Source organism: Eurosta solidaginis, unplaced genomic scaffold (assembly GCF_040869045.1).
Source record: "Eurosta solidaginis isolate ZX-2024a unplaced genomic scaffold, ASM4086904v1 ctg00001061.1, whole genome shotgun sequence".
Taxonomy (NCBI): Eukaryota; Metazoa; Arthropoda; class Insecta; order Diptera; family Tephritidae; genus Eurosta; species Eurosta solidaginis.
In genome coordinates, this window is record NW_027136907.1 from 9,116 (window position 1) to 153,294 (window position 144,179).

The window sequence follows — 144,179 nt, forward strand, 5'->3', positions numbered from 1 at the left end:
AGAATTAAAGGATATACAACGAGAAACATCGTTTGACAACCTTTAAACAGTTTTAATAACTATCTCAAAAATTGTCGCTCTGATGCAAACAACTGATGAGTTATCTACTTAAATTTGTTGAACAAAACGACTTACGTATTTTAAGCATGCTAACCTTTAGCCCGGTAAGCAAATTAAAAAAAAAAAGCAATATGTAGGCTACACGAGAACGGAGACGTCGAGTAACCAAAACAAATGCGTTAAACAAATTCGTACACGTTATTTATCAATTGAACTCTAGAATTAAAGGATATACAACGAGAAACAACGTTTTACAACCTTTAAACAGTTTTAATAACTATCTCAAAAATTGTCACTGTGATGCAAACAACTGATGAGTTATCTACATAAATTTGTTGAACAAAACGACTTACGTATTTTAAGCATGCTAACCTTTAGCCCGGTAAGCAAATTAAAAAAAAAAGCAATATGTAGGCTACACGAGAACGGAGACGTCGAGTAACCAAAACAAATGCGTTAAACAAATTCGTACACGTTATTTATCAATATAACTCTAGAATTAAAGGATATACAACGAGAAACAACGTTTGACAACCTTTAAACAGTTTTAATAACTATCTCAAAAATTGTCGCTCTGATGCAAACAACTGATGAGTTATCTACTTAAATTTGTTGAACAAAACGACTTACGTATTTTAAGCATGCTAACCTTTAGCTCGGTAAGCAAATTAAAAAAAAAAGCAATATGTAGGCGACACGAGAACGGAGACGTCGAGTAACCAAAACAAATGCGTTAAACAAATTCGTACAGGTTATTTATCAATTTAACTCTAGAATTAAAGGATATACAACGAGAAACAACGTTTTACAACCTTTAAACAGTTTTAATAACTATCTCAAAAATTGTCGCTCTGATGCAAACAACTGCTGAGTTATCTACTCAAATTTGTTGAACAAAACAACTTACGTATTTTAAGCATGCTAACCTTTAGCCCGGTAAGCAAATTAAAAAAAAAAACGCAATATGTAGGCTACACGAGAACGGAGACGTCGAGTAACCAAAACAAATGCGTTAAACAAATTCGTACACGTTATTTATCAATTTAACTCTAGAATTAAAGGAGGATGAGTTATCTACTTAAATTTGTTGAACAAAACGACTTACGTATTTTAAGCATGCTAACCTTTAGCTCGGTAAGCAAATTAAAAAAAAAAACGCAATATGTAGGCTACACGAGAACGGAGGCGTCGAGTAACCAAAACAAATGCGTTAAACAAATTCGTAAACGTTATTTATCAATTTAACTCTAGAATTAAAGGATATACAACGAGAAACAACGTTTGACAACCTTTAAACAGTTTTAATAACTATCTCAAAAATTGTCGCTCTGATGCAAACAACTGATGAGTTATCTACTTAAATTTGTTGAACAAAACTTTAGCCCAGTAAGCAAATTAAAAAAAAAACGCAATATGTAGGCTACACGAGAACGGAGGCGTCGAGTAACCAAAACAAATGCGTTAAACAAATTCGTACACGTTATTTATCAATTTAACTCTAGAATTAAAGGATATACAGCGAGAAACAATGTTTTACAACCTTTAAACAGTTTTAATAACTATCTCAAAAAGTGTCGCTCTGATGCAAACAACTGATGAGTTATCTACTCATATTTGTTGAACGAAACGACTTACGTATTTTAAGCATGCTAACCTTTAGCCCGGTAAGCAAATTAAAAAAAAAAACGCAATATGTAGGCTACACGAGAACGAAGACGTCGAGTAACCAAAAGAAATGCGTTAAACAAATTCGTACACGTTATTTATCAATTTAACTCTAGAATTAAAGGATATACAGCGAGAAACAATGTTTTACAACCTTTAAACAGTTTTAATAACTATCTCAAAAAGTGTCGCTCTGATGCAAACAACTGATGAGTTATCTACTCATATTTGTTGAACGAAACGACTTACGTATTTTAAGCATGCTAACCTTTAGCCCTGTAAGCAAATTAAAAAAAAAAAACGCAATATGTAGGCTACACGAGAACGGAGACGTCGAGTAACCAAAAAAAATGCGTTAGACAAATTCGTACACGTTATTTATCAATATAACTCTAGAATTAAAGGATATACAACGAGAAACAACGTTTGACAACCTTTAAACAGTTTTAATAACTATCTCAAAAATTGTCGCTCTGATGCAAACAACTGATGAGTTATCTACTTAAATTTGTTGAACAAAACTTTAGCCCAGTAAGCAAATTAAAAAAAAAACGCAATATGTAGGCTACACGAGAACGGAGGCGTCGAGTAACCAAAACAAATGCGTTAAACAAATTCGTACACGTTATTTATCAATTTAACTCTAGAATTAAAGGATATACAACGAGAAACAACGTTTTACAACCTTTAAACAGTTTTAATAACTATCTCAAAAATTGTCGCTGTGATGCAAACAACTGATGAGTTATCTACTTAAATTTGTTGAACAAAACGACTTACGTATTTTAAGCATGCTAACCTTTAGCTCGGTAAGCAAATTAAAAAAAAAAGCAATATGTAGGCTACACGAGAACGGAGACGTCGAGTAACCAAAAGAAATGCGTTAAACAAATTCGTAAACGTTATTTATCAATTTAACTCTAGAATTAAAGGATATACAACGAGAAACAACGTTTGACAACCTTTAAACAGTTTTAATAACTATCTCAAAAATTGTCGCTGTGATGCAAACAACTGATGAGTTATCTACTTAAATTTGTTGAACAAAACGACTTACGTATTTTAAGCATGCTAACCTTTAGCCCGGTAAGCAAATTAAAAAAAAACGCAATATGTAGGCTACACGAGAACGGAGACGTCGAGTAACCAAAATAAATGCGTTAAACAAATTCGTACACGTTATTTATCAATTTAACTCTAGAATTAAAGGATATACAACGAGAAACAACGTTTTACAACCTTTAAACAGTTTTAATAACTATCTCAAAAATTGTCGCTGTGATGCAAACAACTGATGAGTTATCTACTTAAATTTGTTGAACAAAACGACTTACGTATTTTAAGCATGCTAACCTTTAGCTCGGTAAGCAAATTAAAAAAAAAAGCAATATGTAGGCTACACGAGAACGGAGACGTCGAGTAACCAAAAGAAATGCGTTAAACAAATTCGTAAACGTTATTTATCAATTTAACTCTAGAATTAAAGGATATACAACGAGAAACAACGTTTGACAACCTTTAAACAGTTTTAATAACTATCTCAAAAATTGTCGCTCTGATGCAAACAACTGATGAGTTATCTACTTAAATTTGTTGAACAAAACGACTTACGTATTTTAAGCATGCTAACCTTTAGCTCGGTAAGCAAATTAAAAAAAAGAAGCAATATGTAGGCTACACGAGAACGGAGACGTCGAGTAACCAAAAGAAATGCGTTAAACAAATTCGTACACGTTATTTATCAATTTAACTCTAGAATTAAAGGATGTACAACGAGAAACAACGTTTTACAACCTTTAAACAGTTTTAATAACTATCTCAAAAATTGTCGCTCTGATGCAAACAACTGATGAGTTATCTACTTAAATTTGTTGAACAAAACGACTTACGTATTTTAAGCATGCTAACCTTTAGCCCGGTAAGCAAATTAAAAAAAAACGCAATATGTAGGCTACACGAGAACGGAGACGTCGAGTAACCAAAACAAATGCGTTAAACAAATTCGTAAACGTTATTTATCAATTTAACTCTAGAATTAAAGGATATACAACGAGAAACAACGTTTTACAACCTTTAAACAGTTTTAATAACTATCTCAAAAATTGTCGCTCTGATGCAAACAACTGATGAGTTATCTACTTAAATTTGTTGAACAAAACGACTTACGTATTTTAAGCATGCTAACCTTTAGCCCGGTAAGCAAATTAAAAAAAAAACGCAATATGTAGGCTACACGAGAACGGAGACGTCGAGTAACCAAAAGAAATGCGTTAAACAAATTCGTACACGTTATTTATCAATTTAACTATAGAATTAAAGGATATACAACGAGAAACAACGTTTTACAACCTTTAAACAGTTTTAATAACTATCTCAAAAATTGTCGCTCTGATGCAAACAACTGATGAGTTATCTACTTAAATTTGTTGAACAAAACTTTAGCCCAGTAAGCAAATTAAAAAAAAAACGCAATATGTAGGCTACACGAGAACGGAGGCGTCGAGTAACCAAAACAAATGCGTTAAACAAATTCGTAAACGTTATTTATCAATTTAACTCTAGAATTAAAGGATATACAACGAGAAACAACGTTTGACAACCTTTAAACAGTTTTAATAACTATCTCAAAAATTGTCATTTGTTGAACAAAACGACTTACGTATTTTAAGCATGCTAACCTTTAGCTCGGTAAGCAAATTAAAAAAAAAAAGCAATATGTAGGCTACACGAGAACGGAGACGTCGAGTAACCAAAAGAAATGCGTTAAACAAATTCGTACACGTTATTTATCAATTTAACTCTATAATTAAAGGATATACAACGAGAAACAACGTTTTACAACCTTTAAACAGTTTTAATAACTATCTCAAAAATTGTCGCTCTGATGCAAACAACTGATGAGTTATCTACTCAAATTTGTTGAACGAAACGACTTACGTATTTTAAGCATGCTAACCTTTAGCCCGGTAAGCAAATTAAAAAAAACGCAATATGTAGGCTACACGAGAACGGAGACGTCGAGTAACCAAAACAAATGCGTTAAACAAATTCGTACACGTTATTTATCAATATAACTCTAGAATTAAAGGATATACAACGAGAAACAACGTTTGACAACCTTTAAACAGTTTTAATAACTATCTCAAAAATTGTCGCTCTGATGCAAACAACTGATGAGTTATCTACTCAAATTTGTTGAACGAAACGACTTACGTATTTTAAGCATGCTAACCTTTAGCCCGGTAAGCAAATTAAAAAAAAACGCAATATGTAGGCTACACGAGAACGGAGACGTCGAGTAACCAAAACAAATGCGTTAAACAAATTCGTACACGTTATTTATCAATTTAACTCTAGAATTAAAGGATATACAACGAGAAACAACGTTTGACAACCTTTAAACAGTTTTAATAACTATCTCAAAAATTGTCGCTCTGATGCAAACAACTGATGAGTTATCTACTTAAATTTGTTGAACAAAACGACTTACGTATTTTAAGCATGCTAACCTTTAGCCCGGTAAGCAAATTAAAAAAAAAAAAAGCAATATGTAGGCTACACGAGAACGGAGACGTCGAGTAACCAAAAGAAATGCGTTAAACAAATTCGTAAACGTTATTTATCAATTTAACTCTAGAATTGAAGGATATACAACGAGAAACAACGTTTTACAACCTTTAAACAGTTTTAATAACTATCTCAAAAATTGTCGCTCTGATGCAAACAACTGATGAGTTATCTACTTAAATTTGTTGAACAAAACGACTTACGTATTTTAAGCATGCTAACCTTTAGCTCGGTAAGCAAATTAAAAAAAAAAACGCAATATGTGGCTACACGAGAACGGAGGCGTCGAGTAACCAAAACAAATGCGTTAAACAAATTCGTAAACGTTATTTATCAATTTAACTCTAGAATTAAAGGATATACAACGAGAAACAACGTTTGACAACCTTTAAACAGTTTTAATAACTATCTCAAAAATTGTCGCTCTGATGCAAACAACTGATGAGTTATCTACTTAAATTTGTTGAACAAAACGACTTACGTATTTTAAGCATGCTAACCTTTATCCCGGTAAGCAAATTAAAAAAAAAACGCAATATGTAGGCTACACGAGAACGGAGACGTCGAGTAACCAAAAGAAATGCGTTAAACAAATTCGTACACGTTATTTATCAATTTAACTCTAGAATTAAAGGATATACAACGAGAAACAATGTTTTACAACCTTTAAACAGTTTTAATAACTATCTCAAAAATTGTCGCTCTGATGCAAACAACTGATGAGTTATCTACTCAAATTTGTTGAACGAAACGACTTACGTATTTTAAACATGCTAACCTTTAGCCCTGTAAGCAAATTAAAAAAAAAAACGCAATATGTAGGCTACACGAGAACGGAGACGTCGAGTAACCAAAACAAATGCGTTAGACAAATTCGTACACGTTATTTATCAATATAACTCTAGAATTAAAGGATATACAACGAGAAACAACGTTTGACAACCTTTAAACAGTTTTAATAACTATCTCAAAAATTGTCGCTCTGATGCAAACAACTGCTGAGTTATCTACTCAAATTTGTTGAACAAAACGACTTACGTATTTTAAGCATGCTAACCTTTAGCCCGGTAAGCAAATTAAAAAAAAAACGCAATATGTAGGCTACACGAGAACGGAGACGTCGAGTAACCAAAACAAATGCGTTAAACAAATTCGTACACGTTATTTATCAATTTAACTCTAGAATTAAAGGATATACAACGAGAAACAACGTTTTACAACCTTTAAACAGTTTTAATAACTATCTCAAAAATTGTCGCTCTGATGCAAACAACTGATGAGTTATCTACTTAAATTTGTTGAACAAAACGACTTACGTATTTTAAGCATGCTAACCTTTAGCCCGGTAAGCAAATTAAAAAAAAAAAAGCAATATGTAGGCTACACGAGAACGGAGACGTCGAGTAACCAAAACAAATGCGTTAAACAAATTCGTACACGTTATTTATCAATATAACTCTAGAATTAAAGGATATACAACGAGAAACAACGTTTGACAACCTTTAAACAGTTTTAATAACTATCACAAAAATTGTCGCTCTGATGCAAACAACTGATGAGTTATCTACTTAAATTTGTTGAACAAAACGACTTACGTATTTTAAGCATGCTAACCTTTAGCTCGGTAAGCAAATTAAAAAAAAAAAGCAATATGTAGGCTACACGAGAACGGAGACGTCGAGTAACCAAAAGAAATGCGTTAAACAAATTCGTAAACGTTATTTATCAATTTAACTCTAGAATTAAAGGATATACAGCGAGAAACAACGTTTTACAACCTTTAAACAGTTTTAATAACTATCTCAAAAATTGTCGCTCTGATGCAAACAACTGATGAGTTATCTACTTAAATTTGTTGAACAAAACGACTTACATATTTTAAGCATGCTAACCTTTAGCTCGGTAAGCAAATTAAAAGAAAAACGCAATATGTAGGCTACACGAGAACGGAGGCGTCGAGTAACCAAAACAAATGCGTTAAACAAATTCGTAAACGTTATTTATCAATTTAACTCTAGAATTAAAGGATATACAACGAGAAACAACGTTTGACAACCTTTAAACAGTTTTAATAACTATCTCAAAAATTGTCGCTCTGATGCAAACAACTGATGAGTTATCTACTTAAATTTGTTGAACAAAACGACTTACGTATTTTAAGCATGCTAACCTTTAGCCCGGTAAGCAAATTAAAAAAAAAAACGCAATATGTAGGCTACACGAGAACGGAGACGTCGAGTAACCAAAACAAATGCGTTAAACAAATTCGTACACGTTATTTATCAATTTAACTCTAGAATTAAAGGATATACAACGAGAAACAACGTTTGACAACCTTTAAACAGTTTTAATAACTATCTCAAAAATTGTCGCTCTGATGCAAACAACTGATGAGTTATCTACTTAAATTTGTTGAACAAAACGACTTACGTATTTTAAGCATGCTAACCTTTATCCCGGTAAGCAAATTAAAAAAAAAACGCAATATGTAGGCTACACGAGAACGGAGACGTCGAGTAACCAAAAGAAATGCGTTAAACAAATTCGTACACGTTATTTATCAATTTAACTCTAGAATTAAAGGATATACAACGAGAAACAACGTTTTACAACCTTTAAACAGTTTTAATAACTATCTCAAAAATTGTCGCTCTGATGCAAACAACTGATGAGTTATCTACTCAAATTTGTTGAACGAAACGACTTACGTATTTTAAGCATGCTAACCTTTAGCCCTGTAAGCAAATTAAAAAAAAAACGCAATATGTAGGCTACACGAGAACGGAGACGTCGAGTAACCAAAACAAATGCGTTAGACAAATTCGTACACGTTATTTATCAATATAACTCTAGAATTAAAGGATATACAACGAGAAACAACGTTTGACAACCTTTAAACAGTTTTAATAACTATCTCAAAAATTGTCGCTCTGATGCAAACAACTGCTGAGTTATCTACTCAAATTTGTTGAACAAAACGACTTACGTATTTCAAGCATGCTAACCTTTAGCCCGGTAAGCAAATTAAAAAAAAACGCAATATGTAGGCTACACGAGAACGGAGACGTCGAGTAACCAAAACAAATGCGTTAAACAAATTCGTACACGTTATTTATCAATTTAACTCTAGAATTAAAGGATATACAACGAGAAACAACGTTTTACAACCTTTAAACAGTTTTAATAACTATCTCAAAAATTGTCGCTCTGATGCAAACAACTGCTGAGTTATCTACTCAAATTTGTTGAACAAAACGACTTACGTATTTTAAGCATGCTAACCTTTAGCCCGGTAAGCAAATTAAAAAAAAAAAAACGCAATATGTAGGCTACACGAGAACGGAGACGTCGAGTAACCAAAACAAATGCGTTAAACAAATTCGTACACGTTATTTATCAATTTAACTCTAGAATTAAAGGATATACAACGAGAAACATCGTTTGACAACCTTTAAATAGTTTTAATAACTATCTCAAAAATTGTCGCTCTGATGCAAACAACTGATGAGTTATCTACTTAAATTTGTTGAACAAAACGACTTACGTATTTTAAGCATGCTAACCTTTAGCCCGGTAAGCAAATTAAAAAAAAAAAGCAATATGTTGGCTACACGAGAACGGAGACGTCGAGTAACCAAAAGAAATGCGTTAAACAAATTCGTACACGTTATTTATCAATTTAACTCTAGAATTAAAGGATATACAACGAGAAACAACTTTTGACAACCTTTAAACAGTTTTAATAACTATCTCAAAAATTGTCGCTCTGATGCAAACAACTGATGAGTTATCTACTTAAATTTGTTGAACAAAACGACTTACGTATTTTAAGCATGCTAACCTTTATCCCGGTAAGCAAATTAAAAAAAAAAAGCAATATGTAAGCTACACGAGAACGGAGACGTCGAGTAACCAAAAGAAATGCGTTAAACAAATTCGTACACGTTATTTATCAATTTAACTCTAGAATTAAAGGATATACAACGAGAAACAACGTTTTACAACCTTTAAACAGTTTTAATAACTATCTCAAAAATTGCCGCTCTGATGCAAACAACTGATGAGTTATCTACTTAAATTTGTAGAACAAAACGACTTACGTATTTTAAGCATGCTAACCTTTATCCCGGTAAGCAAATTAAAAAAAAAACGCAATATGTAGGCTACACGAGAACGGAGGCGTCGAGTAACCAACACAAATGCGTTAAACAAATTCGTAAACGTTATTTATCAATTTAACTCTAGAATTAAAGGATATACAACGAGAAACAACGTTTGACAACCTTTAAACAGTTTTAATAACTATCTCAAAAATTGTCGCTCTGATGCAAACAACTGCTGAGTTATCTACTCAAATTTGTTGAACAAAACGACTTACGTATTTTAAGCATGCTAACCTTTAGCCCGGTAAGCAAATTAAAAAAAAAAACGCAATATGTAGGCTACACGAGAACGGAGACGTCGAGTAACCAAAACAAATGCGTTAAACAAATTCGTACACGTTATTTATCAATTTAACTCTAGAATTAAAGGATATACAACGAGAAACATCGTTTGACAACCTTTAAATAGTTTTAATAACTATCTCAAAAATTGTCGCTCTGATGCAAACAACTGATGAGTTATCTACTTAAATTTGTTGAACAAAACGACTTACGTATTTTAAGCATGCTAACCTTTAGCCCGGTAAGCAAATTAAAAAAAAAAGCAATATGTTGGCTACACGAGAACGGAGACGTCGAGTAACCAAAAGAAATGCGTTAAACAAATTCGTACACGTTATTTATCAATTTAACTCTAGAATTAAAGGATATACAACGAGAAACATCGTTTGACAACCTTTAAATAGTTTTAATAACTATCTCAAAAATTGTCGCTCTGATGCAAACAACTGATGAGTTATCTACTTAAATTTGTTGAACAAAACGACTTACGTATTTTAAGCATGCTAACCTTTAGCCCGGTAAGCAAATTAAAAAAAAAACGCAATATGTAGGCTACACGAGAACGGAGACGTCGAGTAACCAAAACAAATGCGTTAGACAAATTCGTACACGTTATTTATCAATATAACTCTAGAATTAAAGGATATACAACGAGAAACAACGTTTGACAACCTTTAAACAGTTTTAATAACTATCTCAAAAATTGTCGCTCTGATGCAAACAACTGCTGAGTTATCTACTCAAATTTGTTGAACAAAACGACTTACGTATTTTAAGCATGCTAACCTTTAGCCCGGTAAGCAAATTAAAAAAAAACGCAATATGTAGGCTACACGAGAACGGAGACGTCGAGTAACCAAAACAAATGCGTTAAACAAATTCGTACACGTTATTTATCAATTTAACTCTAGAATTAAAGGATATACAACGAGAAACAACGTTTTACAACCTTTAAACAGTTTTAATAACTATCTCAAAAATTGTCGCTCTGATGCAAACAACTGCTGAGTTATCTACTCAAATTTGTTGAACAAAACGACTTACGTATTTTAAGCATGCTAACCTTTAGCCCGGTAAGCAAATTAAAAAAAAAAAAGCAATATGTAGGCTACACGAGAACGGAGACGTCGAGTAACCAAAACCAAATGCGTTAAACAAATTCGTACACGTTATTTATCAATATAACTCTAGAATTAAAGGATATACAACGAGAAACAACGTTTGAAAACCTTTAAACAGTTTTAATAACTATCTCAAAAATTGTCGCTCTGATGCAAACAACTGATGAGTTATCTACTTAAATTTGTTGAACAAAACGACTTACGTATTTTAAGCATGCTAACCTTTAGCCCGGTAAGCAAATTAAAAAAAAAAAGCAATATGTTGGCTACACGAGAACGGAGACGTCGAGTAACCAAAAGAAATGCGTTAAACAAATTCGTACACGTTATTTATCAATTTAACTCTAGAATTAAAGGATATACAACGAGAAACATCGTTTGACAACCTTTAAATAGTTTTAATAACTATCTCAAAAATTGTCGCTCTGATGCAAACAACTGATGAGTTATCTACTTAAATTTGTTGAACAAAACGACTTACGTATTTTAAGCATGCTAACCTTTAGCCCGGTAAGCAAATTAAAAAAAAAACGCAATATGTAGGCTACACGAGAACGGAGACGTCGAGTAACCAAAACAAATGCGTTAGACAAATTCGTACACGTTATTTATCAATATAACTCTAGAATTAAAGGATATACAACGAGAAACAACGTTTGACAACCTTTAAACAGTTTTAATAACTATCTCAAAAATTGTCGCTCTGATGCAAACAACTGCTGAGTTATCTACTCAAATTTGTTGAACAAAACGACTTACGTATTTTAAGCATGCTAACCTTTAGCCCGGTAAGCAAATTAAAAAAAAACGCAATATGTAGGCTACACGAGAACGGAGACGTCGAGTAACCAAAACAAATGCGTTAAACAAATTCGTACACGTTATTTATCAATTTAACTCTAGAATTAAAGGATATACAACGAGAAACAACGTTTTACAACCTTTAAACAGTTTTAATAACTATCTCAAAAATTGTCGCTCTGATGCAAACAACTGCTGAGTTATCTACTCAAATTTGTTGAACAAAACGACTTACGTATTTTAAGCATGCTAACCTTTAGCCCGGTAAGCAAATTAAAAAAAAAAAAGCAATATGTAGGCTACACGAGAACGGAGACGTCGAGTAACCAAAACCAAATGCGTTAAACAAATTCGTACACGTTATTTATCAATATAACTCTAGAATTAAAGGATATACAACGAGAAACAACGTTTGAAAACCTTTAAACAGTTTTAATAACTATCTCAAAAATTGTCGCTCTGATGCAAACAACTGATGAGTTATCTACTTAAATTTGTTGAACAAAACGACTTACGTATTTTAAGCATGCTAACCTTTAGCTCGGTAAGCAAATTAAAAAAAAAAGCAATATGTAGGCTACACGAGAACGGAGACGTCGAGTAACCAAAACAAATGCGTTAAACAAATTCGTACACGTTATTTATCAATTTAACTCTAGAATTAAAGGATATACAACGACAAATATCGTTTGACAACCTTTAAATAGTTTTAATAACTATCTCAAAAATTGTCGCTCTGATGCAAACAACTGATGAGTTATCTACTTAAATTTGTTGAACAAAACGACTTACGTATTTTAAGCATGCTAACCTTTAGCCCGGTAAGCAAATTAAAAAAAAAAAAGCAATATGTTGGCTACACGAGAACGGAGACGTCGAGTAACCAAAAGAAATGCGTTAAACAAATTCGTACACGTTATTTATCAATTTAACTCTAGAATTAAAGGATATACAACGAGAAACAACGTTTGACAACCTTTAAACAGTTTTAATAACTATCTCAAAAATTGTCGCTCTGATGCAAACAACTGATGAGTTATCTACTTAAATTTGTTGAACAAAACGACTTACGTATTTTAAGCATGCTAACCTTTATCCCGGTAAGCAAATTAAAAAAAAAAAAAGCAATATGTAAGCTACACGAGAACGGAGACGTCGAGTAACCAAAAGAAATGCGTTAAACAAATTCGTACACGTTATTTATCAATTTAACTCTAGAATTAAAGGATATACAACGAGAAACAACGTTTTACAACCTTTAAACAGTTTTAATAACTATCTCAAAAATTGCCGCTCTGATGCAAACAACTGATGAGTTATCTACTTAAATTTGTAGAACAAAACGACTTACGTATTTTAAGCATGCTAACCTTTATCCCGGTAAGCAAATTAAAAAAAAAACGCAATATGTAGGCTACACGAGAACGGAGGCGTCGAGTAACCAACACAAATGCGTTAAACAAATTCGTAAACGTTATTTATCAATTTAACTCTAGAATTAAAGGATATACAACGAGAAACAACGTTTGACAACCTTTAAACAATTTTAATAACTATCTCAAAAATTGTCGCTCTGATGCAAACAACTGATGAGTTATCTACTTAAATTTGTTGAACAAAACGACTTACGTATTTTAAGCATGCTAACCTTTATCCCGGTAAGCAAATTAAAAAAAAAAAGCAATATGTAAGCTACACGAGAACGGAGACGTCGAGTAACCAAAAGAAATGCGTTAAACAAATTCGTACACGTTATTTATCAATTTAACTCTAGAATTAAAGGATATACAACGAGAAACAACGTTTTACAACCTTTAAACAGTTTTAATAACTATCTCAAAAATTGCCGCTCTGATGCAAACAACTGATGAGTTATCTACTTAAATTTGTAGAACAAAACGACTTACGTATTTTAAGCATGCTAACCTTTATCCCGGTAAGCAAATTAAAAAAAAAACGCAATATGTAGGCTACACGAGAACGGAGGCGTCGAGTAACCAACACAAATGCGTTAAACAAATTCGTAAACGTTATTTATCAATTTAACTCTAGAATTAAAGGATATACAACGAGAAACAACGTTTGACAACCTTTAAACAGTTTTAATAACTATCTCAAAAATTGTCCCTCTGATGCAAACAACTGATGAGTTATCTACTTAAATTTGTTGAACAAAACGACTTACGTATTTTAAGCATGCTAACCTTTAGCCCGGTTAGCAAATTAAAAAAAAAACGCAATATGTAGGCTACACGAGAACGGAGACGTCGAGTAACCAAAACAAATGCGTTAAACAAATTCGTACACGTTATTTATCAATTTAACTCTAGAATTAAAGGATATACAACGAGAAACAACGTTTGACAACCTTTAAACAGTTTTAATAACTATCTCAAAAATTGTCGCTCTGATGCAAACAACTGATGAGTTATCTACTTAAATTTGTTGAACAAAACGACTTACGTATTTTAAGCATGCTAACCTTTATCCCGGTAAGCAAATTAAAAAAAAACGCAATATGTAGGCTACACGAGAACGGAGACGTCGAGTAACCAAAAGAAATGCGTTAAACAAATTCGTACACGTTATTTATCAATTTAACTCTTGAATTAAAGGATATACAACGAGAAACAATGTTTTACAACCTTTAAACAGTTTTAATAACTATCTCAAAAATTGTCGCTCTGATGCAAACAACTGATGAGTTATCTACTCAAATTTGTTGAACGAAACGACTTACGTATTTTAAGCATGCTAACCTTTAGCCCTGTAAGCAAATTAAAAAAAAAACGCAATATGTAGGCTACACGAGAACGGAGACGTCGAGTAACCAAAACAAATGCGTTAGACAAATTCGTACACGTTATTTATCAATTTAGCTCTAGAATTAAAGGATATACAACGAGAAACAACGTTTTACAACCTTTAAACAGTTTTAATAACTATCTCAAAAATTGTCGCTCTGATGCAAACAACTGCTGAGTTATCTACTCAAATTTGTTGAACAAAACGACTTACGTATTTTAAGCATGCTAACCTTTAGCCCGGTAAGCAAATTAAAAAAAAAACGCAATATGTAGGCTACACGAGAACGGAGACGTCGAGTAACCAAAACAAATGCGTTAAACAAATTCGTACACGTTATTTATCAATTTAACTCTAGAATTAAAGGATATACAACGAGAAACATCGTTTGACAACCTTTAAATAGTTTTAATAACTATCTCAAAAATTGTCGCTCTGATGCAAACAACTGATGAGTTATCTACTTAAATTTGTTGAACAAAACGACTTACGTATTTTAAGCATGCTAACCTTTAGCCCGGTAAGCAAATTAAAAAAAAAAACAATATGTAGGCTACACGAGAACGGAGACGTCAAGTAACCAAAAGAAATGCGTTAAACAAATTCGTACACGTTATTTATCAATTTAACTCTAGAATTAAAGGATATACAACGAGAAACAACGTTTGACAACCTTTAAACAGTTTTAATAACTATCTCAAAAATTGGCGCTCTGATGCAAACAACTGATGAGTTATCTACTTAAATTTGTTGAACAAAACGACTTACGTATTTTAAGCATGCTAACCTTTATCCCGGTAAGCAAATTAAAAAAAAAACGCAATATGTAGGCTACACGAGAACGGAGGCGTCGAGTAACCAAAACAAATGCGTTAAACAAATTCGTAAACGTTATTTATCAATTTAACTCTAGAATTAAAGGATATACAACGAGAAACAACGTTTGACAACCTTTAAACAGTTTTAATAACTATCTCAAAAATTTTCGCTCTGATGCAAACAACTGATGAGTTAGCTACTTAAATTTGTTGAACAAAACGACTTACGTATTTTAAGCATGCTAACCTTTAGCCCGGTAAGCAAATTAAAAAAAAAACGCAATATGTAGGCTACACGAGAACGGAGACGTCGAGTAACCAAAACAAATGCGTTAAACAAATTCGTAAACGTTATTTATCAATTTAACTCTAGAATTAAAGGATATACAACGAGAAACAACGTTTTACAACCTTTAAACAGTTTTAATAACTATCTCAAAAATTGTCGCTCTGATGCAAACAACTGATGAGTTATCTACTTAAATTTGTAGAACAAAACGACTTACGTATTTTAAGCATGCTAACCTTTATCCCGATAAGCAAATTAAAAAAAAAACGCAATATGTAGGCTACACGAGAACGGAGGCGTCGAGTAACCAAATCAAATGCGTTAAACAAATTCGTACAGGATATTTATCAATTTAACTCTAGCATTAAAGGATATACAACGAGAAACAACGTTTTACAACCTTTAAACAGTTTTAATAACTATCTCAAAAATTGTCGCTCTGATGCAAACAACTGCTGAGTTATCTACTCAAATTTGTTGAACAAAACGACTTACGTATTTTAAGCATGCTAACCTTTAGCCCGGTAAGCAAATTAAAAAAAAAACGCTATATGTAGGCTACACGAGAACGGAGGCGTCGAGTAACCAAAACAAATGCGTTAAACAAATTCGTACAGGATATTTATCAATTTAACTCTAGCATTAAAGGATATACAACGAGAAACAACGTTTTACAACCTTTAAACAGTTTTAATAACTATCTCAAAAATTGTCGCTCTGATGCAAACAACTGATGAGTTATCTACTTAAATTTGTAGAACAAAACGACTTACGTATTTTAAGCATGCTAACCTTTATCCCGGTAAGCAAATTAAAAAAAAAACGCAATATGTAGGCTACACGAGAACGGAGGCGTCGAGTAACCAAAACAAATGCGTTAAACAAATTCGTACAGGATATTTATCAATTTAACTCTAGAATTAAAGGATATACAACGAGAAACAACGTTTTACAACCTTTAAACAGTTTTAATAACTATCTCAAAAATTGTCGCTCTGATGCAAACAACTGCTGAGTTATCTACTCAAATTTGTTGAACAAAACGACTTACGTATTTTAAGCATGCTAACCTTTAGCCCGGTAAGCAAATTAAAAAAAAAAACGCAATATGTAGGCTACACGAGAACGGAGACGTCGACTAACCAAAACAAATGCGTTAAACAAATTCTTAAACGTTATTTATCAATTTGACTCTAGAATTAAAGGATATACAACGAGAAACAACGTTTTACAATCTTTAAACAGTTTTAATAACTATCTCAAAAATTGTCGCTCTGATGCAAACAACTGATGAGTTATCTACTTAAATTTGTTGAACAAAACGACTTACGTATTTTAAGCATGCTAACCTTTAGCTCGGTAAGCAAATTAAAAAAAAAAGCAATATGTAGGCTACACGAGAACGGAGACGTCGAGTAACCAAAAGAAATGCGTTAAACAAATTCGTAAACGTTATTTATCAATTTAACTCTAGAATAAAAGGATATACAACGAGAAACAACGTTTGACAACCTTTAAACAGTTTTAATAACTATCTCAAAAATTGTCGCTCTGATGCAAACAACTGATGAGTTATCTACTTAAATTTGTTGAACAAAACGACTTACGTATTTTAAGCATGCTAACCTTTAGCCCGGTAAGCAAATTAAAAAAAAAAGCAATATGTAGGCTACACGAAAACGGAGACGTCGAGTAACTAAAACAAATGCGTTAAACAAATTCGTACACGTTATTTATCAATTTAACTCTAGAATTAAAGGATATACAACGAGAAACAACGTTTTACAACCTTTAAACAGTTTTAATAACTATCTCAAAAATTGTCGCTCTGATGCAAACAACTGATGAGTTATCTACTTAAATTTGTAGAACAAAATGACTTACGTATTTTAAGCATGCTAACCTTTATCCCGGTAAGCAAATTAAAAAAAAAACGCAATATGTAGGCTACACGAGAACGGAGGCGTCGAGTAACCAACACAAATGCGTTAAACAAATTCGTAAACGTTATTTATCAATTTAACTCTAGAATTAAAGGATATACAACGAGAAACAACGTTTGACAACCTTTAAACAGTTTTAATAACTATCTCAAAAATTGTCGCTCTGATGCAAACAACTGCTGAGTTATCTACTCAAATTTGTTGAACAAAACGACTTACGTATTTTAAGCATGCTAACCTTTATCCCGGTAAGCAAATTAAAAAAAAAACGCAATATGTAGGCTACACGAGAACGGAGGCGTCGAGTAACCAAAACAAATGCGTTAAACAAATTCGTACAGGATATTTATCAATTTAACTCTAGAATTAAAGGATATACAACGAGAAACAACGTTTTACAACCTTTAAACAGTTTTAATAACTATCTCAAAAATTGTCGCTCTGATGCAAACAACTGCTGAGTTATCTACTCAAATTTGTTGAACAAAACGACTTACGTATTTTAAGCATGCTAACCTTTAGCCCGGTAAGCAAATTAAAAAAAAAAGCAATATGTAGGCTACACGAGAACGGAGGCGTCGAGTAACCAACACAAATGCGTTAAACAAATTCGTAAACGTTATTTATCAATTTAACTCTAGAATTAAAGGATATACAACGAGAAACATCGTTTGACAACCTTTAAATAGTTTTAATAACTATCTCAAAAATTGTCGCTCTGATGCAAACAACTGATGAGTTATCTACTTAAATTTGTTGAACAAAACGACTTACGTATTTTAAGCATGCTAACCTTTAGCCCGGTAAGCAAATTAAAAAAAAAAGCAATATGTAGGCTACACGAGAACGGAGACGTCGAGTAACCAAAAGAAATGCGTTAAACAAATTCGTACACGTTATTTATCAATTTAACTCTAGAATTAAAGGATATACAACGAGAAACAACGTTTGATAACCTTTAAACAGTTTTAATAACTATCTCAAAAATTGTCGCTCTGATGCAAACAACTGATGAGTTATCTATTTAAATTTGTTGAACAAAACGACTTACGTATTTTAAGCATGCTAACCTTTAGCTCGGTAAGCAAATTAAAAAAAAAGCAATATGTAGGCTACACGAGAACGGAGACGTCGAGTAACCAAAAGAAATGCGTTAAACAAATTCGTACACGTTATTTATCAATTTAACTCTAGAATTAAAGGATATACAACGAGAAACAACGTTTTACAACCTTTAAACAGTTATAATAACTATCTCAAAAATTGTCGCTCTGATGCAAACAACTGCTGAGTTATCTACTCAAATTTGTTGAACAAAACGACTTACGTATTTTAAGCATGCTAACCTTTAGCCCGGTAAGCAAATTAAAAAAAAACGCAATATGTAGGCTACACGAGAACGGAGACGTCGAGTAACCAAAACAAATGCGTTAAACAAATTCGTACACGTTATTTATCAATTTAGCTCTAGAATTAAAGGACATACAACGAGAAACAACGTTTTACAACCTTTAAACAGTTTTAATAACTATCTCAAAAATTGTCGCTCTGATGCAAACAACTGATGAGTTATCTACTTAAATTTGTTGAACAAAACGACTTACGTATTTTAAGCATGCTAACCTTTAGCCCGGTAAGCAAATTAAAAAAAAAAAGCAATATGTAGGCTACACGAGAACGGAGACGTCGAGTAACCAAAAGAAATGCGTTAAACAAATTCGTAAACGTTATTTATCAATTTAACTCTAGAATTAAAGGATATACAGCGAGAAACAACGTTTTACAACCTTTAAACAGTTTTAATAACTATCTCAAAAATTGTCGCTCTGATGCAAACAACTGATGAGTTATCTACTTAAATTTGTTGAACAAAACGACTTACGTATTTTAAGCATGCTAACCTTTAGCTCGGTAAGCAAATTAAAAGAAAAACGCAATATGTAGGCTACACGAGAACGGAGGCGTCGAGTAACCAAAACAAATGCGTTAAACAAATTCGTAAACGTTATTTATCAATTTAACTCTAGAATTAAAGGATATACAACGAGAAACAACGTTTGACAACCTTTAAACAGTTTTAATAACTATCTCAAAAATTGTCGCTCTGATGCAAACAACTGATGAGTTATCTACTTAAATTTGTTGAACAAAACGACTTACGTATTTTAAGCATGCTAACCTTTAGCCCGGTAAGCAAATTAAAAAAAAAAACGCAATATGTAGGCTACACGAGAACGGAGACGTCGAGTAACCAAAACAAATGCGTTAAACAAATTCGTACACGTTATTTATCAATTTAACTCTAGAATTAAAGGATATACAACGAGAAACAACGTTTGACAACCTTTAAACAGTTTTAATAACTATCTCAAAAATTGTCGCTCTGATGCAAACAACTGATGAGTTATCTACTTAAATTTGTTGAACAAAACGACTTACGTATTTTAAGCATGCTAACCTTTATCCCGGTAAGCAAATTAAAAAAAAAACGCAATATGTAGGCTACACGAGAACGGAGACGTCGAGTAACCAAAAGAAATGCGTTAAACAAATTCGTACACGTTATTTATCAATTTAACTCTAGAATTAAAGGATATACAACGAGAAACAACGTTTTACAACCTTTAAACAGTTTTAATAACTATCTCAAAAATTGTCGCTCTGATGCAAACAACTGATGAGTTATCTACTCAAATTTGTTGAACGAAACGACTTACGTATTTTAAGCATGCTAACCTTTAGCCCTGTAAGCAAATTAAAAAAAAAAAACGCAATATGTAGGCTACACGAGAACGGAGACGTCGAGTAACCAAAACAAATGCGTTAGACAAATTCGTACACGTTATTTATCAATATAACTCTAGAATTAAAGGATATACAACGAGAAACAACGTTTGACAACCTTTAAACAGTTTTAATAACTATCTCAAAAATTGTCGCTCTGATGCAAACAACTGCTGAGTTATCTACTCAAATTTGTTGAACAAAACGACTTACGTATTTTAAGCATGCTAACCTTTAGCCCGGTAAGCAAATTAAAAAAAACGCAATATGTAGGCTACACGAGAACGGAGACGTCGAGTAACCAAAACAAATGCGTTAAACAAATTCGTACACGTTATTTATCAATTTAACTCTAGAATTAAAGGATATACAACGAGAAACAACGTTTTACAACCTTTAAACAGTTTTAATAACTATCTCAAAAATTGTCGCTCTGATGCAAACAACTGCTGAGTTATCTACTCAAATTTGTTGAACAAATCGACTTACGTATTTTAAGCATGCTAACCTTTAGCCCGGTAAGCAAACTAAAAAAAAAACGCAATATGTAGGCTACACGAGAACGGAGACGTCGAGTAACCAAAAGAAATGCGTTAAACAAATTCGTACACGTTATTTATCAATTTAACTCTAGAATTAAAGGATATACAACGAGAAACAACGTTTTACAACCTTTAAACAGTTTTAATAACTATCTCAAAAATTGTCGCTCTGATGCAAACAACTGATGAGTTATCTACTCAAATTTGTTGAACGAAACGACTTACGTATTTTAAGCATGCTAACCTTTAGCCCTGTAAGCAAATTAAAAAAAAAACGCAATATGTAGGCTACACGAGAACGGAGACGTCGAGTAACCAAAACAAATGCGTTAGACAAATTCGTACACGTTATTTATCAATATAACTCTAGAATTAAAGGATATACAACGAGAAACAACGTTTGAAAACCTTTAAACAGTTTTAATAACTATCTCAAAAATTGTCGCTCTGATGCAAACAACTGATGAGTTATCTACTTAAATTTGTTGAACAAAACGACTTACGTATTTTAAGCATGCTAACCTTTAGCTCGGTAAGCAAATTAAAAAAAAAAGCAATATGTAGGCTACACGAGAACGGAGACGTCGAGTAACCAAAACAAATGCGTTAAACAAATTCGTACAGGTTATTTATCAATTTAACTCTAGAATTAAAGGATATACAACGAGAAACAACGTTTTACAACCTTTAAACAGTTTTAATAACTATCTCAAAAATTGTCGCTCTGATGCAAACAACTGCTGAGTTATCTACTCAAATTTGTTGAACAAAACGACTTACGTATTTTAAGCATGCTAACCTTTAGCCCGGTAAGCAAATTAAAAAAAAAAAACGCAATATGTAGGCTACACGAGAACGGAGACGTCGAGTAACCAAAACAAATGCGTTAAACAAATTCGTACACGTTATTTATCAATTTAACTCTAGAATTAAAGGATATACAACGAGAAACATCGTTTGACAACCTTTAAATAGTTTTAATAACTATCTCAAAAATTGTCGCTCTGATGCAAACAACTGATGAGTTATCTACTTAAATTTGTTGAACAAAACGACTTACGTATTTTAAGCATGCTAACCTTTAGCCCGGTAAGCAAATTAAAAAAAAAAAGCAATATGTTGGCTACACGTGAACGGAGACGTCGAGTAACCAAAAGAAATGCGTTAAACAAATTCGTACACGTTATTTATCAATTTAACTCTAGAATTAAAGGATATACAACGAGAAACAACGTTTGACAACCTTTAAACAGTTTTAATAACTATCTCAAAAATTGTCGCTCTGATGCAAACAACTGATGAGTTATCTACTTAAATTTGTTGAACAAAACGACTTACGTATTTTAAGCATGCTAACCTTTATCCCGGTAAGCAAATAAAAAAAAAAAAAGCAATATGTAAGCTACACGAGAACGGAGACGTCGAGTAACCAAAAGAAATGCGTTAAACAAATTCGTACACGTTATTTATCAATTTAACTCTAGAATTAAAGGATATACAACGAGAAACAACGTTTTACAACCTTTAAACAGTTTTAATAACTATCTCAAAAATTGCCGCTCTGATGCAAACAACTGATGAGTTATCTACTTAAATTTGTAGAACAAAACGACTTACGTATTTTAAGCATGCTAACCTTTATCCCGGTAAGCAAATTAAAAAAAAAACGCAATATGTAGGCTACACGAGAACGGAGGCGTCGAGTAACCAACACAAATGCGTTAAACAAATTCGTAAACGTTATTTATCAATTTAACTCTAGAATTAAAGGATATACAACGAGAAACAACGTTTGACAACCTTTAAACAGTTTTAATAACTATCTCAAAAATTGTCGCTCTGATGCAAACAACTGCTGAGTTATCTACTCAAATTTGTTGAACAAAACGACTTACGTATTTTAAGCATGCTAACCTTAGCCCGGTAAGCAAATTAAAAAAAAAAAACGCAATATGTAGGCTACACGAGAACGGAGACGTCGAGTAACCAAAACAAATGCGTTAAACAAATTCGTACACGTTATTTATCAATTTAACTCTAGAATTAAAGGATATACAACGAGAAACATCGTTTGACAACCTTTAAATAGTTTTAATAACTATCTCAAAAATTGTCGCTCTGATGCAAACAACTGATGAGTTATCTACTTAAATTTGTTGAACAAAACGACTTACGTATTTTAAGCATGCTAACCTTTAGCCCGGTAAGCAAATTAAAAAAAAAAAGCAATATGTTGGCTACACGAGAACGGAGACGTCGAGTAACCAAAAGAAATGCGTTAAACAAATTCGTACACGTTATTTATCAATTTAACTCTAGAATTAAAGGATATACAACGAGAAACATCGTTTGACAACCTTTAAATAGTTTTAATAACTATCTCAAAAATTGTCGCTCTGATGCAAACAACTGATGAGTTATCTACTTAAATTTGTTGAACAAAACGACTTACGTATTTTAAGCATGCTAACCTTTAGCCCGGTCAGCAAATTAAAAAAAAAACGCAATATGTAGGCTACACGAGAACGGAGACGTCGAGTAACCAAAACAAATGCGTTAGACAAATTCGTACACGTTATTTATCAATATAACTCTAGAATTAAAGGATATACAACGAGAAACAACGTTTGACAACCTTTAAACAGTTTTAATAACTATCTCAAAAATTGTCGCTCTGATGCAAACAACTGCTGAGTTATCTACTCAAATTTGTTGAACAAAACGACTTACGTATTTTAAGCATGCTAACCTTTAGCCCGGTAAGCAAATTAAAAAAAAACGCAATATGTAGGCTACACGAGAACGGAGACGTCGAGTAACCAAAACAAATGCGTTAAACAAATTCGTACACGTTATTTATCAATTTAACTCTAGAATTAAAGGATATACAACGAGAAACAACGTTTTACAACCTTTAAACAGTTTTAATAACTATCTCAAAAATTGTCGCTCTGATGCAAACAACTGCTGAGTTATCTACTCAAATTTGTTGAACAAAACGACTTACGTATTTTAAGCATGCTAACCTTTAGCCCGGTAAGCAAATTAAAAAAAAAAAGCAATATGTAGGCTACACGAGAACGGAGACGTCGAGTAACCAAAACCAAATGCGTTAAACAAATTCGTACACGTTATTTATCAATATAACTCTAGAATTAAAGGATATACAACGAGAAACAACGTTTGAAAACCTTTAAACAGTTTTAATAACTATCTCAAAAATTGTCGCTCTGATGCAAACAACTGATGAGTTATCTACTTAAATTTGTTGAACAAAACGACTTACGTATTTTAAGCATGCTAACCTTTAGCTCGGTAAGCAAATTAAAAAAAAAAGCAATATGTAGGCTACACGAGAACGGAGACGTCGAGTAACCAAAACAAATGCGTTAAACAAATTCGTACAGGTTATTTATCAATTTAACTCTAGAATTAAAGGATATACAACGAGAAACAACGTTTTACAACCTTTAAACAGTTTTAATAACTATCTCAAAAATTGTCGCTCTGATGCAAACAACTGCTGAGTTATCTACTCAAATTTGTTGAACAAAACGACTTACGTATTTTAAGCATGCTAACCTTTAGCCCGGTAAGCAAATTAAAAAAAAAAAACGCAATATGTAGGCTACACGAGAACGGAGACGTCGAGTAACCAAAACAAATGCGTTAAACAAATTCGTACACGTTATTTATCAATTTAACTCTAGAATTAAAGGATATACAACGAGAAATATCGTTTGACAACCTTTAAATAGTTTTAATAACTATCTCAAAAATTGTCGCTCTGATGCAAACAACTGATGAGTTATCTACTTAAATTTGTTGAACAAAACGACTTACGTATTTTAAGCATGCTAACCTTTAGCCCGGTAAGCAAATTAAAAAAAAAAAGCAATATGTTGGCTACACGAGAACGGAGACGTCGAGTAACCAAAAGAAATGCGTTAAACAAATTCGTACACGTTATTTATCAATTTAACTCTAGAATTAAAGGATATACAACGAGAAACAACGTTTGACAACCTTTAAACAGTTTTAATAACTATCTCAAAAATTGTCGCTCTGATGCAAACAGCTGATGAGTTATCTACTTAAATTTGTTGAACAAAACGACTTACGTATTTTAAGCATGCTAACCTTTATCCCGGTAAGCAAATTAAAAAAAAAAAGCTATATGTAAGCTACACGAGAACGGAGACGTCGAGTAACCAAAAGAAATGCGTTAAACAAATTCGTACACGTTATTTATCAATTTAACTCTAGAATTAAAGGATATACAACGAGAAACAACGTTTTACAACCTTTAAACAGTTTTAATAACTATCTCAAAAATTGCCGCTCTGATGCAAACAACTGATGAGTTATCTACTTAAATTTGTAGAACAAAACGACTTACGTATTTTAAGCATGCTAACCTTTATCGCGGTAAGCAAATTAAAAAAAAAACGCAATATGTAGGCTACACGAGAACGGAGGCGTCGAGTAACCAACACAAATGCGTTAAACAAATTCGTAAACGTTATTTATCAATTTAACTCTAGAATTAAAGGATATACAACGAGAAACAACGTTTGACAACCTTTAAACAGTTTTAATAACTATCTCAAAAATTGTCGCTCTGATGCAAACAACTGCTGAGTTATCTACTCAAATTTGTTGAGCAAAACGACTTACGTATTTTAAGCATGCTAACCTTTAGCCCGGTAAGCAAATTAAAAAAAAAAACGCAATATGTAGGCTACACGAGAACGGAGACGTCGAGTAACCAAAACAAATGCGTTAAACAAATTCGTACACGTTATTTATCAATTTAACTCTAGAATTAAAGGATATACAACGAGAAACATCGTTTGACAACCTTTAAATAGTTTTAATAACTATCTCAAAAATTGTCGCTCTGATGCAAACAACTGATGAGTTATCTACTTAAATTTGTTGAACAAAACGACTTACGTATTTTAAGCATGCTAACCTTTAGCCCGGTAAGCAAATTAAAAAAAAAAGCAATATGTAGGCTACACGAGAACGGAGACGTCGAGTAACCAAAAGAAATGCGTTAAACAAATTCGTACACGTTATTTATCAATTTAACTCTAGAATTAAAGGATATACAACGAGAAACAACGTTTGACAACCTTTAAACAGTTTTAATAACTATCTCAAAAATTGTCGCTCTGATGCAAACAACTGATGAGTTATCTATTTAAATTTGTTGAACAAAACGACTTACGTATTTTAAGCATGCTAACCTTTAGCTCGGTAAGCAAATTAAAAAAAAAAAAGCAATATGTAGGCTACACGAGAACGGAGACGTCGAGTGACCAAAAGAAATGCGTTAAACAAATTCGTACACGTTATTTATCAATTTAACTCTAGAATTAAAGGATATACAACGAGAAACAACGTTTTACAACCTTTAAACAGTTTTAATAACTATCTCAAAAATTGTCGCTCTGATGCAAACAACTGCTGAGTTATCTACTCAAATTTGTTGAACAAAACGACTTACGTATTTTAAGCATGCTAACCTTTAGCCCGGTAAGCAAATTAAAAAAAAAAGCAATATGTAGGCTACACGAGAACGGAGACGTCGAGTAACCAAAAGAAATGCGTTAAACAAATCCGTAAACGTTATTTAACAATTTAACTCTAGAATTAAAGGATATACAACGAGAAACAACGTTTTACAACCTTTAAACAGTTTTAATAACTATCTCAAAAATTGTCGCTCTGATGCAAACAACTGATGAGTTATCTACTTAAATTTGTTGAACAAAACGACTTACGTATTTTAAGCATGCTAACCTTTAGCTCGGTAGGCAAATTAAAAAAAAAACCCAATATGTAGGCTACACGAGAACGGAGACGTCGAGTAACCAAAACAAATGCGTTAAACAAATTCGTACACGTTATTTATCAATTTAACTCTAGAATTAAAGGATATACAACGAGAAACAACGTTTTACAACCTTTAAACAGTTTTAATAACTATCTCAAAAATTGTCGCTCTGATGCAAACAACTGCTGAGTTATCTACTCAAATTTGTTGAACAAAACGACTTACGTATTTTAAGCATGCTAACCTTTAGCCCGGTAAGCAAATTAAAAAAAAACGCAATATGTAGGCTACACGAGAACGGAGACGTCGAGTAACCAAAACAAATGCGTTAAACAAATTCGTAAACGTTATTTAACAATTTAACTCTAGAATTAAAGGATATACAACGAGAAACAACGTTTTACAACCTTTAAACAGTTTTAATAACTATCTCAAAAATTGTCGCTCTGATGCAAACAACTGATGAGTTATCTACTTAAATTTGTTGAACAAAACGACTTACGTATTTTAAGCATGCTAACCTTTAGCCCGGTAAGCAAATTAAAAAAAAACGCAATATGTAGGCTACACGAGAACGGAGACGTCGAGTAACCAAAACAAATGCGTTAAACAAATTCGTACACGTTATTTATCAATTTAACTCTAGAATTAAAGGATATACAACGAGAAACAACGTTTTACAACCTTTAAACAGTTTTAATAACTATCTCAAAAATTGTCGCTCTGATGCAAACAACTGCTGAGTTATCTACTCAAATTTGTTGAACAAAACGACTTACGTATTTTAAGCATGCTAACCTTTAGCCCGGTAAGCAAATTTAAAAAAAACGCAATATGTAGGCTACACGAGAACGGAGACGTCGAGTAACCAAAACAAATGCGTTAAACAAATTCGTAAACGTTATTTATCAATTTAACTCTAGAATTAAAGGATATACAACGAGAAACAACGTTTTACAACCTTTAAACAGTTTTAATAACTATCTCAAAAATTGTCGCTCTGATGCAAACAACTGCTGAGTTATCTACTCAAATTTGTTGAACAAAACGACTTACGTATTTTAAGCATGCTAACCTTTAGCCCGGTAAGCAAATTAAAAAAAAACGCAATATGTAGGCTACACGAGAACGGAGACGTCGAGTAACCAAAAGAAATGCGTTAAACAAATTCGTAAACGTTATTTATCAATTTAACTCTAGAATTAAAGGATATACAACGAGAAACAACGTTTGACAACCTTTAAACAGTTTTAATAACTATCTCAAAAATTGTCGCTCTGATGCAAACAACTGATGAGTTATCTACTTAAATTTGTTGAACAAAACGACTTACGTATTTTAAGCTTGCTAACCTTTAGCCCGGTAAGCAAATTAAAAAAAAAAAGCAATATGTAGGCTACACGAGAACGGAGACGTCGAGTAACCAAAACAAATGCGTTAAACAAATTCGTACACGTTATTTATCAATTTAACTCTAGAATTAAAGGATATACAACGAGAAACAACGTTTTACAACCTTTAAACAGTTTTAATAACTATCTCAAAAATTGTCGCTCTGATGCAAACAACTGATGAGTTATCTACTTAAATTTGTTGAACAAAACGACTTACGTATTTTAAGCATGCTAACCTTTAGCCCGGTAAGCAAATTAAAAAAAAAAGCAATATGTAGGCTACACGAGAACGGAGACGTCGAGTAACCAAAACAAATGCGTTAAACAAATTCGTACACGTTATTTATCAATATAACTCTAGAATTAAAGGATATACAACGAGAAACAACGTTTGATAACCTTTAAACAGTTTTAATAAATATCTCAAAAATTGTCGCTCTGATGCAAACAACTGAGGAGTTATCTACTTAAATTTGTTGAACAAAACGACTTACGTATTTTAAGCATGCTAACCTTTAGCTCGGTAAGCAAATTAAAAAAAAAAGCAATATGTAGGCTACACGAGAACGGAGACGTCGAGTAACCAAAACAAATGCGTTAAACAAATTCGTACAGGTTATTTATCAATTTAACTCTAGAATTAAAGGATATACAACGAGAAACAACGTTTTACAACCTTTAAACAGTTTTAATAACTATCTCAAAAATTGTCGCTCTGATGCAAACAACTGCTGAGTTATCTACTCAAATTTTTTGAACAAAACGACTTACGTATTTTAAGCATGCTAACCTTTAGCCCGGTAAGCAAATTAAAAAAAACGCAATATGTAGGCTACACGAGAACGGAGACGTCGAGTAACCAAACCAAATGCGTTAAACAAATTCGTACACGTTATTTATCAATTTAACTCTAGAATTAAAGGATATACAACGAGAAACATCGTTTGACAACCTTTAAATAGTTTTAATAACTATCTCAAAAATTGTCGCTCTGATGCAAACAACTGATGAGTTATCTACTTAAATTTGTTGAACAAAACGACTTACGTATTTTAAGCATGCTAACCTTTAGCCCGGTAAGCAAATTAAAAAAAAAAAGCAATATGTAGGCTACACGAGAACGGAGACGTCGAGTAACCAAAAGAAATGCGTTGAACAAATTCGTACATGTTATTTATCAATTTAACTCTAGAATTAAAGGATATACAACGAGAAACAACGTTTGACAACCTTTAAACAGTTTTAATAACTATCTCAAAAATTGTCGCTCTGATGCAAACAACTGATGAGTTATCTACTTAAATTTGTTGAACAAAACGACTTACGTATTTTAAGCATGCTAACCTTTATCCCGGGAAGCAAATTAAAAAAAAACGCAATATGTAGGCTACACGAGAACGGAGACGTCGAGTAACCAAAAGAAATGCGTTAAACAAATTCGTACATGTTATTTATCAATTTAACTCTAGAATTAAAGGATATACAACGAGAAACAACGTTTGACAACCTTTAAACAGTTTTAATAACTATCTCAAAAATTGTCGCTCTGATGCAAACAACTGATGAGTTATCTACTTAAATTTGTTGAACAAAACGACTTACGTATTTTAAGCATGCTAACCTTTAGCTCGGTAAGCAAATTAAAAAAAAAAGCAATATGTAGGCTACACGAGAACGGAGACGTCGAGTAACCAAAAGAAATGCGTTAAACAAATTCGTAAACGTTATTTATCAATTTAACTCTAGAATTAAAGGATATACAACGAGAAACAACGTTTGACAACCTTTAAACAGTTTTAATAACTATCTCAAAAATTGTCGCTCTGATGCAAACAACTGATGAGTTAACTACTTAAATTTGTTGAACAAAACGACTTACGTATTTTAAGCATGCTAACCTTTAGCTCGGTAAGCAAATTAAAAAAAAGAAGCAATATGTAGGCTACACGAGAACGGAGACGTCGAGTAACCAAAAGAAATGCGTTAAACAAATTCGTACACGTTATTTATCAATTTAACTCTAGAATTAAAGGATATACAACGAGAAACAACGTTTTACAACCTTTAAACAGTTTTAATAACTATCTCAAAAATTGTCGCTCTGATGCAAACAACTGATGAGTTATCTACTTAAATTTGTTGAACAAAACGACTTACGTATTTTAAGCATGCTAACCTTTAGCCCGGTAAGCAAATAAAAAAAAAAACGCAATATGTAGGCTACACGAGAACGGAGACGTCGAGTAACCAAAACAAATGCGTTAAACAAATTCGTAAACGTTATTTATCAATTTAACTCTAGAATTAAAGGATATACAACGAGAAACAACGTTTTACAACCTTTAAACAGTTTTAATAGCTATCTCAAAAATTGTCGCTCTGATGCAAACAACTGATGAGTTATCTACTTAAATTTGTTGAACAAAACGACTTACGTATTTTAAGCATACTAACCTTTAGCCCGGTAAGCAAATTAAAAAAAAAACGCAATATGTAGGCTACACGAGAACGGAGACGTCGAGTAACCAAAAGAAATGCGTTAAACAAATTCGTACACGTTATTTATCAATTTAACTCTAGAATTAAAGGATATACAACGAGAAACAACGTTTTACAACCTTTAAACAGTTTTAATAACTATCTCAAAAATTGTCGCTCTGATGCAAACAACTGATGAGTTATCTACTTAAATTTGTTGAACAAAACGACTTACGTATTTTAAGCATGCTAACCTTTATCCCGGTAAGCAAATTAAAAAAAAAACGCAATATGTAGGCTACACGAGAACGGAGACGTCGAGTAACCAAAACAAATGCGTTAAACAAATTCGTAAACGTTATTTATCAATTTAACTCTAGAATTAAAGGATATACAACGAGAAACAACGTTTTACAACCTTTAAACAGTTTTAATAACTATCTCAAAAATTGTCGCTCTGATGCAAACAACTGATGAGTTATCTACTTAAATTTGTTGAACAAAACGACTTACGTATTTTAAGCATGCTAACCTTTAGCCCGGTAAGCAAATTAAAAAAAAAACGCAATATGTAGGCTACACGAGAACGGAGACGTCGAGTAATCAAAAGAAATGCGTTAAACAAATTCGTACACGTTATTTATCAATTTAACTCTAGAATTAAAGGATATACAACGAGAAACAACGTTTTACAACCTTTAAACAGTTTTAATAACTATCTCAAAAATTGTCGCACTGATGCAAACAACTGATGAGTTATCTACTTAAATTTGTAGAACAAAACGACTTACGTATTTTAAGCATGCTAACCTTTATCCCGGTAAGCAAATTAAAAAAAAACGCAATATGTAGGCTACACGAGAACGGAGGCGTCGAGTAACCAAAACAAGTGCGTTAAACAAATTCGTACACGTTATTTATCAATATAACTCTAGAATTAAAGGATATACAACGAGAAAAAACGTTTGGCAACCTTTAAACAGTTTTAATAACTATCTCAAAAATTGTCGCTCTGATGCAAACAACTGATGAGTTATCTACTTAAATTTGTTGAACAAAACGACTTACGTATTTTAAGCATGCTAACCTTTAGCCCGGTAAGCAAATTAAAAAAAAAAACGCAATATGTAGGCTACACGAGAACGGAGGCGTCGAGTAACCAAAACAAATGCGTTAAACAAATTCGTAAACGTTATTTATCAATTTAACTCTAGAATTAAAGGATATACAACGAGAAACAACGTTTGACAACCTTTAAACAGTTTTAATAACTATCTCAAAAATTGTCGCTCTGATGCAAACAACTGATGAGTTGTCTACTTAAATTTGTTGAACAAAACGACTTACGTATTTTAAGCATGCTAACCTTTGGCTCGGTAAGCAAATTAAAAAAAAAAAAGCAATATGTAGGCTACACGAGAACGCAGACGTCGAGTAACCAAAAGAAATGCGTTAAACAAATTCGTACACGTTATTTATCAATTTAACTCTAGAATTAAAGGATATACAACGAGAAACAACGTTTTACAACCTTTAAACAGTTTTAATAACTATCTCAAAAAAAAATCGCTCTGATGCAAACAACTGATGAGTTATCTACTCAAATTTGTTGAACGAAACGACTTACGTATTTTAAGCATGCTAACCTTTAGCCCGGTAAGCAAATTAAAAAAAAACGCAATATGTAGGCTACACGAGAACGGAGACGTCGAGTAACCAAAACAAATGCGTTAAACAAATTCGTAAACGTTATTTATCAATTTAACTCTAGATTTAAAGGATATACAACGAGAAACAACGTTTTACAACCTTTAAACAGTTTTAATAACTATCTCAAAAATTGTCGCTCTGATGCAAACAACTGATGAGTTATCTACTTAAATTTGTTGAACAAAACGACTTACGTATTTTAAGCATGCTAACCTTTAGCTCGGTAAGCAAATTAAAAAAAAAAAGCAATATGTAGGCTACACGAGAACGGAGACGTCGAGTAACCAAAAGAAATGCGTTAAACAAATTCGTACACGTTATTTATCAATTTAACTCTAGAATTAAAGGATATACAACGAGAAACAACGTTTTACAACCTTTAAACAGTTTTAATAACTATCTCAAAAATTGTCGCTCTGATGCAAACAACTGATGAGTTATCTACTTAAATTTGTTGAACAAAACGACTTACGTATTTTAAGCATGCTAACCTTTAGCTCGGTAAGCAAATTAAAAAAAAAAACCGCAATATGTAGGCTACACGAGAACGGAGACGTCGAGTAATCAAAACAAATGCGTTAAACAAATTCGTAAACGTTATTTATCAATTTAACTCTAGAATTAAAGGATATACAACGAGAAACAACGTTTGACAACCTTTAAACAGTTTTAATAACTATCTCAAAAATTGTCGCTCTGATGCAAACAACTGATGAGTTATCTACTTAAATTTGTTGAAAAAAACGACTTACGTATTTTAAGCATGCTAACCTTTAGCTCGGTAAGGAAATTAAAAAAAAAACGCAATATGTAGGCTACACGAGAAGGGAGACGTCGAGTAACCAAAACAAATGCGTTAAACAAATTCGTAAACGTTATTTATCAATTTAACTCTAGAATTAAAGGATATACAACGAGAAACAACGTTTGACAACCTTTAAACAGTTTTAATAACTATCTCAAAAATTGTCGCTCTGATGCAAACAACTGATGAGTTATCTACTTAAATTTGTTGAACAAAACGACTTACGTATTTTAAGCATGCTAACCTTTAGCCCGGTAAGCAAATTAAAAAAAAAATGCAATATGTAGGCTACACGAGAACGGAGACGTCGAGTAACCAAAAGAAATGCGTTAAACAAATTCGTACACGTTATTTATCAATTTAACTCTAGAATTAAAGGATATACAACGAGAAACAACGTTTGACAACCTTTAAACAGTTTTAATAACTATCTCAAAAATTGTCGCTCTGATGCAAATAACTGATGAGTTATCTATTTAAATTTGTTGAACAAAACGACTTACGTATTTTAAGCATGCTAACCTTTAGCCCGGTAAGCAAATTAAAAAAAAAACGCAATATGTAGGCTACACGAGAACGGAGACGTCGAGTAACCAAAACAAATGCGTTAAACAAATTCGTACACGTTATTTATCAATTTAACTCTAGAATTAAAGGATATACAACGAGAAACAACGTTTGACAACCTTTAAACAGTTTTAATAACTATCTCAAAAATTGTCGCTCTGATGCAAACAACTGATGAGTTATCTACTTAAATTTGTTGAACAAAACGACTTACGTATTTTAGGCATGCTAACCTTTAGCCCGGTAAGCAAATTAAAAAAAAAACGCAATATGTAGGCTACACGAGAACGGAGGCGTCGAGTAACCAAAACAAATGCGTTAAACAAATTCGTAAACGTTATTTATCAATTTAACTCTAGAATTAAAGGATATACAACGAGAAACAACGTTTGACAACCTTTAAACAGTTTTAATAACTATCTCAAAAATTTTCGCTCTGATGCAAACAACTGATGAGTTATCTACTCAAATTTGTTGAACGAAACGACTTACGTATTTTAAGCATGCTAACCTTTAGCCCGGTAAGCAAATTAAAAAAAAAACGCAATATGTAGGCTACACGAGAACGGAGACGTCGAGTAACCAAAACAAATGCGTTAAACAAATTCGTACACGTTATTTATCAATTTAACTCTAGAATTAAAGGATATACAACGAGAAACATCGTTTGACAACCTTTAAATAGTTTTAATAACTATCTCAAAAATTGTCGCTCTGATGCAAACAACTGATGAGTTATCTACTTAAATTTGTTGAACAAAACGACATACGTATTTTAAGCATGCCAACCTTTAGCTCGGTAAGCAAATTAAAAAAAAAAAGCAATATGTAGGCTACACGAGAACGGAGACGTCGAGTAACCAAAACAAATGCGTTAAACAAATTCGTACACGTTATTTATCAATTTAACTCTAGAATTAAAGGATATACAACGAGAAACATCGTTTGACAACCTTTAAATAGTTTTAATAACTATCTCAAAAATTGTCGCTCTGATGCAAACAACTGATGAGTTATCTACTTAAATTTGTTGAACAAAACGACATACGTATTTTAAGCATGCCAACCTTTAGCTCGGTAAGCAAATTAAAAAAAAAAAGCAATATGTAGGCTACACGAGAACGGAGGCGTCGAGTAACCAAAACAAATGCGTTAAACAAATTCGTACACGTTATTTATCAATTTAACTCTAGAATTAAAGGATATACAACGAGAAACAACGTTTGACAACCTTTAAACAGTTTTAATAACTATCTCAAAAATTGTCGCTCTGATGCAAACAACTGATGAGTTATCTACTTAAATTTGTTGAACAAAACGACATACGTATTTTAAGCATGCCAACCTTTAGCTCGGTAAGCAAATTAAAAAAAAAAAAGCAATATGTAGGCTACACGAGAACGGAGACGTCGAGTAACCAAAACAAATGCGTTAAACAAATTCGTACACGTTATTTATCAATTTAACTCTAGAATTAAAGGATATACAACGAGAAACAACGTTTTACAACCTTTAAACAGTTTTAATAACTATCTCAAAAATTGTCGCTCTGATGCAAACAACTGATGAGTTATCTACTTAAATTTGTTGAACGAAACGACTTACGTATTTTAAGCATGCTAACATTTAGCTCGGTAAGCAAATTAAAAAAAAAAAGCAATATGTAGGCTACACGAGAACGGAGACGTCGAGAAACCAAAAGAAATGCGTTAAACAAATTCGTACACGTTATTTATCAATTTAACTCTAGAATTAAAGGATATACAACGGGAAACAACGTTTTACAACCTTTAAACAGTTTTAATAACTATCTCAAAAATTGTCGCTCTGATGCAAACAACTGATGAGTTATCTACTTAAATTTGTTGAACAAAACGACTTACGTATTTTAAGCATGCTAACCTTTAGCTCGGTAAGCAAATTAAAAAAAAAACCGCAATATGTAGGCTACACGAGAACGGAGACGTCGAGTAACCAAAACAAATGCGTTAAACAAATTCGTAAACGTTATTTATCAATTTAACTCTAGAATTAAAGGATATACAACGAGAAACAACGTTTGACAACCTTTAAACAGTTTTAATAACTATCTCAAAAATTGTCGCTCTGATGCAAACAACTGATGAGTTATCTACTTAAATTTGTTGAACAAAACGACATACGTATTTTAAGCATGCCAACCTTTAGCTCGGTAAGCAAATTAAAAAAAAAGAAGCAATATGTAGGCTACACGAGAACGGAGACGTCGAGTAACCAAAACAAATGCGTTAAACAAATTCGTACACGTTATTTATCAATTTAACTCTAGAATTAAAGGATATACAACGAGAAACAACGTTTTACAACCTTTAAACAGTTTTAATAACTATCTCAAAAATTGTCGCTCTGATGCAAACAACTGATGAGTTATCTACTTAAATTTGTTGAACGAAACGACTTACGTATTTTAAGCATGCTAACATTTAGCTCGGTAAGCAAATTAAAAAAAAAAAGCAATATGTAGGCTACACGAGAACGGAGACGTCGAGAAACCAAAAGAAATGCGTTAAACAAATTCGTACACGTTATTTATCAATTTAACTCTAGAATTAAAGGATATACAACGAGAAACAACGTTTTACAACCTTTAAACAGTTTTAATAACTATCTCAAAAATTGTCGCTCTGATGCAAACAACTGATGAGTTATCTACTTAAATTTGTTGAACAAAACGACTTACGTATTTTAAGCATGCTAACCTTTAGCTCGGTAAGCAAATTAAAAAAAAAACCGCAATATGTAGGCTACACGAGAACGGAGACGTCGAGTAACCAAAACAAATGCGTTAAACAAATTCGTAAACGTTATTTATCAATTTAACTCTAGAATTAAAGGATATACAACGAGAAACAACGTTTGACAACCTTTAAACAGTTTTAATAACTATCTCAAAAATTGTCGCTCTGATGCAAACAACTGATGAGTTATCTACTTAAATTTGTTGAAAAAAACGACTTACGTATTTTAAGCATGCTAACCTTTAGCTCGGTAAGGAAATTAAAAAAAAAACGCAATATGTAGGCTACACGAGAAGGGAGACGTCGAGTAACCAAAACAAATGCGTTAAACAAATTCGTAAACGTTATTTATCAATTTAACTCTAGAATTAAAGGATATACAACGAGAAACAACGTTTGACAACCTTTAAACAGTTTTAATAACTATCTCAAAAATTGTCGCTCTGATGCAAACAACTGATGAGTTATCTACTTAAATTTGTTGAACAAAACGACTTACGTATTTTAAGCATGCTAACCTTTAGCCCGGTAAGCAAATTAAAAAAAAAACGCAATATGTAGGCTACACGAGAACGGAGACATCGAGTAACCAAAAGAAATGCGTTAAACAAATTCGTACACGTTATTTATCAATTTAACTCTAGAATTAAAGGATATACAACGAGAAACAACGTTTGACAACCTTTAAACAGTTTTAATAACTATCTCAAAAATTGTCGCTCTGATGCAAATAACTGATGAGTTATCTATTTAAATTTGTTGAACAAAACGACTTACGTATTTTAAGCATGTTAACCTTTAGCCCGGTAAGCAAATTAAAAAAAAACGCAATATGTAGGCTACACGAGAACGGAGACGTCGAGTAACCAAAACAAATGCGTTAAACAAATTCGTACACGTTATTTATCAATTTAACTCTAGAATTAAAGGATATACAACGAGAAACAACGTTTGACAACCTTTAAACAGTTTTAATAACTATCTCAAAAATTGTCGCTCTGATGCAAACAACTGATGAGTTATCTACTTAAATTTGTTGAACAAAACGACTTACGTATTTTAGGCATGCTAACCTTTAGCCCGGTAAGCAAATTAAAAAAAAAAACGCAATATGTAGGCTACACGAGAACGGAGGCGTCGAGTAACCAAAACAAATGCGTTAAACAAATTCGTACACGTTATTTATCAATTTAACTCTAGAATTAAAGGATATACAACGAGAAACATCGTTTGACAACCTTTAAATAGTTTTAATAACTATCTCAAAAATTGTCGCTCTGATGCAAACAACTGATGAGTTATCTACTTAAATTTGTTGAACAAAACGACATACGTATTTTAAGCATGCCAACCTTTAGCTCGGTAAGCAAATTAAAAAAAAAAGCAATATGTAGGCTACACGAGAACGGAGACGTCGAGTAACCAAAACAAATGCGTTAAACAAATTCGTACACGTTATTTATCAATTTAACTCTAGAATTAAAGGATATACAACGAGAAACATCGTTTGACAACCTTTAAATAGTTTTAATAACTATCTCAAAAATTGTCGCTCTGATGCAAACAACTGATGAGTTATCTACTTAAATTTGTTGAACAAAACGACATACGTATTTTAAGCATGCCAACCTTTAGCTCGGTAAGCAAATTAAAAAAAAAAGCAATATGTAGGCTACACGAGAACGGAGGCGTCGGGTAACCAAAACAAATGCGTTAAACAAATTCGTACACGTTATTTATCAATTTAACTCTAGAATTAAAGGATATACAACGAGAAACAACGTTTGACAACCTTTAAACAGTTTTAATAACTATCTCAAAAATTGTCGCTCTGATGCAAACAACTGATGAGTTATCTACTTAAATTTGTTGAACAAAACGACATACGTATTTTAAGCATGCCAACCTTTAGCTCGGTAAGCAAATTAACAAAAAAAAAGCAATATGTAGGCTACACGAGAACGGAGACGTCGAGTAACCAAAACAAATGCGTTAAACAAATTCGTACACGTTATTTATCAATTTAACTCTAGAATTAAAGGATATACAACGAGAAACAACGTTTTACAACCTTTAAACAGTTTTAATAACTATCTCAAAAATTGTCGCTCTGATGCAAACAACTGATGAGTTATCTACTTAAATTTGTTGAACGAAACGACTTACGTATTTTAAGCATGCTAACCTTTAGCTCGGTAAGCAAATTAAAAAAAAAAAAGCAATATGTAGGCTACACGAGAACGGAGACGTCGAGTAACCAAAAGAAATGCGTTAAACAAATTCGTACACGTTATTTATCAATTTAACTCTAGAATTAAAGGATATACAACGAGAAACAACGTTTTACAACCTTTAAACAGTTTTAATAACTATCTCAAAAATTGTCGCTCTGATGCAAACAACTGATGAGTTATCTACTTAAATTTGTTGAACAAAACGACTTACGTATTTTAAGCATGCTAACCTTTAGCTCGGTAAGCAAATTAAAAAAAAAACCGCAATATGTAGGCTACACGAGAACGGAGACGTCGAGTAACCAAAACAAATGCGTTAAACAAATTCGTAAACGTTATTTATCAATTTAACTCTAGAATTAAAGGATATACAACGAGAAACAACGTTTGACAACCTTTAAACAGTTTTAATAACTATCTCAAAAATTGTCGCTCTGATGCAAACAACTGATGAGTTATCTACTTAAATTTGTTGAAAAAAACGACTTACGTATTTTAAGCATGCTAACCTTTAGCTCGGTAAGGAAATTAAAAAAAAAACGCAATATGTAGGCTACACGAGAAGGGAGACGTCGAGTAACCAAAACAAATGCGTTAAACAAATTCGTAAACGTTATTTATCAATTTAACTCTAGAATTAAAGGATATACAACGAGAAACAACGTTTGACAACCTTTAAACAGTTTTAATAACTATCTCAAAAATTGTCGCTCTGATGCAAACAACTGATGAGTTATCTACTTAAATTTGTTGAACAAAACGACTTACGTATTTTAAGCATGCTAACCTTTAGCCCGGTAAGCAAATTAAAAAAAAAACGCAATATGTAGGCTACACGAGAACGGAGACATCGAGTAACCAAAAGAAATGCGTTAAACAAATTCGTACACGTTATTTATCAATTTAACTCTAGAATTAAAGGATATACAACGAGAAACAACGTTTGACAACCTTTAAACAGTTTTAATAACTATCTCAAAAATTGTCGCTCTGATGCAAATAACTGATGAGTTATCTATTTAAATTTGTTGAACAAAACGACTTACGTATTTTAAGCATGTTAACCTTTAGCCCGGTAAGCAAATTAAAAAAAAAACGCAATATGTAGGCTACACGAGAACGGAGACGTCGAGTAACCAAAACAAATGCGTTAAACAAATTCGTACACGTTATTTATCAATTTAACTCTAGAATTAAAGGATATACAACGAGAAACAACGTTTGACAACCTTTAAACAGTTTTAATAACTATCTCAAAAATTGTCGCTCTGATGCAAACAACTGATGAGTTATCTACTTAAATTTGTTGAACAAAACGACTTACGTATTTTAAGCATGCTAACCTTTATCCCGGTAAGCAAATTAAAAAAAAAAACGCAATATGTAGGCTACACGAGAACGGAGGCCTCGAGTAACCAAAACAAATGCGTTAAACAAATTCGTAAACGTTATTTATCAATTTAACTCTGGAATTAAAGGATATACAACGAGAAACAACGTTTGACAACCTTTAAACAGTTTTAATAACAATCTCAAAAATTGTCGCTCTGATGCAAACAACTGATGAGTTATCTACTTAAATTTGTTGAACAAAACGACTTACGTATTTTAAGCATGCTAACCTTTAGCCCGGTAAGCAAATTAAAAAAAAAAACGCAATATGTCGGCTACACGAGAACGGAGACATCGAGTAACCAAAAGAAATGCGTTAAACAAATTCGTACACGTTATTTATCAATTTAACTCTAGAATTAAAGGATATACAACGAGAAACAACGTTTGACAACCTTTAAACAGTTTTAATAACTATCTCAAAAATTGTCGCTCTGATGCAAACAACTGATGAGTTATCTACTTAAATTTGTTGAACAAAACGACTTACGTATTTTAAGCATGCTAACCTTTAGCCCGGTAAGCAAATTAAAAAAAAAACGCAATATGTAGGCTACACGAGAACGGAGACATCGAGTAACCAAAAGAAATGCGTTAAACAAATTCGTACACGTTATTTATCAATTTAACTCTAGAATTAAAGGATATACAACGAGAAACAACGTTTGACAACCTTTAAACAGTTTTAATAACTATCTCAAAAATTGTCGCTCTGATGCAAATAACTGATGAGTTATCTATTTAAATTTGTTGAACAAAACGACTTACGTATTTTAAGCATGTTAACCTTTAGCCCGGTAAGCAAATTAAAAAAAAAACGCAATATGTAGGCTACACGAGAACGGAGACGTCGAGTAACCAAAACAAATGCGTTAAACAAATTCGTACACGTTATTTATCAATTTAACTCTAGAATTAAAGGATATACAACGAGAAACAACGTTTGACAACCTTTAAACAGTTTTAATAACTATCTCAAAAATTGTCGCTCTGATGCAAACAACTGATGAGTTATCTACTTAAATTTGTTGAACAAAACGACTTACGTATTTTAGGCATGCTAACCTTTAGCCCGGTAAGCAAATTAAAAAAAAAAACGCAATATGTAGGCTACACGAGAACGGAGGCGTCGAGTAACCAAAACAAATGCGTTAAACAAATTCGTAAACGTTATTTATCAATTTAACTCTAGAATTAAAGGATATACAACGAGAAACAACGTTTGACAACCTTTAAACAGTTTTAATAACTATCTCAAAAATTTTCGCTCTGATGCAAACAACTGATGAGTTATCTACTCAAATTTGTTGAACGAAACGACTTACGTATTTTAAGCATGCTAACCTTTAGCCCGGTAAGCAAATTAAAAAAAAAACGCAATATGTAGGCTACACGAGAACGGAGACGTCGAGTAACCAAAACAAATGCGTTAAACAAATTCGTACACGTTATTTATCAATTTAACTCTAGAATTAAAGGATATACAACGAGAAACATCGTTTGACAACTTTTAAATAGTTTTAATAACTATCTCAAAAATTGTCGCTCTGATGCAAACAACTGATGAGTTATCTACTTAAATTTGTAGAACAAAACGACTTACGTATTTTAAGCATGCTAACCTTTATCCCGGTAAGCAAATTAAAAAAAAAAACGCAATATGTAGGCTACACGAGAACGGAGGCCTCGAGTAACCAAAACAAATGCGTTAAACAAATTCGTAAACGTTATTTATCAATTTAACTCTGGAATTAAAGGATATACAACGAGAAACAACGTTTGACAACCTTTAAACAGTTTTAATAACAATCTCAAAAATTGTCGCTCTGATGCAAACAACTGATGAGTTATCTACTTAAATTTGTTGAACAAAACGACTTACGTATTTTAAGCATGCTAACCTTTAGCCCGGTAAGCAAATTAAAAAAAAAAACGCAATATGTCGGCTACACGAGAACGGAGGCGTCGAGTAACCAAAAGAAAAGCGTTAAACAAATCCGTAAACGTTATTTATCAATTTAACTCTAGAATTAAAGGATATACAACGAGAAACAACGTTTGACAACCTTTAAACAGTTTTAATAACTATCTCAAAAATTTTCGCTCTGATGCAAACAACTGATGAGTTATCTACTTAAATTAATTGAACAAAACGACTTACGTATTTTAAGCATGCTAACCTTTAGCCCGGTAAGAAAATTAAAAAAAAAAACGCAATATGTCGGCTACACGAGTACGGAGGCGTCGAGTAACCAAAAGAAATGCGTTAAACAAATTCGTAAACGTTATTTATCAATTTAACTCTAGAATTAAAGGATATACAACGAGAAACAACGTTTGACAACCTTTAAACAGTTTTAATAACTATCTCAAAAATTGTCGCTCTGATGCAAATAACTGATGAGTTATCTATTTAAATTTGTTGAACAAAACGACTTGCGTATTTTAAGCATGCTAACCTTTAGCCCGGTAAGCAAATTAAAAAAAAAAACGCAATATGTAGGCTACACGAGAACGGAGACGTCGAGTAACCAAAACAAATGCGTTAAACAAATTCGTACACGTTATTTATCAATTTAACTCTAGAATTAAAGGATATACAACGAGAAACAACGTTTGACAACCTTTAAACAGTTTTAATAACTATCTCAAAAATTGTCGCTCTGATGCAAACAACTGATGAGTTATATACTTAAATTTGTTGAACAAAACGACTTACGTATTTTAAGCATGCTAACCTTTAGCCCGGTAAGCAAATTAAAAAAAAAACGCAATATGTAGGCTTCACGAGAACGGAGGCGTCGAGTAACCAAAACAAATGCGTTAAACAAATTCGTAAACGTTATTTATCAATTTAACTTTAGAATTAAAGCATATACAACGAGAAACAACGTTTGACAACCTTTAAACAGTTTTAATAACTATCTCAAAAATTGTCGCTCTGATGCAAACAACTGATGAGTTATCTACTTAAATTTGTTGAACAAAACGACTTACGTATTTTAAGCATGCTAACCTTTAGCCCGGTAAGCAAATTAATAAAAAAAACGCAATATGTAGGCTACACGAGAACGGAGGCGTCGAGTAACCAAAACAAATGCGTTAAACAAATTCGTAAACGTTATTTATCAATTTAACTCTAGAATTAAAGGATATACAACGAGAAACAATGTTTGACAACCTTTAAACAGTTTTAATAACTATCTCAAAAATTGTCGCTCTGATGCAAAAAACTGATGAGTTATCTACTTAAATTTGTTGAACAAAACGACTTACGTATTTTAAGCATGCTAACCTTTAGCCCGGTAAGCAAATTAAAAAAAAAAACGCAATATGTAGGCTACACGAGAACGGAGACGTCGAGTAACCAAAAGAAATGCGTTAAACAAATTCGTACACGTTATTTATCAATTTAACTCTAGAATTAAAGGATATACAACGAGAAACAACGTTTTACAACCTTTAAACAGTTTTAATAACTATCTCAAAAATTGTCGCTCTGATGCAAACAACTGATGAGTTATCTACTTAAATTTGTAGAACAAAACGATTTACGTATTTTAAGCATGCTAACCTTTATCCCGGTAAGCAAATTAAAAAAAAAAGCAATATGTAGGCTACACGAGATCGGAGGCGTCGAGTAACCAAAACAAATGCGTTAAACAAATTCGTAAACGTTATTTATCAATTTAACTCTAGAATTAAAGGATATACAACGAGAAACAACGTTTGACAACCTTTAAACAGTTTTAATAACTATCTCAAAAATTGTCGCTCTGATGCAAACAACTGATGAGTTATCTACTTAAATTTGTTGAACAAAACGACTTACGTATTTTAAGCATGCTAACCTTTATCCCGGTAAGCAAATTAAAAAAAAAACGCAATATGTAGGCTACACGAGAACGGAGACGTCGAGTAACCAAAACAAATGCGTTAAACAAATTCGTACACGTTATTTATCAATATAAATCTAGAATTAAAGGATATACAACGAGAAACAACGTTTGACAACCTTTAAACAGTTTTAATAACTATCTCAAAAATTGTCGCTCTGATGCAAACAACTGATGAGTTATCTACTTAAATTTGTTGAACAAAACGACTTACGTATTTTAAGTATGCTAACCTTTATCCCGGTAAGCAAATTAAAAAAAAAAAACGCAATATGTAGGCTACACGAGAACGGAGGCGTCGAGTAACCAAAACAAATGCGTTAAACAAATTCGTAAACGTTATTTATCAATTTAACTCTAGAATTAAAGGATATACAACGAGAAACAACGTTTGACAACATTTAAATAGTTTTAATAACTATCTCAAAAATTGTCGCTCTGATGCAAACAACTGATGAGTTATCTACTTAAATTTGTTGAACAAAACGACTTACGTATTTTAAGCATGCTAACCTTTATCCCGGTAAGCAAATTAAAAAAAAAACGCAATATGTAGGGTACACGAGAACGGAGGCGTCGAGTAACCAAAACAAATGCGTTAAACAAATTCGTAAACGTTATTTATCAATTTAACTCTAGAATTAAAGGATATACAACGAGAAACAACGTTTGACAACATTTAAATAGTTTTTATAACTATCTCAAAAATTGTCGCTCTGATGCAAACAACTGATGAGTTATCTACTTAAATTTGTTGAACAAAACGACTTACGTATTTTAAGCATGCTAAACTTTATCCCGGTAAGCAAATTAAAAAAAAACGCAATATGTAGGCTACACGAGAACGGAGACGTCGAGTAACCAAAAGAAATGCGTTAAACAAATTCGTACACGTTATTTATCAATTTAACTCTAGAATTAAAGGATATACAACGAGAAACAACGTTTTACAACCTTTAAACAGTTTTAATAACTATCTCAAAAATTGTCGCTCTGATGCAAACAACTGATGAGTTATCTACTTAAATTTGTAGAACAAAACGATTTACGTATTTTAAGCATGCTAACCTTTATCCCGGTAAGCAAATTAAAAAAAAAACGCAATATGTAGGCTACACGAGAACGGAGGCGTCGAGTAACCAAAACAAATGCGTTAAACAAATTCGTAAAAGTTATTTATCAATTTAACTCTAGAATTAAAGGATATACAACGAGAAACAACGTTTGACAACCTTTAAACAGTTTTAATAACTATCTCAAAAATTGTCGCTCTGATGCAAACAACTGATGAGTTATCTACTTAAATTTCTTGAACAAAACGACTTACGTATTTTAAGCATGCTAACCTTTATCCCGGTAAGCAAATTAAAAAAAAACGCAATATGTAGGCTACACGAGAACGGAGACGTCGAGTAACCAAAACAAATGCGTTAAACAAATTCGTACACGTTATTTATCAATATAACTCTAGAATTAAAGGATATACAACGAGAAACAACGTTTGACAACCTTTAAACAGTTTTAATAACTATCTCAAAAATTGTCGCTCTGATGCCAACAACTGATGAGTTATCTACTTAAATTTGTTGAACAAAACGACTTACGTATTTTAAGTATGCTAACCTTTATCCCGGTAAGCAAATTAAAAAAAAAAAAGCAATATGTAGGCTACACGAGAACGGAGGCATCGAGTAACCAAAACAAATGCGTTAAACAAATTCGTAAACGTTATTTATCAATTTAACTCTAGAATTAAAGGATATACAACGAGAAACAACGTTTGACAACATTTAAATAGTTTTAATAACTATCTCAAAAATTGTCGCTCTGATGCAAACAACTGATGAGTTATCTACTTAAATTTGTTGAACAAAACGACTTACGTATTTTAAGCATGCTAACCTTTATCCCGGTAAGCAAATTAAAAAAAAACGCAATATGTAGGCTACACGAGAACGGAGACGTCGAGTAACCAAAAGAAATGCGTTAAACAAATTCGTACACGTTATTTATCAATTTAACTCTAGAATTAAAGAATATACAACGAGAAACAACGTTTTACAACCTTTAAACAGTTTTAATAACTATCTCAAAAATTGTCGCTCTGATGCAAACAACTGCTGAGTTATCTACTTAAATTTGTTGAACAAAACGACTTACGTATTTTAAGCATGCTAACCTTTAGCCCGGTAAGCAAATTAAAAAAAAACGCAATATGTAGGCTACACGAGAACGGAGGCGTCGAGTAACCAAAAGAAATGCGTTAAACAAATTCGTAAACGTTATTTATCAATTTAACTCTAGAATTAAAGGATATACAACGAGAAACAACGTTTGACAACCTTTAAACAGTTTTAATAACTATCTCAAAAATTGTCGTTCTGATGCAAACAACTGATGAGTTATCTACTTAAATTTGTTGAACAAAACGACTTACGTATTTTAAGCATGCTAACCTTTAGCCCGGTAAGCAAATTAAAAAAAAAACGCAATATGTAGGCTACACGAGAACGGAGACGTCGAGTAATCAAAAGAAATGCGTTAAACAAATTCGTACACGTTATTTATCAATTTAACTCTAGAATTAAAGGATATACAACGAGAAACAACGTTTTACAACCTTTAAACAGTTTTAATAACTATCTCAAAAATTGTCGCTCTGATGCAAACAACTGATGAGTTATCTACTTAAATTTGTAGAACAAAACGACTTACGTATTTTAAGCATGCTAACCTTTATCCCGGTAAGCAAATTAAAAAAAACGCAATATGTAGGCTACACGAGAACGGAGGCGTCGAGTAACCAAAACAAGTGCGTTAAACAAATTCGTACACGTTATTTATCAATATAACTCTAGAATTAAAGGATATACAACGAGAAACAACGTTTGGCAACCTTTAAACAGTTTTAATAACTATCTCAAAAATTGTCGCTCTGATGCAAACAACTGATGAGTTATCTACTTAAATTTGTTGAACAAAACGACTTACGTATTTTAAGCATGCTAACCTTTAGCCCGGTAAGCAAATTAAAAAAAAAACGCAATATGTAGGCTACACGAGAACGGAGGCGTCGAGTAACCAAAACAAATGCGTTAAACAAATTCGTAAACGTTATTTATCAATTTAACTCTAGAATTAAAGGATATACAACGAGAAACAACGTTTGACAACCTTTAAACAGTTTTAATAACTATCTCAAAAATTGTCGCTCTGATGCAAACAACTGATGAGTTATCTACTTAAATTTGTTGAACAAAACGACTTACGTATTTTAAGCATGCTAACCTTTGGCTCGGTAAGCAAATTAAAAAAAAAAAAGCAATATGTAGGCTACACGAGAACGCAGACGTCGAGTAACCAAAAGAAATGCGTTAAACAAATTCGTACACGTTATTTATCAATTTAACTCTAGAATTAAAGGATATACAACGAGAAACAACGTTTTACAACCTTTAAACAGTTTTAATAACTATCTCAAAAAAAAATCGCTCTGATGCAAACAACTGATGAGTTATCTACTCAAATTTGTTGAACGAAACGACTTACGTATTTTAAGCATGCTAACCTTTAGCCCGGTAAGCAAATTAAAAAAAAACGCAATATGTAGGCTACACGAGAACGGAGACATCGAGTAACCAAAACAAATGCGTTAAACAAATTCGTAAACGTTATTTATCAATTTAACTCTAGAATTAAAGGATATACAACGAGAAAAAACGTTTTACAACCTTTAAACAGTTTTAATAACTATCTCAAAAATTGTCGCTCTGATGCAAACAACTGATGAGTTATCTACTTAAATTTGTTGAACAAAACGACTTACGTATTTTAAGCATGCTAACCTTTAGCTCGGTAAGCAAATTAAAAAAAAAAAGCAATATGTAGGCTACACGAGAACGGAGACGTCGAGTAACCAAAAGAAATGCGTTAAACAAATTCGTACACGTTATTTATCAATTTAACTCTAGAATTAAAGGATATACAACGAGAAACAACGTTTTACAACCTTTAAACAGTTTTAATAACTATCTCAAAAATTGTCGCTCTGATGCAAACAACTGATGAGTTATCTACTTAAATTTGTTGAACAAAACGACTTACGTATTTTAAGCATGCTAACCTATAGCTCGGTAAGCAAATTAAAAAAAAAACCGCAATATGTAGGCTACACGAGAACGGAGACGTCGAGTAACCAAAACAAATGCGTTAAACAAATTCGTAAACGTTATTTATCAATTTAACTCTAGAATTAAAGGATATACAACGAGAAACAACGTTTGGCAACCTTTAAACAGTTTTAATAACTATCTCAAAAATTGTCGCTCTGATGCAAACAACTGATGAGTTATCTACTTAAATTTGTTGAAAAAAACGACTTACGTATTTTAAGCATGCTAACCTTTAGCTCGGTAAGGAAATTAAAAAAAAAACGCAATATGTAGGCTACACGAGAAGGGAGACGTCGAGTAACCAAAACAAATGCGTTAAACAAATTCGTAAACGTTATTTATCAATTTAACTCTAGAATTAAAGGATATACAACGAGAAACAACGTTTGACAACCTTTAAACAGTTTTAATAACTATCTCAAAAATTGTCGCTCTGATGCAAACAACTGATGAGTTATCTACTTAAATTTGTTGAACAAAACGACTTACGTATTTTAAGCATGCTAACCTTTAGCCCGGTAAGCAAATTAAAAAAAAAACGCAATATGTAGGCTACACGAGAACGGAGACGTCGAGTAACCAAAAGAAATGCGTTAAACAAATTCGTACACGTTATTTATCAATTTAACTCTAGAATTAAAGGATATACAACGAGAAACAACGTTTGACAACCTTTAAACAGTTTTAATAACTATATCAAAAATTGTCGCTCTGATGCAAATAACTGATGAGTTATCTATTTAAATTTGTTGAACAAAACGACTTACGTATTTTAAGCATGCTAACCTTTAGCCCGGTAAGCAAATTAAAAAAAAAAACGCAATATGTAGGCTACACGAGAACGGAGACGTCGAGTAACCAAAACAAATGCGTTAAACAAATTCGTACACGTTATTTATCAATTTAACTCTAGAATTAAAGGATATACAACGAGAAACAACGTTTGACAACCTTTAAACAGTTTTAATAACTATCTCAAAAATTGTCGCTCTGATGCAAACAACTGATGAGTTATCTACTTAAATTTGTTGAACAAAACGACTTACGTATTTTAGGCATGCTAACCTTTAGCCCGGTAAGCAAATTAAAAAAAAAAACGCAATAAGTAGGCTACACGAGAACGGTGGCGTCGAGTAACCAAAACAAATGCGTTAAACAAATTCGTAAACGTTATTTATCAATTTAACTCTAGAATTAAAGGATATACAACGAGAAACAACGTTTGACAACCTTTAAACAGTTTTAATAACTATCTCAAAAATTTTCGCTCTGATGCAAACAACTGATGAGTTATCTACTCAAATTTGTTGAACGAAACGACTTACGTATTTTAAGCATGCTAACCTTTAGCCCGGTAAGCAAATTAAAAAAAAAAACGCAATATGTAGGCTACACGAGAACGGAGACGTCGAGTAACCAAAACAAATGCGTTAAACAAATTCGTACACGTTATTTATCAATTTAACTCTAGAATTAAAGGATATACAACGAGAAACATCGTTTGACAACCTTTAAATAGTTTTAATAACTATCTCAAAAATTGTCGCTCTGATGCAAACAACTGATGAGTTATCTACTTAAATTTGTTGAACAAAACGACATACGTATTTTAAGCATGCCAACCTTTAGCTCGGTAAGCAAATTAAAAAAAAAAGCAATATGTAGGCTACACGAGAACGGAGACGTCGAGTAACCAAAACAAATGCGTTAAACAAATTCGTACACGTTATTTATCAATTTAACTCTAGAATTAAAGGATATACAACGAGAAACATCGTTTGACAACCTTTAAATAGTTTTAATAACTATCTCAAAAATTGTCGCTCTGATGCAAACAACTGATGAGTTATCTACTTAAATTTGTTGAACAAAACGACATACGTATTTTAAGCATGCCAACCTTTAGCTCGGTAAGCAAATTAAAAAAAAAAAGCAATATGTAGGCTACACGAGAACGGAGACGTCGAGTAACCAAAACAAATGCGTTAAACAAATTCGTACACGTTATTTATCAATTTAACTCTAGAATTAAAGGATATACAACGAGAAACATCGTTTGACAACCTTTAAATAGTTTTAATAACTATCTCAAAAATTGTCGCTCTGATGCAAACAACTGATGAGTTATCTACTTAAATTTGTTGAACAAAACGACATACGTATTTTAAGCATGCCAACCTTTAGCTCGGTAAGCAAATTAAAAAAAAAAAAGCAATATGTAGGCTACACGAGAACGGAGGCGTCGAGTAACCAAAACAAATGCGTTAAACAAATTCGTACACGTTATTTATCAATTTAACTCTAGAATTAAAGGATATACAACGAGAAACAACGTTTGACAACCTTTAAACAGTTTTAATAACTATCTCAAAAATTGTCGCTCTGATGCAAACAACTGATGAGTTATCTACTTAAATTTGTTGAACAAAACGACATACGTATTTTAAGCATGCCAACCTTTAGCTCGGTAAGCAAATTAAAAAAAAAAAAGCAATATGTAGGCTACACGAGAACGGAGACGTCGAGTAACCAAAACAAATGCGTTAAACAAATTCGTACACGTTATTTATCAATTTAACTCTAGAATTAAAGGATATACAACGAGAAACAACGTTTTACAACCTTTAAACAGTTTTAATAACTATCTCAAAAATTGTCGCTCTGATGCAAACAACTGATGAGTTATCTACTTAAATTTGTTGAACGAAACGACTTACGTATTTTAAGCATGCTAACCTTTAGCTCGGTAAGCAAATTAAAAAAAAAAAGCAATATGTAGGCTACACGAGAACGGAGACGTCGAGTAACCAAAAGAAATGCGTTAAACAAATTCGTACACGTTATTTATCAATTTAACTCTAGAATTAAAGGATATACAACGAGAAACAACGTTTTACAACCTTTAAACAGTTTTAATAACTATCTCAAAAATTGTCGCTCTGATGCAAACAACTGATGAGTTATCTACTTAAATTTGTTGAACGAAACGACTTACGTATTTTAAGCATGCTAACCTTTAGCTCGGTAAGCAAATTAAAAAAAAAAAGCAATATGTAGGCTACACGAGAACGGAGACGTCGAGTAACCAAAAGAAATGCGTTAAACAAATTCGTACACGTTATTTATCAATTTAACTCTAGAATTAAAGGATATACAACGAGAAACAACGTTTTACAACCTTTAAACAGTTTTAATAACTATCTCAAAAATTGTCGCTCTGATGCAAACAACTGATGAGTTATCTACTTAAATTTGTTGAACAAAACGACTTACGTATTTTAAGCATGCTAACCTTTAGCTCGGTAAGCAAATTAAAAAAAAAAACCGCAATATGTAGGCTACACGAGAACGGAGACGTCGAGTAACCAAAACAAATGCGTTAAACAAATTCGTAAACGTTATTTATCAATTTAACTCTAGAATTAAAGGATATACAACGAGAAACAACGTTTGACAACCTTTAAACAGTTTTAATAACTATCTCAAAAATTGTCGCTCTGATGCAAACAACTGATGAGTTATCTACTTAAATTTGTTGAAAAAAACGACTTACGTATTTTAAGCATGCTAACCTTTAGCTCGGTAAGGAAATTAAAAAAAAAACCCAATATGTAGGCTACACGAGAAGGGAGACGTCGAGTAACCAAAACAAATGCGTTAAACAAATTCGTAAACGTTATTTATCAATTTAACTCTAGAATTAAAGGATATACAACGAGAAACAACGTTTGACAACCTTTAAACAGTTTTAATAACTATCTCAAAAATTGTCGCTCTGATGCAAACAACTGATGAGTTATCTACTTAAATTTGTTGAACAAAACGACTTACGTATTTTAAGCATGCTAACCTTTGGCTCGGTAAGCAAATTAAAAAAAAAAAAGCAATATGTAGGCTACACGAGAACGCAGACGTCGAGTAACCAAAAGAAATGCGTTAAACAAATTCGTACACGTTATTTATCAATTTAACTCTAGAATTAAAGGATATACAACGAGAAACAACGTTTTACAACCTTTAAACAGTTTTAATAACTATCTCAAAAAAAAATCGCTCTGATGCAAACAACTGATGAGTTATCTACTCAAATTTGTTGAACGAAACGACTTACGTATTTTAAGCATGCTAACCTTTAGCCCGGTAAGCAAATTAAAAAAAAACGCAATATGTAGGCTACACGAGAACGGAGACATCGAGTAACCAAAACAAATGCGTTAAACAAATTCGTAAACGTTATTTATCAATTTAACTCTAGAATTAAAGGATATACAACGAGAAACAACGTTTTACAACCTTTAAACAGTTTTAATAACTATCTCAAAAATTGTCGCTCTGATGCAAACAACTGATGAGTTATCTACTTAAATTTGTTGAACAAAACGACTTACGTATTTTAAGCATGCTAACCTTTAGCTCGGTAAGCAAATTAAAAAAAAAAAGCAATATGTAGGCTACACGAGAACGGAGACGTCGAGTAACCAAAAGAAATGCGTTAAACAAATTCGTACACGTTATTTATCAATTTAACTCTAGAATTAAAGGATATACAACGAGAAACAACGTTTTACAACCTTTAAACAGTTTTAATAACTATCTCAAAAATTGTCGCTCTGATGCAAACAACTGATGAGTTATCTACTTAAATTTGTTGAACAAAACGACTTACGTATTTTAAGCATGCTAACCTATAGCTCGGTAAGCAAATTAAAAAAAAAACCGCAATATGTAGGCTACACGAGAACGGAGACGTCGAGTAACCAAAACAAATGCGTTAAACAAATTCGTAAACGTTATTTATCAATTTAACTCTAGAATTAAAGGATATACAACGAGAAACAACGTTTGACAACCTTTAAACAGTTTTAATAACTATCTCAAAAATTCTCGCTCTGATGCAAACAACTGATGAGTTATCTACTTAAATTTGTTGAAAAAAACGACTTACGTATTTTAAGCATGCTAACCTTTAGCTCGGTAAGGAAATTAAAAAAAAAAACGCAATATGTAGGCTACACGAGAAGGGAGACGTCGAGTAACCAAAACAAATGCGTTAAACAAATTCGTAAACGTTATTTATCAATTTAACTCTAGAATTAAAGGATATACAACGAGAAACAACGTTTGACAACCTTTAAACAGTTTTAATAACTATCTCAAAAATTGTCGCTCTGATGCAAACAACTGATGAGTTATCTACTTAAATTTGTTGAACAAAACGACTTACGTATTTTAAGCATGCTAACCTTTAGCCCGGTAAGCAAATTAAAAAAAAAAACGCAATATGTAGGCTACACGAGAACGGAGACGTCGAGTAACCAAAAGAAATGCGTTAAACAAATTCGTACACGTTATTTATCAATTTAACTCTAGAATTAAAGGATATACAACGAGAAACAACGTTTGACAACCTTTAAACAGTTTTAATAACTATATCAAAAATTGTCGCTCTGATGCAAATAACTGATGAGTTATCTATTTAAATTTGTTGAACAAAACGACTTACGTATTTTAAGCATGCTAACCTTTAGCCCGGTAAGCAAATTAAAAAAAAAACGCAATATGTAGGCTACACGAGAACGGAGACGTCGAGTAACCAAAACAAATGCGTTAAACAAATTCGTACACGTTATTTATCAATTTAACTCTAGAGTTAAAGGATATACAACGAGAAACAACGTTTGACAACCTTTAAACAGTTTTAATAACTATCTCAAAAATTGTCGCTCTGATGCAAACAACTGATGAGTTATCTACTTAAATTTGTTGAAAAAAACGACTTACGTATTTTAAGCATGCTAACCTTTAGCTCGGTAAGGAAATTAAAAAAAAAAACCCAATATGTAGGCTACACGAGAAGGGAGACGTCGAGTAACCAAAACAAATGCGTTAAACAAATTCGTAAACGTTATTTATCAATTTAACTCTAGAATTAAAGGATATACAACGAGAAACAACGTTTGACAACCTTTAAACAGTTTTAATAACTATCTCAAAAATTGTCGCTCTGATGCAAACAACTGATGAGTTATCTACTTAAATTTGTTGAACAAAACGACTTACGTATTTTAAGCATGCTAACCTTTGGCTCGGTAAGCAAATTAAAAAAAAAAAAGCAATATGTACGCTACACGAGAACGCAGACGTCGAGTAACCAAAAGAAATGCGTTAAACAAATTCGTACACGTTATTTATCAATTTAACTCTAGAATTAAAGGATATACAACGAGAAACAACGTTTTACAACCTTTAAACAGTTTTAATAACTATCTCAAAAAAAAATCGCTCTGATGCAAACAACTGATGAGTTATCTACTCAAATTTGTTGAACGAAACGACTTACGTATTTTAAGCATGCTAACCTTTAGCCCGGTAAGCAAATTAAAAAAAAACGCAATATGTAGGCTACACGAGAACGGAGACATCGAGTAACCAAAACAAATGCGTTAAACAAATTCGTAAACGTTATTTATCAATTTAACTCTAGAATTAAAGGATATACAACGAGAAACAACGTTTTACAACCTTTAAACAGTTTTAATAACTATCTCAAAAATTGTCGCTCTGATGCAAACAACTGATGAGTTATCTACTTAAATTTGTTGAACAAAACGACTTACGTATTTTAAGCATGCTAACCTTTAGCTCGGTAAGCAAATTAAAAAAAAAAAGCAATATGTAGGCTACACGAGAACGGAGACGTCGAGTAACCAAAAGAAATGCGTTAAACAAATTCGTACACGTTATTTATCAATTTAACTCTAGAATTAAAGGATATACAACGAGAAACAACGTTTTACAACCTTTAAACAGTTTTAATAACTATCTCAAAAATTGTCGCTCTGATGCAAACAACTGATGAGTTATCTACTTAAATTTGTTGAACAAAACGACTTACGTATTTTAAGCATGCTAACCTATAGCTCGGTAAGCAAATTAAAAAAAAAACCGCAATATGTAGGCTACACGAGAACGGAGACGTCGAGTAACCAAAACAAATGCGTTAAACAAATTCGTAAACGTTATTTATCAATTTAACTCTAGAATTAAAGGATATACAACGAGAAACAACGTTTGACAACCTTTAAACAGTTTTAATAACTATCTCAAAAATTGTCGCTCTGATGCAAACAACTGATGAGTTATCTACTTAAATTTGTTGAAAAAAACGACTTACGTATTTTAAGCATGCTAACCTTTAGCTCGGTAAGGAAATTAAAAAAAAAAACGCAATATGTAGGCTACACGAGAAGGGAGACGTCGAGTAACCAAAACAAATGCGTTAAACAAATTCGTAAACGTTATTTATCAATTTAACTCTAGAATTAAAGGATATACAACGAGAAACAACGTTTGACAACCTTTAAACAGTTTTAATAACTATCTCAAAAATTGTCGCTCTGATGCAAACAACTGATGAGTTATCTACTTAAATTTGTTGAACAAAACGACTTACGTATTTTAAGCATGCTAACCTTTAGCCCGGTAAGCAAATTAAAAAAAAAACGCAATATGTAGGCTACACGAGAACGGAGACGTCGAGTAACCAAAAGAAATGCGTTAAACAAATTCGTACACGTTATTTATCAATTTAACTCTAGAATTAAAGGATATACAACGAGAAACAACGTTTGACAACCTTTAAACAGTTTTAATAACTATATCAAAAATTGTCGCTCTGATGCAAATAACTGATGAGTTATCTATTTAAATTTGTTGAACAAAACGACTTACGTATTTTAAGCATGCTAACCTTTAGCCCGGTAAGCAAATTAAAAAAAAAACGCAATATGTAGGCTACACGAGAACGGAGACGTCGAGTAACCAAAACAAATGCGTTAAACAAATTCGTACACGTTATTTATCAATTTAACTCTAGAGTTAAAGGATATACAACGAGAAACAACGTTTGACAACCTTTAAACAGTTTTAATAACTATCTCAAAAATTGTCGCTCTGATGCAAACAACTGATGAGTTATCTACTTAAATTTGTTGAACAAAACGACTTACGTATTTTAGGCATGCTAACCTTTAGCCCGGTAAGCAAATTAAAAAAAAAACGCAATATGTAGGCTACACGAGAACGGTGGCGTCGAGTAACCAAAACAAATGCGTTAAACAAATTCGTAAACGTTATTTATCAATTTAACTCTAGAATTAAAGGATATACAACGAGAAACATCGTTTGACAACCTTTAAATAGTTTTAATAACTATCTCAAAAATTGTCGCTCTGATGCAAACAACTGATGAGTTATCTACTTAAATTTGTTGAACAAAACGACATACGTATTTTAAGCATGCCAACCTTTAGCTCGGTAAGCAAATTAAAAAAAAAAAGCAATATGTAGGCTACACGAGAACGAAGGCGTCGAGTAACCAAAACAAATGCGTTAAACAAATTCGTACACGTTATTTATCAATTTAACTCTAGAATTAAAGGATATACAACGAGAAACAACGTTTGACAACCTTTAAACAGTTTTAATAACTATCTCAAAAATTTTCGCTCTGATGCAAACAACTGATGAGTTATCTACTCAAATTTGTTGAACGAAACGACTTACGTATTTTAAGCATGCTAACCTTTAGCCCGGTAAGCAAATTAAAAAAAAAAAACGCAATATGTAGGCTACACGAGAACGGAGACGTCGAGTAACCAAAACAAATGCGTTAAACAAATTCGTACACGTTATTTATCAATTTAACTCTAGAATTAAAGGATATACAACGAGAAACATCGTTTGACAACCTTTAAATAGTTTTAATAACTATCTCAAAAATTGTCGCTCTGATGCAAACAACTGATGAGTTATCTACTTAAATTTGTTGAACAAAACGACATACGTATTTTAAGCATGCCAACCTTTAGCTCGGTAAGCAAATTAAAAAAAAAAAGCAATATGTAGGCTACACGAGAACGGAGACGTCGAGTAACCAAAACAAATGCGTTAAACAAATTCGTACACGTTATTTATCAATTTAACTCTAGAATTAAAGGATATACAACGAGAAACATCGTTTGACAACCTTTAAATAGTTTTAATAACTATCTCAAAAATTGTCGCTCTGATGCAAACAACTGATGAGTTATCTACTTAAATTTGTTGAACAAAACGACATACGTATTTTAAGCATGCCAACCTTTAGCTCGGTAAGCATATTAAAAAAAAAAAGCAATATGTAGGCTACACGAGAACGGAGGCGTCGAGTAACCAAAACAAATGCGTTAAACAAATTCGTACACGTTATTTATCAATTTAACTCTAGAATTAAAGGATATACAACGAGAAACAACATTTGACAACCTTTAAACAGTTTTAATAACTATCTCAAAAATTTTCGCTCTGATGCAAACAACTGATGAGTTATCTACTCAAATTTGTTGAACGAAACGACTTACGTATTTTAAGCATGCTAACCTTTAGCCCGGTAAGCAAATTAAAAAAAAAAACGCAATATGTAGGCTACACGAGAACGGAGACGTCGAGTAACCAAAACAAATGCGTTAAACAAATTCGTACACGTTATTTATCAATTTAACTCTAGAATTAAAGGATATACAACGAGAAACATCGTTTGACAACCTTTAAATAGTTTTAATAACTATCTCAAAAATTGTCGCTCTGATGCAAACAACTGATGAGTTATCTACTTAAATTTGTTGAACAAAACGACATACGTATTTTAAGCATGCCAACCTTTAGCTCGGTAAGCAAATTAAAAAAAAAAAGCAATATGTAGGCTACACGAGAACGGAGGCGTCGAGTAACCAAAACAAATGCGTTAAACAAATTCGTACACGTTATTTATCAATTTAACTCTAGAATTAAAGGATATACAACGAGAAACAACGTTTGACAACCTTTAAACAGTTTTAATAACTATCTCAAAAATTTTCGCTCTGATGCAAACAACTGATGAGTTATCTACTCAAATTTGTTGAACGAAACGACTTACGTATTTTAAGCATGCTAACCTTTAGCCCGGTAAGCAAATTAAAAAAAAAAACGCAATATGTAGGCTACACGAGAACGGAGACGTCGAGTAACCAAAACAAATGCGTTAAACAAATTCGTACACGTTATTTATCAATTTAACTCTAGAATTAAAGGATATACAACGAGAAACATCGTTTGACAACCTTTAAATAGTTTTAATAACTATCTCAAAAATTGTCGCTCTGATGCAAACAACTGATGAGTTATCTACTTAAATTTGTTGAACAAAACGACATACGTATTTTAAGCATGCCAACCTTTAGCTCGGTAAGCAAATTAAAAAAAAAAAGCAATATGTAGGCTACACGAGAACGGAGACGTCGAGTAACCAAAACAAATGCGTTAAACAAATTCGTACACGTTATTTATCAATTTAACTCTAGAATTAAAGGATATACAACGAGAAACATCGTTTGACAACCTTTAAATAGTTTTAATAACTATCTCAAAAATTGTCGCTCTGATGCAAACAACTGATGAGTTATCTACTTAAATTTGTTGAACAAAACGACATACGTATTTTAAGCATGCCAACCTTTAGCTCGGTAAGCAAATTAAAAAAAAAAAGCAATATGTAGGCTACACGAGAACGGAGACGTCGAGTAACCAAAACAAATGCGTTAAACAAATTCGTACACGTTATTTATCAATTTAACTCTAGAATTAAAGGATATACAACGAGAAACATCGTTTGACAACCTTTAAATAGTTTTAATAACTATCTCAAAAATTGTCGCTCTGATGCAAACAACTGATGAGTTATCTACTTAAATTTGTTGAACAAAACGACATACGTATTTTAAGCATGCCAACCTTTAGCTCGGTAAGCAAATTAAAAAAAAAAAGCAATATGTAGGCTACACGAGAACGGAGGCGTCGAGTAACCAAAACAAATGCGTTAAACAAATTCGTACACGTTATTTATCAATTTAACTCTAGAATTAAAGGATATACAACGAGAAACAACGTTTGACAACCTTTAAACAGTTTTAATAACTATCTCAAAAATTGTCGCTCTGATGCAAACAACTGATGAGTTATCTACTTAAATTTGTTGAACAAAACGACATACGTATTTTAAGCATGCCAACCTTTAGCTCGGTAAGCAAATTAAAAAAAAAAGAAGCAATATGTAGGCTACACGAGAACGGAGACGTCGAGTAACCAAAACAAATGCGTTAAACAAATTCGTACACGTTATTTATCAATTTAACTCTAGAATTAAAGGATATACAACGAGAAACAACGTTTTACAACCTTTAAACAGTTTTAATAACTATCTCAAAAATTGTCGCTCTGATGCAAACAACTGATGAGTTATCTACTTAAATTTGTTGAACGAAACGACTTACGTATTTTAAGCATGCTAACCTTTAGCTCGGTAAGCAAATTAAAAAAAAAAAGCAATATGTAGGCTACACGAGAACGGAGACGTCGAGTAACCAAAAGAAATGCGTTAAACAAATTCGTACACGTTATTTATCAATTTAACTCTAGAATTAAAGGATATACAACGAGAAACAACGTTTTACAACCTTTAAACAGTTTTAATAACTATCTCAAAAATTGTCGCTCTGATGCAAACAACTGATGAGTTATCTACTTAAATTTGTTGAACAAAACGACTTACGTATTTTAAGCATGCTAACCTTTAGCTCGGTAAGCAAATTAAAAAAAAAACCGCAATATGTAGGCTACACGAGAACGGAGACGTCGAGTAACCAAAACAAATGCGTTAAACAAATTCGTAAACGTTATTTATCAATTTAACTCTAGAATTAAAGGATATACAACGAGAAACAACGTTTGATAACCTTTAAACAGTTTTAATAACTATCTCAAAAATTGTCGCTCTGATGCAAACAACTGATGAGTTATCTACTTAAATTTGTTGAAAAAAACGACTTACGTATTTTAAGCATGCTAACCTTTAGCTCGGTAAGGAAATTAAAAAAAAACCCAATATGTAGGCTACACGAGAAGGGAGACGTCGAGTAACCAAAACAAATGCGTTAAACAAATTCGTAAACGTTATTTATCAATTTAACTCTAGAATTAAAGGATATACAACGAGAAACAACGTTTGACAACCTTTAAACAGTTTTAATAACTATCTCAAAAATTGTCGCTCTGATGCAAACAACTGATGAGTTATCTACTTAAATTTGTTGAACAAAACGACTTACGTATTTTAAGCATGCTAACCTTTAGCCCGGTAAGCAAATTAAAAAAAAAACGCAATATGTAGGCTACACGAGAACGGAGACATCGAGTAACCAAAAGAAATGCGTTAAACAAATTCGTACACGTTATTTATCAATTTAACTCTAGAATTAAAGGATATACAACGAGAAACAACGTTTGACAACCTTTAAACAGTTTTAATAACTATCTCAAAAATTGTCGCTCTGATGCAAATAACTGATGAGTTATCTATTTAAATTTGTTGAACAAAACGACTTACGTATTTTAAGCATGTTAACCTTTAGCCCGGTAAGCAAATTAAAAAAAAAACGCAATATGTAGGCTACACGAGAACGGAGACGTCGAGTAACCAAAACAAATGCGTTAAACAAATTCGTAAACGTTATTTATCAATTTAACTCTAGAATTAAAGGATATACAACGAGAAACAACGTTTGACAACCTTTAAACAATTTTAATAACTATCTCAAAAATTGTCGCTCTGATGCAAACAACTGATGAGTTATCTACTTAAATTTGTTGAACAAAACGACTTACGTATTTTAAGCATGCTAACCTTTAGCCCGGTAAGCAAATTTAAAAAAAAACGCAATATGTAGGCTACACGAGAACGGAGACGTCGAGTAACCCAAAGAAATGCGTTAAACAAATTCGTACACGTTATTTATCAATTTAACTCTAGAATTAAAGGATATACAACGAGAAACAACGTTTGACAACCTTTAAACAGTTTTAATAACTATCTCAAAAATTGTCGCTCTGATGCAAATAACTGATGAGTTATCTATTTAAATTTGTTGAACAAAACGACTTGCGTATTTTAAGCATGCTAACCTTTAGCCCGGTAAGCAAATTAAAAAAAAAAACGCAATATGTAGGCTACACGAGAACGGAGACGTCGAGTAACCAAAACAAATGCGTTAAACAAATTCGTACACGTTATTTATCAATTTAACTCTAGAATTAAAGGATATACAACGAGAAACAACGTTTGACAACCTTTAAACAGTTTTAATAACTATCTCAAAAATTGTCGCTCTGATGCAAACAACTGATGAGTTATATACTTAAATTTGTTGAACAAAACGACTTACGTATTTTAAGCATGCTAACCTTTAGCCCGGTAAGCAAATTAAAAAAAAAACGCAATATGTAGGCTACACGAGAACGGAGGCGTCGAGTAACCAAAACAAATGCGTTAAACAAATTCGTAAACGTTATTTATCAATTTAACTCTAGAATTAAAGGATATACAACGAGAAACAACGTTTGACAACCTTTAAACAGTTTTAATAACTATCTCAAAAATTGTCGCTCTGATGCAAACAACTGATGAGTTATCTACTTAAATTTGTTGAACAAAACGACTTACGTATTTTAAGCATGCTAACCTTTAGCCCGGTAAGCAAATTAATAAAAAAAACGCAATATGTAGGCTACACGAGAACGGAGGCGTCGAGTAACCAAAACAAATGCGTTAAACAAATTCGTAAACGTTATTTATCAATTTAACTCTAGAATTAAAGGATATACAACGAGAAACAACGTTTGACAACCTTTAAACAGTTTTAATAACTATCTCAAAAATTGTCGCTCTGATGCAAAAAACTGATGAGTTATCTACTTAAATTTGTTGAACAAAACGACTTACGTATTTTAAGCATGCTAACCTTTAGCCCGGTAAGCAAATTAAAAAAAAAACGCAATATGTAGGCTACACGAGAACGGAGACGTCGAGTAACCAAAAGAAATGCGTTAAACAAATTCGTACACGTTATTTATCAATTTAACTCTAGAATTAAAGGATATACAACGAGAAACAACGTTTTACAACCTTTAAACAGTTTTAATAACTATCTCAAAAATTGTCGCTCTGATGCAAACAACTGATGAGTTATCTACTTAAATTTGTAGAACAAAACGATTTACGTATTTTAAGCATGCTAACCTTTATCCCGGTAAGCAAATTAAAAAAAAAAGCAATATGTAGGCTACACGAAATCGGAGGCGTCGAGTAACCAAAACAAATGCGTTAAACAAATTCGTAAACGTTATTTATCAATTTAACTCTAGAATTAAAGGATATACAACGAGAAACAACGTTTGACAACCTTTAAACAGTTTTAATAACTATCTCAAAAATTGTCGCTCTGATGCAAACAACTGATGAGTTATCTACTTAAATTTGTTGAACAAAACGACTTACGTATTTTAAGCATGCTAACCTTTATCCCGGTAAGCAAATTAAAAAAAAAACGCAATATGTAGGCTACACGAGAACGGAGACGTCGAGTAACCAAAACAAATGCGTTAAACAAATTCGTACACGTTATTTATCAATATAAATCTAGAATTAAAGGATATACAACGAGAAACAACGTTTGACAACCTTTAAACAGTTTTAATAACTATCTCAAAAATTGTCGCTCTGATGCAAACAACTGATGAGTTATCTACTTAAATTTGTTGAACAAAACGATTTACGTATTTTAAGCATGCTAACCTTTAGCTCGGTAAGGAAATTAAAAAAAAAACCCAATATGTAGGCTACACGAGAAGGGAGACGTCGAGTAACCAAAACAAATGCGTTAAACAAATTCGTAAACGTTATTTATCAATTTAACTCTAGAATTAAAGGATATACAACGAGAAACAACGTTTGACAACCTTTAAACAGTTTTAATAACTATCTCAAAAATTGTCGCTCTGATGCAAACAACTGATGAGTTATCTACTTAAATTTGTTGAACAAAACGACTTACGTATTTTAAGCATGCTAACCTTTAGCCCGGTAAGCAAATTAAAAAAAAAACGCAATATGTAGGCTACACGAGAACGGAGACATCGAGTAACCAAAAGAAATGCGTTAAACAAATTCGTACACGTTATTTATCAATTTAACTCTAGAATTAAAGGATATACAACGAGAAACAACGTTTGACAACCTTTAAACAGTTTTAATAACTATCTCAAAAATTGTCGCTCTGATGCAAATAACTGATGAGTTATCTATTTAAATTTGTTGAACAAAACGACTTACGTATTTTAAGCATGTTAACCTTTAGCCCGGTAAGCAAATTAAAAAAAAAACGCAATATGTAGGCTACACGAGAAGGGAGACGTCGAGTAACCAAAACAAATGCGTTAAACAAATTCGTAAACGTTATTTATCAATTTAACTCTAGAATTAAAGGATATACAACGAGAAACAACGTTTGACAACCTTTAAACAGTTTTAATAACTATCTCAAAAATTGTCGCTCTGATGCAAACAACTGATGAGTTATCTACTTAAATTTGTTGAACAAAACGATTTACGTATTTTAAGCATGCTAACCTTTATCCCGGTAAGCAAATTAAAAAAAAAAGCAATATGTAGGCTACACGAGATCGGAGGCGTCGAGTAACCAAAACAAATGCGTTAAACAAATTCGTAAACGTTATTTATCAATTTAACTCTAGAATTAAAGGATATACAACGAGAAACAACGTTTGACAACCTTTAAACAGTTTTAATAACTATCTCAAAAATTGTCGCTCTGATGCAAACAACTGATGAGTTATCTACTTAAATTTGTTGAACAAAACGACTTACGTATTTTAAGCATGCTAACCTTTAGCCCGGTAAGCAAATTAAAAAAAAAACGCAATATGTAGGCTACACGAGAACGGAGACATCGAGTAACCAAAAGAAATGCGTTAAACAAATTCGTAAACGTTATTTATCAATTTAACTCTAGAATTAAAGGATATACAACGAGAAACAACGTTTGACAACCTTTAAACAGTTTTAATAACTATCTCAAAAATTGTCGCTCTGATGCAAACAACTGATGAGTTATCTACTTAAATTTGTTGAAAAAAACGACTTACGTATTTTAAGCATGCTAACCTTTAGCTCGGTAAGGAAATTTAAAAAAAAACCCAATATGTAGGCTACACGAGAAGGGAGACGTCGAGTAACCAAAACAAATGCGTTAAACAAATTCGTAAACGTTATTTATCAATTTAACTCTAGAATTAAAGGATATACAACGAGAAACAACGTTTGACAACCTTTAAACAGTTTTAATAACTATCTCAAAAATTGTCGCTCTGATGCAAACAACTGATGAGTTATCTACTTAAATTTGTTGAACAAAACGACTTACGTATTTTAGGCATGCTAACCTTTAGCCCGGTAAGCAAATTAAAAAAAAAAACGCAATATGTAGGCTACACGAGAACGGAGGCGTCGAGTAACCAAAACAAATGCGTTAAACAAATTCGTAAACGTTATTTATCAATTTAACTCTAGAATTAAAGGATATACAACGAGAAACAACGTTTGACAACCTTTAAACAGTTTTAATAACTATCTCAAAAATTTTCGCTCTGATGCAAACAACTGATGAGTTATCTACTCAAATTTGTTGAACGAAACGACTTACGTATTTTAAGCATGCTAACCTTTAGCCCGGTAAGCAAATTAAAAAAAAAACGCAATATGTAGGCTACACGAGAACGGAGACGTCGAGTAACCAAAACAAATGCGTTAAACAAATTCGTACACGTTATTTATCAATTTAACTCTAGAATTAAAGGATATACAACGAGAAACATCGTTTGACAACTTTTAAATAGTTTTAATAACTATCTCAAAAATTGTCGCTCTGATGCAAACAACTGATGAGTTATCTACTTAAATTTGTAGAACAAAACGACTTACGTATTTTAAGCATGCTAACCTTTATCCCGGTAAGCAAATTAAAAAAAAAACGCAATATGTAGGCTACACGAGAACGGAGGCCTCGAGTAACCAAAAAAAATGCGTTAAACAAATTCGTAAACGTTATTTATCAATTTAACTCTAGAATTAAAGGATATACAACGAGAAACAACGTTTGACAACCTTTAAACAGTTTTAATAACAATCTCAAAAATTGTCGCTCTGATGCAAACAACTAATGAGTTATCTACTTAAATTTGTTGAACAAAACGACTTACGTATTTTAAGCATGCTAACCTTTAGCCCGGTAAGCAAATTAAAAAAAAAAACGCAATATGTCGGCTACACGAGATCGGAGGCGTCGAGTAACCAAAAGAAATGCGTTAAACAAATTCGTAAACGTTATTTATCAATTTAACTCTAGAATTAAAGGATATACAACGAGAAACAACGTTTGACAACCTTTAAACAGTTTTAATAACTATCTCAAAAATTGTCGTTCTGATGCAAACAACTGATGAGTTATCTACTTAAATTTGTTGAACAAAACGACTTACGTATTTTAAGCATGCTAACCTTTAGCTCGGTAAGCAAATTAAAAAAAAAAAGCAATATGTAGGCTACACGAGAACGGAGACGTCGAGTAACCAAAAGAAATGCGTTAAACAAATTCGTACACGTTATTTATCAATTTAACTCTAGAATTAAAGGATATACAACGAGAAACAACGTTTTACAACCTTTAAACAGTTTTAATAACTATCTCAAAAATTGTCGCTCTGATGCAAACAACTGATGAGTTATCTACTTAAATTTGTTAAACAAAACGACTTACGTATTTTAAGCATGCTAACCTTTAGCCCGGTAAGCAAATTAAAAAAAAAAACGCAATATGTAGGCTACACGAGAACGGAGACGTCGAGTAACCAAAAGAAATGCGTTAAACAAATTCGTACACGTTATTTATCAATTTAACTCTAGAATTAAAGGATATACAACGAGAAACAACGTTTGACAACCTTTAAACAGTTTTAATAACTATCTCAAAAATTGTCGCTCTGATGCAAACAACTGATGAGTTATCTACTTAAATTTGTTGAACAAAACGACTTACGTATTTTAAGCATGCTAACCTTTAGCCCGGTAAGCAAATTAAAAAAAAAAAAACGCAATATGTAGGCTACACGAGAACGGAGACTTCGAGTAACCAAAAGAAATGCGTTAAACAAATTCGTACACGTTATTTATCAATTTAACTCTAGAGTTAAAGGATATACAACGAGAAACAACGTTTGACAACCTTTAAACAGTTTTAATAACTATCTCAAAAATTGTCGCTCTGATGCAAACAACTGATGAGTTATCTACTTAAATTTGTTGAACAAAACGACTTACGTATTTTAGGCATGCTAACCTTTAGCCCGGTAAGCAAATTAAAAAAAAAACGCAATATGTAGGCTACACGAGAACGGTGGCGTCGAGTAACCAAAACAAATGCGTTAAACAAATTCGTAAACGTTATTTATCAATTTAACTCTAGAATTAAAGGATATACAACGAGAAACAACGTTTGACAACCTTTAAACAGTTTTAATAACTATCTCAAAAATTTTCGCTCTGATGCAAACAACTGATGAGTTATCTACTCAAATTTGTTGAACGAAACGACTTACGTATTTTAAGCATGCTAACCTTTAGCCCGGTAAGCAAATTAAAAAAAAAAAACGCAATATGTAGGCTACACGAGAACGGAGACGTCGAGTAACCAAAACAAATGCGTTAAACAAATTCGTACACGTTATTTATCAATTTAACTCTAGAATTAAAGGATATACAACGAGAAACATCGTTTGACAACCTTTAAATAGTTTTAATAACTATCTCAAAAATTGTCGCTCTGATGCAAACAACTGATGAGTTATCTACTTAAATTTGTTGAACAAAACGACATACGTATTTTAAGCATGCCAACCTTTAGCTCGGTAAGCAAATTAAAAAAAAAAAGCAATATGTAGGCTACACGAGAACGGAGACATCGAGTAACCAAAACAAATGCGTTAAACAAATTCGTACACGTTATTTATCAATTTAACTCTAGAATTAAAGGATATACAACGAGAAACATCGTTTGACAACCTTTAAATAGTTTTAATAACTATCTCAAAAATTGTCGCTCTGATGCAAACAACTGATGAGTTATCTACTTAAATTTGTTGAACAAAACGACATACGTATTTTAAGCATGCCAACCTTTAGCTCGGTAAGCAAATTAAAAAAAAAAAGCAATATGTAGGCTACACGAGAACGGAGACGTCGAGTAACCAAAACAAATGCGTTAAACAAATTCGTACACGTTATTTATCAATTTAACTCTAGAATTAAAGGATATACAACGAGAAACATCGTTTGACAACCTTTAAATAGTTTTAATAACTATCTCAAAAATTGTCGCTCTGATGCAAACAACTGATGAGTTATCTACTTAAATTTGTTGAACAAAACGACATACGTATTTTAAGCATGCCAACCTTTAGCTCGGTAAGCAAATTAAAAAAAAAAAGCAATATGTAGGCTACACGAGAACGGAGGCGTCGAGTAACCAAAACAAATGCGTTAAACAAATTCGTACACGTTATTTATCAATTTAACTCTAGAATTAAAGGATATACAACGAGAAACAACGTTTGACAACCTTTAAACAGTTTTAATAACTATCTCAAAAATTGTCGCTCTGATGCAAACAACTGATGAGTTATCTACTTAAATTTGTTGAACAAAACGACATACGTATTTTAAGCATGCCAACCTTTAGCTCGGTAAGCAAATTAAAAAAAAAAAAGCAATATGTAGGCTACACGAGAACGGAGACGTCGAGTAACCAAAACAAATGCGTTAAACAAATTCGTACACGTTATTTATCAATTTAACTCTAGAATTAAAGGATATACAACGAGAAACAACGTTTTACAACCTTTAAACAGTTTTAATAACTATCTCAAAAATTGTCGCTCTGATGCAAACAACTGATGAGTTATCTACTTAAATTTGTTGAACGAAACGACTTACGTATTTTAAGCATGCTAACCTTTAGCTCGGTAAGCAAATTAAAAAAAAAAAGCAATATGTAGGCTACACGAGAACGGAGACGTCGAGTAACCAAAAGAAATGCGTTAAACAAATTCGTACACGTTATTTATCAATTTAACTCTAGAATTAAAGGATATACAACGAGAAACAACGTTTTACAACCTTTAAACAGTTTTAATAACTATCTCAAAAATTGTCGCTCTGATGCAAACAACTGATGAGTTATCTACTTAAATTTGTTGAACAAAACGACTTACGTATTTTAAGCATGCTAACCTTTAGCTCGGTAAGCAAATTAAAAAAAAAACCGCAATATGTAGGCTACACGAGAACGGAGACGTCGAGTAACCAAAACAAATGAGTTAAACAAATTCGTAAACGTTATTTATCAATTTAACTCTAGAATTAAAGGATATACAACGAGAAACAACGTTTGACAACCTTTAAACAGTTTTAATAACTATCTCAAAAATTGTCGCTCTGATGCAAACAACTGATGAGTTATCTACTTAAATTTGTTGAAAAAAACGACTTACGTATTTTAAGCATGCTAACCTTTAGCTCGGTAAGGAAATTAAAAAAAAAACCCAATATGTAGGCTACACGAGAAGGGAGACGTCGAGTAACCAAAACAAATGCGTTAAACAAATTCGTAAACGTTATTTATCAATTTAACTCTAGAATTAAAGGATATACAACGAGAAACAACGTTTGACAACCTTTAAACAGTTTTAATAACTATCTCAAAAATTGTCGCTCTGATGCAAACAACTGATGAGTTATCTACTTAAATTTGTTGAACAAAACGACTTACGTATTTTAAGCATGCTAACCTTTAGCCCGGTAAGCAAATTAAAAAAAAAACGCAATATGTAGGCTACACGAGAACGGAGACATCGAGTAACCAAAAGAAATGCGTTAAACAAATTCGTACACGTTATTTATCAATTTAACTCTAGAATTAAAGGATATACAACGAGAAACAACGTTTGACAACCTTTAAACAGTTTTAATAACTATCTCAAAAATTGTCGCTCTGATGCAAATAACTGATGAGTTATCTATTTAAATTTGTTGAACAAAACGACTTACGTATTTTAAGCATGTTAACCTTTAGCCCGGTAAGCAAATTAAAAAAAAAACGCAATATGTAGGCTACACGAGAACGGAGACGTCGAGTAACCAAAACAAATGCGTTAAACAAATTCGTACACGTTATTTATCAATTTAACTCTAGAATTAAAGGATATACAACGAGAAACAACGTTTGACAACCTTTAAACAGTTTTAATAACTATCTCAAAAATTGTCGCTCTGATGCAAACAACTGATGAGTTATCTACTTAAATTTGTTGAACAAAACGACTTACGTATTTTAGGCATGCTAACCTTTAGCCCGGTAAGCAAATTAAAAAAAAAAAACGCAATATGTAGGCTACACGAGAACGGAGGCGTCGAGTAACCAAAACAAATGCGTTAAACAAATTCGTAAACGTTATTTATCAATTTAACTCTAGAATTAAAGGATATACAACGAGAAACAACGTTTGACAACCTTTAAACAGTTTTAATAACTATCTCAAAAATTTTCGCTCTGATGCAAACAACTGATGAGTTATCTACTCAAATTTGTTGAACGAAACGACTTACGTATTTTAAGCATGCTAACCTTTAGCCCGGTAAGCAAATTAAAAAAAAAAACGCAATATGTAGGCTACACGAGAACGGAGACGTCGAGTAACCAAAACAAATGCGTTAAACAAATTCGTACACGTTATTTATCAATTTAACTCTAGAATTAAAGGATATACAACGAGAAACATCGTTTGACAACTTTTAAATAGTTTTAATAACTATCTCAAAAATTGTCGCTCTGATGCAAACAACTGATGAGTTATCTACTTAAATTTGTAGAACAAAACGACTTACGTATTTTAAGCATGCTAACCTTTATCCCGGTAAGCAAATTAAAAAAAAAAACGCAATATGTAGGCTACACGAGAACGGAGGCCTCGAGTAACCAAAACAAATGCGTTAAACAAATTCGTAAACGTTATTTATCAATTTAACTCTAGAATTAAAGGATATACAACGAGAAACAACGTTTGACAACCTTTAAACAGTTTTAATAACAATCTCAAAAATTGTCGCTCTGATGCAAACAACTAATGAGTTATCTACTTAAATTTGTTGAACAAAACGACTTACGTATTTTAAGCATGCTAACCTTTAGCCCGGTAAGCAAATTAAAAAAAAAAAAACGCAATATGTCGGCTACACGAGATCGGAGGCGTCGAGTAACCAAAAGAAATGCGTTAAACAAATTCGTAAACGTTATTTATCAATTTAACTCTAGAATTAAAGGATATACAACGAGAAACAACGTTTGACAACCTTTAAACAGTTTTAATAACTATCTCAAAAATTGTCGTTCTGATGCAAACAACTGATGAGTTATCTACTTAAATTTGTTGAACAAAACGACTTACGTATTTTAAGCATGCTAACCTTTAGCTCGGTAAGCAAATAAAAAAAAAAAAAGCAATATGTAGGCTACACGAGAACGGAGACATCGAGTAACCAAAAGAAATGCGTTAAACAAATTCGTACACGTTATTTATCAATTTAACTCTAGAATTAAAGGATATACAACGAGAAACAACGTTTTACAACCTTTAAACAGTTTTAATAACTATCTCAAAAATTGTCGCTCTGATGCAAACAACTGATGAGTTATCTACTTAAATTTGTTAAACAAAACGACTTACGTATTTTAAGCATGCTAACCTTTAGCCCGGTAAGCAAATTAAAAAAAAAAACGCAATATGTAGGCTACACGAGAACGGAGACGTCGAGTAACCAAAAGAAATGCGTTAAACAAATTCGTACACGTTATTTATCAATTTAACTCTAGAATTAAAGGATATACAACGAGAAACAACGTTTGACAACCTTTAAACAGTTTTAATAACTATCTCAAAAATTGTCGCTCTGATGCAAACAACTGATGAGTTATCTACTTAAATTTGTTGAACAAAACGACTTACGTATTTTAAGCATGCTAACCTTTAGCCCGGTAAGCAAATTAAAAAAAAAAAACGCAATATGTAGGCTACACGAGAACGGAGACGTCGAGTAACCAAAAGAAATGCGTTAAACAAATTCGTACACGTTATTTATCAATTTAACTCTAGAGTTAAAGGATATACAACGAGAAACAACGTTTGACAACCTTTAAACAGTTTTAATAACTATCTCAAAAATTGTCGCTCTGATGCAAACAACTGATGAGTTATCTACTTAAATTTGTTGAACAAAACGACTTACGTATTTTAGGCATGCTAACCTTTAGCCCGGTAAGCAAATTAAAAAAAAAAACGCAATATGTAGGCTACACGAGAACGGTGGCGTCGAGTAACCAAAACAAATGCGTTAAACAAATTCGTAAACGTTATTTATCAATTTAACTCTAGAATTAAAGGATAATACAACGAGAAACAACGTTTGACAACCTTTAAACAGTTTTAATAACTATCTCAAAAATTTTCGCTCTGATGCAAACAACTGATGAGTTATCTACTCAAATTTGTTGAACGAAACGACTTACGTATTTTAAGCATGCTAACCTTTAGCCCGGTAAGCAAATTAAAAAAAAAAACGCAATATGTAGGCTACACGAGAACGGAGACGTCGAGTAACCAAAACAAATGCGTTAAACAAATTCGTACACGTTATTTATCAATTTAACTCTAGAATTAAAGGATATACAACGAGAAACATCGTTTGACAACCTTTAAATAGTTTTAATAACTATCTCAAAAATTGTCGCTCTGATGCAAACAACTGATGAGTTATCTACTTAAATTTGTTGAACAAAACGACATACGTATTTTAAGCATGCCAACCTTTAGCTCGGTAAGCAAATTAAAAAAAAAAAAGCAATATGTAGGCTACACGAGAACGGAGACGTCGAGTAACCAAAACAAATGTTAAACAAATTCGTACACGTTATTTATCAATTTAACTCTAGAATTAAAGGATATACAACGAGAAACATCGTTTGACAACCTTTAAATAGTTTTAATAACTATCTCAAAAATTGTCGCTCTGATGCAAACAACTGATGAGTTATCTACTTAAATTTGTTGAACAAAACGACATACGTATTTTAAGCATGCCAACCTTTAGCTCGGTAAGCAAATTAAAAAAAAAAAAGCAATATGTAGGCTACACGAGAACGGAGACGTCGAGTAACCAAAACAAATGCGTTAAACAAATTCGTACACGTTATTTATCAATTTAACTCTAGAATTAAAGGATATACAACGAGAAACATCGTTTGACAACCTTTAAATAGTTTTAATAACTATCTCAAAAATTGTCGCTCTGATGCAAACAACTGATGAGTTATCTACTTAAATTTGTTGAACAAAACGACATACGTATTTTAAGCATGCCAACCTTTAGCTCGGTAAGCAAATTAAAAAAAAAAAGCAATATGTAGGCTACACGAGAACGGAGGCGTCGAGTAACCAAAACAAATGCGTTAAACAAATTCGTACACGTTATTTATCAATTTAACTCTAGAATTAAAGGATATACAACGAGAAACAACGTTTGACAACCTTTAAACAGTTTTAATAACTATCTCAAAAATTGTCGCTCTGATGCAAACAACTGATGAGTTATCTACTTAAATTTGTTGAACAAAACGACATACGTATTTTAAGCATGCCAACCTTTAGCTCGGTAAGCAAATTAAAAAAAAAAAAGCAATATGTAGGCTACACGAGAACGGAGACGTCGAGTAACCAAAACAAATGCGTTAAACAAATTCGTACACGTTATTTATCAATTTAACTCTAGAATTAAAGGATATACAACGAGAAACAACGTTTTACAACCTTTAAACAGTTTTAATAACTATCTCAAAAATTGTCGCTCTGATGCAAACAACTGATGAGTTATCTACTTAAATTTGTTGAACGAAACGACTTACGTATTTTAAGCATGCTAACCTTTAGCTCGGTAAGCAAATTAAAAAAAAAAAGCAATATGTAGGCTACACGAGAACGGAGACGTCGAGTAACCAAAAGAAATGCGTTAAACAAATTCGTACACGTTATTTATCAATTTAACTCTAGAATTAAAGGATATACAACGAGAAACAACGTTTTACAACCTTTAAACAGTTTTAATAACTATCTCAAAAATTGTCGCTCTGATGCAAACAACTGATGAGTTATCTACTTAAATTTGTTGAACAAAACGACTTACGTATTTTAAGCATGCTAACCTTTAGCTCGGTAAGCAAATTAAAAAAAAAACCGCAATATGTAGGCTACACGAGAACGGAGACGTCGAGTAACCAAAACAAATGCGTTAAACAAATTCGTAAACGTTATTTATCAATTTAACTCTAGAATTAAAGGATATACAACGAGAAACAACGTTTGACAACCTTTAAACAGTTTTAATAACTATCTCAAAAATTGTCGCTCTGATGCAAACAACTGATGAGTTATCTACTTAAATTTGTTGAAAAAAACGACTTACGTATTTTAAGCATGCTAACCTTTAGCTCGGTAAGGAAATTAAAAAAAAAACCCAATATGTAGGCTACACGAGAAGGGAGACGTCGAGTAACCAAAACAAATGCGTTAAACAAATTCGTAAACGTTATTTATCAATTTAACTCTAGAATTAAAGGATATACAACGAGAAACAACGTTTGACAACCTTTAAACAGTTTTAATAACTATCTCAAAAATTGTCGCTCTGATGCAAACAACTGATGAGTTATCTACTTAAATTTGTTGAACAAAACGACTTACGTATTTTAAGCATGCTAACCTTTAGCCCGGTAAGCAAATTAAAAAAAAAACGCAATATGTAGGCTACACGAGAACGGAGACATCGAGTAACCAAAAGAAATGCGTTAAACAAATTCGTACACGTTATTTATCAATTTAACTCTAGAATTAAAGGATATACAACGAGAAACAACGTTTGACAACCTTTAAACAGTTTTAATAACTATCTCAAAAATTGTCGCTCTGATGCAAATAACTGATGAGTTATCTATTTAAATTTGTTGAACAAAACGACTTACGTATTTTAAGCATGTTAACCTTTAGCCCGGTAAGCAAATTAAAAAAAAAACGCAATATGTAGGCTACACGAGAACGGAGACGTCGAGTAACCAAAACAAATGCGTTAAACAAATTCGTACACGTTATTTATCAATTTAACTCTAGAATTAAAGGATATACAACGAGAAACAACGTTTGACAACCTTTAAACAGTTTTAATAACTATCTCAAAAATTGTCGCTCTGATGCAAACAACTGATGAGTTATCTACTTAAATTTGTTGAACAAAACGACTTACGTATTTTAGGCATGCTAACCTTTAGCCCGGTAAGCAAATTAAAAAAAAAAACGCAATATGTAGGCTACACGAGAACGGAGGCGTCGAGTAACCAAAACAAATGCGTTAAACAAATTCGTAAACGTTATTTATCAATTTAACTCTAGAATTAAAGGATATACAACGAGAAACAACGTTTGACAACCTTTAAACAGTTTTAATAACTATCTCAAAAATTTTCGCTCTGATGCAAACAACTGATGAGTGATCTACTCAAATTTGTTGAACGAAACGACTTACGTATTTTAAGCATGCTAACCTTTAGCCCGGTAAGCAAATTAAAAAAAAAACGCAATATGTAGGCTACACGAGAACGGAGACGTCGAGTAACCAAAACAAATGCGTTAAACAAATTCGTACACGTTATTTATCAATTTAACTCTAGAATTAAAGGATATACAACGAGAAACATCGTTTGACAACTTTTAAATAGTTTTAATAACTATCTCAAAAATTGTCGCTCTGATGCAAACAACTGATGAGTTATCTACTTAAATTTGTAGAACAAAACGACTTACGTATTTTAAGCATGCTAACCTTTATCCCGGTAAGCAAATTAAAAAAAAAACGCAATATGTAGGCTACACGAGAACGGAGGCCTCGAGTAACCAAAACAAATGCGTTAAACAAATTCGTAAACGTTATTTATCAATTTAACTCTAGAATTAAAGGATATACAACGAGAAACAACGTTTGACAACCTTTAAACAGTTTTAATAACAATCTCAAAAATTGTCGCTCTGATGCAAACAACTAATGAGTTATCTACTTAAATTTGTTGAACAAAACGACTTACGTATTTTAAGCATGCTAACCTTTAGCCCGGTAAGCAAATTAAAAAAAAAAACGCAATATGTCGGCTACACGAGAACGGAGGCGTCGAGTAACCAAAAGAAAAGCGTTAAACAAATCCGTAAACGTTATTTATCAATTTAACTCTAGAATTAAAGGATATACAACGAGAAACAACGTTTGACAACCTTTAAACAGTTTTAATAACTATCTCAAAAATTTTCGCTCTGATGCAAACAACTGATGAGTTATCTACTTAAATTAATTGAACAAAACGACTTACGTATTTTAAGCATGCTAACCTTTAGCCCGGTAAGCAAATTAAAAAAAAAAAACGCAATATGTCGGCTACACGAGAACGGAGGCGTCGAGTAACCAAAAGAAATGCGTTAAACAAATTCGTAAACGTTATTTATCAATTTAACTCTAGAATTAAAGGATATACAACGAGAAACAACGTTTGACAACCTTTAAACAGTTTTAATAACTATCTCAAAAATTGTCGCTCTGATGCAAACAACTGATGAGTTATCTACTTAAATTTGTTGAACAAAACGACTTACGTATTTTAAGCATGCTAACCTTTAGCTCGGTAAGCAAATTAAAAAAAAAACGCAATATGTAGGCTACACTAGAACGGAGACGTCGAGTAACCAAAACAAATGCGTTAAACAAATTCGTAAACGTTATTTATCAATTTAACTCTAGAATTAAAGGATATACAACGAGAAACAACGTTTGACAACCTTTAAACAATTTTAATAACTATCTCAAAAATTGTCGCTCTGATGCAAACAACTGATGAGTTATCTACTTAAATTTGTTGAACAAAACGACTTACGTATTTTAAGCATGCTAACCTTTAGCCCGGTAAGGAAATTTAAAAAAAAACGCAATATGTAGGCTACACGAGAACGGAGACGTCGAGTAACCCAAAGAAATGCGTTAAACAAATTCGTACACGTTATTTATCAATTTAACTCTAGAATTAAAGGATATACAACGAGAAACAACGTTTGACAACCTTTAAACAGTTTTAATAACTATCTCAAAAATTGTCGCTCTGATGCAAATAAGTGATGAGTTATCTATTTAAATTTGTTGAACAAAACGACTTGCGTATTTTAAGCATGCTAACCTTTAGCCCGGTAAGCAAATTAAAAAAAAAAACGCAATATGTAGGCTACACGAGAACGGAGACGTCGAGTAACCAAAACAAATGCGTTAAACAAATTCGTACACGTTATTTATCAATTTAACTCTAGAATTAAAGGATATACAACGAGAAACAACGTTTGACAACCTTTAAACAGTTTTAATAACTATCTCAAAAATTGTCGCTCTGATGCAAACAACTGATGAGTTATATACTTAAATTTGTTGAACAAAACGACTTACGTATTTTAAGCATGCTAACCTTTAGCCCGGTAAGCAAATTTAAAAAAAAACGCAATATGTAGGCTACACGAGAACGGAGGCGTCGAGTAACCAAAACAAATGCGTTAAACAAATTCGTAAACGTTATTTATCAATTTAACTCTAGAATTAAAGGATATACAACGAGAAACAACGTTTGACAACCTTTAAACAGTTTTAATAACTATCTCAAAAATTGTCGCTCTGATGCAAACAACTGATGAGTTATCTACTTAAATTTGTTGAACAAAACGACTTACGTATTTTAAGCATGCTAACCTTTAGCCCGGTAAGCAAATTAATAAAAAAAAACGCAATATGTAGGCTACACGAGAACGGAGGCGTCGAGTAACCAAAACAAATGCGTTAAACAAATTCGTAAACGTTATTTATCAATTTAACTCTAGAATTAAAGGATATACAACGAGAAACAACGTTTGACAACCTTTAAACAGTTTTAATAACTATCTCAAAAATTGTCGCTCTGATGCAAAAAACTGATGAGTTATCTACTTAAATTTGTTGAACAAAACGACTTACGTATTTTAAGCATGCTAACCTTTAGCCCGGTAAGCAAATTAAAAAAAAAACGCAATATGTAGGCTACACGAGAACGGAGACGTCGAGTAACCAAAAGAAATGCGTTAAACAAATTCGTACACGTTATTTATCAATTTAACTCTAGAATTAAAGGATATACAACGAGAAACAACGTTTTACAACCTTTAAACAGTTTTAATAACTATCTCAAAAATTGTCGCTCTGATGCAAACAACTGATGAGTTATCTACTTAAATTTGTAGAACAAAACGATTTACGTATTTTAAGCATGCTAACCTTTATCCCGGTAAGCAAATTAAAAAAAAAAGCAATATGTAGGCTACACGAGATCGGAGGCGTCGAGTAACCAAAACAAATGCGTTAAACAAATTCGTAAACGTTATTTATCAATTTAACTCTAGAATTAAAGGATATACAACGAGAAACAACGTTTGACAACCTTTAAACAGTTTTAATAACTATCTCAAAAATTGTCGCTCTGATGCAAACAACTGATGAGTTATCTACTTAAATTTGTTGAACAAAACGACTTACGTATTTTAAGCATGCTAACCTTTATCCCGGTAAGCAAATTAAAAAAAAAAACGCAATATGTAGGCTACACGAGAACGGAGACGTCGAGTAACCAAAACAAATGCGTTAAACAAATTCGTACACGTTATTTATCAATATAAATCTAGAATTAAAGGATATACAACGAGAAACAACGTTTGACAACCTTTAAACAGTTTTAATAACTATCTCAAAAATTGTCGCTCTGATGCAAACAACTGATGAGTTATCTACTTAAATTTGTTGAACAAAACGACTTACGTATTTTAAGTATGCTAACCTTTATCCCGGTAAGCAAATTAAAAAAAAAACGCAATATGTAGGCTACACGAGAACGGAGGCGTCGAGTAACCAAAACAAATGCGTTAAACAAATTCGTAAACGTTATTTATCAATTTAACTCTAGAATTAAAGGATATACAACGAGAAACAACGTTTGACAACATTTAAATAGTTTTAATAACTATCTCAAAAATTGTCGCTCTGATGCAAACAACTGATGAGTTATCTACTTAAATTTGTTGAACAAAACGACTTACGTATTTTAAGCATGCTAACCTTTATCCCGGTAAGCAAATTAAAAAAAAAACGCAATATGTAGGCTACACGAGAACGGAGGCGTCGAGTAACCAAAACAAATGCGTTAAACAAATTCGTAAACGTTATTTATCAATTTAACTCTAGAATTAAAGGATATACAACGAGAAACAACGTTTGACAACATTTAAATAGTTTTTATAACTATCTCAAAAATTGTCGCTCTGATGCAAACAACTGATGAGTTATCTACTTAAATTTGTTGAACAAAACGACTTACGTATTTTAAGCATGCTAACCTTTATCCCGGTAAGCAAATTAAAAAAAAAACGTAATATGTAGGCTACACGAGAACGGAGACGTCGAGTAACCAAAAGAAATGCGTTAAACAAATTCGTACACGTTATTTATCAATTTAACTCTAGAATTAAAGGATATACAACGAGAAACAACGTTTTACAACCTTTAAACAGTTTTAATAACTATCTCAAAAATTGTCGCTCTGATGCAAACAACTGATGAGTTATCTACTTAAATTTGTAGAACAAAACGATTTACGTATTTTAAGCATGCTAACCTTTATCCCGGTAAGCAAATTAAAAAAAAAACGCAATATGTAGGCTACACGAGAACGGAGGCGTCGAGTAACCAAAACAAATGCGTTAAACAAATTCGTAAAAGTTATTTATCAATTTAACTCTAGAATTAAAGGATATACAACGAGAAACAACGTTTGACAACCTTTAAACAGTTTTAATAACTATCTCAAAAATTGTCGCTCTGATGCAAACAACTGATGAGTTATCTACTTAAATTTGTTGAACAAAACGACTTACGTATTTTAAGCATGCTAACCTTTATCCCGGTAAGCAAATTAAAAAAAAACGCAATATGTAGGCTACACGAGAACGGAGACGTCGAGTAACCAAAACAAATGCGTTAAACAAATTCGTACACGTTATTTATCAATATAACTCTAGAATTAAAGGATATACAACGAGAAACAACGTTTGACAACCTTTAAACAGTTTTAATAACTATCTCAAAAATTGTCGCTCTGATGCCAACAACTGATGAGTTATCTACTTAAATTTGTTGAACAAAACGACTTACGTATTTTAAGTATGCTAACCTTTATCCCGGTAAGCAAATTAAAAAAAAAACGCAATATGTAGGCTACACGAGAACGGAGGCATCGAGTAACCAAAACAAATGCGTTAAACAAATTCGTAAACGTTATTTATCAATTTAACTCTAGAATTAAAGGATATACAACGAAAAACAACGTTTGACAACATTTAAATAGTTTTAATAACTATCTCAAAAATTGTCGCTCTGATGCAAACAACTGATGAGTTATCTACTTAAATTTGTTGAACAAAACGACTTACGTATTTTAAGCATGCTAACCTTTATCCCGGTAAGCAAATTAAAAAAAAACGCAATATGTAGGCTACACGAGAACGGAGACGTCGAGTAACCAAAAGAAATGCGTTAAACAAATTCGTACACGTTATTTATCAATTTAACTCTAGAATTAAAGGATATACAACGAGAAACAACGTTTTACAACCTTTAAACAGTTTTAATAACTATCTCAAAAATTGTCGCTCTGATGCAAACAACTGCTGAGTTATCTACTTAAATTTGTTGAACAAAACGACTTACGTATTTTAAGCATGCTAACCTTTAGCCCGGTAAGCAAATTAAAAAAAAACGCAATATGTAGGCTACACGAGAACGGAGGCGTCGAGTAACCAAAAGAAATGCGTTAAACAAATTCGTAAACGTTATTTATCAATTTAACTCTAGAATTAAAGGATATACAACGAGAAACAACGTTTGACAACCTTTAAACAGTTTTAATAACTATCTCAAAAATTGTCGTTCTGATGCAAACAACTGATGATTTATCTACTTAAATTTGTTGAACAAAACGACTTACGTATTTTAAGCATGCTAACCTTTAGCTCGGTAAGCAAATTAAAAAAAAAAGCAATATGTAGGCTACACGAGAACGGAGACGTCGAGTAACCAAAAGAAATGCGTTAAACAAATTCGTACACGTTATTTATCAATTTAACTCTAGAATTAAAGGATATACAACGAGAAACAACGTTTTACAACCTTTAAACAGTTTTAATAACTATCTCAAAAATTGTCGCTCTGATGCAAACAACTGATGAGTTATCTACTTAAATTTGTTAAACAAAACGACTTACGTATTTTAAGCATGCTAACCTTTAGCCCGGTAAGCAAATTAAAAAAAAAAAACGCAATATGTAGGCTACACGAGAACGGAGACGTCGAGTAACCAAAAGAAATGCGTTAAACAAATTCGTACACGTTATTTATCAATTTAACTCTAGAATTAAAGGATATACAACGAGAAACAACGTTTGACAACCTTTAAACAGTTTTAATAACTATCTCAAAAATTGTCGCTCTGATGCAAACAACTGATGAGTTATCTACTTAAATTTGTTGAACAAAACGACTTACGTATTTTAAGCATGCTAACCTTTAGCCCGGTAAGCAAATTAAAAAAAAAAAAACGCAATATGTAGGCTACACGAGAACGGAGACGTCGAGTAACCAAAAGAAATGCGTTAAACAAATTCGTACACGTTATTTATCAATTTAACTCTAGAATTAAAGGATATACAACGAGACACAACGTTTTACAACCTTTAAACAGTTTTAATAACTATCTCAAAAATTGTCGCTCTGATGCAAACAACTGATGAGTTATCTACTTAAATTTGTAGAACAAAACGACTTACGTATTTTAAGCATGCTAACCTTTATCCCGGTAAGCAAATTAAAAAAAAAACGGAATATGTAGGCTACACGAGAACGGAGGCGTCGAGTAACCAAAACAAATGCGTTAAACAAATTCGTAAACGTTATTTATCAATTTAACTCTAGAATTAAAGGATATACAACGAGAAACAACGTTTGACAACCTTTAAACAGTTTTAATAACTATCTCAAAAATTGTCGCTCTGATGCAAACAACTGATGAGTTATCTACTTAAATTTGTTGAACAAAACGACTTACGTATTTTAAGCATGCTAACCTTTATCCCGGTAAGCAAATTAAAAAAAAAAACTCAATATGTAGGCTACACGAGAACGGACGATCGAGTAACCAAAACAAATGCGTTAAACAAATTCGTACACGTTATTTATCAATATAACTCTAGAATTAAAGGATATACAACGAGAAACAACGTTTGACAACCTTTAAACAGTTTTAATAACTATCTCAAAAATTGTCGCTCTGATGCAAACAACTGATGAGTTATCTACTTAAATTTGTTGAACAAAACGACTTACGTATTTTAAGCATGCTAACCTTTATCCCGGTAAGCAAATTAAAAAAAAACGCAATATGTAGGCTAAACGAGAACGGAGGCGTCAAGTAACCAAAACAAATGCGTTAAACAAATTCGTAAACGTTATTTATCAATTTAACTCTAGAATTAAAGGATATACAACGAGAAACAACATTTGACAACCTTTAAACAGTTTTAATAACTATCTCAAAAATTGTCGCTCTGATGCAAACAACTGATGAGTTATCTACTTAAATTTGTTGAACAAAACGACTTACGTATTTTAAGCATGCTAACCTTTATCCCGGTAAGCAAATTAAAAAAAAACGCAATATGTAGGCTACACGAGAACGGAGACGTCGAGTAACCAAAAGAAATGCGTTAAACAAATTCGTACACGTTATTTATCAATTTAACTCTAGAATTAAAGGATATACAACGAGAAACAACGTTTTACAACCTTTAAACAGTTTTAATAACTATCTCAAAAATTGTCGCTCTGATGCAAACAACTGCTGAGTTATCTACTTAAATTTGTTGAACAAAACGACTTACGTATTTTAAGCATGCTAACCTTTAGCCCGGTAAGCAAATTAAAAAAAAACGCAATATGTAGGCTACACGAGAACGGAGGCGTCGAGTAACCAAAACAAATGCGTTAAACAAATTCGTAAACGTTATTTATCAATTTAACTCTAGAATTAAAGGATATACAACGAGAAACAACGCTTGACAACCTTTAAACAGTTTTAATAACTATCTCAAAAATTGTCGCTCTGATGCAAACAACTGATGAGTTATCTACTTAAATTTGTTGAACAAAACGACTTACGTATTTTAAGCATGCTAACCTTTAGCTCGGTAAGCAAATTTAAAAAAAAGCAATATGTAGGCTACACGAGAACGGAGACGACGAGTAACCAAAAGAAATGCGTTAAACAAATTCGTACACGTTATTTATCAATTTAACTCCAGAATTAAAGGATACACAACGAGAAACAACGTTTTACAACCTTTAAACAGTTTTAATAACTATCTCAAAAATTGTCGCTCTGATGCAAACAACTGATGAGTTATCTACTTAAATTTGTTGAACAAAACGACTTACGTATTTTAAGCATGCTAACCTTTAGCCCGGTAAGCAAATTAAAAAAAAACGCAATATGTAGGCTACACGAGAACGGAGACGTCGAGTAACCAAAACAAATGCGTTAAACAAATTCGTACACGTTATTTATCAATTTAACTCTAGAATTAAAGGATATACAACGAGAAACAACGTTTGACAACCTTTAAACAGTTTTAATAACTATCTCAAAAATTGTCGCTCTGATGCAAACAACTGATGAGTTATCTACTTAAATTTGTTGAACAAAACGACTTACGTATTTTAAGCATGCTAACCTTTAGCCCGGTAAGAAAATTAAAAAAAAAAACGCAATATGTAGGCTACACGAGAACGGAGGCGTCGAGTAACCAAAACAAATGCGTTAAACAAATTTGTAAACGTTATTTATCAATTTAACTCTAGAATTAAAGGATATACAACGAGAAACAACGTTTGACAACCTTTAAACAGTTTTAATAACTATCTCAAAAATTATCGCTCTGATGCAAACAACTGATGAGTTATCTACTTAAATTTGTTGAACAAAACAACTTACGTATTTTAAGCATGCTAACCTTTAGCTCGGTAAGCAAATTAAAAAAAAAAGCAATATGTAGGCTACACGAGAACGGAGACGTCGAGTAACCAAAAGAAATGCGTTATACAAATTCGTACACGTTATTTATCAATTTAACTCTAGAATTAAAGGATATACAACGAGAAACAACGTTTGACAACCTTTAAACAGTTTTAATAACTATCTCAAAAATTGTCGCTCTGATGCAAACAACTGATGAGTTATCTACTTAAATTTGTTGAACAAAACGACTTACGTATTTTAAGCATGCTAACCTTTATCCCGGTAAGCAAATTAAAAAAAAAACGCAATATGTAGGCTACACGAGAACGGAGGCGTCGAGTAACCAAAACAAATGCGTTAAACAAATTCGTAAACGTTATTTATCAATTTAACTCTAGAATTAAAGGATATACAACGAGAAACAACGTTTGACAACCTTTAAACAGTTTTAATAACTATCTCAAAAATTGTCGCTCTGATGCAAACAACTGATGAGTTATCTACTTAAATTTGTTGAACAAAACGACTTACGTATTTTAAACATGCTAACCTTTAGCTCGGTAAGCAAATTAAAAAAAAAAGCAATATGTAGGCTACACGAGAACGGAGACGTGGAGTAACCAAAAGAAATGCGTTAAACAAATTCGTACACGTTATTTATCAATTTAACTCTAGAATTAAAGGATATACAACGAGAAACAACGTTTGACAACCTTTAAACAGTATTAATAACTATCTAAAAAATTGTCGCTCTGATGCAAACAACTGATGAGTTATCTACTTAAATTTGTTGAACAAAACGACTTACGTATTTTAAGCATGCTAACCTTTAGCTCGGTAAGCAAATTAAAAAAAAAAAAGCAATATGTAGGCTACACGAGAACGGAGACGTCGAGTAACCAAAAGAAATGCGTTAAACAAATTCGTACACGTTATTTATCAATTTAACTCTAGAATTAAAGGATATACAACGAGAAACAACGTTTTACAACCTTTAAACAGTTTTAATAACTATCTCAAAAATTGTCGCTCTGTTGCAAACAACTGATGAGTTATCTACTTAAATTTGTTGAACAAAACGACTTGCGTATTTTAAGCATGCTAACCTTTAGCCCGGTAAGCAAATTAAAAAAAAAAACGCAATATGTAGGCTACACGAGAACGGAGACGTCGAGTAACCAAAACAAATGCGTTAAACAAATTCGTACAGGTTATTTATCAATTTAACTCTAGAATTAAAGGATATACAACGAGAAACATCGTTTGACAACCTTTAAATAGTTTTAATAACTATCTCAAAAATTGTCGCTCTGATGCAAACAACTGATGAGTTATCTACTAAAATTTGTTGAACAAAACGACTTACGTATTTTAAGCATGCTAACCTTTATCCCGGTAAGCAAATTAAAAAAAAAAAAGCAATATGTAGGCTACACGAGAACGGAGGCGTCGAGTAACCAAAACAAATGCGTTAAACAAATTCGTACACGTTATTTATCAATTTAACTCTAGAATTAAAGGATATACAACGAGAAACAACGTTTGACAACCTTTAAACAGTTTTAATAACTATCTCAAAAATTGTCGCTCTGATGCAAACAACTGATGAGTTATCTACTTAAATTTGTTGAACAAAACGACTTACGTATTTTAAGCATGCTAACCTTTAGCCCGGTAAGCAAATTAAAAAAAAAAACGCAATATGTAGGCTACACGAGAACGGAGGCGTCGAGTAACCAAAACAAATGCGTTAAACAAATTCGTAAACGTTATTTATCAATTTAACTCTAGAATTAAAGGATATACAACGAGAAACAACGTTTGACAACCTTTAAACAGTTTTAATAACTATCTCAAAAATTGTCGCTCTGATGCAAACAACTGATGAGTTATCTACTTAAATTTGTTGAACAAAACGACTTACGTATTTTAAGCATGCTAACCTTTAGCTCGGTAAGCAAATTAAAAAAAAAAAGCAATATGTAGGCTACACGAGAACGGAGACGTCGAGTAACCAAAAGAAATGCGTTAAACAAATTCGTACACGTTATTTATCAATTTAACTCTAGAATTAAAGGATATACAACGAGAAACAACGTTTTATAACCTTTAAACAGTTTTAATAACTATCTCAAAAATTGTCGCTCTGATGCAAACAACTGATGAGTTATCTACTCAAATTTGTTGAACGAAACGACTTACGTATTTTAAGCATGCTAGCCTTTAGCCCGGTAAGCAAATTAAAAAAAAAACGCAATATCTAGGCTACACGAGAACGGAGACGTCGAGTAACCAAAACAAATGCGTTAAACAAATTCGTACACGTTATTTATCAATATAACTCTAGAATTAAAGGATATACAACGAGAAACAACGTTTGACAACCTTTAAACTGTTTTAATAACTATCTCAAAAATTGTCGCTCTGATGCAAACAACTGATGAGTTATCTACTTAAATTTGTTGAACAAAACGACTTACGTATTTTAAGCATGCTAACCTTTAGCTCGGTAAGCAAATTAAAAAAAAAAAGCAATATGTAGGCTACACGAGAACGGAGACGTCGAGTAACCAAAAGAAATGCGTTAAACAAATTCGTACACGTTATTTATCAATTTAACTCTAGAATTAAAGGATATACAACGAGAAACAACGTTTTACAACCTTTAAACAGTTTTAATAACTATCTCAAAAATTGTCGCTCTGATGCAAACAACTGATGAGTTATCTACTTAAATTTGTAGAACAAAACGACTTACGTATTTTAAGCATGCTAACCTTTATCCCGGTAAGCAAATTAAAAAAAAACGCAATATGTAGGCTACACGAGAACGGAGGCGTCGAGTAACCAAAACAAATGCGTTAAACAAATTCGTAAACGTTATTTATCAATTTAACTCTAGAATTAAAGGATATACAACAAGAAACAACGTTTGACAACCTTTAAACAGTTTTAATAACTATCTCAAAAATTGTCGCTCTGATGCAAACAACTGATGAGTTATCTACTTAAATTTGTTGAACAAAACGACTTACGTATTTTAAGCATGCTAACCTTTAGCCCTGTAAGCAAATTAAAAAAAAAACGCAATATGTAGGCTACACGAGAACGGAGACGTCGAGTAACCAAAACAAATGCGTTAAACAAATTCGTACACGTTATTTATCAATTTAACTCTAGAATTAAAGGATATACAACGAGAAACAACGTTTGACAACCTTTAAACAGTTTTAATAACTATCTCAAAAATTGTCGCTCTGATGCAAACAACTGATGAGTTATCTACTTAAATTTGTTGAACAAAACGACTTACGTATTTTAAGCATGCTAACCTTTATCCCGGTAAGCAAATTAAAAAAAAACGCAATATGTAGGCTGCACGAGAACGGAGGCGTCGAGTAACCAAAACAAATGCGTTAAACAAATTCGTAAACGTTATTTATCAATTTAACTCTAGAATTAAAGGATATACAACGAGAAACAACGTTTGACAACCTTTAAACAGTTTTAATAACTATCTCAAAAATTGTCGCTCTGATGCAAACAACTGATGAGTTATCTACTTAAATTTGTTGAACAAAACGACTTACGTATTTTAAGCATGCTAACCTTTAGCCCGGTAAGCAAATTAAAAAAAAACGCAATATGTAGGCTACACGAGAACGGAGCCGTCGAGTAACCAAAACAAATGCGTTAAACAAATTCGTACACGTTATTTATCAATTTAACTCTAGAATTAAAGGATATACAACGAGAAACAACGTTTGACAACCTTTAAACAGTTTTAATAACTATCTCAAAAATTTTCGCTCTGATGCAAACAACTGATGAGTTATCTACTTAAATTTGTTGAACAAAACGACTTACGTATTTTAAGCATGCTAACCTTTAGCCCGGTAAGCAAATTAAAAAAAAAAACGCAATATGTAGGCTACACGAGAACGGAGACGTCGAGTAACCAAAACAAATGCGTTAAACAAATTCGTACACGTTATTTATCAATTTAACTCTAGAATTAAAGGATATACAACGAGAAACAACGTTTGACAACCTTTAAACAGTTTTAATAACTATCTCAAAAATTGTCGCTCTGATGCAAACAACTGATGAGTTATCTACTTAAATTTGTTGAACAAAACGACTTACGTATTTTAAGCATGCTAACCTTTATCCCGGTAAGCAAATTAAAAAAAAAACGCAATATGTAGGCTACACGAGAACGGAGGCGTCGAGTAACCAAAACAAATGCGTTAAACAAATTCGTAAACGTTATTTATCAATTTAACTCTAGAATTAAAGGACATACAACGAGAAACAACGTTTGACAACCTTTAAACAGTTTTAATAACTATCTCAAAAATTGTCGCTCTGATGCAAACAACTGATGAGTTATCTACTTAAATTTGTTGAACAAAACGACTTACGTATTTTAAGCATGCTAACCTTTAGCTCGGTAAGCAAATTAAAAAAAAAAAAGCAATATGTAGGCTACACGAGAACGGAGACGTCGAGTAACCAAAAGAAATGCGTTAAACAAATTCGTACACGTTATTTATCAATTTAACTCTAGAATTAACGGATATACAACGAGAAACAACGTTTTACAACCTTTAAACAGTTTTAATAACTATCTCAAAAATTGTCGCTCTGATGCAAACAACTGATGAGTTATCTACTTAAATTTGTAGAACAAAACGACTTACGTATTTTGAGCATGCTAACCTTTATCCCGGTAAGCAAATTAAAAAAAAAAAAAACGCAATATGTAGGCTACACGAGAACGGAGGCGTCGAGTAACCAAAACAAATGCGTTAAACAAATTCGTAAACGTTATTTATCAATTTAACTCTAGAATTAAAGGATATACAACGAGAAACAACGTTTGACAACCTTTAAATAGTTTTAATAACTATCTAAAAAATTGTCGCTCTGATGCAAACAACTGATGAGTTATCTACTTAAATTTGTTGAACAAAACGACTTACGTATTTTAAGCATGCTAACCTTTAGCCCTGTAAGCAAATTAAAAAAAAAGCAATATGTAGGCTACACGAGAACGGAGACGTCGAGTAACCAAAACAAATGCGTTAAACAAATTCGTACACGTTATTTATCAATTTAACTCTAGAATTAAAGGATATACAACGAGAAACAACGTTTGACAACCTTTAAACAGTTTTAATAACTATCTCAAAAATTGTCGCTCTGATGCAAACAACTGATGAGTTATCTACTTAAATTTGTTGAACAAAACGACTTACGTATTTTAAGCATGCTAACCTTTATCCCGGTAAGCAAATTAAAAAAAAAACGCAATATGTAGGCTACACGAGAACGGAGGCGTCGAGTAACCAAAACAAATGCGTTAAACAAATTCGTAAACGTTATTTATCAATTTAACTCTAGAATTAAAGGATATACAACGAGAAACAACGTTTGACAACCTTTAAACAGTTTTAATAACTATCTCAAAAATTGTCGCTCTGATGCAAACAACTGATGAGTTATCTACTTAAATTTGTTGAACAAAACGACTTACGTATTTTAAGCATGCTAACCTTTAGCCCGGTAAGCAAATTAAAAAAAAACGCAATATGTAGGCTACACGAGAACGGAGACGTCGAGTAACCAAAACAAATGCGTTAAACAAATTCGTACACGTTATTTATCAATTTAACTCTAGAATTAAAGGATATACAACGAGAAACAACGTTTGACAACCTTTAAACAGTTTTAATAACTATCTCAAAAATTGTCGCTCTGATGCAAACAACTGATGAGTTATCTACTTAAATTTGTTGAACAAAACGACTTACGTATTTTAAGCATGCTAACCTTTATCCCGGTAAGCAAATTAAAAAAAAAACGCAATATGTAGGCTACACGAGAACGGAGGCGTCGAGTAACCAAAACAAATGCGTTAAACAAATTCGTAAACGTTATTTATCAATTTAACTCTAGAATTAAAGGATATACAACGAGAAACAACGTTTGACAACCTTTAAACAGTTTTAATAACTATCTCAAAAATTGTCGCTCTGATGCAAACAACTGATGAGTTATCTACTTAAATTTGTTGAACAAAACGACTTACGTATTTTAAGCATGCTAACCTTTAGCCCGGTAAGCAAATTAAAAAAAAACGCAATATGTAGGCTACACGAGAACGGAGACGTCGAGTAACCAAAACAAATGCGTTAAACAAATTCGTACACGTTATTTATCAATTTAACTCTAGAATTAAAGGATATACAACGAGAAACAACGTTTGACAACCTTTAAACAGTTTTAATAACTATCTCAAAAATTGTCGCTCTGATGCAAACAACTGATGAGTTATCTACTTAAATTTGTTGAACAAAACGACTTACGTATTTTAAGCATGCTAACCTTTAGCCCGGTAAGCAAATTAAAAAAAAAAACGCAATATGTAGGCTACACGAGAACGGAGACGTCGAGTAACCAAAACAAATGCGTTAAACAAATTCGTACACGTTATTTATCAATTTAACTCTAGAATTAAAGGATATACAAGAGAAACAACGTTTGACAACCTTTAAACAGTTTTAATAACTATCTCAAAAATTGTCGCTCTGATGCAAACAACTGATGAGTTATCTACTTAAATTTGTTGAACAAAACGACTTACGTATTTTAAGCATGCTAACCTTTATCCCAGTAAACAAATAAAAAAAAAACGCAATATGTAGGCTACACGAGAACGGAGGCGTCGAGTAACCAAAACAAATGCGTTAAACAAATTCGTAAACGTTATTTATCAATTTAACTCTAGAATTAAAGGATATACAACGAGAAACAACGTTTGACAACCTTTAAACAGTTTTAATAACTATCTCAAAAATTGTCGCTCTGATGCAAACAACTGATGAGTTATCTACTTAAATTTGTTGAACAAAACGACTTACGTATTTTAAGCATGCTAACATTTAGCCCGGTAAGCAAATTAAAAAAAAAAAAAAACGCAATATGTAGGCTACACGAGAACGGAGACGTCGAGTAACCAAAACAAATGCGTTAAACAAATTCTTACACGTTATTTATCAATTTAACTCTAGAATTAAAGGATATACAACGAGAAACAACGTTTGACAACCTTTAGACAGTTTTAATAACTATCTCAAAAATTGTCGCTCTGATGCAAACAACTGATGAGTTATCTACTCAAATTTGTTGAACAAAACGACTTACGTATTTTAAACATGCTAACCTTTAGCCCGGTAAGCAAATTAAAAAAAAAAACGCAATATGTAGGCTACACGAGAACAGAGACGTCGAGTAACCAAAACAAATGCGTTAAACAAATTCGTACACGTTATTTATCAATTGAACTCTAGAATTAAAGGATATACAACGAGAAACAACGTTTGACAACCTTTAAAGAGTTTTAATAACTATCTCCAAAATTATCGCTCTGATGCAAACAACTGATGAGCTATCTACTTAAATTTGATGAACAAAACGACTTACGTATTTTAAACATGCTAACCTTTAGCCCGGTAAGCAAATTAAAAAAAAACGCAATATGTAGGCTACACGAGAACGGAGACGTCGAGTAACCAAAACAAATGCGTTAAACAAATTCGTACACGTTATTTATCAATTTAACTCTAGAATTAAAGGATATACAACGAGAAACATCGTTTGACAACCTTTAAACAGTTTTAATAACTATCTCAAAAATTGTCGCTCTGATGCAAACAACTGATGAGTTATCTACTTAAATTTGTTGAACAAAACGACTTACGTATTTTAAGCATGCTAACATTTAGCCCGGTAAGCAAATTAAAAAAAAAAACGCAATATGTAGGCTACACGAGAACGGAGACGTCGAGTAACCAAAACAAATGCGTTAAACAAATTCGTACACGTTATTTATCAATTTAACTCTAGAATTAAAGGATATACAACGAGAAACAACGTTTGACAACCTTTAAACAGTTTTAATACCTATCTCAAAAATTGTCGCTCTGATGCAAACAACTGATGAGTTATCTACTTAAATTTGATGAACAAAACGACTTACGTATTTTAAACATGCTAACCTTTAGCCCGGTAAGCAAATTAAAAAAAAACGCAATATGTAGGCTACACGAGAACGGAGACGTCGAGTAACCAAAACAAATGCGTTAAACAAATTCGTACACGTTATTTATCAATTTAACTCTAGAATTAAAGGATATACAACGAGAAACATCGTTTGACAACCTTTAAACAGTTTTAATAACTATCTCAAAAATTGTCGCTCTGATGCAAACAACTGATGAGTTATCTACTTAAATTTGTTGAACAAAACGACTTACGTATTTTAAGCATGCTAACATTTAGCCCGGTAAGCAAATTAAAAAAAAAAAACGCAATATGTAGGCTACACGAGAACGGAGACGTCGAGTAACCAAAACAAATGCGTTAAACAAATTCGTACACGTTATTTATCAATTTAACTCTAGAATTAAAGGATATACAACGAGAAACAACGTTTGACAACCTTTAAACAGTTTTAATACCTATCTCAAAAATTGTCGCTCTGATGCAAACAACTGATGAGTTATCTACTTAAATTTGATGAACAAAACGACTTACGTATTTTAAACATGCTAACCTTTAGCCCGGTAAGCAAATTAAAAAAAAAAAACGCAATATGTAGGCTACACGAGAACGGAGACGTCGAGTAACCAAAACAAATGCGTTAAACAAATTCGTACACGTTATTTATCAATTTAACTCTAGAATTAAAGGATATACAACGAGAAACAACGTTTGACAACCTTTAAACAGTTTTAATAACTATCTCAAAAATTATCGCTCTAATGCAAACAACTGATGAGTTATCTACTTAAATTTGATGAACAAAACGACTTACGTATTTTAAACATGCTAACCTTTAGCCCGGTAAACAAATTAAAAAAAAAAACGCAATATGTAGGCTACACGAGAACGGAGACGTCGAGTAACCAAAACAAATGCGTTAAACAAATTCGTACACGTTATTTATCAATTTAACTCTAGAATTAAAGCATATACAACGAGAAACAACGTTTGACAACCTTTAAACAGTTTTAATAACTATCTCAAAAATTATCGCTCTGATGCAAACAACTGATGAGTTATCTACTTAAATTTGATGAACAAAACGACTTACGTATTTTAAGCATGCTAACCTTTAGCCCGGTAAGCAAATAAAAAAAAAAACGCAATATGTAGGCTACACGAGAACGGAGACGTCGAGTAACCAAAACAAATGCGTTAAACAAATTCGTACTCGTTATTTATCAATTTAACTCTAGAATTAAAGGATATACAACGAGACACAACGTTTGACAACCTTTAAACAGTTTTAATAACTATCTCAAAAATTGTCGCTCTGATGCAAACAACTGATGAGTTATCTACTTAAATTTGATGAACAAAACGACTTACGTATTTTAAGCATGCTAGCCTTTAGCGCGGTAAGCAAATTAAAAAAAAAAACGCAATATGTAGGCTACACGAGAACGGAGACGTCGAGTAACCAAAACAAATGCGTTAAACAAATTCGTACACGTTATTTATCAATTTAACTCTAGAATTAAAGGATATATAACGAGAAACAACGTTTGACAACCTTTAAACAGTTTTAATAACTATCTCAAAAATTATCGCTCTGATGCAAACAACTGATGAGTTATCTACTTAAATTTGTTGAACAAAACGACTTACGTATTTTAAACATGCTAACCTTTAGCCCGGTAAGCAAATTAAAAAAAAAAACGCAATATGTAGGCTACACGAGAACGGAGACGTCGAGTAACCAAAACAAATGCGTTAAACAAATTCGTACACGTTATTTGTCAATTTAACTCTAGAATTAAAGGATATACAACGAGAAACAACGTTTGACAACCTTTAAACAGTTTTAATAACTATCTCAAAAATTATCGCTCTGATGCAAACAACTGATGAGTTATCTACTCAAATTTGTTGAACAAAACGACTTACGTATTTTAACATGTTAACCTTTAGCCCGGTAAGCAAATTAAAAAAAAACGCAATATGTAGGCTACACGAGAACGGAGACGTCGAGTAACCAAAACAAATGCGTTAAACAAATTCGTACACGTTATTTATCAATTTAACTCTAGAATTAAAGGATATACAACGAGAAACAACGTTTGACAACCTTTAAACAGTTTTAATAACTATCTCAAAAATTGTCGCTCTGATGCAAACAACTGATGAGTTATCTACTTAAATTTGTTGAACAAAACGACTTACGTATTTTAAACATGCTAACCTTTAGCCCGGTAAGCAAATTAAAAAAAAAACGCAATATGTAGGCTACACGAGAACGGAGACGTCGATTAACCAAAACAAATGCGTTAAACAAATTCGTACACGTTATTTATCAATTTAACTCTAGAATTAAAGGATATACAACGAGAAACAACGTTTGACAACCTTTAAACAGTTTTAATAACTATCTCAAAAATTATCGCTCTGATGCAAACAACTGATGAGTTATCTACTCAAATTTGTTGAACAAAACGACTTACGTATTTTAAACATGCTAACCTTTAGCCCGGTAAGCAAATTAAAAAAAAACGCAATATGTAGGCTACACGAGAACGGAGACGTCGAGTAACCAAAACAAATGCGTTAAACAAATTCGTACACGTTATTTATCAATTTAACTCTAGAATTAAAGGATATACAACGAGAAACAACGTTTGACAACCTTTAAACAGTTTTAATAACTATCTCAAAAATTGTCGCTCTGATGCAAACAACTGATGAGTTATTTACTCAAATTTGTTGAACAAAACGACTTACGTATTTTAAACATGCTAACCTTTAGCCCGGTAAGCAAATTAAAAAAAAAAACGCAATATGTAGGCTACACGAGAACGGAGACGTCGAGTAACCAAAACAAATGCGTTAAACAAATTCGTACACGTTATTTATCAATTTAACTCTAGAATTAAAGGATATACAACGAGAAACAACGTTTGACAACCTTTAAACAGTTTTAATAACTATCTCAAAAATTGTCGCTCTGATGCAAACAACTGCTGAGTTATCTACTCAAATTTGTTGAACAAAACGACTTACGTATTTTAAACATGCTAACCTTTAGCCCGGTAAGCAAATTAAAACAAAAACGCAATATGTAGGCTACACGAGAACGGAGACGTCGAGTAACCAAAACAAATGCGTTAAACAAATTCGTATACGTTATTTATCAATTTAACTCTAGAATTAAAGGATATACAACGAGAAACAACGTTTGACAACCTTTAAACAGTTTTAATAACTATCTCAAAAATTGTCGCTCTGATGCAAACAACTGCTGAGTTATCTACTCAAATTTGTTGAACAAAACGACTTACGTATTTTAAACATGCTAACCTTTAGCCCGGTAAGCAAATAAAAAAAAAAACGCAATATGTAGGCTACACGAGAACGGAGACGTCGAGTAACAAAAACAAATCCGTTAAACAAATTCGTACACGTTATTTATCAATTTAACTCTAGAATTAAGGGATATACAACGAGAAACAACGTTTGACAACCTTTAAACAGTTTTAATAACTATCTCAAAAATTGTCGCTCTGATGCAAACAACTGCTGACTTATCAACTCAAATTTGTTGAACAAAACGACTTACGTATTTTAAACATGCTAACCTTTAGCCCGGCAAGCAAATTAAAAAAAAAACGCAATATGTAGGATACACGAGAACGGAGACGTCGAGTTACCAAAACAAATGCGTTAAACAAATTCGTACATGTTATTTATCAATTTAACTCTAGAATTAAAGGATATACAACGAGAAACAACGTTTGACAACCTTTAAACAGTTTTAATAACTATCTCAAAAATTGTCGCTCTGATGCAAACAACTGCTGAGTTATCTACTCAAATTTGTTGAACAAAACGACTTACGTATTTTAAACATGCTAACCTTTAGCCCGGTAAGCAAATTAAAAAAAAAACGCAATATGTAGGCTACACGAGAACGGAGACGTGGAGTAACCAAAACAAATGCGTTAAACAAATTCGTACACGTTATTTATCAATTTAACTCTAGAATTAAAGGATATACAACGAGAAACAACGTTTGACAACCTTTAAACAGTTTTAATAACTATCTCAAAAATTGTCGCTCTGATGCAAACAACTGATGAGTTATCTACTTAAATTTGATGAACAAAACGACTTACGTATTTTAAGCATGCTAACCTTTAGCGCGGTAAGCAAATTAAAAAAAAAAACGCAATATGTAGGCTACACGAGAACGGAGACGTCGAGTAACCAAAACAAATGCGTTAAACAAATTCGTACACGTTATTTATCAATTTAACTCTAGAATTAAAGGATATACAACGAGAAACAACGTTTGACAACCTTTAAACAGTTTTAATAACTATCTCAAAAATTGTCGCTCTGATGCAAACAACTGATGAGTTATCTACTCAAATTTGTTGAACAAAACGACTTACGTATTTTAAGCATGCTAACCTTTAGCCCGGTAAGCAAATTAAAAAAAAAACGCAATATGTAGGCTACACGAGAACGGAGACGTCGAGTAACCAAAACAAATGCGTTAAACAAATTCGTACACGTTATTTATCAATTTAGCTCTAGAATTAAAGATATACAACGAGAAACAACGTTTGACAACCTTTAAACAGTTTTAATAACTATCTCAAAAATTGTCGCCCTGATGCAAACAACTGATGAGTTATCTACTTAAATTTGATGAACAAGACGACTTACGTATTTTAAACATGCTAACCTTTAGCCCGGTAAGCAAATTAAAAAAAAAACGCAATATGTAGGTTACACGAGAACGGAGACGTCGCGTAACCAAAACAAATGCGTTAAACAAATTCGTACACGTTATTTATCAATTTAACTCTAGAATTAAAGGATATACAACGAGAAACAACGTTTGACAACTTTTAAACAGTTTTAATAACTATCTCAAAAATTGTCGCTCTGATGCAAACAACTGATGAGTTATCTACTTAAATTTGTTGAACAAAACGACTTACGTATTTTAAACATGCTAACCTTTAGCCCGTTAAGCAAATTAAAAAAAAAAACGCAATATGTAGGCTACACGAGAACGGAGACGTCGAGTAACCAAAACAAATACGTTAAACAAATTCGTACACGTTATTTATCAATTTAACTCTAGAATTAAAGGATATACAACGAGAAACAACGTTTGACAACCTTTAAACAGTTTTAATAACTATGTCAAAAATTATCGCTCTGATGCAAACAACTGATGAGTTATCTACTTAAATTTGATGAACAAAACGACTTACGTATTTTAAACATGCTAACCTTTAGCCCGGTAAGCAAATTAAAAAAAAAACGCAATATGTAGGCTACACGAGAACGGAGACGTCGAGTAACCAAAACAAATACGTTAAAAAAATTCGTACACGTTATTTATCAATTTAACTCTAGAATTAAAGGATATACAACGAGAAACAACGTTTGACAACCTTTAAACAGTTTTAATAACTATCTCAAAAATTATCGCTCTGATGCAAACAACTGATGAGTTATCTACTTAAATTTGTTGAACAAAACGACTTACGTATTTTAAACATGCTAACCTTTAGCCCGGTAAGCAAATTAAAAAAAAAACGCAATATGTAGGCTACACGAGAACGGAGACGTCGAGTAACCAAAACAAATGCGTTAAACAAATTCGTACACGTTATTTATCAATTTAACTCTAGAATTAAAGGATATACAACGAGAAACAACGTTTGACAACCTTTAAACAGTTTTAATAACTATCTCAAAAATTGTCGCTCTTATGCAAACAACTGATGAGTTATCTACTTAAATTTGATGAACAAAACGACTTACGTATTTTAAACATGCTAACCTTTATCCCGGTAAGCAAATTAAAAAAAAACGCAATATGTAGGCTACACGAGAACGGAGACGTCGAGTAACCAAAACAAATGCGTTAAACAAATTCGTACACGTTATTTATCAATTTAACTCTAGAATTAAAGGATATACAACGAGAAACAACGTTTGACAACCTTTAAACAGTTTTAATAACTATCTAAAAAATTATCGCTCTGATGCAAACAACTGATGAGTTATCTACTTAAATTTGTTGAACAAAACGACTTACGTATTTTAAACATGCTAACCTTTAGCCCGGTAAGCAAATTAAAAAAAAAACGCAATATGTAGGCTACACGAGAACGGAGACGTCGAGTAACCAAAACAAATGCGTTAAACAAATTCGTACACGTTATTTATCAATTTAATTCTAGAATTAAAGGATATACAACGAGAAACAACGTTTGACAACCTTTAAACAGTTTTAATAACTATCTAAAAAATTATCGCTCTGATGCAAACAACTGATGATTTATCTACTCAAATTTGTTGAACAAAACGACTTACGTATTTTAAACATGCTCACCTTTAGCCCGGTAAGCAAATTAAAAAAAAAAACGCAATATGTAGGCTACACGAGAACGGAGACGTCGAGTAACCAAAACAAATGCGTTAAACAAATTCGTACACGTTATTTATCAATTTAACTCTAGAATTAAAGGATATACAACGAGAAACAACGTTTGACAACCTTTAAACAGTTTTAATAACTATCTCAAAAATTGTCGCTCTGATGCAAACAACTGCTGAGTTATCTACTCAAATTTGTTGAACAAAACGACTTATGTATTTTAAACATGCTAACCTTTAGCCCGGTAAGCAAATTAAAAAAAAAACGCAATATGTAGGCTACACGAGAACGGAGACGTCGAGTAACCAAAACAAATGCGTTAAACAAATTCGTACACGTTATTTATCAATTTATCTCTAGAATTAAAGGATATACAACGAGAAACAACGTTTGACAACCTTTAAACAGTTTTAATAACTATCTCAAAAATTGTCGCTCTGATGCAAACAACTGCTGAGTTATCTACTCAAGTTTGTTGAACAAAACGACTTACGTATTTTAAACATGCTAATCTTTAGCCCGGTAAGCAAATTAAAAAAAAAAACGCAATATGTAGGCTACACGAGAACGGAGACGTCGAGTAACCAAAACAAATGCGTTAAACAAATTCGTACACGTTATTTATCAATTTAACTCTAGAATTAAAGGATATACAACGAGAAACAACGTTTGACAACCTTTAAACAGTTTTAATAACTATCTCAAAAATTATCGCTCTGATGCAAACAACTGATGAGTTATCTACTTAAATTTGTTGAACAAAACGACTTACGTATTTTAAGCATGCTAACCTTTAGCCCGGTAAGCAAATTAAAAAAAAAAACGCAATATGTAGGCTACACGAGAACGGAGACGTCGAGTAACCAAAACAAATGCGTTAAACAAATTCGTACACGTTATTTATCAATTTAACTCTAGAATTAAAGGATATACAACGAGAAACAACGTTTGACAACCTTTAAACAGTTTTAATAACTATCTCAAAAATTGTCGCTCTGATGCAAACGACTGATGAGTTATCTACTTAAATTTGATGAACAAAACGACTTACGTATTTTAAACATGCTAACCTTTAGCCCGGTAAGCAAATTAAAAAAAAAACGCAATATGTAGGCTACACGAGAACGGAGACGTCGAGTAACCAAAACAAATGCGTTAAACAAATTCGTATACTTTATTTATCAATTTAACTCTAGAATTAAAGGATATACAACGAGAAACAACGTTTGACAACCTTTAAACAGTTTTAATAACTATCTCAAAAATTGTCGCTCTGATGCAAACAACTGCTGAGTTATCTACTCAAATTTGTTGAACAAAACGACTTACGTATTTTAAACATGCTAACCTTTAGCCCGGTAAGCAAATTAAAAAAAAACGCAATATGTAGGCTACACGAGAACGGAGACGTCGAGTAACCAAAACAAATGCGTTAAACAAATTCGTACACGTTATTTATCAATTTAACTCTAGAATTAAAGGATATACAACGAGAAACAACGTTTGACAACCTTTAAACAGTTTTAATAACTATCTCAAAAATTGTCGCTCTGATGCAAACAACTGATGAGTTAACTACTTAAATTTGTTGAACAAAACGACTTACGTATTTTAAACATGCTAACCTTTAGCCCGGTAAGCAAATTAAAAAAAAAAACGCAATATGTAGGCTACACTAGAACGGAGACGTCGAGTAACCAAAACAAATGCGTTAAACAAATTCGTACACGTTATTTATCAATTTAACTCTAGAATTAAAGGATATACAACGAGAAACAACGTTTGACAACCTTTAAACAGTTTTAATAACTATCTCAAAAATTGTCGCTCTGATGCAAACAACTGATGAGTTATCTACTTAAATTTGATGAACAAAACGACTTACGTATTTTAAACATGCTAACCTTTAGCCCGGTAAGCAAATTAAAAAAAAAAACGCAATATGTAGGCTACACTAGAACGGAGACGTCGAGTAACCAAAACAAATGCGTTAAACAAATTCGTACACGTTATTTATCAATTTAACTCTAGAATTAAAGGATATACAACGAGAAACAACGTTTGACAACCTTTAAACAGTTTTAATAACTATCTCAAAAATTGTCGCTCTGATGCAAACAACTGATGGGTTAACTACTTAAATTTGTTGAACAAAACGACTTACGTATTTTAAACATGCTAACCTTTAGCCAGGTAAGCAAATTAAAAAAAAAAACGCAATATGTAGGCTACACTAGAACGGAGACGTCGAGTAACCAAAACAAATGCGTTAAACAAATTCGTACACGTTATTTATCAATTTAACTCTAGAATTAAAGGATATACAACGAGAAACAACGTTTGACAACCTTTAAACAGTTTTAGTAACTATCTCAAAAATTGTCGCTCTGATGCAAACAACTGCTGAGTTATCTACTCAAATTTGTTGAACAAAACGACTTACGTATTTTAAGCATGCTAACCTTTAGCCCGGTAAGCAAATTAAAAAAAAAAAGCAATATGTACGCTACACGAGAACGGAGACGTCGAGTAACCAAAACAAATGCGTTAAACAAATTCATACACGTTATTTATAAATTTAACTCTAGAATTAAAGGATATACAACGAGAAACAACGTTTGACAACCTTTAAACAGTTTTAATAACTATCTCAAAAATTGTCGCTCTGATGCAAACAACTGCTGAGTTATCTACTCAAATTTGTAAAAAAAAAACGCAATATGTAGGCTACACGAGAACGGAGACGTCGAGTAACCAAAACAAATGCGTTAAACAAATTCGTACACGTTATTTATCAATTTAACTCTAGAATTAAAGGATATACAACGAGAAACAACGTTTGACAACCTTTAAACAGTTTTAATAACTATCTCAAAAATTGTCGCTCTGATGCAAACAACTGATGAGTTAACTACTTAAATTTGTTGAACAAAACGACTTACGTATTTTAAACATGCTAACCTTTAGCCCGGTAAGCAAATTAAAAAAAAAAACGCAATATGTAGGCTACACTAGAACGGAGACGTCGAGTAACCAAAACAAATGCGTTAAACAAATTCGTACACGTTATTTATCAATTTAACTCTAGAATTAAAGGATATACAACGAGAAACAACGTTTGACAACCTTTAAACAGTTTTAATAACTATCTCAAAAATTGTCGCTCTGATGCAAACAACTGATGAGTTATCTACTTAAATTTGATGAACAAAACGACTTACGTATTTTAAACATGCTAACCTTTAGCCCGGTAAGCAAATTAAAAAAAAAAAACGCAATATGTAGGCTACACGAGAACGGAGACGTCGAGTAACCAAAACAAATGCGTTAAACAAATTCGTACACGTTATTTATCAATTTAACTCTAGAATTAAAGGATATACAACGAGAAACAACGTTTGACAACCTTTAAACAGTTTTAATAACTATCTCAAAAATTGTCGCTCTGATGCAAACAACTGATGAGTTATCTACTCAGATTTGTTGAACAAAACGACTTACGTATTTTAAACATGCTAACCTTTAGCCCGGTAAGCAAATTAAAAAAAAACGCAATATGTAGGCTACACGAGAACGGAGACGTCGAGTAACCAAAACAAATGCGTTAAACAAATTCGTACACGTTATTTATCAATTTAACTCTAGAATTAAAGGATATACAACGAGAAACAACGTTTGACAACCTTTAAACAGTTTTAATAACTATCTCAAAAATTGTCGCTCTGATGCAAACAACTGATGAGTTATCTACTTAAATTTGTTGAACAAAACGACTTACGTATTTTAAACATGCTAACCTTTAGCCCGGTAAGCAAATTTAAAAAAAACGCAATATGTAGGCTACACGAGAACGGAGACGTCGAGTAACCAAAACAAATGCGTTAAACAAATTCGTACACGTTATTTATCAATTTAACTCTAGAATTAAAAGATATACAACGAGAAACAACGTTTGACGACCTTTAAACAGTTTTAATAACTATCTCAAAAATTGTCGCTCTGATGCAAACAACTGATGAGTTATCTACTCAGATTTGTTGAACAAAACGACTTACGTATTTTAAACATGCTAACCTTTAGCCCGGTAAGCAAATTCAAAAAAAAACGCAATATGTAGGCTACACGAGAACGGAGACGTCGAGTAACCAAAACAAATGCGTTAAACAAATTCGTACACGTTATTTATCAATTTAACTCTAGAATTAAAGGATATACAACGAGAAACAACGTTTGACAACCTTTAAACAGTTTTAATAACTATCTCAAAAATTGTCGCTCTGATGCAAACAACTGCTGAGTTATCTACTCAAATTTGTTGAACAAAACGACTTACGTATTTTAAACATGCTAACCTTTAGCCCGGTAAGCAAATTAAAAAAAAAACCAAATATGTAGGCTACACGAGAACGGAGACGTCGAGTAACCAAAACAAATGCGTTAAACAAATTCGTACACGTTATTTATCAATTTAACTCTAGAATTAAAGGATATACAACGAGAAACAACGTTTGACAACCTTTAAACAGTTTTAATAACTATCTCAAATTTTATCACTCTGATGCAAACAACTGATGAGTTATCTACTTAAATTTGATGAACAAAACGACTTACGTATTTTAAGCATGCTAACCTTTAGCCCGGTAAGCAAATTAAAAAAAAAACGCAATATGTAGGCTACACGAGAACGGAGACGTCGAGTAACCAAAACAAATGCGTTAAACAAATTCGTACACGTTATTTATCAATTTAACTCTAGAATTAAAGGATATACAACGAGAAACAACGTTTGACAACCTTTAAACAGTTTTAATAACTATCTCAAAAATTGTCGCTCTGATGCAAACAACTGATGAGTTATCTACTTAAATTTGATGAACAAAACGACTTACGTATTTTAAACATGCTAACCTTTAGCCCGGTAAGCAAATTAAAAAAAAAAACGCAATATGTAGGCTACACGAGAACGGAGACGTCGAGTAACCAAAACAAATGCGTTAAACAAATTCGTACACGTTATTTATCAATTTAACTCTAGAATTAAAGGATATAGAACGAGAAACAACCTTTGACAACCTTTAAACAGTTTTAATAACTATCTCAAAAATTGTCGCTCTGATGCAAACAACTGATGAGTTATCTACTTAAATTTGATGAACAAAACGACTTGCGTATTTTAAACATGCTAACCTTTAGCCCGGCAAGCAAATTAAAAAAAAAACGCAATATGTAGGCTACACGAGAACGGAGACGTCGAGTAACCAAAACAAATGCGTTAAACAAATTCGTACACGTTATTTATCAATTTAACTCTAGAATTAAAGGATATACAACGAGAAACAACGTTTGACAACCTTTAAACAGTTTTAATAACTATCTCAAAAATTGTCGCTCTGATGCAAACAACTGATGAGTTATCTACTTAAATTTGATGAACAAAACGACTTACGTATTTTAAACATGCTAGCCTTTAGCCCGGTAAGCAAATTAAAAAAAAAACGCAATATGTAGGCTACACGAGAACGGAGACGTCGAGTAACCAAAACAAATGCGTTAAACAAATTCGTACACGTTATTTATCAATTTAACTCTAGAATTAAAGGATATACAACGAGAAACATCGTTTGACAACCTTTAAACAGTTTTAATAACTATCTCAAAAATTGTCGCTCTGATGCAAACAACTGATGAGTTATCTACTTAAATTTGATGAACAAAACGACTTACGTGTTTTAAACATGCTAACCTTCGAGTAACCAAAACAAATGCGTTAAACAAATTCGTACACGTTATTTATCAATTTAACTCTAGAATTAAAGGATATACAACGAGAAACAACGTTTGACAACCTTTAAACAGTTTTAATAACTATCTCAAAAATTGTCGCTCTGATGCAAACAACTGATGAGTTATCTACTCAAATTTGTTGAACAAAACGACTTACGTATTTTAAACATGCTAACCTTTAGCCCGGTAAGCAAATTAAAAAAAAACGCAATATGTAGGCTACACGAGAACGGAGACGTCGAGTAACCAAAACAAATGCGTTAAACAAATTCGTACACGTTATTTACCAATTTAACTCTAGAATTAAAGGATATACAACGAGAAACAACGTTTGACAACCTTTAAACAGTTTTAATAACTATCTCAAAAATTGTCGCTCTGATGCAAACAACTGATGAGTTATCTACTCAAATTTGTTGAACAAAACGACTTACGTATTTTAAACATGCTAACCTTTAGCCCGGTAAGCAAATTAAAAAAAAAACGCAATATGTAGGCTACACGAGAACGGAGACGTCGAGTAACCAAAACAAATGCGTTAAAAAAATTCGTACACGTTATTTATCAATTTAACTCTAGAATTAAAGGATATACAACGAGAAACAACGTTTGACAACCTTTAAACAGTTTTAATAACTATCTCAAAAATTGTCGCTCTGATGCAAACAACTGCTGAGTTATCTACTCAAATTTGTTGAACAAAACGACTTACGTATTTTAAACATGCTAACCTTTAGCCCGGTAAGCAAATTAAAAAAAAAACGCAATATGTAGGCTACACGAGAACGGAGACGTCGAGTAACCAAAACAAATGCATTAAACAAATTCGTACACGTTATTTATCAATTTAACTCTAGAATTAAAGGATATACAACGAGAAACAACGTTTGACAACCTTTAAACAGTTTTAAAAACTATCTCAAAAATTATCGCTCTGATGCAAACAACTGATGAGTTATCTACTTAAATTTGATGAACAAAACGACTTACGTATTTTAAACATGCTAACCTTTAGCCCGGTAAGCAAATTAAAAAAAAAAAACGCAATATGTAGGCTACACGAGAACGGAGACGTCGAGTAACCAAAACAAATGCGTTAAACAAATTCGTACACGTTATTTATCAATTTAACTCTAGAATTAAAGGATATACAACGAGAAACAACGTTTGACAACCTTTAAACAGTTTTAATAACTATCTCAAAAATTATCGCTCTGATGCAAACAACTGATGAGTTATTTACTTAAATTTGATGAACAAAACGACTTACGTATTTTAAACATGCTAACCTTTAGCCCGGTAAGCAAATTAAAAAAAAGCGCAATATGTGGGCTACACGAGAACGGAGACGTCGAGTAACCAAAACAAATGCGTTAAACAAATTCGTACACGTAATTTATCAATTTAACTCTAGAATTAAAGGATATACAACGAGAAACAACGTTTGACAACCTTTAAACAGTTTTAATAACTATCTCAAAAATTGTCGCTCTGATGCAAACAACTGATGAGTTATCTACTTAAATTTGATGAACAAAACGACTTACGTATTTTAAACATGCTAACCTTTAGCCCGGTAAGCAAATTAAAAAAAACGCAATATGTAGGCTACACGAGAACGGAGACGTCGAGTAACCAAAACAAATGCGTTAAACAAATTCGTACAGGTTATTTATCAATTTAACTCTAGAATTAAAGGATATACAACGAGAAACAACGTTTGACAACCTTTAAACAGTTTTAATAACTATCTCAAAAATGATCGCTCTGATGCAAACAACTGATGAGTTATCTACTTAAATTTGATGAACAAAACGACTTACGTATTTTAAACATGCTAACCTTTAGCCCGGTAAGCAATTTAAAAAAAAAACGCAATATGTAGGCTACACGAGAACGGAGACGTCGAGTAACCAAAACAAATGCGTTAAACAAATTCGTACACGTTATTTATCAATTTAACTCTAGAATTAAAGGATATACAACGAGAAACAACGTTGGACAACCTTTAAACAGTTTTAATAACTATCTCAAAAATTGTCGCTCTGATGCAAACAACTGATGAGTTATCTACTTAAATTTGATGAACAAAACGACTTACGTATTTTAAACATGCTAACCTTTAGCCCGGTAAGCAAATTAGAAAAAAAACGCAATATGTAGGCTACACGAGAACGGAGACGTCGAGTAACCGAAACAAATGCGTTAAACAAATTCGTACACGTTATTTATCAATTTAACTCTAGAATTAAAGGATATACAACGAGAAACAACGTTTGACAACCTTTAAACAGTTTTAATAACTATCTCAAAAATTGTCGCTCTGATGCAAACAACTGATGAGTTATCTACTTAAATTTGATGAACAAAACGACTTACGTATTTTAAACATGCTAACCTTTAGCCCGGTAAGCAAATTAAAAAAAAAAAGCAATATGTAGGCTACACGAGAACGGAGACGTCGAGTAACCAAAACAAATTCGTTAAACAAATTCGTACACGTTATTTATCAATTTAACTCTAGAATTAAAGGATATACAACGAGAAACAACGTTTGACAACCTTTAAACAGTTTTAATAACTATCTCAAAAATTGTCGCTCTGATGCAAACAACTGCTGAGTTATCTACTCAAATTTGTTGAACAAAACGACTTACGTATTTTAAACATGCTAACCTTTAGCCCGGTAAGCAAATTAAAAAAAAAACGCAATATGTAGGCTACACGAGAACGGAGACGTCGAGTAACCAAAACAAATGCGTTAAACAAATTCGTACACGTTATTTATTAATTTAACTCTAGAATTAAAGGATATACAACGAGAAACAACGTTTGACAACCTTTAAACAGTTTTAATAACTATCTCAAAAATTATCGCTCTGATGCAAACAACTGATGAGTTATCTACTCAAATTTGTTGAACAAAACGACTTACGTATTTTAAGCATGCTAACCTTTAGCCAGGTAAGCAAATTAAAAAAAAAACGCAATATGTAGGCTACACGAGAACAGAGACGTCGAGTAACCAAAACAAATGCGTTAAACAAATTCGTGCACGTTATTTATCAATTTAACTCTAGAATTAAAGGATATACAACGAGAAACAACGTTTGACAACCTTTAAACAGTTTTAATAACTATCTCAAAAATTGTCGCTCTGATGCAAACAACTGATGAGATATCTACTTAAATTTGATGAACAAAACGACTTACGTATTTTAAGCATGCTACCCTTTAGCCCGGTAAGCAAATTAAAAAAAAAACGCAATATGTAGGCTACACGAGAACGGAGACGTCGAGTAACCAAAACAAATGCGTTAAACAAATTCGTACACGTTATTTATCAATTTAACTCTAGAATTAAAGGATATACAACGAGAAACAACGTTTGACAACCTTTAAACAGTTTTAATAACTATCTCAAAAATTGTCGCTCTGATGCAAACAACTGATGAGTTATCTACTTAAATTTGTTGAACAAAACGACTTACGTATTTTAAACATGCTAACCTTTAGCCCGGTAAGCAAATTAAAAAAAAAACGCAATATGTAGGCTACACGAGAACAGAGACGTCGAGTAACCAAAACAAATGCGTTAAACAAATTCGTACACGTTATTTATCAATTTAACTCTAGAATTAAAGGATATACAACGAGAAACAACGTTTGACAACCTTTAAACAGTTTTAATAACTATCTCAAAAATTATCGCTCTGATGCAAACAACTGATGAGTTATCTACTTAAATTTGATGAAAAAACGACTTACGTATTTTAAACATGCTAACCTTTAGCCCGGTAAGCAAATTAAAAAAAAAAACGCAATATGTGGGCTACACGAGAACGGAGACGTCGAGTAACCAAAACAAATGAGTTAAACAAATTCGTACACGTTATTTAGCAATTTAACTCTAGAATTAAAGGATATACAACGAGAAACAACGTTTGACAACCTTTAAACAGTTTTAATAACTATCTCAAAAATTGTCGCTCTGATGCAAACAACTGATGAGTTATCTACTCAAATTTGTTGAACAAAACGACTTACGTATTTTAAGCATGCTAACCTTTAGCCCGGTAAGCAAATTAAAAAAAAAACGCAATATGTAGGCTACACGAGAACGGAGACGTCGAGTAACCAAAACAAATGCGTTAAACAAATTCGTACACGTTATTTATCAATTTAACTCTAGAATTAAAGGATATACAACGAGAAACAACGTTTGACAACCTTTAAACAGTTTTAATAACTATCTCAAAAATTGTCGCTCTGATGCAAACAACTGATGAGTTATCTACTTAAATTTGATGAACAAAACGACTTACGTATTTTAAACATGCTAACCTTTAGCCCGGTAAGCAAATTAAAAAAAAAAAGCAATATGTATGCTACACGAGAACGGAGACGTCGAGTAACCAAAACAAATACGTTAAACAAATTCGTACACGTTATTTATCAATTTAACTCTAGAATTAAAGGATATACAACTTGAAACAACGTTTGACAACCTTTAAACAGTTTTAATAACTATCTCAAAAATTGTCGCTCTGATGCAAACAACTGATGAGTTATCTACTTAAATTTGAATAACAAAACGACTTACGTATTTTAAGCATGCTACCCTTTAGCCCGGTAAGCAAATTAAAAAAAAAAACGCAATATGTAGGCTACACGAGAACGGAGACGTCGAGTAACCAAAACAAATGCGTTAAACAAATTCGTACACGTTATTTATCAATTTAACTCTAGAATTAAAGGATATACAACGAGAAACAAAGTTTGACAACCTTTAAACAGTTTTAATAACTATCTCAAAAATTGGCGCTCTGATGCAAACAACTGCTGAGTTATCTACTTAAATTTGGTGAACAAAACGACTTACGTATTTTAAACATGCTAACCTTTAGCCCGGTAAGCAAATTAAAAAAAAACGCAATATGTAGGCTACACGAGAACGGAGACGTCGAGTAACCAAAACAAATGCGTTAAACAAATTCGTACACGTTATTTATCAATTTAACTCTAGAATTAAAGGATATACAACGAGAAACAACGTTTGACAACCTTTAAACAGTTTTAATAATTATCTCAAAAATTGTTGCTCTGATGCAAACAACTGCTGAGTTATCTACTCAAATTTGTTGAACAAAACGACTTACGTATTTTAAACATGCTAACCTTTAGCCCGGTAAGCAAATTAAAAAAAAAACGCAATATGTAGGCTACACGAGAACGGAGACGTCGAGTAACCAAAACAAATGCGTTAAACAAATTCGTACACGTTATTTATCAATTTAACTCTAGAATTAGAGGATATACAACGAGAAACAACGTTTGACAACCTTTAAACAGTTTTAATAACTATCTCAAAAATTGTCGCTCTGATGCAAACAACTGCTGAGTTATCTACTCAAATTTGTTGAACAAAACGACTTACGTATTTTAAACATGCTAACCTTTAGCCCGGTAAGCAAATTAAAAAAAAAAACGCAATATGTAGGCTACACGAGAACGGAGACGTCGAGTAACCAAAACAAATGCGTTAAACAAATTCGTACACGTTATTTATCAATTTAACTCTAGAATTAGAGGATATACAACGAGAAACAACGTTTGACAACCTTTAAACAGTTTTTAATAACTATCTCAAAAATTGTCGCTCTGATGCAAACAACTGCTGAGTTATCTACTCAAATTTGTTGAACAAAACGACTTACGTATTTTAAACATGCTAACCTTTAGCCCGGTAAGCAAATTTAAAAAAAACGCAATATGTAGGCTACACGAGAACGGAGACGTCGAGTAACCAAAACAAATGCGTTAAACAAATTCGTACACGTTATTTATCAATTTAACTCTAGAATTAAAGGATATACAACGAGAAACAACGTTTGACAACCTTTAAACAGTTTTAATAACTATCTCAAAAATTATCGCTCTGATGCAAACAACTGATGAGTTATCTACTTAAATTTGTTGAACAAAACGACTTACGTATTTTAAACATGCTAACCTTTAGCCCGGTAAGCAAATTAAAAAAAAAACGCAATATGTAGGCTACACGAGAACGGAGACGTCGAGTAACCAAAACAAATGCGTTAAACAAATTCGTACACGTTATTTATCAATTTAACTCTAGAATTAAAGGATATAGAACGAGAAACAACGTTTGACAACCTTTAAACAGTTTTAATAACTATCTCAAAAATTATCGCTCTGATGCAAACAACTGATGAGTTATCTACTTAAATTTGTTGAACAAAACGACTTACGTATTTTAAACATGCTAACCTTTAGCCCGGTAAGCAAATTAAAAAAAAAACGCAATATGTAGGCTACACGAGAACGGAGACGTCGAGTAACCAAAACAAATGCGTTAAACAAATTCGTACACGTTATTTATCAATTTAACTCTAGAATTAAATGATATACAACGAGAAACAACGTTTGACAACCTTTAAACAGTTTTAATAACTATCTCAAAAATTGTCGCTCTGATGCAAACAACTGATGAGTTATCTACTCAAATTTGTTGAACAAAACGACTTACGTATTTTAAACATGCTAACCTTTAGCCCGGTAAGCAAATTAAAAAAAAACGCAATATGTAGGCTACACGAGAACGGAGACGTCGAGTAACCAAAACAAATGCGTTAAACAAATTCGTACACGTTATTTATCAATTTAACTCTAGAATTAAAGGATATACAACGAGAAACAACGTTTGACAACCTTTAAACAGTTTTAATAACTATCTCAAAAATTATCGCTCTGATGCAAACAACTGATGAGTTATCTACTTAAATTTGTTGAACAAAACGACTTACGTATTTTAAACATGCTAACCTTTAGCCCGGTAAGCAAATGAAAAAAAAAACGCAATATGTAGGCTACACGAGAACGGAGACGTCGAGTAACCAAAACAAATGCGTTAAACAAATTCGTACACGTTATTTATCAATTTAACTCTAGAATTAAAGGATATACAACGAGAAACAACGTTTGACAACCTTTAAACAGTTTTAATAACTATCTCAAAAATTATCGCTCTGATGCAAACAACTGATGAGTTATCTACTTAAATTTGTTAAACAAAACGACTTACGTATTTTAAACATGCTAACCTTTAGCCCGGTAAGCAAATTAAAAAAAAAAACGCAATATGTAGGCTACACGAGAACGGAGACGTCGAGTAACCAAAACAAATGCGTTAAACAAATTCGTACACGTTATTTATCAATTTAACTCTAGAATTAAAGGATATACAACGAGAAACAACGTTTGACAACCTTTAAACAGTTTTAATAACTATCTAAAAAATTGTCGCTCTGATGCAAACAACTGATGAGTTATCTACTTAAATTTGTTGAACAAAACGACTTACGTATTTTAAACATGCTAACCTTTAGCCCGGTAAGCAAATTAAAAAAAAAAAACGCAATATGTAGGCTACACGAGAACGGAGACGTCGAGTAACCAAAACAAATACGTTAAACAAATTCGTACACGTTATTTATCAATTTAACTCTAGAATTAAAGGATATACAACGAGAAACAGCGTTTGACAACCTTTAAACAGTTTTAATAACTATCTCAAAAATTGTCGCTCTGATGCAAACAAGTGATGAGTTATCTACTTAAATTTGTTGAACAAAACGACTTACGTATTTTAAACATGCTAACCTTTAGCCCGGTAAGCAAATTAAAAAAAAAAACGCAATATGTAGGCTACACGAGAACGGAGACGTCGAGTAACCAAAACAAATGCGTTAAACAAATTCGTACACGTTATTTATCAATTTAGCTCTAGAATTAAAGGATATACAACGAGAAACAACGTTTGACAACCTTTAAACAGTTTTAATAACTATCTCAAAAATTATCGCTCTGATGCAAACAACTGATGAGTTATCTACTTAAATTTGATGAACAAAACGACTTACGTATTTTAAACATGCTAACCTTTAGCCCGGCAAGCAAATTAAAAAAAAAAACGCAATATGTAGGCTACACGAGAACGGAGACGTTGAGTAACCAAACAAATGCGTTAAACAAATTCGTACACGTTATTTATCAATTTAACTCTAGAATTAAAGGATATACAACGAGAAACAACGTTTGACAACCTTTAAACAGTTTTAATAACTATCTCAAAAATTATCGCTCTGATGCAAACAACTGATGAGTTATCTACTTAAATTTGTTGAACAAAACGACTTACGTATTTTAAACATGCTAACCTTTAGCCCGGTAAGCTAATTAAAAAAAAAACGCAATATGTAGGCTACACGAGAACGGAGACGTCGAGTAACCAAAACAAATGCGTTAAACAAATTCGTACACGTTATTTATCAATTTAACTCTAGAATTAAAGGATATACAACGAGAAACAACGTTTGACAACCTTTAAACAGTTTTAATAACTATCTCAAAAATTATCGCTCTGATGCAAACAACTGATGAGTTATCTACTTAAATTTGATGAACAAAACGACTTACGTATTTTAAACATGCTAACCTTTAGCCCGGCAGGCAAATTAAAAAAAAAACGCAATATGTAGGCTACACGAGAACGGAGACGTCGAGTAACCAAAACAAATGCGTTAAACAAATTCGTACACGTTATTTATCAATTTATCTCTAGAATTAAAGGATATACAACGAGAAACAACGTTTGACAACCTTTAAACAGTTTTAATAACTATCTCAAAAATTGTCGCTCTGATCCAAACAACTGATGAGTTATCTACTTAAATTTGTTGAACAAAACGACTTACGTATTTTAAACATGCTAACCTTTAGCCCGGTAAGCAAATTTAAAAAAAAACGCAATATGTAGGCTACACGAGAACGGAGACGTCGAGTAACCAAAACAAATGCGTTGAACAAATTCGTACACGTTATTTATCAATTTAACTCTAGAATTAAAGGATATACAACGAGAAACAACGTTTGACAACCTTTAAACAGTTTTAATAACTATCTCAAAAATTGTCGCTCTGATGCAAACAACTGATAAGTTATCTACTTAAATTTGTTGAACAAAATGACTTACGTATTTTAAACATGCTAACCTTTAGCCCGGTAAGCAAATTAAAAAAAAACGCAATATGTAGGCTACACGAGAACGGAGACGTCGAGTAACCAAAACAAATGCGTTACACAAATTCGTACACGTTATTTATCAATTTAACTCTAGAATTAAAGGATATACAACGAGAAACAACGTTTGACAACCTTTAAACAGTTTTAATAACTATCTCAAAAATTGTCGCTCTGATGCAAACAACTGATGAGTTATCTACTTAAATTTGATGAACAAAACGACTTACGTATTTTAAACATGCTAACCTTTAGCCCGGTAAGCAAATTAAACAAAAAACGCAATATGTAGGCTACACGAGAACGGAGACGTCGAGTAACCAAAACAAATGCGTTAAACAAATTCGTACACGTTATTTATCAATTTAACTCTAGAATTAAAGGATATACAACGAGAAACAACGTTTGACAACCTTTAAACAGTTTTAACAACTATCTCAAAAATTATCGCTCTGATGCAAACAACTGATGAGTTATCTACTTAAATTTGATGAACAAAACGACTTACGTATTTTAAGCATGCTAACCTTTAGCCCGGTAAGCAAATAAAAAAAAAAACGCAATATGTAGGCTACACGAGAACGGAGACGTCGAGTAACCAAAACAAATGCGTTAAACAAATTCGTACACGTTATTTGTCAATTTAACTCTAGAATTAAAGGATATACAACGAGAAACAACGTTTGACAACCTTCAAACAGTTTTAATTACTATCTCAAAAATTATCGCTCTGATGCAAACAACTGATGAGTTATCTACTTAAATTTGTTGAACAAAACGACTTACGTATTTTAAGCATGCTAACCTTTAGCCCGGTAAGCAAATTAAAAAAAAAACGCAATATGTAGGCTACACGAGAACGGAGACGTCGAGTAACCAAAATAAATACGTTAAACAAATTCGTACACGTTATTTATCAATTTAACTCTAGAATTAAAGGATATACAACGAGAAACAACGTTTGACAACCTATAAACAGTTTTAATAACTATCTCAAAAATTGTCGCTCTGATGCAAACAACTGCTGAGTTATCTACTCAAATTTGTTGAACAAAACGACTTACGTATTTTAAACATGCTAACCTTTAGCCCGGTAAGCATATTAAAAAAAAAACGCAATATGTAGGCTACACGAGAACGGAGACGTCGAGTTACCAAAACAAATGCGTTAAACAAATTCGTACACGTTATTTATCAATTTAACTCTAGAATTAAAGGATATACAACGAGAAACAACGTTTGACAACCTTTAAACAGTTTTAATAACTATCTCAAAAATTGTCGTTATCTACTTAAATTTGATGAACAAAACGACTTACGTATTTTAAGCATGCTAACCTTTAGCCCGGTAAGCAAATTAAAAAAAAAACGCAATATGTAGGCTACACGAGAACGGAGACGTCGAGTAACCAAAACAAATACGTTAAACAAATTCGTACACGTTATTTATCAATTTAACTCTAGAATTAAAGGATATACAACGAGAAACAACGTTTGACAACCTATAAACAGTTTTAATAACTATCTCAAAAATTGTCGCTCTGATGCAAACAACTGATGAGTTATCTACTTAAATTTGTTGAACAAAACGACTTACGTATTTTAAACATGCTAACCTTTAGCCCGGTAAGCAAATTAAAAAAAAACGCAATATGTAGGCTACACGAGAACGGAGACGTCGAGTAACCAAAACAAATGCGTTAAACAAATTCGTACACGTTATTTATCAATTTAACTCTAGAATTAAAGGATATACAACGAGAAACAACGTTTGACAACCTTTAAACAGTTTTAATAACTATCTCAAAAATTGTCGTTATCTACTTAAATTTGATGAACAAAACGACTTACGTATTTTAAACATGCTAACCTTTAGCCCGGTAAGCAAATTAAAAAAAAAACGCAATATGTAGGCTACACGAGAACGGAGACGTCGAGTAACCAAAACAAATGCGTTAAACAAATTCGTACACGTTATTTATCAATTTAACTCTAGAATTAAAGGATATACAACGAGAAACAACGTTTGACAACCTTTAAACAGTTTTAATAACTATCTCAAAAATTGTCGCTCTGATGCAAACAACTGATGAGTTATCTACTTAAATTTGATGAACAAAACGACTTACGTATTTTAAACATGCTAACCTTTAGCCCGGTAAGCAAATTAAAAAAAAAAAACGCAATATGTAGGCTACACGAGAACGGAGACGTCGAGTAACCAAAACAAATGCGTTAAACAAATTCGTACACGTTATTTATCAATTTAACTCTAGAATTAAAGGATATACAACGAGAAATATCGTTTGACAACCTTTAAACAGTTTTAATAACTATCTCAAAAATTGTCGCTCTGATGCAAACAACTGATGAGTTATCTACTTAAATTTGTTGAACAAAACGACTTACGTATTTTAAACATGCTAACCTTTAGCCCGGCAAGCAAATTAAAAAAAAAAAACGCAATATGTAGGCTACACGAGAACGGAGACGTCGAGTAACCAAAACAAATGCGTTAAACAAATTCGTACACGTTATTTATCAATTTAACTCTAGAATTAAAGGATATACAACGAGAAACAACGTTTGACAACCTTTAAACAGTTTTAATAACTATCTCAAAAATTGTCGCTCTGATGCAAACAACTGATGAGTTATCTACTTAAATTTGTTGAACAAAACGACTTACGTATTTTAAACATGCTAACCTTTAGCCCGGTAAGCAAATTAAAAAAAAAAAAACCCAATATGTAGGCTACACGAGAACGGAGACGTAGAGTAACCAAAACAAATGCGTTAAACAAATTCGTACACGTTATTTATCAATTTAACTCTAGAATTAAAGGATATACAACGAGAAACAACGTTTGACAACCTTTAAACAGTTTTAATAACTATCTCAAAAATTGTCGCTCTGATGCAAACAACTGATGAGTTATCTACTCAAATTTGTTGAACAAAACGACTTACGTATTTTAAACATGCTAACCTTTAGCCCGGTAAGCAAATTAAAAAAAAAACGCAATATGTAGGCTACACGAGAACGGAGACGTCGAGTAACCAAAACAAATGCGTTAAACAAATTCGTACACGTTATTTATCAATTTAACTCCAGAATTAAAGGATATGCAACGAGAAACAACGTTTGACAACCTTTAAACAGTTTTAATAACTATCTCAAAAATTATCGCTCTGATGCAAACAACTGATGAGTTATCTACTTAAATTTGTTGAACAAAACGACTTACGTATTTTAAACATGCTAACCTTTAGCCCGGTAAGCAAATTAAAAAAAAAACGCAATATGTAGGCTACACGAGAACGGAGACGTCGAGTAACCAAAACAAATGCGTTAAACAAATTCGTACACGTTATTTATCAATTTAACTCTAGAATTAAAGGATATACAACGAGAAACAACGTTTGACAACCTTTAAACAGTTTTAATAACTATCTCAAAAATAATCGCTCTGATGCAAACAACTGATGAGTTATCTACTTAAATTTGATGAACAAAACGACTGACGTATTTTAAACATGCTAACCTTTAGCCCGGTAAGCAAATTAAAAAAAAAAAACGCAATATGTAAGCTACACGAGAACGGAGACGTCGAGTAACCAAAACAAATGCGTTAAACAAATTCGTACACGTTATTTATCAATTTAACTCTAGAATTAAAGGATATACAACGAGAAACAACGTTTGACAACCTTTAAACAGTTTTAATAACTATCTCAAAAATTGTCGCTCTGATGCAAACAAATGATGAGTTATCTACTTAAATTTGATGAACAAAACGACTTACGTATTTTAAACATGCTAACCTTTAGCCCGGTAAGCAAATTAAAAAAAAAACGCAATATGTAGGCTACACGAGAACGGAGACGTCGAGTAACCAAAACAAATGCGTTAAACAAATTCGTACACGTTATTTATCAATTTAACTCTAGAATTAAAGGATATACAACGAGAAACAACGTTTGACAACCTTTAAACAGTTTTAATAACTATCTCAAAAATTGTCGCTCTGATGCAAACAACTGATGAGTTATCTACTAAAATTTGTTGAACAAAACGACTTACGTATTTTAAACATGCTAACCTTTAGCCCGGTAAGCAAATTAAAAAAAAAAACGCAATATGTAGGCTACACGAGAACGGAGACGTCGAGTAACCAAAACATATGCGTTAAACAAATTCGTACACGTTATTTATCAATTTAACTCTAGAATTAAAGGATATACAACGAGAAACAACGTTTGACAACCTTTAAACAGTTTTAATAACTATCTCAAAAATTGTCGCTCTGATGCAAACAACTGATGAGTTATCTACTTAAATTTGTTGAACAAAACGACTTACGTATTTTAAACATGCTAACCTTTAGCCCGGTAAGCAAATTAAAAAAAAACGCAATATGTAGGCTACACGAGAACGGAGACGTCGAGTAACCAAAACAAATGCGTTAAACAAATTCGTACACGTTATTTATCAATTTAACTCTAGAATTAAAGGATATACAACGAGAAACAACGTTTGACAACCTTTAAACAGTTTTAATAACTATCTCAAAAATTATCGCTCTGATGCAAACAACTGATGAGTTATCTACTTAAATTTGATGAACAAAACGACTTACGTATTTTAAACATGCTAACCTTTAGCCCGGTAAGCAAATTAAAAAAAAAACGCAATATGTAGGCTACACGAGAACGGAGACGTCGAGTAACCAAAACAAATGCGTTAAACAAATTCGTACACGTTATTTATCAATTTAACTCTAGAATTAAAGGATATACAACGAGAAACAACGTTTAACAAACTTTAAACAGTTTTAATAACTATCTCAAAAATTGTCGCTCTGGTGCAAACAACTGCTGAGTTATCTACTCAAATTTGTTGAACAAAACGACTTACGTATTTTAAACATGCTAACCTTTAGCCCGGTAAGCAAATTAAAAAAAAAACGCAATATGTAGGCTACACGAGAACGGAGACGTCGAGTAACCAAAACAAATGCGTTAAACAAATTCGTACACGTTATTTATCAATTTAACTCTAGAATTAAGGATATACAACGAGAAACAACGTTTGACAACCTTTAAACAGTTTTAATAACTATCTCAAAAATTGTCGCTCTGATGCAAACAACTGATGAGTTATCTACTTAAATTTGATGAACAAAACGACTTACGTATTTTAAACATGCTAGCCTTTAGCCCGGTAAGCAAATTAAAAAAAAAAACGCAATATGTAGGCTACACGAGAACGGAGACGTCGAGTAACCAAAACAAATGCGTTAAACAAATTCGTACACGTTATTTATCAATTTAACTCTAGAATTAAAGGATATACAACGAGAAACAACGTTTGACAACCTTTAAACAGTTTTAATAACTATCTCAAAAATTATCGCTCTGATGCAAACAACTGATGAGTTATCTACTTAAATTTGTTGAACAAAACGACTTACGTATTTTAAGCATGCTAACTTTTAGCCCGGTAAGCAAATTAAAAAAAAAACGCAATATGTAGGCTAACGAGAACGGAGACGTCGAGAAACCAAAACAAATGCGTTAAACAAATTCGTACACGTTATTTATCAATTTAACTCTAGAATTAAAGGATATACAACGAGAAACAACGTTTGACAACCTTTAAACAGTTTTAATAACTATCTCAAAAATTGTCGCTCTGATGCAAACAACTGATGAGTTATCTACTTAAATTTGTTGAACAAAACGATTTACGTATTTTAAACATGCTAACCTTTAGCCCGGTAAGCAAATTAAAAAAAAACGCAATATGTAGCTACACGAGAACGGAGACGTCGAGTAACCAAAACAAATGCGTTAAACAAATTCGTACACGTTATTTATCAATTTAACTCTAGAATTAAAGGATATACAACGAGAAATAACGTTTGACAACCTTTAAACAGTTTTAATAACTATCTCAAAAATTGTCGCTCTGATGCAAACAACTGATGAGTTATCTACTTAAATTTGTTGAACAAAACGACTTACGTATTTTAAACATGCTAACCTTTAGCCCGGTAAGCAAATTAAAAAAAAAACGCAATATGTAGGCTACACGAGAACGGAGACGTCGAGTAACCAAAACAAATGCGTTAAACAAATTCGTACACGTTATTTATCAATTTAACTCTAGAATTAAAGGATATACAACGAGAAACAACGTCTGACAACCTTTAAACAGTTTTAATAACTATCTCAAAAATTATCGCTCTGATGCAAACAACTGATGAGTTATCTACTTAAATTTGATGAACAAAACGACTTACGTATTTTAAACATGCTAACCTTTAGCCCGGTAAGCAAATTAAAAAAAAAAAAACGCAATATGTAGGCTACACGAGAACGGAGACGTCGAGTAACCAAAACAAATGCGTTAAACAAATTCGTACACGTTATTTATCAATTTAACTCTAGAATTAAAGGATATACAACGAGAAACAACGTTTGACAACCTTTAAACAGTTTTAATAACTATCTCAAAAATTGTCGCTCTGATGCAAACAACTTCTGAGTTATCTACTCAAATTTGTTGAACAAAACGACTTACGTATTTTAAACATGCTAACCTTTAGCCCGGTAAGCAAATTAAAAAAAAAACGCAATATGTAGGCTACACGAGAACGGAGACGTCGAGTAACCAAAACAAATGCGTTAAACAAATTCGTACACGTTATTTATCAATTTAACTCTAGAATTAAAGGATATACTACGAGAAACAACGTTTGACAACCTTTAAACAGTTTTAATAACTATCTCAAAAATTGTCGCTCTGATGCAAACAACTGATGAGTTATCTACTTAAATTTGTTGAACAAAACGACTTACGTATTTTAAACATGCTAACCTTTAGCCCGGTAAGCAAATTAAAAAAAAACGCAATATGTAGGCTACACGAGAACGGAGACGTCGAGTAACCAAAACAAATGCGTTAAACAAATTCGTACACGTTATTTATCAATTTAACTCTAGAATTAAAGGATATACAACGAGAAACAACGTTTGACAACCTTTAAACAGTTTTAATAACTATCTCAAAAATTATCGCTCTGATGCAAACAACTGATGAGTTATCTACTTAAATTTGATGAACAAAACGACTTACGTATTTTAAACATGCTAACCTTTAGCCCGGTAAGCAAATTAAAAAAAAAACGCAATATGTAGGCTACACGAGAACGTAGACGTCGAGTAACCAAAACAAATGCGTTAAACAAATTCGTACACGTTACTTATCAATTTAACTCTAGAATTAAAGGATATACAACGAGAAACAACGTTTGACAACCTTTAAACAGTTTTAATAACTATCTCAAAAATTATCGCTCTGATGCAAACAACTGATGAGTTATCTACTTAAATTTGATGAACAAAACGACTTACGTATTTTAAACATGCTAACCTTTAGCCCGGTAAGCAAATTAAAAAAAAACGCAATATGTAGGCTACACGAGAACGGAGACGTCGAGTAACCAAAACAAATGCGTTAAACAAATTCGTACACGTTATTTATCAATTTAACTCTAGAATTAAAGGATATACAACGAGAAACAACGTTTGACAACCTTTAAACAGTTTTAATAACTATCTCAAAAATTATCGCTCTGATGCAAACAACTGATGAGTTATCTACTTAAATTTGATGAACAAAACGACTTACGTATTTTAAACATGCTAACCTTTAGCCCGGTAAGCAAATTAAAAAAAAAACGCAATATGTAGGCTACACGAGAACGGAGACGTCGAGTAACCAAAAAAAATGCGTTAAACAAATTCGTACACGTTATTTATCAATTTAACTCTAGAATTAAAGGATATATAACGAGAAACAACGTTCGACAACCTTTAAACAGTTTTAATAACTATCTCAAAAATTGTCGCTCTTATGCAAACAACTGATGAGTTATCTACTTAAATTTGTTGAACAAAACGACTTACGTATTTTAAGCATGCTAACCTTTAGCCCGGTAAGCAAATTAAAAAAAAAAAACGCAATATGTAGGCTACACGAGAACGGAGACGTCGAGTAACCAAAACAAATGCGTTAAACAAATTCGTACACGTTATTTATCAATTTAACTCTAGAATTAAAGGATATACTACGAGAAACAACGTTTGACAACCTTTAAACAGTTTTAATAACTATCTCAAAAATTGTCGCTCTGATGCAAACAAGTGATGAGTTATCTACTTAAATTTGTTGAACAAAACGACTTACGTATTTTAAACATGCTAACCTTTAGCCCGGTAAGCAAATTAAAAAAAAACGCAATATGTAGGCTACACGAGAACGGAGACGTCGAGTAACCAAAACAAATGCGTTAAACAAATTCGTACACGTTATTTATCAATTTAACTCTAGAATTAAAGGATATACAACGAGAAACAACGTTTGACAACCTTTAAACAGTTTTAATAACTATCTCAAAAATTATCGCTCTGATGCAAACAACTGATGAGTTATCTACTTAAATTTGATGAACAAAACGACTTACGTATTTTAAACATGCTAACCTTTAGCCCGGTAAGCAAATTAAAAAAAAAACGCAATATGTAGGCTACACGAGAACGGAGACGTCGAGTAACCAAAACAAATGCGTTAAACAAATTCGTACACGTTATTTATCAATTTAACTCTAGAATTAAAGGATATACAACGAGAAACAACGTTTGACAACCTTTAAACAGTTTTAATAACTATCTCAAAAATTGTCGCTCTGATGCAAACAACTGCTGAGTTATCTACTCAAATTTGTTGAACAAAACGACTTACGTATTTTAAACATGCTAACCTTTAGCCCAGTAAGCAAATTAAAAAAAAAAAAGCAATACGTAGGCTACACGAGAACGGAGACGTTGAGTAACCAAAACAAATGCGATAACCAAATTCGTACACGTTATTTATCAATTTAACTCTAGAATTAAAGGATATACAACGAGAAACAACGTTTGACCACCTTTAAACAGTTTTAATAACTATCTCAAAAATTGTCGCTCTGATGCAAACAACTGATGAGTTATCTACTTAAATTTGATGAACAAAACGACTTACGTATTTTAAACATGCTAACCTTTAGCCCGGTAAGCAAATTAAAAAAAAAAACGCAATATGTAGGCAACACGAGAACGGAGACGTCGAGTAACCAAAACAAATGCGTTAAACAAATTCGTACACGTTATTTATCAATTTAACTCTAGAATTAAAGGATATACAACGAGAAACAACGTTTGACAACCTTTAAACAGTTTTAATAACTATCTCAAAAATTATCGCTCTGATGCAAACAACTGATGAGTTATCTACTTAAATTTGTTGAACAAAACGACTTACGTATTTTAAGCATGCTAACCTTTAGCCCGGTAAGCAAATTAAAAAAAAAAACGCAATATGTAGGCTACACGAGAACGGAGACGTCGAGTAACCAAAACAAATGCGTTAAACAAATTCGTACACGTTATTTATCAATTTAACTCTAGAATTAAAGGATATACAACGAGAAACAACGTTTGACAACCTTTAAACAGTTTTAATAACTATCTCAAAAATTGTCGCTCTGATGCAAACAACTGATGAGTTATCTACTCAAATTTGTTGAACAAAACGACTTACATATTTTAAACATGCTAAACTTTAGCCCGGTAAGCAAATTAAAAAAAAAAACGCAATATGTAGGCTACACGAGAACGGAGACGTCGAGTAACCAAAACAAATGCGTTAAACAAATTCGTACACGTTACTTATCAATTTAACTCTAGAATTAAAGGATATACAACGAGAAACAACGTTTGACAACCTTTAAACAGTTTTAATAACTATCTCAAAAATTATCGCTCTGATGCAAACAACTGATGAGTTATCTACTTAAATTTGATGAACAAAACGACATACGTATTTTAAACATGCTAACCTTTAGCCCGGTAAGCAAATTAAAAAAAAAAAAAACGCAATATGTAGGCTACACGAGAACAGAGACGTCGAGTAACCAAAACAAATGCGTTAAACAAATTCGTACACGTTATTTATCAATTTAACTCTAGAATTAAAGGATATACAACGAGAAACAACGTTTGACAACCTTTAAACAGTTTTAATAACTATCTCAAAAATTGTCGCTCTGATGCAAACAACTGATGAGTTATCTACTTAAATTTGATGAACAAAACGACTTACGTATTTTAAACATGCTAACCTTTAGCCCGGTAAGCAAATTAAAAAAAAAAACGCAATATGTAGGATACACGAGAACGGAGACGTCGAGTAACCAAAACAAATGCGTTAAACAAATTCGTACACGTTATTTATCAATTTAACTCTAGAATTAAAGGATATGCAACGAGAAACAACGTTTGAAAACCTTTAAATAGTTTTAATAACTATCTCAAAAATTGTCGCTCTGATGCAAACAACTGATGAGTTATCTACTTAAATTTGATGAACAAAACGACTTACGTATTTTAAACATGCTAACCTTTAGCCCGGTAAGCAAATTAAAAAAAAAAAACGCAATATGTAGGCTACACGAGAACGGAGACGTCGAGTAACCAAAACAAATGCGTTAAACAAATTCGTACACGTTATTTATCAATTTAACTCTAGAATTAAAGGATATACAACGAGAAACAACGTTTGACAACCTTTAAACAGTTTTAATAACTATCTCAAAAATTGTCGCTCTGATGCAAACAACTGATGAGTTATCTACTTAAATTTGATGAACAAAACGACTTACGTATTTTAAACATGCTAACCTTTAGCCCAGTAAGCAAATTAAAAAAAAAACGCAATATGTAGGCTACACGAGAACGGAGACGTCGAGTAACCAAAACAAATGCGTTAAACAAATTCGTACACGTTATTTATCAATTTAACTCTAGAATTAAAGGATATACAACGAGAAACAACGTTTGACAACCTTTAAACAGTTTTAATAACTATCTCAAAAATTGTCGCTCTGATGCAAACAACTGCTGAGTTATCTACTCAAATTTGTTGAACAAAACGACTTACGTATTTTAAACATGCTAACCTTTAGCCCGGTAAGCAAATTAAAAAAAAAACGCAATATCTAGGCTACACGAGAACGGAGACGTCGAGTAACCAAAACAAATGCGTTAAACAAATTCGTACACGTTATTTATCAATTTAACTCTAGAATTAAAGGATATACAACGAGAAACAACGTTTGACAACCTTTAAACAGTTTTAATAACTATCTCAAAAATTGTCGCTCTGATGCAAACAACTGATGAGTTATCTACTTAAATTTGATGAACAAAACGACTTACGTATTTTAAACATGTTAACCTTTAGCCGGGTAAGCAAATTAAAAAAAAAAGCAATATGTAGGCTACACGAGAACGGAGACGTCGAGTAACCAAAACAAATGCGTTAAACAAATTCGTACACGTTATTTATCAATTTAACTCTAGAATTAAAGGATATACAACGAGAAGCAACGTTTGACAACCTTTAAACAGTTTTAATAACTATCTCAAAAATTGTCGCTCTGATGCAAACAACTGCTAAGTTATCTACTCAAATTTGTTGAACAAAACGACTTACGTATTTTAAACATGCTAACCTTTAGCCCGGTAAGCAAATTAAAAAAAAAACGCAATATGTAGGCTACACGAGAACGGAGACGTCGAGTAACCAAAACAAATGCGTTAAACAAATTCGTACACGTTATTTATCAATTTAACTCTAGAATTAAAGGATATACAACGAGAAACAACGTTTGACAACCTTTAAACAGTTTTAATAACTATCTCAAAAATTGTCGCTCTGATGCAAACAACTGCTGAGTTATCTACTCAAATTTGTTGAACAAAACGACTTACGTGTTTTAAACATGCTAACCTTTAGCCCGGTAAGCAAATTTAAAAAAAGACGCAATATGTAGGCTACACGAGAACGGAGACGTCGAGTAACCAAAACAAATGCGTTAAACAAATTCGTACACGTTATTTATCAATTTAACTCTAGAATTAAAGGATATACAACGAGAAACAACGTTTGACAACCTTTAAACAGTTTTAATAACTATCTCAAAAATTATCGCTCTGATGCAAACAACTGATGAGTTATCTACTTAAATTTGATGAACAAAACGACTTACGTATTTTAAACATGCTAACCTTTAGCCCGGTAAGCAAATTAAAAAAAAAACGCAATATGTAGGCTACACGATAACGGAGACGTCGAGTAACCAAAACAAATGCGTTAAACAAATTCGTACACGTTATTTATCAATTTAACTCTAGAATTAAAGGATATACAACGAGAAACAACGTTTGACAACCTTTAAACAGTTTTAATAACTATCTCAAAAATTGTCGCTCTGATGCAAACAACTGATGAGTTATCTACTTAAATTTGATGAACAAAACGACTTACGTATTTTAAACATGCTAACCTTTAGCCCGGTAAGCAAATTAAAAAAAAAACGCAATATGTAGGCTACACGAGAACAGAGACGTCGAGTAACCAAAACAAATGCGTTAAACAAATTCGTACACGTTATTTATCAATTTAACTCTAGAATTAAAGGATATACAACGAGAAACAACGTTTGACAACCTTTAAACAGTTTTAATAACTATCTCAAAAATTGTCGCTCTGATGCAAACAACTGATGAGTTATCTACTTAAATTTGATGAACAAAACGACTTACGTATTTTAAACATGTTAACCTTTAGCCGGGTAAGCAAATTAAAAAAAAACGCAATATGTAGGCTACACGAGAACGGAGACGTCGAGTAACCAAAACAAATGCGTTAAACAAATTCGTACACGTTATTTATCAATTTAACTCTAGAATTAAAGGATATACAACGAGAAGCAACGTTTGACAACCTTTAAACAGTTTTAATAACTATCTCAAAAATTGTCGCTCTGATGCAAACAACTGCTAAGTTATCTACTCAAATTTGTTGAACAAAACGACTTACGTATTTTAAACATGCTAACCTTTAGCCCGGTAAGCAAATTAAAAAAAAAACGCAATATGTAGGCTACACGAGAACGGAGACGTCGAGTAACCAAAACAAATGCGTTAAACAAATTCGTACACGTTATTTATCAATTTAACTCTAGAATTAAAGGATATACAACGAGAAACAACGTTTGACAACCTTTAAACAGTTTTAATAACTATCTCAAAAATTGTCGCTCTGATGCAAACAACTGCTGAGTTATCTACTCAAATTTGTTGAACAAAACGACTTACGTGTTTTAAACATGCTAACCTTTAGCCCGGTAAGCAAATTTAAAAAAAGACGCAATATGTAGGCTACACGAGAACGGAGACGTCGAGTAACCAAAACAAATGCGTTAAACAAATTCGTACACGTTATTTATCAATTTAACTCTAGAATTAAAGGATATACAACGAGAAACAACGTTTGACAACCTTTAAACAGTTTTAATAACTATCTCAAAATTATCGCTCTGATGCAAACAACTGATGAGTTATCTACTTAAATTTGATGAACAAAACGACTTACGTATTTTAAACATGCTAACCTTTAGCCCGGTAAGCAATTTAAAAAAAAAACGCAATATGTAGGCTACACGATAACGGAGACGTCGTGAGTAACCAAAACAAATGCGTTAAACAAATTCGTACACGTTATTTATCAATTTAACTCTAGAATTAAAGGATATACAACGAGAAACAACGTTTGACAACCTTTAAACAGTTTTAATAACTATCTCAAAAATTGTCGCTCTGATGCAAACAACTGATGAGTTATCTACTTAAATTTGATGAACAAAACGACTTACGTATTTTAAACATGCTAACCTTTAGCCCGGTAAGCAAATTAAAAAAAAAAAACGCAATATGTAGGCTACACGAGAACAGAGACGTCGAGTAACCAAAACAAATGCGTTAAACAAATTCGTACACGTTATTTATCAATTTACTCTAGAATTAAAGGATATACAACGAGAAACAACGTTTGACAACCTTTAAACAGTTTTAATAACTATCTCAAAAATTGTCGCTCTGATGCAAACAACTGATGAGTTATCTACTTAAATTTGATGAACAAAACGACTTACGTATTTTAAACATGCTAACCTTTAGCCCGGTAAGCAAATTAAAAAAAAAACGCAGTATGTAGGCTACACGAGAACGGAGACGTCGAGTAACCAAAACAAATGCGTTAAACAAATTCGTTCACGTTATTTATCAATTTAACTCTAGAATTAAAGGATATACAACGAGAAACAACGTTTGACAACCTTTAAACAGTTTTAATAACTATCTCAAAAATTGTCGCTCTGATGCAAACAACTGATGAGTTATCTACTTAAATTTGATGAACAAAACGACTTACGTATTTTAAACATGCTAACCTTTAGCCCGGTAAGCAAATTAAAAAAGAAAACGCAATATGTAGGCTACACGAGAACGGAGACGTCGAGTAACAAAACAAATGCGTTAAACAAATTCGTACACGTTATTTATCAATTTAACTCTAGAATTAAAGGACATACAACGAGAAACAACATTTGACAACCTTTAAACAGTTTTAATAACTATCTCAAAAATTGTCGCTCTGATGCAAACAACTGATGAGTTATCTACTTAAATTTGATGAACAAAACGACTTACGTATTTTAAACATGCTAACCTTTAGCCCGGTAAGCAAATTAAAAAAAAACGCAATATGTAGGCTACACGAGAACGGAGACGTCGAGTAACCAAAACAAATGCGTTAAACAAATTCGTACACGTTATTTATCAATTTAACTCTAGAATTAAAGGATATACAACGAGAAACAACGTTTGACAACCTTTAAACAGTTTTAGTAACTATCTCAAAAATTGTCGCTCTGATGCAAACAACTGATGAGTTATCTACTTAAATTTGATGAACGAAACGACTTACGTATTTTAAACATGCTAACCTTTAGCCCGGTAAGCAAATTAAAAAAAAAAAACGCAATATGTAGGCTACACGAGAACGGAGACGTCGAGTAACCAAAACAACTGCGTTAAACAAATTCGTACACGTTATTTATCAATCTAACTCTAGAATTAAAGGATATACAACGAGAAACAACGTTTGACAACCTTTAAACAGTTTTAATAACTATCTCAAAAATTGTCGCTCTGATGCAAACAACTGATGAGTTATCTACTTAAATTTGATAAACAAAACGACTTACGTATTTTAAACATGCTAACCTTTAGCCCGGTAAGCAAATTAAAAAAAAACGCAATATGTAGGCTACACGAGAACGGAGACGTCGAGTAACCAAAACAAATGCGTTAAACAAATTCGTACACGTTATTTATCAATTTAACTCTAGAATTAAAGGATATACAACGAGAAACAACGTTTGACAACCTTTAAACAGTTTTAATAACTATCTCAAAAATTGTCGCTCTGATGCAAACAACTGATGAGTTATCTACTTAAATTTGATGAACAAAACGACTTACGTATTTTAAACATGTTAACCTTTAGCCCGGTAAGCAAATTAAAAAAAAACGCAATATGTAGGCTACACGAGAACGGAGACGTCGAGTAACCAAAACAAATGCGTTAAACAAATTCGTACACGTTATTTATCAATTTAACTCTAGAATTAAAGGATATACAACGAGAAGCAACGTTTGACAACCTTTAAACAGTTTTAATAACTATCTCAAAAATTGTCGCTCTGATGCAAACAACTGCTAAGTTATCTACTCAATTTGTTGAACAAAACGACTTACGTATTTTAAACATGCTAACCTTTAGCCCGGTAAGCAAATTAAAAAAAAAACGCAATATGTAGGCTACACGAGAACGGAGACGTCGAGTAACCAAAACAAATGCGTTAAACAAATTCGTACACGTTATTTATCAATTTAACTCTAGAATTAAAGGATATACAACGAGAAACAACGTTTGACAACCTTTAAACAGTTTTAATAACTATCTCAAAAATTGTCGCTCTGATGCAAACAACTGCTGAGTTATCTACTCAAATTTGTTGAACAAAACGACTTACGTATTTTAAACATGCTAACCTTTAGCCCGGTAAGCAAATTAAAAAAAAAACGCAATATGTAGGCTACACGAGAACGGAGACGTCGAGTAACCAAAACAAATGCGTTAAACAAATTCGTACACGTTATTTATCAATTTAACTCTAGAATTAAAGGATATACAACGAGAAACAACGTTTGACAACCTTTAAACAGTTTTAATAACTATCTCAAAAATTATCGCTCTGATGCAAACAACTGATGAGTTATCTACTTAAATTTGATGAACAAAACGACTTACGTATTTTAAACATGCTAACCTTTAGCCCGGTAAGCAAATTAAAAAAAAACGCAATATGTAGGCTACACGAGAACGGAGACGTCGAGTAACCAAAACAAATGCGTTAAACAAATTCGTACACGTTATTTATCAATTTAACTCTAGAATTAAAGGATATACAACGAGAAACAACGTTTGACAACCTTTAAACAGTTTTAATAACTATCTCAAAAATTGTCGCTCTGATGCAAACAACTGATGAGTTATCTACTCAAATTTGATGAACAAAACGACTTACGTATTTTAAACATGCTAACCTTTAGCCCGGTAAGCAAATTAAAAAAAAACGCAATATGTAGGCTACACGAGAACAGAGACGTCGAGTAACCAAAACAAATGCGTTTAAACAAATTCGTACACGTTATTTATCAATTTAACTCTAGAATTAAAGGATATACAACGAGAAACAACGTTTGACAACCTTTAAACAGTTTTAATAACTATCTCAAAAATTGTCGCTCTGATGCAAACAACTGATGAGTTATCTACTTAAATTTGATGAACAAACGACTTACGTATTTTAAACATGCTAACCTTTAGCCCGGTAAGCAAATTAAAAAAAAAACGCAATATGTAGGCTACACGAGAACGGAGACGTCGAGTAACCAAAACAAATGCGTTAAACAAATTCGTTCACGTTATTTATCAATTAACTCTAGAATTAAAGGATATACAACGAGAAACAACGTTTGACAACCTTTAAACAGTTTTAATAACTATCTCAAAAATTGTCGCTCTGATGCAAACAACTGATGAGTTATCTACTTAAATTTGATGAACAAAACGACTTACGTATTTTAAACATGCTAACCTTTAGCCCGGTAAGCAAATTAAAAAAGAAAACGCAATATGTAGGCTACACGAGAACGGAGACGTCGAGTAACCAAAACAAATGCGTTAAACAAATTCGTACACGTTATTTATCAATTTAACTCTAGAATTAAAGGACATACAACGAGAAACAACATTTGACAACCTTTAAACAGTTTTAATAACTATCTCAAAAATTGTCGCTCTGATGCAAACAACTGATGAGTTATCTACTTAAATTTGATGAACAAAACGACTTACGTATTTTAAACATGCTAACCTTTAGCCCGGTAAGCAAATTAAAAAAAACGCAATATGTAGGCTACACGAGAACGGAGACGTCGAGTAACCAAAACAAATGCGTTAAACAAATTCGTACACGTTATTTATCAATTTAACTCTAGAATTAAAGGATATACAACGAGAAACAACGTTTGACAACCTTTAAACAGTTTTAGTAACTATCTCAAAAATTGTCGCTCTGATGCAAACAACTGATGAGTTATCTACTTAAATTTGATGAACAAAACGACTTACGTATTTTAAACATGCTAACCTTTAGCCCGGTAAGCAAATTAAAAAAAAAAACGCAATATGTAGGCTACACGAGAACGGAGACGTCGAGTAACCAAAACAAATGCGTTAAACAAATTCGTACACGTTATTTATCAATTTAACTCTAGAATTAAAGGATATACAACGAGAAACAACGTTTGACAACCTTTAAACAGTTTTAATAACTATCTCAAAAATTGTCGCTCTGATGCAAACAACTGATGAGTTATCTACTTAAATTTGATGAACAAAACGACTTACGTATTTTAAACATGCTAACCTTTAGCCCGGTAAGCAAATTAAAAAAAAACGCAATATGTAGGCTACACGAGAACGGAGACGTCGAGTAACCAAAACAAATGCGTTAAACAAATTCGTACACGTTATTTATCAATTTAACTCTAGAATTAAAGGATATACAACGAGAAACAACGTTTGACAACCTTTAAACAGTTTTAATAACTATCTCAAAATTGTCGCTCTGCTGCAAACATCTGCTGAGTTATCTACTCAAATTTGTTGAACAAAACGACTTACGTATTTTAAACATGCTAACCTTTAGCCCGGTAATCAAATTAAAAAAAAAAAACGCAATATGTAGGCTACACGAGAACGGAGACGTCGAGTAACCAAAACAAATGCGTTTAAACAAATTCGTACACGTTATTTATCAATTTAACTCTACAATTAAAGGATATACAACGAGAAACAACGTTTGACAACCTTTAAACAGTTTTAATAACTATCTCAAAAATTGTCGCTCTGATGCAAACAACTGATGAGTTATCTACTTAAATTTGATGAACAAAACGACTTACGTATTTTAAACATGCTAACCTTTAGCCCGGTAAGCAAATTAAAAAAAAAACGCAATATGTAGGCTACACGAGAACGGAGACGTCGAGTAACCAAAACAAATGCGTTAAACAAATTCGTACACGTTATTTATCAATTTAACTCTAGAATTAAAGGATATACAACGAGAAACAACGTTTGACAACCTTTAAACAGTTTTAATAACTATCTCAAAAATTGTCGCTCTGATGCAAACAACTGCTGAGCTATCTACTCAAATTTGTTGAACAAAACGACTTACGTATTTTAAACATGCTAACCTTTATCCCGGTAAGCAAATTAAAAAAAAAAAATGCAATATGTAGGCTACACGAGAACGGAGACGTCGAGTAACCAAAACAAATGCGTTAAACAATTCGTACACGTTATTTATCAATTTAACTCTAGAATTAAAGGATATACAACGAGAAACAACGTTTGACAACCTTTAAACAGTTTTAATAACTATCTCAAAAATTGTCGCTCTGATGCAAACAACTGCTGAGTTATCTACTCAAATTTGTTGAACAAAACGACTTACGTATTTTAAACATGCTAACCTTTAGCCCGGTAAGCAAATTAAAAAAAAACGCAATATGTAGGCTACACGAGAACGGAGACGTCGAGTAACCAAAACAAATGCGTTAAACAAATTCGTACACGTTATTTATCAATTTAACTCTAGAATTAAAGGATATACAACGAGAAACAACGTTTGACAACCTTTAAACAGTTTTAATAACTATCTCAAAAATTATCGCTCTGATGCAAACAACTGATGAGTTATCTACTTAAATTTGATGAACAAAACGACTTACGTATTTTAAACATGCTAACCTTTAGCCCGGTAAGCAAATTAAAAAAAAAACGCAATATGTAGGCTACACGAGAACGGAGACGTCGAGTAACCAAAACAAATGCGTTAAACAAATTCGTACACGTTATTTATCAATTTAACTCTAGAATTAAAGGATATACAACGAGAAACAACGTTTGACAACCTTTAAACAGTTTTAATAACTATCTCAAAAATTGTCGCTCTGATGCAAACAACTGATGAGTTATCTACTTAAATTTGATGAACAAAACGACTTACGTATTTTAAACATGCTAACCTTTAGCCGGGTAAGCAAATTAAAAAAAAAAAAACGCAATATGTAGGCTACACGAGAACAGAGACGTCGAGTCACCAAAACAAATGCGTTAAACAAATTCGTACACGTTATTTATCAATTTAACTCTAGAATTAAAGGATATACAACGAGAAACAACGTTTGACAACCTTTAAACAGTTTTAATAACTATCTCAAAAATTGTCGCTCTGATGCAAACAACTGATGAGTTATCTATTTAAATTTTGATGAACAAAACGACTTACGTATTTTAAACATGCTAACCTTTAGCCCGGTAAGCAAATTAAAAAAAAAACGCAATATGTAGGCTACACGAGAACGGAGACGTCGAGTAACCAAAACAAATGCGTTAAACAAATTCGTACACGTTATTTATCAATTTAACTCTAGAATTAAAGGATATACAACGAGAAACAACGTTTGACAATCTTTAAACAGTTTTAATAACTATCTCAAAAATTGTCGCTCTGATGCAAACAACTGATGAGTTATCTACTTAAATTTGATGAACAAAACGACTTACGTATTTTAAACATGCTAACCTTTAGCCCGGTAAGCAAATTAAAAAAGAAATCGCAATATGTAGGCTACACGAGAACGGAGACGTCGAGTAACCAAAACAAATGCGTTAAACAAATTCGTACACGTTATTTATCAATTTAACTCTAGAATTAAAGGACATACAACGAGAAACAACGTTTGACAACCTTTAAACAGTTTTAATAACTATCTCAAAAATTGTCGCTCTGATGCAACCAACTGATGAGTTATCTACTTAAATTTGATGAACAAAACGACTTACGTATTTTAAACATGCTAACCTTTAGCCCGGTAAGCAAATTAAAAAAAAAAACGCAATATGTAGGCTACACGAGAACGGAGACGTCGAGTAACCAAAACAAATGCGTTAAACAAATTCGTACACGTTATTTATCAATTTAACTCTAGAATTAAAGGATATACAACGAGAAATAACGTTTGACAACCTTTAAACAGTTTTAATAACTATCTCAAAAATTGTCGCTCTGATGCAAACAACTGATGAGTTATCTACTTAAATTTGACGAACAAAACGACTTACGTATTTTAAACATGCTAACCTTTAGCCCGGTAAGCAAATTAAAAAAAAAACGCAATATGTAGGCTACACGAGAACGGAGACGTCGAGTAACCAAAACAAATGCGTTAAACAAATTCGTACACGTTATTTATCAATTTAACTCTAGAATTAAAGGATATACAACGAGAAACAACGTTGACAACCTTTAAACAGTTTTAATAACTATCTAAAAAATTGTCGCTCTGATGCAAACAACTGATGAGTTATCTACTTAAATTTGTTGAACAAAACGACTTACGTATTTTAAACATGCTAACCTTTAGCCCGGTAAGCAAATTAAAAAAAAACGCAATATGTAGGCTACACGAGAACGGAGACGTCGAGTAACCAAAACAAATACGTTAAACAAATTCGTACACGTTACTTATCATTTTAACTCTAGAATTAAAGGATATACAACGAGAAACAACGTTTGACAACCTTTAAACAGTTTTAATAACTATCTCAAAAATTGTCGCTCTGATGCAAACAACTGATGAGTTATCTACTTAAATTTGATGAACAAAACGACTTACGTATTTTAAACATGCTAACCTTTAGCCCGGTAAGCAAATTAAAAAAAAAACGCAATATGTAGGCTACACGAGAACGGAGACGTCGAGTAACCAAAACAAATGCGTTAAACAAATTCGTACACGTTATTTATCAATTTAACTCTAGAATTAAAGGATATACAACGAGAAACAACGTTTGACAACCTTTAAACAGTTTTAATAACTATCTCAAAAATTGTCGCTCTGATGCAAACAACTGCTGAGTTATCTACTCAAATTTGTTGAACAAAACGACTTACGTATTTTAAACATGCTAACCTTTAGCCCGGTAAGCAAATTAAAAAAAAAAACGCAATATGTAGGCTACACGAGAACGGAGACGTCGAGTAACCAAAACAAATTCGTACACGTTATTTATCAATTTAACTCTAGAATTAAAGGATATACAACGAGAAACAACGTTTGACAACCTTTAAACAGTTTTAATAACTATCTCAAAAATTGTCGCTCTGATGCAAACAACTGATGAGTTATCTACTTAAATTTGATGAACAAAACGACTTACGTATTTTAAACATGCTAACCTTTAGCCGGTAAGCAAATTAAAAAAAAAACGCAATATGTAGGCTACACGAGAACGGAGACGTCGAGTAACCAAAACAAATGCGTTAAACAAATTCGTACACGTTATTTATCAATTTAACTCTAGAATTAAAGGATATACAACGAGAAACAACGTTTGACAACCTTTAAACAGTTTTAATAACTATCTCAAAAATTGTCGCTCTGATGCAAACAACTGCTGAGCTATCTACTCAAATTTGTTGAACAAAACGACTTACGTATTTTAAACATGCTAACCTTTATCCCGGTAAGCAAATTAAAAAAAAAAATGCAATATGTAGGCTACACGAGAACGGAGACGTCGAGTAACCAAAACAAATGCGTTAAACAAATTCGTACACGTTATTTATCAATTTAGCTCTAGAATTAAAGGATATACAACGAGAAACAACGTTTGACAACCTTTAAAAAGTTTTAATAACTATCTCAAAAATTGTCGCTCTGATGCAAACAACTGCTGAGTTATCTACTCAAATTTGTTGAACAAAACGACTTACGTATTTTAAACATGCTAACCTTTAGCCCGGTAAGCAAATTAAAAAAAAAACGCAATATGTAGGCTACACGAGAACGGAGACGTCGAGTAACCAAAACAAATGCGTTAAACAAATTCGTACACGTTATTTATCAATTTAACTCTAGAATTAAAGGATATACAACGAGAAACAACGTTTGACAACCTTTAAACAGTTTTAATAACTATCTCAAAAATTATCGCTCTGATGCAAACAACTGATGAGTTATCTACTTAAATTTGATGAACAAAACGACTTACGTATTTTAAACATGCTAACCTTTAGCCCGGTAAGCAAATTAAAAAAAAAAACGCAATATGTAGGCTACACGAGAACGGAGACGTCGAGTAACCAAAACAAATGCGTTAAACAAATTCGTACACGTTATTTATCAATTTAACTCTAGAATTAAAGGATATACAACGAGAAACAACGTTTGACAACCTTTAAACAGTTTTAATAACTATCTCAAAAATTGTCGCTCTGATGCAAACAACTGATGAGTTATCTACTTAAATTTGATGAACAAAACGACTTACGTATTTTAAACATGCTAACCTTTAGCCGGGTAAGCAAATTAAAAAAAAAAAAACGCAATATGTAGGCTACACGAGAACAGAGACGTCGAGTCACCAAAACAAATGCGTTAAACAAATTCGTACACGTTATTTATCAATTTAACTCTAGAATTAAAGGATATACAACGAGATACAACGTTTGACAACCTTTAAACAGTTTTAATAACTATCTCAAAAATTGTCGCTCTGATGCAAACAACTGATGAGTTATCTATTTAAATTTTGATGAACAAAACGACTTACGTATTTTAAACATGCTAACCTTTAGCCCGGTAAGCAAATTAAAAAAAAAACGCAATATGTAGGCTACACGAGAACGGAGACGTCGAGTAACCAAAACAAATGCGTTAAACAAATTCGTACACGTTATTTATCAATTTAACTCTAGAATTAAAGGATATACAACGAGAAACAACGTTTGACAACCTTTAAACAGTTTTAATAACTATCTCAAAAATTGTCGCTCTGATGCAAACAACTGATGAATTATCTACTTAAATTTGATGAACAAAACGACTTACGTATTTTAAACATGCTAACCTTTAGCCCGGTAAGCAAATTAAAAAAGAAAACGCAATATGTAGGCTACACGAGAACGGAGACGTCGAGTAACCAAAACAAATGCGTTAAACAAATTCGTACACGTTATTTATCAATTTAACTCTAGAATTAAAGGACATACAACGAGAAACAACGTTTGACAACCTTTAAACAGTTTTAATAACTATCTCAAAAATTGTCGCTCTGATGCAAACAACTGATGAATTATCTACTTAAATTTGATGAACAAAACGACTTACGTATTTTAAACATGCTAACCTTTAGCCGGGTAAGCAAATTAAAAAAAAAAAACGCAATATGTAGGCTACACGAGAACAGAGACGTCGAGTCACCAAAACAAATGCGTTAAACAAATTCGTACACGTTATTTATCAATTTAACTCTAGAATTAAAGGACATACAACGAGAAACAACGTTTGACAACCTTTAAACAGTTTTAATAACTATCTCAAAAATTGTCGCTCTGATGCAACCAACTGATGAGTTATCTACTTAAATTTGATGAACAAAACGACTTACGTATTTTAAACATGCTAACCTTTAGCCCGGTAAGCAAATTAAAAAAAAAAAACGCAATATGTAGGCTACACGAGAACGGAGACGTCGAGTAACCAAAACAAATGCGTTAAACAAATTCGTACACGTTATTTATCAATTTAACTCTAGAATTAAAGGATATACAACGAGAAACAACGTTTGACAACCTTTAAACAGTTTTAATAACTATCTCAAAAATTGTCGCTCTGATGCAAACAACTGCTGAGTTATCTACTCAAATTTGTTGAACAAAACGACTTACGTATTTTAAACATGCTAACCTTTAGCCCGGTAAGCAAATTAAAAAAAAAACGCAATATGTAGGCTACACGAGAACGGAGACGTCGAGTAACCAAAACAAATGCGTTAAACAAATTCGTACACGTTATTTATCAATTTAACTCTAGAATTAAAGGATATACAACGAGAAACAACGTTTGACAACCTTTAAACAGTTTTAATAACTATCTCAAAAATTGTCGCTCTGATGCAAACAACTGATGAGTTATCTACTTAAATTTGATGAACAAAACGACTTACGTATTTTAAACATGCTAACCTTTAGCCCGGTAAGCAAATTAAAAAAAACGCAATATGTAGGCTACACGAGAACGGAGTCGTCGAGTAACCAAAACAAATGCGTTAAACAAATTCGTACACGTTATTTATCAATTTAACTCTAGAATTAAAGGATATACAACGAGAAACAACGTTTGACAACCTTTAAACAGTTTTAATAACTATCTCAAAAATTATCGCTCTGATGCAAACAACTGATGAGTTATCTACTTAAATTTGATGAACAAAACGACTTACGTATTTTAAGCATGCTAACCTTTAGCCCGGTAAGCAAATTAAAAAAAAAAACGCAATATGTAGGCTACACGAGAACGGAGACGTCGAGTAACCAAAACAAATGCGTTAAACAAATTCGTACACGTTATTTATCAATTTAACTCTAGAATTAAAGGATATACAACGAGAAACAACGTTTGACAACCTTTAAACAGTTTTAATAACTATCTCAAAAATTATCGCTCTGATGCAAACAACTGATGAGTTATCTACTTAAATTTGATGAACAAAACGACTTACGTATTTTAAACATGCTAACCTTTAGCCCGGTAAGCAAATTAAAAAAAAAACGCAATATGTAGGCTACACGAGAACGGAGACGTCGAGTAACCAAAACAAATGCGTTAAACAAATTCGTACACGTTATTTATCAATTTAACTCTAGAATTAAAGGACATACAACGAGAAACAACGTTTGACAACCTTTAAACAGTTTTAATAACTATCTCAAAAATTGTCGCTCTGATGCAACCAACTGATGAGTTATCTACTTAAATTTGATGAACAAAACGACTTACGTATTTTAAACATGCTAACCTTTAGCCCGGTAAGCAAATTAAAAAAAAAAACGCAATATGTAGGCTACACGAGAACGGAGACGTCGAGTAACCAAAACAAATGCGTTAAACAAATTCGTACACGTTATTTATCAATTTAACTCTAGAATTAAAGGATATACAACGAGAAACAACGTTTGACAACCTTTAAACAGTTTTAATAACTATCTCAAAAATTGTCGCTCTGATGCAAACAACTGATGAGTTATCTACTTAAATTTGACGAACAAAACGACTTACGTATTTTAAACATGCTAACCTTTAGCCCGGTAAGCAAATTAAAAAAAAAACGCAATATGTAGGCTACACGAGAACGGAGACGTCGAGTGACCAAAACAAATGCGTTAAACAAATTCGTACACGTTATTTATCAATTTAACTCTAGAATTAAAGGATATGCAACGAGAAACAACGTTTGACAACCTTTAAACAGTTTTAATAACTATCTCAAAAATTGTCGCTCTGATGCAAACAACTGATGAGTTATCTACTTAAATTTGATGAACAAAACGACTTACGTATTTTAAACATGCTAACCTTTAGCCGGGTAAGCAAATTAAAAAAAAAAAACGCAATATGTAGGCTACACGAGAACAGAGACGTCGAGTCACCAAAACTAATGCGTTAAACAAATTCGTACACGTTATTTATCAATTTAACTCTAGAATTAAAGGATATACAACGAGATACAACGTTTGACAACCTTTAAACAGTTTTAATAACTATCTCAAAAATTGTCGCTCTGATGCAAACAACTGATGAGTTATCTATTTAAATTTTGATGAACAAAACGACTTACGTATTTTAAACATGCTAACCTTTAGCCCGGTAAGCAAATTAAAAAAAAAACGCAATATGTAGGCTACACGAGAACGGAGACGTCGAGAAACCAAAACAAATGCGTTAAACAAATTCGTACACGTTATTTATCAATTTAACTCTAGAATTAAAGGATATACAACGAGAAACAACGTTTGACAACCTTTAAACAGTTTTAATAACTATCTCAAAAATTGTCGCTCTGATGCAAACAACTGATGAATTATCTACTTAAATTTGATGAACAAAACGACTTACGTATTTTAAACATGCTAACCTTTAGCCCGGTAAGCAAATTAAAAAAGAAAACGCAATATGTAGGCTACACGAGAACGGAGACGTCGAGTAACCAAAACAAATGCGTTAAACAAATTCGTACACGTTATTTATCAATTTAACTCTAGAATTAAAGGACATACAACGAGAAACAACGTTTGACAACCTTTAAACAGTTTTAATAACTATCTCAAAAATTGTCGCTCTGATGCAACCAACTGATGAGTTATCTACTTAAATTTGATTAACAAAACGACTTACGTATTTTAAACATGCTAACCTTTAGCCCGGTAAGCAAATTAAAAAAAAAAACGCAATATGTAGGCTACACGAGAACGGAGACGTCGAGTAACCAAAACAAATGCGTTAAACAAATTCGTACACGTTATTTATCAATTTAACTTTAGAATTAAAGGATATACAACGAGAAACAACGTTTGACAACCTTTAAACAGTTTTAATAACTATCTCAAAAATTGTCGCTCTGATGCAAACAACTGATGAGTTATCTACTTAAATTTGACGAACAAAACGACTTACGTATTTTAAACATGCTAACCTTTAGCCCGGTAAGCAAATTAAAAAAAAAACGCAATATGTAGGCTACACGAGAACGGAGACGTCGAGTGACCAAAACAAATGCGTTAAACAAATTCGTACACGTTATTTATCAATTTAACTCTAGAATTAAAGGATATACAACGAGAAACAACGTTTGACAACCTTTAAACAGTTTTAATAACTATCTAAAAAATTATCGCTCTGATGCAAACAACTGATGAGTTATCTACTTAAATTTGTTGAACAAAACGACTTACGTATTTTAAACATGCTAACTTTTAGCCCGGTAAGCAAATTAAAAAAAAACGCAATATGTAGGCTACACGAGAACGGAGACGTCGAGTAACCAAAACAAATACGTTAAACAAATTCGTACACGTTACTTATCAATTTAACTCTAGAATTAAAGGATATACAACGAGAAACAACGTTTGACAACCTTTAAACAGTTTTAATAACTATCTCAAAAATTGTCGCTCTGATGCAAACAACTGATGAGTTATCTACTTAAATTTGATGAACAAAACGACTTACGTATTTTAAACATGCTAACCTTTAGCCCGGTAAGCAAATTAAAAAAAAAACGCAATATGTAGGCTACACGAGAACGGAGACGTCGAGTAACCAAAACAAATGCGTTAAACAAATTCGTACACGTTATTTATCAATTTAACTCTAGAATTAAAGGATATACAACGAGAAACAACGTTTGACAACCTTTAAACAGTTTTAATAACTATCTCAAAAATTGTCGCTCTGATGCAAACAACTGCTGAGTTATCTACTCAAATTTGTTGAACAAAACGACTTACGTATTTTAAACATGCTAACCTTTAGCCCGGTAAGCAAATTAAAAAAAAAACGCAATATGTAGGCTACACGAGAACGGAGACGTCGAGTAACCAAAACAAATGCGTTAAACAAATTCGTACACGTTATTTATCAATTTAACTCTAGAATTAAAGGATATACAACGAGAAACAACGTTTGACAACCTTTAAACAGTTTTAATAACTATCTCAAAAATTGTCGCTCTGATGCAAACAACTGATGAGTTATCTACTTAAATTTGATGAACAAAACGACTTACGTATTTTAAACATGCTAACCTTTAGCCCGGTAAGCAAATTAAAAAAAACGCAATATGTAGGCTACACGAGAACGGAGTCGTCGAGTAACCAAAACAAATGCGTTAAACAAATTCGTACACGTTATTTATCAATTTAACTCTAGAATTAAAGGATATACAACGAGAAACAACGTTTGACAACCTTTAAACAGTTTTAATAACTATCTCAAAAATTATCGCTCTGAATCAAACAACTGATGAGTTATCTACTTAAATTTGATGAACAAAACGACTTACGTATTTTAAGCATGCTAACCTTTAGCCCGGTAAGCAAATTAAAAAAAAAAACGCAATATGTAGGCTACACGAGAACGGAGACGTCGAGTAACCAAAACAAATGCGTTAAACAAATTCGTACACGTTATTTATCAATTTAACTCTAGAATTAAAGGATATACAACGAGAAACAACGTTTGACAACCTTTAAACAGTTTTAATAACTATCTCAAAAATTATCGCTCTGATGCAAACAACTGATGAGTTATCTACTTAAATTTGATGAACAAAACGACTTACGTATTTTAAACATGCTAACCTTTAGCCCGGTAAGCAAATTAAAAAAAAAACGCAATACGTAGGCTACACGAGAACGGAGACGTCGAGTAACCAAAACAAATGCGTTAAACAAATTCGTACACGTTATTTATCAATTTAACTCTAGAATTAAAGGACATACAACGAGAAACAACGTTTGACAACCTTTAAACAGTTTTAATAACTATCTCAAAAATTGTCGCTCTGATGCAACCAACTGATGAGTTATCTACTTAAATTTGATGAACAAAACGACTTACGTATTTTAAACATGCTAACCTTTAGCCCGGTAAGCAAATTAAAAAAAAAAACGCAATATGTAGGCTACACGAGAACGGAGACGTCGAGTAACCAAAACAAATGCGTTAAACAAATTCGTACACGTTATTTATCAATTTAACTCTAGAATTAAAGGATATACAACGAGAAACAACGTTTGACAACCTTTAAACAGTTTTAATAACTATCTCAAAAATTGTCGCTCTGATGCAAACAACTGATGAGTTATCTACTTAAATTTGACGAACAAAACGACTTACGTATTTTAAACATGCTAACCTTTAGCCCGGTAAGCAAATTAAAAAAAAAACGCAATATGTAGGCTACACGAGAACGGAGACGTCGAGTGACCAAAACAAATGCGTTAAACAAATTCGTACACGTTATTTATCAATTTAACTCTAGAATTAAAGGATATGCAACGAGAAACAACGTTTGACAACCTTTAAACAGTTTTAATAACTATCTCAAAAATTGTCGCTCTGATGCAAACAACTGATGAGTTATCTACTTAAATTTGATGAACAAAACGACTTACGTATTTTAAACATGCTAACCTTTAGCCGGGTAAGCAAATTAAAAAAAAAAAAACGCAATATGTAGGCTACACGAGAACAGAGACGTCGAGTCACCAAAACAAATGCGTTAAACAAATTCGTACACGTTATTTATCAATTTAACTCTAGAATTAAAGGATATACAACGAGATACAACGTTTGACAACCTTTAAACAGTTTTAATAACTATCTCAAAAATTGTCGCTCTGATGCAAACAACTGATGAGTTATCTATTTAAATTTTGATGAACAAAACGACTTACGTATTTTAAACATGCTAACCTTTAGCCCGGTAAGCAAATTAAAAAAAAAACGCAATATGTAGGCTACACGAGAACGGAGACGTCGAGTAACCAAAACAAATGCGTTAAACAAATTCGTACACGTTATTTATCAATTTAACTCTAGAATTAAAGGATATACAACGAGAAACAACGTTTGACAACCTTTAAACAGTTTTAATAACTATCTCAAAAATTGTCGCTCTGATGCAAACAACTGATGAGTTATCTACTTAAATTTGATGAACAAAACGACTTACGTATTTTAAACATGCTAACCTTTAGCCCGGTAAGCAAATTAAAAAAGAAAACGCAATATGTAGGCTACACGAGAACGGAGACGTCGAGTAACCAAAACAAATGCGTTAAACAAATTCGTACACGTTATTTATCAATTTAACTCTAGAATTAAAGGATATACAACGAGAAACAACGTTTGACAACCTTTAAACAGTTTTAATAACTATCTCAAAAATTATAGCTCTGATGCAAACAACTGATGAGTTATCTACTTAAATTTGATGAACAAAACGACTTACGTATTTTAAACATGCTAACCTTTAGCCCGGTAAGCAAATTAAAAAAAAAACGCAATATGTAGGCTACACGAGAACGGAGACGTCGAGTAACCAAAACAAATGCGTTAAACAAATTCGTACACGTTATTTATCAATTTAACTCTAGAATTAAAGGATATACAACGAGAAACAACGTTTGACAACCTTTAAACAGTTTTAATAACTATCTCAAAAATTGTCGCTCTGATGCAAACAACTGATGAGTTATCTACTTAAATTTGATGAACAAAACGACTTACGTATTTTAAACATGCTAACCTTTAGCCCGGTAAGCAAATTAAAAAAAAAACGCAATATGTAGGCTACACGAGAACGGAGACGTCGAGTAACCAAAACAAATGCGCTAAACAAATTCGTACACGTTATTTATCAATTTAGCTCTAGAATTAAAGGATATACAACGATAAACAACGTTTGACAACCTTTAAACAGTTTTAATAACTATCTCAAAAATTATCGCTCTGATGCAAACAACTGATGAGTTATCTACTTAAATTTGATGAACAAAACGACTTACGTATTTTAAGCATGCTAACCTTTAGCCCGGTAAGCAAATTAAAAAAAAAACGCAATATGTAGGCTACACGAGAACGGAGACGTCGAGTAACCAAAACAAATGCGTTAAACAAATTCGTACACGTTATTTATCAATTTAACTCTAGAATTAAAGGATATACAACGAGAAACAACGTTTGACAACCTTTAAACAGTTTTAATAACTATCTCAAAAATTGTCGCTCTGATGCAAACAACTGGTGAGTTATCTACTTAAATTTGATGAACAAAACGACTTACGTATTTTAAATATGCTAACCTTT